This window comes from Bidens hawaiensis, unplaced genomic scaffold, assembly GCF_021521415.1.
Source record: "Bidens hawaiensis isolate Kalapana, Puna unplaced genomic scaffold, B.hawaiensis_p1.1 tig00001412_1, whole genome shotgun sequence".
Lineage (NCBI taxonomy): Eukaryota > Viridiplantae > Streptophyta > Magnoliopsida > Asterales > Asteraceae > Bidens > Bidens hawaiensis.
The window spans coordinates 2622943-2767121 of NW_027491079.1; the positions used below are offsets into that span (position 1 = coordinate 2622943).

General features: G+C 35.6%; 8 protein-coding genes and 3 pseudogenes across 10 annotated transcripts; 2 read left to right on the forward strand and 9 right to left on the reverse strand.

The window, feature by feature from the left end:
- Nucleotides 1-4421: 4421 nt before the first annotated feature.
- LOC143575139 (uncharacterized) lies at nt 4422-8803 on the forward strand (annotated as a pseudogene).
- A 1374-nt stretch (nt 8804-10177) lies between these two features.
- Nucleotides 10178-11951, reverse strand: LOC143575150 (28 kDa ribonucleoprotein, chloroplastic-like). The gene is made up of 4 exons (XM_077059593.1): nt 11616-11951; nt 10752-10853; nt 10358-10660; nt 10178-10285 (listed from the first exon to the last, which is right to left on the reverse strand). The coding sequence occupies exons 1-4, from the start codon at nt 11949-11951 to the stop codon at nt 10223-10225; spliced, it is 804 nt and encodes a 267-aa protein (XP_076915708.1). The 3' UTR covers nt 10178-10222.
- A 1160-nt stretch (nt 11952-13111) lies between these two features.
- LOC143574426 (adenylate kinase isoenzyme 6 homolog) lies at nt 13112-14624 on the reverse strand. Its single transcript, XM_077059052.1, has 3 exons — nt 14425-14624; nt 13696-13841; nt 13112-13591 (listed from the first exon to the last, which is right to left on the reverse strand). The coding sequence occupies exons 1-3, from the start codon at nt 14605-14607 to the stop codon at nt 13405-13407; spliced, it is 516 nt and encodes a 171-aa protein (XP_076915167.1). The 5' UTR covers nt 14608-14624; the 3' UTR covers nt 13112-13404.
- A 1691-nt stretch (nt 14625-16315) lies between these two features.
- Nucleotides 16316-20800, reverse strand: LOC143574436 (translocation protein SEC62-like). The gene is made up of 5 exons (XM_077059057.1): nt 20711-20800; nt 18014-18328; nt 17147-17348; nt 16784-17012; nt 16316-16690 (listed from the first exon to the last, which is right to left on the reverse strand). Exons 1-5 carry the CDS (start codon nt 20798-20800, stop codon nt 16459-16461), a joined length of 1068 nt encoding a protein of 355 aa, XP_076915172.1. The 3' UTR covers nt 16316-16458.
- Nucleotides 20801-25799: 4999 nt separating this feature from the next.
- On the reverse strand, nt 25800-27553 carry LOC143574443 (elongation factor 1-beta-like). Its single transcript, XM_077059061.1, has 6 exons — nt 27465-27553; nt 27258-27377; nt 26933-27002; nt 26673-26790; nt 26464-26577; nt 25800-26089 (listed from the first exon to the last, which is right to left on the reverse strand). The coding sequence occupies exons 1-6, from the start codon at nt 27551-27553 to the stop codon at nt 25926-25928; spliced, it is 675 nt and encodes a 224-aa protein (XP_076915176.1). The 3' UTR covers nt 25800-25925.
- Nucleotides 27554-30070: 2517 nt separating this feature from the next.
- On the reverse strand, nt 30071-36007 carry LOC143575652 (hexokinase-3-like). Its single transcript, XM_077059965.1, has 9 exons — nt 35736-36007; nt 34185-34332; nt 33906-34088; nt 33600-33674; nt 32582-32737; nt 32407-32505; nt 32203-32330; nt 31449-31530; nt 30071-30728 (listed from the first exon to the last, which is right to left on the reverse strand). Exons 1-9 carry the CDS (start codon nt 36005-36007, stop codon nt 30342-30344), a joined length of 1530 nt encoding a protein of 509 aa, XP_076916080.1. The 3' UTR covers nt 30071-30341.
- Nucleotides 36008-49476: 13469 nt separating this feature from the next.
- LOC143575158 (ubiquitin carboxyl-terminal hydrolase 24-like) lies at nt 49477-55193 on the reverse strand. Its single transcript, XM_077059604.1, has 7 exons — nt 55152-55193; nt 53286-53789; nt 52998-53185; nt 52669-52919; nt 52441-52586; nt 50827-51042; nt 49477-49665 (listed from the first exon to the last, which is right to left on the reverse strand). The coding sequence occupies exons 1-7, from the start codon at nt 55191-55193 to the stop codon at nt 49477-49479; spliced, it is 1536 nt and encodes a 511-aa protein (XP_076915719.1).
- Nucleotides 55194-55201: 8 nt separating this feature from the next.
- On the reverse strand, nt 55202-61439 carry LOC143575167 (tRNA ligase 1-like; annotated as a pseudogene). Its single transcript, XR_013142720.1, has 21 exons — nt 61431-61439; nt 60353-60571; nt 60078-60257; nt 59920-59998; nt 59705-59828; nt 59447-59553; nt 59127-59252; nt 58975-59039; nt 58745-58888; nt 58489-58646; nt 58328-58359; nt 58049-58224; nt 57875-57954; nt 56684-56749; nt 56372-56604; nt 56182-56289; nt 55961-56058; nt 55814-55874; nt 55527-55603; nt 55372-55442; nt 55202-55282 (listed from the first exon to the last, which is right to left on the reverse strand). The product of XR_013142720.1 is annotated as a tRNA ligase 1-like (transcript).
- Nucleotides 61440-63797: 2358 nt separating this feature from the next.
- On the reverse strand, nt 63798-72617 carry LOC143575175 (tRNA ligase 1-like; annotated as a pseudogene). The gene is made up of 26 exons (XR_013142722.1): nt 72489-72617; nt 70691-71175; nt 70495-70577; nt 69737-69836; nt 69558-69636; nt 69347-69470; nt 69116-69222; nt 68739-68864; nt 68576-68685; nt 68327-68491; nt 68068-68228; nt 67905-67936; nt 67565-67740; nt 67390-67469; nt 67210-67275; nt 66846-67126; nt 66658-66765; nt 66465-66562; nt 66328-66388; nt 65619-65695; nt 65442-65513; nt 65278-65354; nt 64975-65055; nt 64794-64896; nt 64398-64556; nt 63798-64324 (listed from the first exon to the last, which is right to left on the reverse strand). The product of XR_013142722.1 is annotated as a tRNA ligase 1-like (transcript).
- Nucleotides 72618-74309: 1692 nt separating this feature from the next.
- LOC143574453 (uncharacterized) lies at nt 74310-80415 on the forward strand. The gene is made up of 13 exons (XM_077059068.1): nt 74310-74441; nt 74543-74640; nt 75492-75574; nt 77874-78000; nt 78083-78146; nt 78252-78349; nt 78437-78521; nt 78593-78716; nt 78806-78907; nt 79014-79078; nt 79483-79564; nt 79822-79901; nt 80205-80415. Exons 1-13 carry the CDS (start codon nt 74311-74313, stop codon nt 80260-80262), a joined length of 1197 nt encoding a protein of 398 aa, XP_076915183.1. The 5' UTR covers nt 74310; the 3' UTR covers nt 80263-80415.
- A 349-nt stretch (nt 80416-80764) lies between these two features.
- LOC143575185 (uncharacterized) lies at nt 80765-119979 on the reverse strand. Its single transcript, XM_077059623.1, has 16 exons — nt 119803-119979; nt 119660-119728; nt 113307-113408; nt 113085-113264; nt 112753-113001; nt 84263-84454; nt 83178-84214; nt 82852-83091; nt 82616-82745; nt 82386-82538; nt 82083-82298; nt 81713-81914; nt 81417-81630; nt 81265-81343; nt 81062-81199; nt 80765-80959 (listed from the first exon to the last, which is right to left on the reverse strand). The coding sequence occupies exons 1-16, from the start codon at nt 119977-119979 to the stop codon at nt 80765-80767; spliced, it is 3573 nt and encodes a 1190-aa protein (XP_076915738.1).
- Nucleotides 119980-144179: the final 24200 nt, after the last annotated feature.

The window sequence follows — 144179 nt, forward strand, 5'->3', positions numbered from 1 at the left end:
CATAGGGTAACGCATGCACATACATATACATATACATATATATATATATATATATATATATATATATCATCCCAAAATATGCCATATTACAAGTAAGCCTATGGGCCATAAGATAACACGTGTGTATACATACCTAAATATCATCACAAGATATACCATAATACAAGTAAGCCTTTGCAAAATCATTTAAACGGTTTATCAAGTATAATCAGTTAGGTGTGTATGCTAGCCCAAAACTTGAAAAGCGTGAAAAGAGGCATCATGAACTCACCTGACACAAGGCACGAAATCACCACGAGCTAGAGAACCCCTAAGTATCCCCACAACTCAAACGCCTGTCGGTTTATATACAATCATTATTAACGATACCGAAAGGACTCGTTTATCCTACGAGGCGTTCTGACATGATTTGATGAACCTAAAGCCCCAACCATACTAATACCATTTACATCAGCCCCCGAGGCCAAGTATTTACCAAAACCACCCCCGTGTGGACCAAATTAAGTATAATTACATCCAACAAGTCCACACGACACTACGCGAGCTGAATGGGTCGGCAAATCGCTTGTACAACGCATAAACTACCAATTAAACGCGAATTTGCGTTGTACCGACCCGTTTGAGCAACCGACAACCAATTCAGCCCCATTAACTTAAAAAAAATAGTTTTCCACAGCCCTTAATTCATGTTGAGGCTACACAATCCGAATTGGTTGTTAATTCCCTCAAACAACGCGCTAGACGCCACAATCAACAAACTAGACAACCGAAATCCTAGTTTTCACTTCATCAACAATTGACCAATCTAACGAATGTCAAAACTCATTATACTAAAGTATGATATACAAGACATACCTAGGAAGATTATAGAGCAATAACTTCAATTAAAACAACCCCGAAAGGACCTCGATTGGTCTAAACCGAAAGAATTGATCAATGTCGAGTATAAGGAGCAGATTTTAGCATGCGAAGATGCATTTTATTACATAGGATAACCTTTGAAATAAATTATGAAATTTTTACCAGACTTTAATTAATTTATTAGGTTTATAAAAATATTTAATTATATTTTTCTAGTGGACACAAAAATCATAAAAATTCCTCCAACACAGAAAGGTAGGTGAAACTATTTCAGTGCGCAGCAAAAGTGTTTTATTTGTTTAAAAATCATTACCAAACTAAATTAAACGATTCCAATTGGGTTGTAATCTTAACTCAAAATGTGAACTTTCAGAAGTGGAATAAACCAATTTGGACTTGTCAAAAAAGAGTTATGATGTCGGGAAGACAGACCAGAATCCGTCAGCCCGCATCAGCTTTGACACATGATCTTATAAAATCATAAAAACTATTCAAATCTCGTCCAAAAATTACATATTATACCTTTCTCGAAACTAGACTCAAAGTAAAACATCATGGAAACCAGAATCGATCAAAAACACTAACTTTTCATCGATTTACAGACCAAACAATAAACGAGTACGAATCTGTCAGAAATTGTTATAATCAAAACTCAACCCTAACATGTTCAACCAAGGGTTTAATGGTGAAAAATACTTGCATGGACGTTATACTAACCTTGAATTGGGATTTTACACCTTAAACATGGTTGGAAAAAGAAAAAGAAGGAGCTTGGGAGGCTGCTGTGTCCGATCGGCCAAGAGGGAAAGGAAGAGTTAGGGTTTTTGTTATGTTATAATCAAAGTTACACTCTAAACCCTCCAGATTGAATGATGTAGTAACTTGCATGAAAAGTTAATTTATTTAACGTACCGGAATGACGAGAAGGTCTCCGAGGAATGCCGGATAAATCCCGAGAATATACAAGCTTTGTTAGGCATAACCCTTTTTACGAAAATTTACGGACGTTACAAGTCTACCCCCCCCCCCTAAAAATGGGATTCGTCCCCGAATCCCGTCGCGAATGGAACGGACGCGGATAGAGACGAAACCTAATCATCTAAATACACAAGAGGACGATAGGGACAAAACCTCTACTAGCGCCCGAGTCAAACAGGAACGAGGCTTAAACCTCAAGAAGTAAAAGGAAAAGAACCTAGAGTGATAGCATGCTACGCCTCAGCTAAATAATAACGCATGAAACGTTCAAGAGGATGAGAAATGGGCGAGAGAATTTTAAAGAACGAGAGGAACTTTAACGCTAAGACATGAGCATTAGCCATATCCTATCCCTACAAAGACAGAACCCTAACACAGCCAATCACAAGTGGCATTTAGAACATGGTAGGTAACGGTAAACTGCTAATAACGTTGATCAAGTGTTATTAATTGTTTACTTTACCCGCCCATCCTAAGCACCCCCTGCCCCTAACCATATCAGCATCCCATCTTACACTCAATCAATTATTCACATAATGAAATTTTAAAACTCATAAGAACGACTAAACAATTTAAATTACCTCTTGGCGTGCAGCTACTCGCAGTTGGCATATCTAGTCTTTTCTTTTATAGTTCGAGTCCAAACATTCGGGAATGCTCGGATCCCTCGAACCATGGCTCTGATACCAACTTGTAAGACCCCGAATCTCGGGAATCCTACAGTTGGCAATCATACCCAAAATTCACAAAAATTTAAAACCCAAATCAATTCGCTTTATTTCGAAACCAGATCAGAGTAAATACTCAGCAGAAAACCCATAAGTATCAAAAACAAGTTCAAAACCGGGAATTATGCCCAAAACCAAATTTGAATACATTTAGTAATAATTGAAAAGAAACAGTTTGCACTATTAATTTCCCCGACTAGTTATGCCTTCAACCGTCCAAGTAGTCTCGAGCACGTCCAAGCGGTAACCATCCTCCTCTTAACCTGAAACTCACACTAACATACACACAAAGTCAGCTAGAGCTGAGTGAGTTCAAGTTTTCATAAACAATCTTCATACTTTATTTCAAAATTATAGCTCTAAAAAAATAGAGAGAATAATAATAAAATAAATAAATATATTTCACCAAATAATACATTCATCGTCGAAAACGCGAACACGGGCCTCTCCACCACGATTCAAGACTCAAGTAATATATTTGACCCGGACGCGGTAAGACCTAAGCACGTGACACGAGCCTCTCCACCACGAGTAAAACCCGAGAAATATATTTAACTTGGTCACAGCTTACACATCCAAACACGTGATACGGGCCTCTTCACCATGAGTATAACCCGAGTAATATATTTGACCCGATCACGGTTTAACATACAACAGGCCTCTTCACCACGGATTTTAAAACCCGAGGAATATATTTGACCCGCCAAAATGATGATCACGCCACACGGGCCTCTTCACCATGGGATTTGAAAACCCGAGTAATATATTTGACCCGGCCGTAATCACCATGCACACATACATCAGTAAGCCTACTTACATCATTCTTAACCACAAGGAACTAAATATCATCATACAACCGTAGGTTATAAGATAGCACATGCTCATACCTATATATATAGATGAATATATATAATCCCAAATATACCATATCACAAGTAAGCCATCCTTAGTCACGAATGACTAACTAACATCACTAATCATAGGCCATAAGGTAACGCATGCACATACATACATATATACATATATACATATATATATATATATATATATATATATATATATATATATATATATATCATCCCAAAATATACCATATTACAAGTAAGCCTATGGGCCATAAGATAACACGTGTGTATACATACTTAAATATCATCACAAGATATACCATAATACAAGTAAGCCTTTGCAAAATCATTTAAACGGTTTATCAAGTATAATCAGTTAGGTGTGTATGCTAGCCCAAAACTTGAAAAGCGTGAAAAGAGGCATCATGAACTCACCTGACACAAGGCACGAAATTACCACGAGCTAGAGAACCCCTAAATATCCCCACAACTCAAACGCCTGTCGGTTTACATACAATCATTACTAACGATACCGAAAGGACTCGTTTATCATACGAGGCGTTCTCACATGATTTGATGGACCTAAAGCCCCAACCATACTAATACCATTTACATCAGCCCCCGAGGCCATGTATTTACCAAAACCACCCTTAGTTAATTCCGGGGACAAAGGATTTCCAAACTACACCCGAAAGTTGTCAATTGTATCGAATACGCACGTTAACGAGTTGCTTATGCACTTGGCACCAACTCATCCCCGTGTGGACCAAATTAAGTATAATTACAGCCAACAAGTCCACACGACACTACGCGAGCTGAATGGGTCGGCAAATTGCTTGTACAACGCATAAATTACCAATTAAACGCGAATTTGCGTTTTACTGGCCCGTTTGAGCAACCGACAATTAACCCCACAACTTTCATTTTGCAACCGGCAAATTGCTTGGTGACTCGCGGGACCGCGGGACCGCATGCAAGGCAGCGGAGTCTTCAGCGCAAAACCAAAGCCATGGAGTCGTCTTCCGACCCACATGGTGGTTTCCGCAGGCGCACACGCATGGCGTCTGAGTCACGGGCGCGCATGTATGACGGCGGAGTTGTGATCCGAAGGTTCTCACCGGCGAGTAGCAGTGTTCACTTCCGTGCTCTCCCGGGCTCCCCCTATCAAGTTGTACGTTGCTTTTCACATATATTCACGTTTCCCTACTTGATGACAAAAAACATTGGATGCTATTTCATTTGGATGGGAAACCACCTGTCACATCCAGAAAATGTCCCTTTAAAGGGTACCTCGCATATTCAGGTTGTACCTTATGCTGTGCAAGTTGTACGTATTTCTCTTCGTGAATTTTTATTTCTTCTAGATCCAGAGGGACCCCAATAATGAATATGTTATGTTGAAACCGAGATCTGAAGAAAGAAGGGAACGGATCTCCTGAAAAACAACCTGATGACTCCAAATCCAGAACTGCTCTTCAAGATTTGTCATTTTTTTAAAACTAAATCGAATAGATCTGGAAGTATTTCACAAATTTTTGGGTCTTTTTGGGTTTCAATCAAACAAATCTAAAAGCATTTTCTAGATCTGAGTTCCATGGACGGATTTGGAGGTTTTTCACCATAATTTGGTGAAATTTTTTTTTTTTGTAAACTTCCAGATCTAGATTTTCCTTGGAAGGAAAAAATCACAGATCTAGAGTGATGGATGAACAGATTTGAGAACCGAGATGAAAATCTAAGAGTAGCTCGTTGCCGGTCCATGGCGCCAATGAAGAAACATGAAATGAATCCGACCTGATCTATATCGATGTTCCTTGGTGTTCAAGATGAACGAACCACGACTTCGTCTTCTTCTCCGGTAGCTCGAGATCTGCCATGGAAATATGGGGGGAGTGAAGGTGGCTGCTAAAAGTTTCCTCTTGTTTACAGACACAAAAATATATGTGGAGGCCAAGTGTCCAAGAAGGGATCCCTCAAATGAAAGATGAAGACCCCTTATATATGAACTCCATGGCTACTATCATGAAACCCTAACCATATTAGGCCTGGCCCGGTTAGAGGTTACCTCCACAACTCCCCAGCCCATTGGGCATTGGTTAGTAAACAATAATAATATAACAAATCTATAATATATATAAACAAAGAACCTAAAATCCTACGTGTCGCGATGTGGTCGCTCCCCCTTTTTATGGAAGCCACTAGATTGCTTGATTTTTAAATAGAGTTCTCTTATTGATTTAACCCAAATTCATGGGTATGGGTCTTACCAAAACCAGATAGCTCTTAAACGGGTTATAACATCTCATTAAATTAAAAATGGATCTTACCAATTATTTGATATGAAAATCCTATAAAATAGGGATATACTAAAATTTAATATCCAATTTAAAAAGAAAAAAATATTATTTATATAAAAGTTCAGTAATAAATCAATGAAAACATATTTATATAATAAATACAAAAAAACCCTCATATTCACAACGATTAGATACTACATCAATTATAAATAAATGGAAATCAAATTTAATCAATAAAAACATTAAAATTCCATCTTTAAAAACCTGGAAAAACTTTATTTTTTTTTAATACACAATAGCCAAACATTATAATAAAAAGATTTGACAAACAAACATCTTATATATCACAAAAAATGGACAAGCTGTAACTATGGAATTTTTTTAAATATGGAAAGGATTTTAATTAAATAGGGGATTTTTAATCAAAACTACGTAGTTTTGATTGGTTTTACGTGTAAGGTTACGCGTCTCATGGCACCGTATTCACTTTCCCAAAAAAAAAATACAGAAGACATTAATTTAGCGCTAGCGAGAAGCTCGGATTCACAATCTATATAATTCAATCATATTATCCGGTATAATTCAATCATATTTTCAGCAAGAGAAGCACAGCGCTACTAGAAAATTGATTACATTGATCACCTACCTAGCCAGGTTTAACATATAATTCAAAAATAAAAAATTCATAAGCATTTTTTTTTAATTTCGCTTCCCATGTTCTCACTTTCACCAAATTTCCAAGGAATGCGCACCTAAACCCTCTCAGTATTTTACTTTATAGTGGTAAATGAAGGTTTCTCACGTATTTGACCCGAATTTACAGATAAATGTCTCACCAAACCTAGATAACTCTTAAACTGGTTATAACATCTCATTATATTAAAAATAATCTCATAAAATGTTTGACATGAAAATCCTATAAAATAAGGAATATACTAAAAATTAATATCCAATTTTATTTAAAAAAAGATATTATTTATAATTAAGAAACAATTTTATAATAAAGAAAATAAACGGGTAATGGGTATCACAAAACCCAGATAGCTTTTAAACCGGATTATAACATATCATTTATTTATGAAACCATTTTATCATCAAACCTCAAGTATAGAACTGACCTTTGTCCCCTCCTTCCTTCACTCACTTAAAGTCAGATAAATATTTATATTTATCAAATTCAAATATACATATATAAAAATTAAAAACGAATAATGTAAATCAACCCCCGTAATACGGGAGATAAAATCTAGTATAATATAAAACACAATAAGTAAAAGGTCGTACCGGATATTTAGGACCCTACCTTCACAGTATTCATTAGTCGTAAAAAAGAATCAACTTTTTCTCTCACACAATAAACAACCCCAAACGCCTTTTAACGTTTTAAAAAGTTATAAATTGATAAAATAAGCAAATCCCAAACTAGATGTGCACAAACCGAGTAATTTTCAAGAACCTGAATATGGTCAACCAAAGTCAAAACTGAAAGTAGAAACCGGTTTCGGATATTTGACGGGTTTATTGTAACTTGAACTCCTATGAGACTAGCATCCTCCCCAACTTAACTGAAGCCATTGACGAAAGAATACTCCGGCGTAGCTTGCAGGTATACATACATAAATACATATTATTATTATTATTATTATTATTATTATTATTATTTTGCCTTCAATTTCTCTCTATAATCTGCTGTAATATAATATATATGTTATAATCATAAATCTAATTTCCCCAATGCCTCCTCCTCCCTCATTTCCACAAACTCATCAAAACCTTAATTCCAACCGGAGCTCCATCACCATCACGTATCCAAAAGCTCATATCCACCCAACCCGACCCGCTCATAGCCAAAGAGATCTTCGATTTCCACCACTCCTACTCCACTTTCCAAACCCTCATCCTCAAACTCGGCCGCTTCTCCTTAATGAATTCCGTCCTCTCCACCCGGCCAAACCGTCTCTATTCACCCACATTATCCGCATTTACGCCGATGCCAATTTGCCCGATAAAGCGTTAAAAACATTCTACACGATGCTCGAGTTCAATGTGAAACCACGGGTGAAACAATTTAATTTAATTCTTGAGACTTTGGTATCGGATACGGGATACATTCGCCCCGCGTTTGAGTTGTTTAGGTCGGCACGACGTGTTGCCGAATGTGGAAACATATAATATTTTGATGCGGGCGTTTTGTTTGAACGGGGATGTTAGTGTTGTGCACCAGTTGTTCGATGAAATGGGTGAGAGAGACGTGGTGGCGAATGTGGAGTCGTATAGGATTTTGATGCAGGGTTTGTGTAGGAAGAGTCAGGTGAATAAGGCGGTTGGGTTGTTGGAGGATATGTTGAATAAAGGGTTTGTGCCGGATTGTTTGACGTACACGACCGTGTTGAATAGTTTGTGTAGGAAGAAGAAGCTTCGGGAGGCGTATAAGGTTCTATGTAGGATGAAGGTGAAAGGGTGTAGTCCGGATATCGTGCATTACAATACGGTTATTTTGGGTTTTTGTAGGGAGAATCGGGCGCGTGATGCTTGTAAGGTTCTTGAAGACATGGATTCTAATGGTTGTTTGCCTAATTTGGTGTCGTATCAGACTCTGGTTGGTGGTTTATGCGGTCAGGGGTTGTATGATGAGGCTAAAAGTTATCTAGATTTGATAATGTCAAAAGGGTTTTCACCTCATGTGTCGGTTTGGCATGTTTTGATCAACGGGTTGTGTGGTGTTGGGAAGATTGATGAAGCGTGTTCGGTTTTGGAGGTGATGTTGAAAAGTGGGAAACCTCCGCATGTTAATACTTGGATGGAGGTGATTAGTAGGGTTTGTGAAGTGGAACTCGGAAGATTGGAGGAAGCATTGAAGGTTTAGATAGTGCCTCATACGAGGATAATAGAGGCGGGTGTTGATTTACAAGAGTATTTAATCAAAAGGGTCGAGCGAATGCTAAATTCAAATCAAGAAGAGAAAATGTTTGAAGTTTGAAGGGTGTACATTTCAAGATGATGTGTTTACGAAGGCCCTCGTGTATTTGGAAGTTAGAAATTTGTTATTGGGATAATGTGGAAACAATTTAAGACTCAAGAGTCGAGTATAATTGCAAGGAATTGACTGTAGAAGTTGAAATTTTGCAGGTGCAGATTCTTGGTACTTTTAACTGTGAATCTGTGATAGATGAGTGTTCTGTCGTTAGTTTAACTGAAGTTTTATGCTGCTGTGTATGCTAACAAAACTTTCACACCAAAGGACATGCAGCCTAGCTAAAATCTTTATAAATGTTTAAATTTATGGCATCAACTTAGTATGAAAGTCTTGCAGAAGATTTTTATCAACAATTATATATTTAGTATGAAGAAACTGATAAACCAGCTTAGAGCATTCTCATCCCACCCCTATCCCTAAACCAAAAATTACACTAAAACTCACTATATTTTCTCTCTTCATTTCAATTAAATAATACTTTTTATACCTTTTATCATTACATTTTCTCTTTCCTTCACTCACAACCACTTTTAAAATATATTAAAAAATTATAGAGGTGAACAGTAACTTTTCAAATATACAAAAAAATCACTACTTTCTCTAAAATATAAAAACTCTCACTCACAACACCCTAAATCACTCCCTAATTTATAAAAACACCCCTTAAATAAAAAGAGGGGTGGGATGCTCAAACCTCAAATTTGACAGAAGAATGTCCATTTTATCAGACAAAACCAAGACTTGCTTGTAACTTTGTGGAGTTCATCAAGTGTTCGGTGGCAGGGGAATGCTTATGAAACTGGTTTTAGAAAAAGCAGAGCTATTGCTAGACGATGGGATCTCTGTTGATTGTTAATGGTGGTTCGGATGTGGTTCAGAAGTTCTTTTTGGTTCCTGACTATGTATCACATATCTATACGATATTATAGTTCGTTTTTAGGGCATATTATATATGATATTTTAAGTTCGAGTTGGATGTATGTGATATTTTATAAGTTTGTAGGAATATGTATGTGAAAATCTCTCTAGAAAATGTTTGAAGTTATGTTGATCATCCAACATGGTTTTTTTTTCTTTTTCAAATTTAGCATGAACGAAACTCACATACATTTGGACGACTCTTAAATTACTTCTTAACGGTTTGATGGCTCCATGTACATTATCCTTAATAAAACAACAGCAATAAAGAACAATAATAATCACGGACCAAGTATGCAACGCTTATCACGAGTAGGTTCATAGATTCGATGCTAGAATTGTCAAACATTGGTCCAAACACTCAAAAGAATATTGTCAAGCATTTGTTACTTATTCAATAAGGTCACAAAATGTGAAGGTATGCAATAAGTATCTTCTTGAGGGCCGTTAAAAAAGGATCTTCTTCACGGGACTGAAACACGATATCATGTAAAACATATATGTTTGTAAACATTTTTTGTCAAACCTATGTGATTTTGCAGCATCACACATGAGCATATGAAGATCAATACATGGTACCTCTATGCCATCACTTCCTTCTATAATCAATAACTTTAATCAAGGCTCGGGCTCGGGCCATTTTACAACTTCCCGAAGCTTTAACGTCCTACCATTAAATTGCTGCAAAAGACCCAGAAACAAAATATGGTTTAAGTGGAGGAAAAAAAAAAAAAAAAGGTCAAGTAGACTAACTGTGCCATCTAAAGACATTGCAGCTTCAAGTTCTTCAGATGATGAAAATGAAAGAAACCCGTATACACGGTTATTCCCGCCTTTACGGTCATGCAAAACTGTTGTGCTGATCACCTCACCAAACTGGCTAAAGTGATTCCTCAAATCCTCAGGTTTAACACTCCATGCAAGATTGCCAGCATAAAGTTTGTAAGGTGACTCAAATACCAGATTCTTTTCAGGCCGGGAACTTGATATTGTGCTTCCGTATTTACTATTCATGTCAACTGAAAACCTTACTCGCATTTCACGCCCATCAACATCCTTTTTGAAAATAACCAATTTCAGATATATGTATTATAGAGTTGTAAAGAATAACAGCACCATGTAAATATTATAGGTACGAAGAACTTACAGAACCGTCTAGAGCAGCAATTGCAGCTTTGGCTTCATTAAGTGAGCTCATGGTTACATACCCGCATCCCCGGCTTATTCCGGTCTCTGCATTTCTTGAGACCTTAAAAAACCAACAAAGTGAATTTGTTAAAACAAATATTATGAGTGAAAGAGCATATAATACCGACAATCGGATCACTTGAAAGCTCATCACTAATAATCTACACTGAGAATATTGTATCAAAGGTTTGAGCTGAAAAAAGCTAAATTATGATAACTGCAATTTTGAACTTGAGAAGGTACTGTTTGAAACTTGGAATGAATTTAAATTAAAAGGGTATTTGTATAAGGAAAAACTCCCAAAATGTTTCTTTTGAAGAGAGAGATTCGAGAATTGTCCCCAAAACGGGAGGAATTCCATGTATGTCCCCTCCAAACATCGCGTTGGCGTTTCTTTCAGGCGGGACAACGAGCTTTTTGTCTAACTAGAAGATGGCATATGTCACCAAAAACGTTGGCCTGACGTGTTTGCCAGATATTTGGTCCGGCCACATAAATTTTTGTTCCCATATTTGGTCGGGAAGCATAGATTTTTCAAATTTTTGGCCCGTTTTTTAAGACAGGTGTCATCTTCTTGTTGGACGGAAAAAACTCATTGTGACGACTAAACGACACGTTGCTAGTGACATGATCGGAGGGGACAAAACAAGAATCTCTCTTCCAAAAAGGGGCATTTTGGGGATTTTCCCTTCATATATATAATTGCATAGGCCTGAGCGGGTATAATTAATTTCCTAAAATCTTCATAACATGTCTGGTTGGGGCATTTCATCAAACACCTGGTGGGCAATATTAAAAAACCGAAAAACCAACAATTAAGTACCTCAACAGACTGAACTGTACCATGGGTTTTAAACTTATTAAGAAGCTCAGTGATATCACAGTTTCTGGGAAGATTACAGACATATAATTCAAATGGTTTGAAAGAGTTTCTGAAATCAGAATCCTCTTGCAAGCTGTACCCATTTCCAGTAGAACTATACTGTTGTTGTTCACCATCAACAAGTGCTGAAACAGTGAAATTGTGTGTTTTAATTGCAGGGTTTTGGGGGTATTGGATTAAAGATGATGGTTTTGTGGTGTATGGGATACGAAGTGATGGGTGTGTGGGATTGAATTTTGGTAGTGAGATAGAGGTTAGGCAGTAATAAGTGGCCATGGATGGAAACCTGAAGAGCTTCATCAAGTGAACCATGATGGGTTTATCGTATTATGATACAAGTCAACGTGTCAAGGTTTAAGAATTAGGCCACAAGAGGACGAGCAATAATGGAAACCGAAACTAAGAAACCGGTGAAACTGAACCAAAATTAACAAAAAATCGAATTAACGGAAGTCAATTTTGAAGCCAGCGTGGACCCGGTTAAGACAACATAGTCTAGCCTTGATTGGACAACGGGGTTCTCCAATTTGGATAGCGTGATGGCCTAAAAAATACAAGAAAGTCGTCGTTCAAAAAAACGATAATCAGTTATAAGTTTTTGTACCCTCGTTTAACCAAATCATTTAAATTTTTATATATTATAGCTTTTATATCTCCATTTCATGCATTTATTAGTTTATACCTCTGTTTCATATATTTCTAATTAAAAATTTTATTCCAAGTTTGGTTTTGGTCATTAACCGAACCGAAAACCGACAAATTAACCGAATAAACCAAACAGATTAACCGAAAACTGTTTGGTTAGTAAAATAGTTAACTGATGACTTCAGTTTCATTAGACCGAACCGTCCTACAGCCCAACTGTAACCCAAGTTGATTGCCCAAGATTTGTGTTTTATCACCTTGGTGGCATGGTATAGAGGCGCAAATCGCAACTGGTTAACCGAGCTAACCGATGGTTAGAAGTCGGTTACTAACCGATGGTTTGGAACCGGTTATACACTTATGACAAGATATCCTACTCACAGACATTAAGGTACCTTACATTGAGATGTATTCAAGCTTTAGAAGGTTTTTTTTGTAGGACAAACAAGCTAGTTAGATTTGCAGTTTTGAGAATATAAAGATTGATATGATATATGTTTGTTCTTGAGCTTATGTGACATTGGAGTTTGGACATCAGCATACAATCTGTTCTAACAATAATAATTTTACAGATTTTAAGTTTAATGCTTTCTTGTCACCTGTGACAACATTTGTGTTAACACATCTACATGTTTTCCCTGTGAACAGATGTCACAATAAAAGGCTTGGTTAAACCGATTTTACTAACTATGGCTGTTTTGAGGACCAAACTGGATATTTGTGACCGTGGCATGCTATTCTTCTCAAATAAACCGGCTGCATTGGAACCCAACCCGGATCCTTTGATGGTCAAAAGAGAAGCTCCATAAATGAACCGAAATTTTGAGATCATCGGACCCAAACTGGACTAAAACTTTAGAATGCAGGATTCTTTCACAAAATTCAAGTTCATTTTTTTTAAACTTTATATTTTTTCAATAAGATCTAAACAACCCAACAATTTTACTAAAAAAACATCTTTCAACAAGACACATTTCAACATAATATCATAGCAAAACCTCTAAATTTCACAAAAGAAAATACATGTCCGGTAAAATAAAGTCTACACTTTATCCTCCACAAAAGTACCTCGACCCGTTACTAATCAGGCGGTGGAGCTCCAGCTTGAAACCCACTCGGTTATCGCAGTTACATTCCTGTTCACGTCATCAACAGTGTCACTTTTCATTTCGACCACAATCTCCTCTCGGTAACTCTCTTTCGCTTCCTCCAGCAGCTCTTGAAAGATTTCACATTCGATATTGTTAGTAAGCTTTGCACCCGAGTAACCCCTACATAAACCAAACGGTTTTGATAAAATAAACAACTCAGCATATTCTAGCACAACTTTTAATTTATCAAGATAAACCGAAATGGCGTTTTTAAAGGTGCATACCGTTTGCTCAAACGGTCATAAAGGACGGAGGTTTCGGTTCGGAGCACGATCACACGGTCAAACCACCGTTCTGGAAAGAAATCACATCCGTGATAGTCCACAATGATCCCTCCGCCTTCCATTATATCCTCAAGCTCATCACAAACCTGCAAATGATATATACACGTATGTCGTTCTAAAATGTTTGGGAATTGGGAATGCTTATCGAAACGGCGTGCTCTAACTAAAACTTATTACTACATAGAATATATTATTAGTTAGGGTTTATTGTAATTATATCTACCATAATCAGCAATATAATTTGTGTGAGTTTCCTTAGTAAATTATCCTCATTGTATTATATTTAGGTTTTCTTTTTAATTATACTCGTTGGGTGTGCATGAAAGCCAAACCAAAAAGCCCTATCTGAAACTGTAATAACCGAATCGAAACAAAAACCAAAAGTTTCTGTTTAGGTTTCGCGTGCAACTAAAACCGGAAAAACCGAACCGAACCAATGTATGTATAATAATCTAATATACAAATTTACCCAAATATTTTAGCTCAAAAATTGATATTTTGGTTTTCAAAACCGAACCAAGCCATGCACACCGTACATAATGTCTGAGAACTTTCATTACTCTACAATTATTATATAGTAAAGATAATTGCAAAAAACCCTAAAAGATAAAATTAAGAAAAACATCAATTAAGCAGAGAAATATGATGATAAAAAAATAAAGAAATTACGAGATCTTCGTTGATGACGCAGCACTGAAGCTCGTCATCCCAGCCATCGTGCAACTCCTTATCCTTAACAAGGTCTCCTATGTTTATATGTTTCAATTGAGTTGACTCAGCCAACGCAGACGCCGTCGTGGTCTTCCCGGTCCCCGGTGTTCCGGTCACCAGTATGTTTGGTTTGCTCCTCATCGCCACCGCCGCCGGCTCTCTTTTTACTTTTTTTATTTATTTATTTGGAAGAACATATTTTCACTTAAGAACCTCTCATGTTCACAAATTTGACATTTGCTTTTTTTGTGGTTGGCCTCAAAGTTTTCCTCGGTGAAATCTTTTTAGACGAAACTAGATTTTCAATCCGGGGCGGTTGGCAAAACCCCAGCATTGAAACCCGGGCGTTAGTAAAATCCAAGTATTACGACGATGAGTTGACACGAATTCAGTCAATACCAACTTAAGGTATCGGAATTAAAACAAAAGGGTCGGTAAAATTCGAGCGTTGCGGTGGTGAGTCGGTAAAACCTGAGCGTTGTTGGTCTCGAGATTTGTGGTGGTAAATCGACACAAATTTAGTTTGTTTCAATTATGCTCATTACGATACCGGAACTACGAAACAAAATAAAAATACAAAAAAAAGCCTTTGTCTAATATCGGACTGCCACTTAGACCAATAAGATGCTAGCGTCGCCAAACTTTCAAATTATATATATTAGATAATTACTATAATAATAATATTAATATTATTTTGTTTGTTGTAAGAAAAGTCATGTTTATAGTTAGTTGTGTATTCAAATTTTTTGTTTTGATATAAAACAACTTCAACTAATATGATCTGTGTTATGTGTTATGAACAATTTTCAATAGTTACCTGATTGTCTTTTAAATAGTGAAACTTGTCTACTAAATACATTATTAGAGTTTTTCTATAGTATAAATTTCTATCCTAATGCAGAGAAAATAATGCACCTTTATATTACTATTTCGTAATTATTTTCTACTTCTTTTACTTCTAAATAAGTTCTTAAGAAATAACACTAATCTTGTGTTAGTTATTGTTATATTATAACGTTGTGTTATTATTCAAGTATACAATAATTATGAAACATATAGGAGTATGAGGTAAGGGAACGAGTGGATGAAACGGAATGGTAAATAGAATTGACAAGAAATGAAATTAATCATTACCATTTCATTATGACTACTTTGTTGCATATGAAAATTAAATGAATCCTTATTTTATGTTGTTTGGTAGCCCGACAGAGAAAGAGGGGGGGGGGCAAGGGCACTTCTCTTTCAACTCGCATCAATTTAGACGAGCGACCATTTTGAGGGCATTTTGGGCTTCAAAAAATCTCTCCCACCGTTGTGTACACAACGATTGATGAACAGGAAGGTGGGGCCAAAACATGAATCAACCAATGAGAAGGTGGACATCACTACACATGGTCTAACCAATACACATATATTATCTCACATTCCTACCCCTCATATCTTCAGAGTTCTAGGCCTCTAGCTCAACCCACTCCGAGTTGTTTTCATCCCACAACCTCATCGCTTCATTAGGAGGCGCTGCTAGTCCACCCTAACAATATTATTCGATCTCTAGAAACTCACAAATTTCTTCACCATATATGGGTCATCTCCTTTTATCCACAAATAATGTGCCTAAAACATGTTAGTATTTTTATGAACATCTTTTATGCTCATAGCCAACAGAAAATTTGCCTAAACACATCACTAGTATTACTATGACCTAACAATATAGTTTTTACAAACAGATTTAACAAATGAACAAATCATAAAATTCAAAGCAAGTTGTCCCTACTAAAAAGATCATGAGCCATTCACTCGTAGCACCTCTGAGGTTAGTTAATAACAAACACAAGCTGCAAATCCCTTCAGACTAAGTGGTGCTATTTTTCTCTAACCACTTACATTTATTTTCATAGTTCATCATAGATTCTAACACTCTTTTAAGACAAATATAAAACCAAACACATAACAATATGCCTTTTTAAAAACTTTTAGTCTGTTTACATTTTCCTATATATTATCATCATCATACAGATCTTTGTCATCTGTACTTTCATCATGCTCATGTTCCACACGCTCAGGGGACGCTGCCTTTTCACTGCCACCGCCGCCATCGGTTACATTGCTGTTAGTTTCAGTACCGTTAACTTCTGATTGCATGCTGTCCATCATGCCCGACAAAGCCAGACGTGGGTCCCACTCAAGAACATCATCAATAATGTTGGAAACCCGCCTCTGATACCTGCACCACACAAATAGATAATGTTGCAATGAAAACTTCTGAAAAGGGTATTGGAGCAATTATAATTGTTTTTAGAAAATTGATAGTAATTACCTGGCCCTAGCAGCCTCATCAGGAGCATGATGCCTCAAGAGTAGTATCGCTAGAACAGCCACAATTGCATAAAACAACCTTGCTGTTAACTTAGGTTTCTCTTCTTCGTCTTTTTTAGGCCAGAAACGGAAAAGTTCCCCCAGTGTTGCTTCCTCAGCAAGTATGTTCGGGAAAATCCAGATGCGTTTCCCAAGTAAAATCCACGATGCGCCAAATATCAGAGCTCTCACTGTCAACATAAAAAAATATATTTACGCATATCATATAATGTAGGTTTAATAATTCATTACCACATTTTTTTTCATTCTGATTCAAAATATCAAAACTCAACAGATATATGGAAAACAATAATAATGAACTTACCCAAAAGCAGGCTAAGGATAAGTAGGAGTACACCAGCACATGAGTAGAGTATGAGAAGCTTTGCCTGATGAGGATACACTGGGAACAAGCAGATTGCGAGAGTCAAAACGGGCCACGATAATGATAAAAGTGTTTGCCAGAGTGGACGCTTGTTTACAAAAGTCCATGCAAAAAATGCATCATTATCAGAAAACGTCTGCTCCTGTAAACATGAAACAGAAAGTAAACATCGAAACCAAATCATTTGTCAATAATATGTCAGTCTTGAAATGTGAGCTTTAGGCTTGTAAACGAACCGAACAAACTATCAGACACAAACAGTTGAACAAAGTTTCTTGTCCGTGTTTGTTCGTTAAGAAAATGAACATGTTCATGCTCATTTGTGTCCGTTCATTAACAGTATAAACAAATGCTTCCGAAAATAAACAAACTAACATAACGGAACATAGATGAACGAACATAACTGAGCTAAAACCAGTTACAAGTAATGTGAAGAACAATGTGTTGAGCCTAAAAAGTTATTATAACTAGACTAAAATGTGATAGGCCAATGAATTTTAAATGAATATAGTATATCGAACTTAAAACAAACGTAAACTAGTAAATTACTAAAATAGCGATCATAAATCAGCATGAACGAACGAATGAACATCAACAAATTTAAAAGAGCCAAAGTTCACGAACATAAATGAATGAATGAGCTATGTGTTAGTGTTCGTTCGTTTAAATAAATAAACATAAATGACGGTTCACTGAACGTTCAGTTCACTTACAGGCCTAGGTGTGAGCAATCCAATGAGAGCAAACTCAGCAATTTCATCCAAGAAATATTAAACGTATGCATGAGAACAAAATATAAAAACTTACATGATAAATCTCTAAATGAGCGGGCCATGTTGACAATTTTCTCTTTCCAGGACGTACGGTTTTGACCACACGGTCACAGCGGACTAAAAGATTCTTTTTCAGAAGCGCATCGACAATATCTTCTACTTCTAGATTCCTACTTGATTCTAAGATGTCTTTGAGCTCTGGATGGTTTTTCAAGAAACTAACAAAATCCTTTCCCCTAAAGTACTCAACACGGGTTTCCTGTAACACAGCCCACCTGGAAACCAAATCTTTATGATCTCTCACTTTCTCTGCAAATAACTGGAATACATCTTTCTTGTTCCCTTGTTTCTGGATTCAAAGAAGAAATAAAGTATATTAATTAAAACAATTGGTATCCATAAAGTACCTCTGTCAAGATTTTAATGTCAGATCAAACCACAGAAACATATATGAAAAGCAAAGACTTAAAACAGATGCAGCATCTAACATCCACAAACTGCATTCCAATTTACAAGTAGAACATATTTCAAACTTTACCTCAATTATTAAACCTTTCTTGAAGGGAAACAAACTTGTTATGTTCCCCTAAAAAACAACTAAAAAGGAAGACTCCAAAACAATACTTCTAGTTCAAGTTTGAAACACATTCACATGGCAAACAATTTTCCTATCTTTACCAGTTTACCCAACTAATGGACACCAACGTTAAAAAACAAGATGTATTAAATAACAAGATTAAAAAGTGAAATCTAAAGACCAACGCATCAGGACATTTCCTTTTCAAATCAAACTTGCACCTTATAACGCCTGTGAGAATACATTTTGTAATCCAGTTTATAAAAAGGCGTATAGTGACAAAAATTTCTACTCTTATCAAAAAGAATAGCGAGCAAGAAAAAGGCAAGTATTACTTTGACAGAAGAACGATAACAGACAAATCCAAAAAAACACTATTAGTGGCGTTTCTGAGATTGATTGAATCCCATCAACCACAACAATGTGGATAAAACGAATATACAATAACTACATTACACTGAGGCGTTATCCTCAAATTACATAAGCAAGCATAATAAAAAAGTATAATGTGACATAATATTTTGAAATCTAAAAACCAATGCAACCATACCATAGACCAAATATATCTGTACTCTCTTGAAGAAATATAAATACACCAAAAAAGAAACCTTCTTGTACGATATAAGAAAAGAAAGTGGCCTCCTCCAAGCACCTACTATCTATCTTATCTTCGTATCATATATATCAAGCAACACATAAATTACATCACAGATAGCAAATGAGTTTCTCCCTAATTAAGGGCACCCAAATGCTACCCAACTTACACAGTTAAAATCAATGAATGCATCCACAAAACAGAAAATATCAACACAACTTCAGGCCTAACTTTGATCCACTTTCTCCTTTCCGGTTCGTCTATTCTAACCCAAACATAAAACATATATGATGCAGTTAACAGTGAAACAAATAACAATCCTAATGTCACATAATTAGCTACTTGATGCCAAATTATGGTGAAATATATGCAGGATCCCCAAGTTGGTCATTTATGAAAAGCCCACTGCAAAGTTGGTATGATGAAATCCATAGTTATTAAAAACCCTCGCTTCTTGCACCTAGGCCCATTTTCCAGGTGAGACCCAATATACATGCTTCTTAAAGTTAACAGCACTTCTATTGGTATTGATGACACATCAAGAAAAATTATCATTTGAACCTTTATTAATTATTATTTTCAAACTACTGGTTTTCATGTTTTGAACATTTTGTTATTCAAGTTTTGGAATTACATTTGAATCTTGACTCCTTTAGAACATTTGGTACTAATTACATGATATTAAATGTTATACACTAGTATCATTTTTCTAATACATAATATCATCAACATCACCGTACTCAGTAAATCCCACCAATAGCAAAGCTATGGTAGGCTCTGAGAAGGGTAAGATGTAGACAGCCTTACCTCTACCCCGAAGGAATAGAGAGGCTGCTTCCAGTGAGAGACCCCCCCCCCCGGCTCGATAGTAGTTTTGCATCAAGCCTATGACACAAGACACATAGCACTCAACCATCGAAACACCGGTCGATTCGTGCATGTGCATTTGTCTTTCTGCCATCAACGCCACCACATGATGCATGACTAACCTTCCGCCACCTTTAACGTTATTTTCATGAAATTAATAAAAGAACGTAAAAAGTAGTGCAGTTTCACCCCCCCCCCCCAATATATACACTATATGCGCACACTGCAAGCAGGGCATTCTAATACATAATATATATTAAAAAATTATTTAAGAGCGTTTTTTTTTCTTAAGCCCTCACTTTTTTCACACCTGAGGGGGTCTAACGCCTTTGATAACCTAAAACCATAAAAAGCCAGAGAACAGCAAAAACTGTAGAAAATTTGAGTAAAATAGAATTACGCAACCGAAATCTAATCACAAAACACTTAGAAGCAAAAAAGCCCTAAGCACACAGCAATTCTCTTAAAAAACCCTAAGCAAAGCATCCATCATAAGTCACCAAATTTCAAACAATCGATAACATCAATTGCATCAAAATTACACCAAATCATGATCGCAACGTAACAGTACGAAATTAACATACGAATTTCAACACAGATCTAACAAAGCCGATTAATCAGAAATAGAAAAGAATAATGTGAATCAATAAAAAGAGGATCTGAAAAATGAGTTAGTTAGTTTATAACAATACCCTAGGCGGAGTATCAGTGTTGGGATCTCGAGTGGCGGCGGCGGCGGAGGATCGCCGGGCCCGCTTCTTATCGGCTCCGGCTTTCTTCATTCTTTTCTTCTTCTCCGTTAGGGTTTTGGTGGTTCTGGTTTTGGTTTCGCCGGTAGCGAGAAAAAGACTGCTTTCTTTCTGTAAGGTGTTTTACAAGGTGTAACGTATAATAATATTATTATAATATGGGTAATTTCATCTTCGTTTTTTTCCGAATAAATGATTTTCAAGAGGTACGACCGTTTTTGGTATCGGTACGATACGGGACTGGTATGATTCGGTACGGTATCCATACCAAATATTTCAAATTTTCGGGATTGGGATTCTCGGGGTCGGGACTGGTACCACTCTTAGCAGAACCTATTTTCAAAGGGTTAGATCTGGTACAAATAAAATTAACCTGCTAAACATACAAATAATCAAGAGTAATTAAATTTTGAACTACAGTAATTATGTTATAAAAAATAAAATAGTGTAACAATAGTTAGTCTAGTTCAAAATTTATAGAGTAATAATAATTACTCCAACGTTAATATAATTACTCTAGTTTTGTACTCTTTTTACAATTAAAGTCATTTGTATTTGATTCAAACTTTGATTCTCAATAAGTGATAAAGATAAAGATATTTATAAGAATTGTAATACGCCTGGTAGTATCATTATAAAGTTCGGCTATCTGATGTAATCCAATGGCAAAAGTCAACTTCATATGCCAACGATCTCAAACAGAACGCTGGGTAGCTCAAGCCAACCCATCTTTTGATCCGGGAAAAACCCACCACCTAATGGTCCGCTACGATAAAACACAGGTTAGGGGTAAGATTTGAACTTGAGAAATTACAGCCTCCGGCCTAAATCTTATTTTCCCTTCAATACTATTAAGGGGTGTTCATATAAGTTATTCTTGTGTTTGAGACGAATGTGAGACAAAAAAAATGTTATATATTCTTAACTCATTTGTAATTTGATCTCGGAAGTTTGTAGGTGAAGAATGCACCCAAAGTTAAAATCATAAAGAACTATATTAGAAGATAAAAGGTTAGTTCATACTAAGTAGTTTCTAGGTGAAGATTGAAGAATGCCCCCTAAAAGTTCTACTTGACTATAAAATTGGGTTCACAAGCATCTTGGTTGATATCATCTCTCTTCTAATAGATTGTTTTTAGTTTCTTATAGAAAAATGTTTTTGAAATTTAACTGTTTACATGACCAGTCTAATAGAGTATTAGAAAACCATTTTCATTTGCTTTCTTCTTCCCCTCTCTTTTTTCTTTGTCCCGTTGTTTAAGTTAAACCAACAAACCGTATAAATGATAACCAGAGTTTCAAATTATATTTTATATTTTCTTTTGCTTTTCAAAATCTCCATACTTTTGCATACGTTGTTAATACTTTGCTTTTTCAAGCGTCGTATATTTTTTCATACTTCATTGCAAATTCGAACCAATAGATATTAGATACATAGTTTCATATTATTTTTAGATATATAACTTTTAGATGGAGAGTGCTAACACCACTCCCATTAGCAAATTGATGTTTGGGTTGTTCACTATTTAATAAAAAACAAAATTAAAAAACCCCAAATTGCAAGCAAACGGTTCGTCCAAGCAATCCAGGTTGCAAGGGTTGCAAACCACTTCTCTTGCCACATGTCAACCAATGAATGGTTGTAATTTTAGTTTCCTCTTTATTTTTTCTTTCAATTAGTTTTAGCCGTAATCTTGATTTTTTCTAATAACGTTTAATAACTAAATTTTTTTTTATAAATCTAAGAACACAATCTCGTTCAGTTTATTTTGTGAACATGCCGGTATAAATTTTATTAAAAATATAGTTTAAAGAAATTATCATTTGTAAGTGTAGTTTATAATTCATATTACGATTGTATCTTGTTCAGGTGTTTTTTAACACGCCGACATAAATTTTTATTAAAAAACATAGTTTATTTTGAATATATATATATCATTTGTAGGTGTAGTTTTATATTTCATAATTGCTAATTTTGTTTAACTACTTTAATAAATATGTTTGACAAATATAAATATTTTAAAAAAAATATTATTAATTTAAATATTTTGTTTGTTTTCTTTATAAAAATATTTTTTTTTAATTTCTAGTCACTTTTAATAATAAAAAAGACAATTATAAATTATATTTATTTAATCGAAAATAATGAAGATTGAGTTGTTAATAAGTGTGAAAAGTTAGGCTTGGTTGGGTTGGTAGGTGAAAGAGAGAGAAATTAGTTTTATAATAAAGATTGGATTGTGTTGGTTTATGAATGAGAATAGTCTAATAAGTATAATCCCAACATTGAAAGTGCTTTCCAAAATGAGGCAACCACAAAAGCTCGTACTTGTGGGCCTCCCAGAAAAGCGGAGGAATCCACTAATCACATGCTCCGTAATATACCAACGGTGCAGTACATTGTTAGTAAAGTTGGTAAAAACAATATTTTTACCAACGTGTTGATATATTTGGTATGACTATATAGTTCGTAAACTAGCAATTGTATTTTTATAAACATTAGTTAGTACAAGCTTTATTTCTTAAATTTTTTAATTTTATTTAATATATAATTTTCTTTCACCAACTTTCATTGGCCTACTTAAAAAAGTAATAAATACGTTGATGTAGTGTTCATTTCATTAATGTATGATAAACAGTTATTATTTATTATTCTTAATTTAAAATTTATAGATATAAAATTATCAAATTTTGTGTGTATAAAAGGTTGTATGTTGTGTGTGTGTGTTTTCAATTTTTCTTTTTTTACTTTTAAACCTATATTTTTCATTTTTTATACATGAGTTCAATAAAACATTTCAAGGGTATGTTTTTTATGGTTTTACGCCGCCACCATCGCAACGTCATCCCCCCCCCCACCCAATACATAAGCAATGACGTAATCGTTTTCTATAAATAGAAATGCGTCTCTTTCAAAGACATCACATTTGAAAGAAAGGTGATGGAAGAAGAAGAAGAAGAAAAGGAAAAACTCAAGGCTCTACGCCTAAGAAAAATCTTTTAATAGAATTACAAGTTGTTCAACAGCAAATTGCGTCATATGATGAAATTCTTAACGCCAAAACTGTAAATTCTGTACAGAAAGATGAAAGTCTAAAAACAGAATCTATTCCTTTACAAACGGCTAAAGGTAAAGAAACGTAAAGTCTGTTGATCCCTGATGCTTAGGGAAAAGCATAAACACGGCAAAAAATGAGCCACAATCATCTTCTAGTCCGGAAGCAAACGGTTCCGGTAAAAACAAATAAAATCCATTTATGGCTGATAGTTTGCCAAAAGCTATTAAACCCACTTATGCTCAAAAGGTAACGTCTCCAAGAAGTCAAAAGTCACGATTTTATGTCATTTTTTATAGAGACCACAGAGAAATTTATGAAGACTGAGCTATCGTTTCAAAATACGTCCAAAATACTTAAGTTCCCTTTAAGAAATTTTGTTCATTGTTGCAAGCCCAACAAAAAGCCACAAGCTTTTCTGCGTAATTCGGAAAGAAGGAAATACCTCTAAAGTTTACAATTTTTTCGATGCCTGTAGTAAAACCGGTAAACTTTTCAAATTCTCCATTTGAAAAAACAATATAAATTCAGCAAGAAGAAATCGATGTGATAAGTCTAAACGAATTCCAATCAGTTTGGTCAAAAGCAAGGGCCCTTGGTCTAGAAGATTTTGAAACCGAACATGTATTTACAAAAAATAAGGCAACAAAAAGTCTAAATTTTCTGTCCAGAAGATAATCCAAATCTTGTTTCTCTAGCATTTTCTGTATGGTTAACTAAATGCATATACCCTTAAACAAATTTACAAGAAATTAACTTGTTTTCCAGAAGGAATGAAGAAGGCCATGAAAACCTTAAAAGAAAGATTGCAGCCACCAAAGATGCTAACATCTATATCAAATGCACATCTGCATTACCTGACTGGTATCACAGAAAAAAATTCTCCTGCCTTACACTTGCTAGAAATCGGTTTAGCTAAGGTAAGAAATGTTCAACCTTCCAAAATTATGGATGAACAAGAAGACGTTAGTCATTGGGTCTCCTTTAGAGTAAATGAATATCTAAAATCCTAAACATCCTTCAGCAAACTTCTGTTGGAAGCTTCAAAAAAGTTAATTATTGCGGTCAAAACTGCATTGTTATTATTCATAGTGGAACGCCCATTTCTGCTAAGGAAAAACAAGCAACAGAGACTATTAAGCAGCAAATCATCTTCAATAAATTTGATGTAGGTCCCGTCACTAAAAAAATATTGTGCCAAGAACTGACTCGCACAATAGAAAAACATATATGTGATGAATGCAGCCAAGGTGACATCTACACAGATGAAATTATGGAAGACGTACGTGAACTGGACCCCACATATGGGTTTATTGATTGAAGAATTGCGTAAGTACCTACGTAACAAGAACTTTAGGTTCCTTTTTTTTTCCTATATAATGTAATTGGCTACAATGGTTAATATATTTTTATTTTTAAAAATTGAGCACAAGGCTCTTAACAACATATCAGTCAATTCAACATTAGCCTTGTTTTTTAGGTGTTTACATAAACAACTTTGGTTTTAAGAAGAATGAATGCATATACTGTCTTAAAGTATGCAATATGCACAATAGTTTTGAGAGGTTGAAACATAAGAGGATAATTTTGCATGCATATGTGGTTTTAGGGGTATTCACATTTTAAGTAGTGGTGTCATCATCTTTACCTGTATCTTTGGTAACTCGATCATTAATTGATTTTGTTAAAATCCAATCATCACAGTTGAGCAATCTTCTTCTTCATAGTTCATACTAAGGTTCGGATGACCTTCATTTTCTACGTTTTATTAAGGTTTTAGGTTTGGAAATCGACACTTCATCATGCGTACCAACACATTAAGCCACTCGTGCTTCCCTGTTGCCAGACAATTCTTTTTAGTGTCATAGCATTCTTTGTAAGTTGTTTAAAATACATGATTTCATATTTGTTTTAGGTGCGTTTCAATAACAATAATAAGTGCAACTCAATCCACTCAAAATTTAAGTTATTCAACATCCAAAAAAGCTAGCCATGAAAGCTATGTGATAGAATAAAATATTGGTACCGAGTTATGAATGTAAAACACAAACAAAAGCCAAAAACAAAATGATCAACCGCCACCATTACATCCGAACAAACCTCTAGATTTTGTTGAAGGCAACAATGTCACAGCTCTGCACATATTCGTTAATGGGCTCAACCGTGAGACGCTCCTCTATCAGGGAATCCACAGAAACAAGATCATCCACAATTGTCAACATGATTGTCATTTTCTTGATCCCATAACCGACTGGAACAAGTTTTGCTGTAAAAATAATAACGATGTCAGAACTAACTCGTCACAAATGAATCCATATTAGTGCATGTTTTCATCAATCAAGTCAAAAATAGCAAAAGAAAAAACAGACCAAGAGTGGGGGGGGGGGAACTTTTGACCCATAACCTAACCCGTCCAAACCAACACCAAAATTAGATGGTCACAAATTAGTCAGATAAGTGTAAGTTTTATTCAAACAAGCCAAAAGATAGCTAAAGAAAGAACAGGTCAAAACTGACCCATCCTTCTTTTAAAAACCTACTATGTATACTCTTAGACAAACAATGAGGCTTAAATCCGGTGGGTTACAATTTAAAAAAATAAATAATCTAAAAATATAAGGTTGAAAGAGTAAACCGTACATGCACCCCACAAAAGGCCAGGCATTTCAACACTGCGGACGGCCTCCTCCAGCTTCTTCATGTCTGTTTCATCATCCCATGGCTTTACATCCATAAGAACAGATGATTTACCACCTAAGTAAACAAATTTCATCTGGCTGTTAATAAAGCATTTTCATATCATTAAACTTAAGTAATACCAAACTACAAACTTAACCAAAGAAACTCACTTTCTTTCTTCTTTGTTGATGCTTTAGCTTGTTCACGTTCTTCCGCCGCCTTCTTTTCCTCCTCCGTCTCATCACCAAAGAGATCAAGGTCGTCATCATCCTCATCAGCAGCAGCTTCCTGAAATATAAAGAGAAACATTGTTTTGTAAACTGAATGAAGTTATATATATATAGATCAAAGTCTCAGTAAGTCTAGAAAGAAACTAAAGAAGAGAAATATGTAATATAAACTGAACTACAAAGAAAAAAACAGAAAAAGCAAATACCTTCACAGCTTCAGCTGCTGGAGCCTGGGCAGAAATTCCAACTCCAGCGGCTTTACCAGGAAAACTACATTAATAATCAAATAAGAAAGAAGTAAGTATAGCTCTTAATCAATCAATAATCTTTAATGTTCTAACTAAAAGCAGTCTCATCAAATCCCCTCAACAAAAAAATCAAATGAACCACCTTTGTTTCAAATTGTACAGCACCATAACTTATCACATTATTACATTATACAATACATATAACATTCAAACAATAATAATAATAATAGTAATAACATGAACAGAAAGCAATGAATTAGGGTGTTTTTAAACAAACCTTGCTGAAAGCTTAGAAGCAACACAGTCGTACCACTTGCTAGCATTAGGATATAGATCTGCACTAGGCTTTGCAGAGACAGCTGCGTAGACCTTGACGTCATCCTTGGTAATTTGATTTCTGAAGCATACAACAAAATATAAGCCCTAACTTAATAATAATAATAATAATAATAATAATAATAATAAATGATGTGTAGGGACGTACCCGGAGATGTAGGTTTTGCCGGAGAGGAAGGATTCGAGAGCCTTGAGGCCGGCTTCGGTGTGTAGATCGGTGAATGTAACAACAGCCATTGAGTCAAGACTTTGAGCCTGTTTTAAGTGATGAGAGAGAGACTGAGGTGAGAATGAAGGGCTGGCTATTTATACTTGGAATGGGAGGAAACCCTAGAGGTGTTTCTTTGAGATATTTTTATTATAGTTTCGCAAAACCCCATTCATGAATTGCGGGCAGTAAAATTTTAGCGTTAAAACCCAAAAAATTAATTTGTCAAAATTAGCATATAATAAAAATATTAACATATAAGAAAACAAAATATTAAATACGGTGTTTATTTGGTTGGCAAACCCGACCAAGCGTTGTTGGTCCCGAGCATTGAGGCAGTAACTTGATACGAATTCGGTAGGTTTTGATTACTTACGTTATGATACCTGAACTAAAAAACAAAAAAATATATATAAAAGTTGAGGTGGACTAACGACCAATTTTTATTTATTAATTTTTTTAGGGGGGTGTCGGTCGGTAAACTTGCGCATTGGTAAAAACCCGAGCGTTGTTGGTCAGTGATTTTAAATAGGCCGCGAGTCTGCGCGAACTCAGTCAGTTTCTTCCAGGTTTATTATGATACAAGAACTAAAACAAAAAAAATAACGTTTGATCACTTTTTGTTACGTTTATTATGGTAACTAAAGTAAAAAACAAAAAAAAAAATCATCAATCATTACGACCAAAGTTCTTATATAGATAGTAATAAATTTTTATTAGCTCTAGTTTGGTTTCAAAATACATAATAAAAATCATCAAACTAGTGTGATAGGTAAATTCATTAATTGGTTTTCAATAATCAATTCAATTTATTCGATTAATTTGTCGGTTTTTCATTCAGCTTGGCCAATAACCAAAACCAAACTTTGCCTAACAATTTTGCTTTGAAATATGTTAAATGAAGGTACAAAGCCTATAAATATATAAAAATGTTAATGGGTCGGTGTAGTTCGGTTAATTTTGGTTAACTGGTGGTACAAAAAAAATGATAACTGATCTTTGTTGGTTATTTGGTTTTCGATTAATTTTGGTTTCATTTCATGGATTTTTGGTTAACGATACAGTTATTGCCCACCCCAAATAAGTTATAGTTAGGTGAAACTAGGGATGAGCGTTTTCAGCACTGGTACCGGTACCGAATCAGTACCAAGTTTTAAGTTTTCGTTACCGGTACCAAATATTTCCGAATTTCAACATTGGGATCAGTACGGTACTATCCCAAGCCCATCCCTATTACTACAAATTTTGTAATGTGAAATTAGTTAACAAAAAATTAGACCCCTTTCTATTTCTCTTTTGAGGCCCCATGTTCAGGATTTTTTTCCAACCCAATAAACAAGCCCAGTCCACTAAAAACATACACATTTGATAATCCGAATTTCAATCAAAATAGAATATTGGAGGTTACATATTGTTAGGAGAATCGAAGTAATCGCCATCTCAGACTGAAAATATTAACTTGTCAAAACATAATGGTAAAAAAGAACCTACATACTACTCAAAAGTGATCTCTTCAGTCTTCACCACGACATCCTTTTTTCCGATGAGACATTTCCATAAAGTTGCAAGTTTGCAACTCTGTTTTCCAATACAATGGTTAGACAAGTGAAGTAAAATATAATAACAAAATGTTAAAAGGATATTTGTGGTACAATGTTGAATGACAATCGTGATAAATCTTGAAATATACAAGAAATACAATGCATAAACATTAAACATGATACAATGTTCAAAAATTAGAACTACATGATATAAATTTAAATATATAACATAATGTTCAAGTATGAAAACTATAGTACATTTTTTTCCGTCACGAGCTATGTACCTACACAGTTACACCTACATCATTAACAATTTTTAAGCACGCAAATGAACATTTAGGTAAATAAGTTTTTTTAAGTCCATGCATCCTAGCTAGCAAAAGCAGAAAAATAAACACACAGTTGGTAACATCAAATGTTGAAATGCACCAACCAATCAACCATGATGAATGCTGTATTGAGTTGTTAGCCCGTTTAAGTGTGCATTGATAACATTATGTTTACACAGTCGATAACATAAAAATATTGAAATGTACCAACGATTGTGAATGCTGGTTAAGTGGTTAGATTGAGTTAGCGAGTTTAGGTGTACGTTTGGCAACCATTCCTAAACTTTACGAAACTAATCGATGTTAAGCCGATCAGTTAGCCTTTGAAATTTAATGCAGTATTCTTTCGATAAGTTTGTATTTTAGGGTTGTATCATTGCTCTTAAATTAATAATTTTGTTCTTGAGTAAATAACGTCAAATATTTTAAACACTAAACTGCTCTCTTTTATTTGCCAAATACGAACTTTCAGCTTCGCGACTGAGCCGATTTGAAATGGGTTATTTCTATAGAAGTTGCTAGGTTTAAACCGTTAGCGCCAGCCATCAGCAACCACTACTGCCTTTCATTGTCAACAGGAGTCACTATAACAAATGTAGCGTCGTGTGCATTCATTCGTATAATTATTTCAACAGACCAAGTCGAAAGTAACATGTAGAAAATAATAAAACCGAAAACCAGACCATCTAAGCAGATTAAAAACCTGTCCGTCCTTAGCTATTTACCAATTTAATAAACCAGAAACACAAATTCTAAAACCAAATTCCTACTATTTTACCTTAGAAATGAATGACTACTACAAAGAACTGCCACAAGCTTCATCTACTGCTATATGACATTTACAACCTTCCCTTCTATACACAAGACCAAAGAACCATTTACAATTTACAGGAGAGAGGGTGCTATATATGTATATTTATATCTTAAATATATATAAATATATTTGTTCATAGAACCTGTACCATATCCACACTTCTGGCTGAATTTGAAGCAGCCAGCAAAGCTGCCCCAATCCCCGATCCATCTTCCATCTCTTTCAGAATCACAAACGGGGCGATTTCTTCACCTAATATTTCTGCTACCGCTTCGTTTAAATATTCTCTAAAAACGGTGTAGCTCGTGTATAGCCCCCCCTCAACTGCCACCACTGTTCGTCTCATTTTACCACTTTTTACACCCTTGATTCTTCCACTGGTGATGCCACCTGTACCATCTCGACCAATCTTCTTCAAGATCCCAACAATGCCTGCAGCTGCCAACCGAGCAGCCCGTCTTGTCACCACGTCACATATTTTGACTACTACTTTTCTAGCTTTTAATGGGACATTGTGTATCTGTTGATGCATAAAAAACAACCAAAAGCTTTATAAATAGTTTACTCACAAGATTTTCGAAAGTGTTTAATGGGTCAAAATAAGTCGGGTTGGATCAACCAGTAAGCATTTAAAAAAAATAACAAATTCAATAATGTTTAACAATGTTTATGAAAACAACACTCTAAAACGATAACCCATTCTCTTTTAGCTACTAAAAGTTTGACCCAAATAAGATTAAAAAAAGAAAACAAGTTGACACATTTAATAAAGGTGAAAACAAGCCAAACCACTTGTAAACTACTCAATCTCGGATTCTTAAAAGCTAAAATCAAGTCGAGCTTAAACGAGCGGGAGTTCAACATAAGCTTGTTTAATAAACAAGCTCGAACCCGAGCTTAACTTATCAAGCTCAAGCTGGCTAGAAAACCTATTATTATATAATGCTTATTTAATATAAATTTATACCGTTATCGTATAAAAATTTTGACAAAAATAACCAAACAGTATATATTATGTTATATATAAAAATTTAAATTAACATATAGAAAAAGTAATTAAAAATGTATACAAAATAATTAACAAATAATAAACGAGCCAAGCCTAAACTTGAAAAATCTACTCACGGGCCAAGCCAAGCTCGAGCTTGGGCAAAGGAGCTCAGCTCAAGTCAACTCATTTACACCCCTATTTATAAATCTAGTGTGTGTGTGTGTAGAAACCTAAAAGGAAAAATCTTACATCCAAGGTTTCTTCTAAAATCTTGGCAACTTCACTCAATTCAGGAGACTCGTCTTCATGCATGGCCGCCATTAGCGGTGTACTGAGTAATATCAAGAAACAATAAAAGTTCAATTTTCTTCACATGGAACTTATGGGATACTTTTGAATCGAATTTAAAAAGGGTAAAAGAAAATATGTTTTTATAGTAGAAAGAAGACATCCACTTTCTTTGAAAAGAGAAAGATAATGAAAAGTGGGCTGCTTTAGCACATACTGATTAGAATATAAACAGCGGACCACCACAGCAGTTTTAGAATTATACATTTATTTTAAGCTAATGAAAATAAATAAATAAAAGCCGCATGACAATAGAGCAGAAAATGACAACAAACGAACTCGCCTGGTTGTTATATACTTAAACGTAAGATTCAAGAGTTTGGTTGAAAACAAAAATAACATTTCTTAATTTGATGTTCTCACCTCCCACTTAGTAGTTAATTTATTTATTCAAAAGAACTAACGATAGCAAATAACAAATTACAACCCATTTTCATGCATTAAAATACTTGCAAAGGAGGATTGTCTAATAATTAACACCTACAGCATAAATCAGAACATTGACTTTGTATGCCTATTAAGAAAGTAAAGTGGCAACATTATTGTTTCCACCTTCCTAGTTTCAAACGTTCAATGGAGATCTGTAGGTTTAATTATATGAGATAATAATGTCCAATGCACCTTAATGAAGGGTATTTTGGTAAGAAAAAAATACCTCAACGCAAAGGGTGTCGACAGCTTAGAAGAAAAGGGTCCAAAAATATCAGACACTGAAGACATCTTGCAGATCACCCTTCTTACTATGTCACCTAAATACATTCCTGATATCATTTTCTCAAAACCCTGTAGCATGATCCCTGTATTAGTCACAATAATAATTAAAAAACCTGCAATTACATAACCATGACACAAAATTAACCTGGTCATTAGGATTCTGGCTCTCAACATCAAGATCAATGTCGTATGACGTTCTAGGCAAATGTGAGGACCAAAAGTTACCCCATTCCATATTAATAACCTGATTAACATTAAGTTACATAAGTGAACTGAATAGTTTTAAAAAAACAACAATTGATTAGATAGACCAAAGATACCATGCCTCCTGAAGTCGTTAGAAGACCTTGGCATTTGATAACCGCATCAGCCCGCTCTAAATAACAGGCATTGGTTCCTGTCCCGATTACAACTGCTGCAACTGTGTCTTTATCGTAAAAATGCCCGACAGCCAATGTCCCCACACTATCATTCACCTGTTTACATTGTACCAATGATTCAGTTTTGGAACAACATTTGACAGATTTCCTATAGCACCCTTGCTTTACAGTTAACTTAATCTTATACAATTTAACAAGTATAATAGGCTAAAATGCAAAACTAAGAAAGTGGTTTTGCAAAAGGTGGAAAGAAAGTGATGTTGCAAAAAGTGGAGAAAAAGTAAAACCTACAAAAGCAACATTTCACTAAAACCTAAAAGGGCAGTCTTCGATAAAAAGTTCCACTTAAATTCCCCTACCACTTTAGTTTGGCTGCTTAATCCACCACTTTGATAAATGACTAGATGCTGACTTCAGCCTTTGAGAATACAAAGCAAATAAAGATAAAAAAACAAATGTTGATGTTGGGTCCATTAAGCTAAATGACCCATTACGGATGATAAAATCTACTTCACCCCTCCCCACCACCCAACAAGATCAAACTATGATAAATTATGTGTGTTCTTTGTGCCACCTAAGTCCTCATTCCTCAATCAAAATACATTACTCAAATAGCCTCCAACGTCCAAAAATAAAATTTATGCTTGCTAAATGTTTGTTGCCAACGGACATCTTTCTCATGATATTTGAAAGATAACTAGTGTGTTAAGAACAATATGCATTTCGATGCTAGAATGTTTTAAAGATGCCAGTTGAGGATATTGAAAAATAAAAATAATGCTGCTATTGAACGTTTCGATCTTTGACACGCATGTATTCTAAAGTGTAAACATGCAGGTTAGTATCTACACCAAATAAGAGAGAATTCGGACAGCAAACATTTAGCAAGTATAAATCTTTTAAGGCTTAAACCAATATACTGAAAAAACAAAAATGGAGAGGAGACTGGTGTGCTTACAAGTGCAGCAACATTCATATCTAGACCTCTTCTAGACAGTGCTTTTTTCAGGCATTCAACAACATCTTTTTCCACCTGAAATAATAAGCACACGGCATTAGATATCTGACGATACGTTTGCATAAGTTCATACTTCAACTATCAAATGGTATCATATATACACTATGAACTCAGTTCTCAATTTTTTATTCTAGAAAAGTACATCACATTACTGCATTTTTGCAGCAAATTTTTACAAGCATTCTGCATTGCTGATGGCGCTAAACAGATATTTGACAGTTGATATTTGCACATGTTTAAACTAACCATGTCATCAATGGAAAAACCTTTAGTCCACTTGATCAAAGTGCCTGATGAGACAGACGTCTGCTTCACGGGAAAAGAGAATGTAAATCCAAGATCTTTTCCTTTAATTTGTGAAATCTGTGAATTATCTTCTTTCTTTTCAACAAATTCCTTCAAAGACAAAGCGATAAAATCGAAAAACTCCTGCAAATAACAGTTAAGACATCACATCAATTCTCATAAGCCTGCAAAGATACAATTAGTTTTAAGAAAATAACGCTGCTTATAATTTGTCCGTACCTCGCTCGTTCTGGTCATTAAATGCGGTGGAATAGGTTTTCTCTCAACATCATGTCCAATAATAGACTTCTGACCGCCAAGCTGGATTCTAAGAATCCTAAAATTGGTTCCTCCAACATGTAAGGCGTAATATATTCCACTTTCACTCCTGAAAAACAGAGACATGTCATCAATATCAAGAACAACAAACATAAAGTACCACATATTAAGCCATTACAACGATGACATATTATTAAACTACTAATATATTCACTCAATAAATTCATAATGTGGCATACAATAGTTGAGATAAGTGGAAATAATAATTTAGTTGAAACTGCATTAAATAGCAGCAACACAACAAATGCCTCTATGACATATTCTTTACACATGATAGCTGTCCATTTAAATATCTTGTTCAATTTGGTCAACATAATTTCCACTTTACTATTTATAACCAAAGACATAACTTCAACAACCTAGACTAAAAAGTCAACACAACAGAATATTAGTAAACAGTAACTCCATGCCAGATAAGCAATTGACATAATCAAGCTGGACTCAACCCACCATTGGTTGACTCTCATTAAATTACCAATAAACATCCTCACTTGCTGGTTCAAACATAAACTTTCAAAAAGATCAATTCAAAAAAAAAAATCAAAAGATTTTACTCAAACATCAACTTTCAAAAAGACTAGTTCAAAGTTAAAACAAGCTTCTAGGGGGTTAAATGTTTAAAATCTAAAAATAGTATGTGTCATCAAATAATATTCAAATATCAATCAACATACACTATTTATATCTCTAGCAAAGTCAAAAGGCAAAATCAGATTCTGCATTAAACCAAAGTCAACCTAATTAAGCAAAGAGAGTCCAACAATACCATAATTATAAACTTCAACAGACTAGAGGTGCACAAATCAGTTTAAAACCCTAACCCAACAGTCGAAACCGGTTCGGTTCTGTCAAAACCGGTTTTTGATCATTTCAGTTCGTGTTGAAAACGGTTTCTTGACCAGGTTATGACCAGTTCTTGAATAGTTCCTGACCGGTTTGGCCGGTTTCGATTTTGTTAACCGGTTTCAACATTATCAGTTTCAAACTAGTTCGATTTTCAGTTCAGGTCGGTCAACCTAATTAAGCAACACAGAGTCCAACAATCATCATTTATCGAGGTGCACAAACTGGTTTAAAAGCCAAAACCGCTTCAATTCAGTCAACAAAAGTCAAAACCAGTTTATAATCAGTTTCGGCTCAGTTTGAAACCGATTTTTTCACCAGTTCAATTAACTTTGTAACCGCTTTCGGTGGAGAGAATTACAAACCGGTTCCAAACCGTTTCAGTTTCGGTTCAATGTTCGGGTCGCCAGGTCAGGTCGGGTCGGTTAACCGGTTTTTCCTCACCTCTAATCATAAGTTCATAACTATACATTTTAACAGACAACTGTACAATTAAAATTAAACCAGCACTCACAATAATCATACATTTAACCTAACTCATTAACACTAGCAATAAAAAAAAACATAAAAATAAATATTAACAATTATTATTAAGTAATAACAATTTACCCGTCCGGAAGCTTATCAACAAAAGTAAGCAACATCTTAAGCTTACTCCCACCTTCAGAAGCCAACCCGGCGTGCATCTCAACCGCCATCGCATCCACCACCTGCTTCAACCGTCCAACCGGAGTCGAAGCCGTCAATTCAAACTCATCCACCGCCGTCACAACTCTCCACCACCGTCTCCGGCTTCGTACTCTCCTCGCCGCCATCACCGCCGCGATCGCACAACTCGCAGCCGCACAAGTCACCGCTAACCCTAACCCTAACTTCCCCATCTGTTATTCAAATAACCGATGACTTAACCTATTTCCGTCTCGGCCGCCATACCGATTCGTTGGAATAGAGAGGTTGTTGACTAATTAGTTAACGGCGTGTTGAAAAGATAACGGTAACTGAGGATAGGTGGTTTCCGGCGAGTAACGACGGGTAATGCAGAGAAGGTGTTCGATGAAATGCGTGAGAGAGGTGGTCTTTGGACTGAGAAAGCGAACTGGTGGGTACATATATATTATTGTAGAATGACGGATTTGCCCTTGGTTTTGTTATAAAATATTTCTTTATTTTTAGGTGATCTAATAAGATATACGATATTTTTAAACAAGTGATGATGTCTTTTTACTTATTTTGTCTCAAGGTTCTTAATTAAGAGGCGGAAAAATAGTTATTTATTTTTATAAAAATATGCATAAAATAATATAATATATCATTTCTTTAATAAGTTGTATTTATGTAATGACTATATTTACTATAACAGTGCCACTTCCACTTTGATAGGTTTTTAATTATTTATTAAGATTTCTTTTTAAGGTGGTGTTCAAGTTTGAATCTTAGTTCATGTGCACGTTATGATATATGGTAAAACACCCCTATAAAGGAATTTGAACTTCAGTAAGATGGATTGAATGCGAATGGTTTGTCTTTCGAAGTTCCTGACAACCAGTCACACTTGGCCGTTAAAAAAAGTTATTATAACGGACGTTGAAATTTTTTATTTTGTTGCAAAAACTTAGTTATATAGAAAAGTTTAAATTTATTAAGGTGTATCGCCAATTTTTTGTAAATATCGAACTACAGTATAAACCGTTGTATTTATTTGTTTAGATTAAATATTTTGGAACTTAAGGTGTTTAAATATTTTGATTCTTTTATCGGTGAAATCTTTTAATAATATGGATTAAAAAGAGTTATGATTTCATCTTCCACTTTTATGATATTTCATATCCTTCAACATCATGACCATTTTTCATGACCCCTAGCCGTAACGTTTAATTTTTAATATTATAGTAATGAAATATAAATGTACTTACAATTTATAAAGTATAAGTAGATGTCATAATGTAAGTCAAACGAGCGGTCAAAATTGGTGTAAATTCATTTTAAAGTCTCCGTCTTGTAAAGATGGGAGTGGTTTTTTTTCGGTTGCCTATGGCTTGTTTATATAAAGTTCACAGTTTGAAATTATAAGTGTTATGTACGGCTGAGCACGGCTTGGTTCGGTTCGGTAATTAGGTGAAACCCCAACTGAAACCGAAGTAATCGGTTATTTGAATATGTAAACCGTTCGGTTTTCCGGTTTTCGGTTAATTTCGATTTCGGCTCGGCTATTTTCGGTTTTTTTTTTCAATTATGTGTTGACATTGCAAAAAAGTAAAAATAAAAAATGAAAATGCATATTCTAAGCTTGTATAAGAGCGCGTTAGAGTACCACCGTCCACATACATTGAATTCAGAAAATAAAAATAGGCACATGCTACATGGATTATACGAATACAAAGTTGCTAAATGGAGTTTAAAAATTAAAAAGGGTTAAAAGTTACTTATGGTCTTCATTCATCATTTTATTTATTTATCTTAAAAGTTTAGTCTATTCCTCATCATCTTTATAATCTTTATCATCATCAATCGGCTCGGTTCGGTTTTTTCGGTTTTTTAAAAAGGGATGACCGAATCGAAATCGGAATTTCGGTTTTTCAAAAAAACAAAAAATTAACCGCCGGATAATGCTTCGGTTCGGTTTTTCTCAATCCGGTTAATTCGGTTTTCTGCTCACCCCTAGTTTATGATATTTTTTGAATAAAGAATGCGGATGCATTCTATAAAAATTTGTTATGTAATATTATTATATGTACCACTTGATCCTTTTTGGGCTCAACCTAAACTTTTGAGAGGTTAGTTGGCTTATGCACTAAGGAGACTTTATTTGACCTAATGCTTAAAGTAATTCTGGTCAAATTATTTGTTTTCAAATCAAATGGCCAATGAATACGACAACTACAACTCTACAACCATGGCCATGTGTTTTATTACACATTTTTTAAGTTCAATTTGCATATGTTTATTCTTTTAAAATAGGTAAGGGAAATTTAATATTAATATTATAAGATATTATAATTTATACAGATGACATGTAAACTTTATATATTTATTTGAATTATCGCATCATGTATTTATGTATTTCTTTTAAGTTGTATGTAATATACGACTCCATATTAATGGGAAAAAATTAACAAGATATATAAATATATGAACTTTTATAATATTGCGTCTAGGGGCAACCCGAGTTTTAAGTACCGTGATCATATTTTTTTAGATTTTCATATATTATATACGAAAAATGACTCTTATTTATTACGTATATTCGATAACCAATCAGGTAAAAGTAATTTTAAATTCGCTGATCATGATATTATAAAAGATTGCTATGAAATAAACTGATTGGTTTATCCTTGTATATCAAATATCAATCATATATTTTGGTCTTATTTGTTTTAGCCTATCGTTGTATATCAATCATATATTCTGATTTTATTTGTTTTAGCCTAATTATTTGTAAGCTTAGGATATAATACATGTCACATGAAATATATCTTTTATCGTTTCTTCCTTTGATTTTTCTTGTCTTATTTCATAACTAATCTTATAATTATTAAATGTTTAGATACGTGAATCATTCTGTTTTATAGTGTGGACTATATACTAAGGTTATAAATTCGTGATTTTCTTTTTTAAATTGACAAAAAGACAGGTGATATTTTTTTAAACGTTAAAGTTTCAACACATTTATATTCTTTGTATATAAAAATATGTAAACCTCCGATGTTAACCATCATTTATTTTGTAGGTGCTATGATAATTAGCATCGGTGAATATAGAAGAAAAGTTTAAGGGTAACGCGAGTTAAACTTTTTTATTCAGTGATAGCCAATATATAAAACAAAAAGAAAAAATAAAATATGCACTAAAAATGTATTTTCCTATACACACAACACATTCATACGTACTTATAACAATGTAAATAATGTACTTTCATAAACTATCTAAATTTTATACTTTTATATCCAACTTAGATTTTAACTAACTTGCATTTTAACAAACGCATCATTGTTAACTAAATATTAAAAAAAATACAAAAAATAAAAGTGATAGGCTTAAACAAGTCGGAGGCCCATGGGCCCACCATTTATTCCTTTAGCGCTTGTTATTGTTCTACTCCCTACCCTTGGCGCAGATCCTTAATGTTGCGGTGCGGTGTAAGTGTATAGGAGTGGCCATATCACCCTTGGCTACCAAATACTCTATTAAGTTAAAACATGATTAACTATCAGATGCCAATTGGTCTAGCGACAGTCTCGTGACTTTCGTTGTAAGCGTCTTGGGTTCAAGTCTCGAGTGAAACATTTTGTTTTAGGTTGAGTAAGAGGGTTTTCTCAGTTATCCGGGCATTTGCTATTAAAAAAATCATGTTTAATAAAATTAGTATACAGATATCTGAATAATAAAATAAGATATGAATAAACTGTGGTAAGGATAGTGAAAACAGTTGTGTCCTAGAAATAAGAGGAAGGACAAGAGTGGCATACTGGTGATGGTAAAATAAAGTGAAAAGAGGGGTGTTTTTGGTAAAAGTGAAAGCGTGGGACCAGAGGGGCAGAAACGGCGACGATTACATCCACCCTCACCGTCATCCAGCTGTTTCCCGCTAAGCTCAACCACACCCTATTTCTTCTTTCTTTTTTGACAGAATTACAAATTTTGTCCTTTAAAAAAAGCCAAAAACCGGTTCGTGTCCTTTTCTAAGTTTCCTTGCAGGCGGTGTACTTTAAACTTTTTTTTTCTACACGTTATGTCCTTTACGCTAACTGGGTTAGAAAAACACAGTTAAATGCCCTCACGTGAGGTGCATGTGAGGGCATATTGGTCTTTTTACCATCTTCTTCTTCTTTATTTCTCCATCATCACCACTACCACCACCACCTCCTCAAATTCCGGCCACTACCAGGATCTTTCTTCTATGTTACCGCCAACCACCCTCTGAACATCACAGCCGCCTAGAATCCGTCTAACTACCATCCAATTCACCTGTAACAATTACCCCCTAAACCGGATCTAAATCAGAAACGAACCCGCGGCTCTTTCTCGCTTCGTCTTCTCGTTTTTCCGGCAGCTTCTAGTCATGGTGGTATGAGTTGTTGCTTTTCCGATTGGTCTTGCAGGTCTCGATATTCAGATTTGGAAGGAAGAGATCCGTGGTTGTTGGTTCACAATAGGGATTCCAAGTTAGGGTATAGGGTTTTTGCAGGAAGATGGTGAAAAGATGATTCGTGGGTGGCGATGGGGGGTGGTTGGTCGGAAAATTAATTAATGGTGAGTAGGCGGTGGATTACCTCTAGTCCAACTTCCTTCCGATTGGTCTTGCAGGTCTCAAATTCCGTTCGATTTGTTAATCGATTTGGCGTTGGTGACCAAGACGAATTCCCTTACCGCTCCTGTATCTGAGCCAATCGACATTCATAGAGATATGGATCTAGGCTTTGCATCAGGTGTGACTACAACTAATCTTTCGATTTCTGGTTCGGTTGCATCAAATACGAACAACACTCAATCAACAGATCCTCAATTGATTGATCTAAGTTCTTCACCACTCTACACCGATCCTATTTTTGAGCAGACCGACCTCAATCACGAGGATAATCTGGATCTCGGGTATGCTATCGCACCAACTGTGACCACTGGTCCTCCAATTTCTGGTTTGATTAATTCTGTGAAAATGAAGAAGTAGAAGTAGAAGAAGAAGATGGTAAAAAGACCAATATGCCCTCACATGCACCTCACGTGAGGGCATTTAACTGTGTTTTTCTAACCCAGTTAGCGTAAAGGACATAACGTGTAGAAAAAAAAAGTTTAAAGTACACCGCCTGCAAGGAAACTTAGAAAAGGACACGAACCGGTTTTTGGCTTTTTTTAAAGGACAAAATTTGTAATTCTGTCTTCTTTTTTTAACATTCTTTTCTATTTTCAATAACACCTTTTTTTTTATTGGTAAATTGCTATAATTGTTATAAACAAACTACATTGTTTAAAAAGGTTTTAACCATAAAAAAGAAATACTGCCATTTATTTAAAGCATTTACATCCCTTGTTCCCTTTATGTAAACATAAAATTACATTAAAAATAACTATATTTTCTCTCTTATTTTTAATTAAATGATATTTTTATAATTTTATCATTATATTTTCTTTCTTCTTTACTTGCAACCAATTTCAAAAACTACTAAAAAAATTTTAGGGTGTATATAGTAACGTTTTGAATATGCACTCGTTACATTTTTTTATTTTTTTTTTGTTTCCTTCATTCATATCCAAAACTAATCCATCCATTATAAAAACATCACTTAAAAAAATACGGAGGGATTTGATGTGACTGCTCTTATAGATGCTTATGCTAGGTTCGATCACTTTTAATGAAAGCTATGAGCCAACACGGAGGCAGAATTAGAGGGGGTCAAGAAGCCCTGTTGACTCTCAAACCATAGGAATTTATTAAAACTTGTATATAAAATATGACCTTTTTTGTAGGGGGGAAACCATGAATTTGACCCTTTGGTTCTAGTCGGTGGAGAAGAGAACTTTATAATTGACCATCTTATAAAGAAGTTCTGGTTCTGTCACTGGCCAACAAATGGTTACGTTTTAGAGAACGACAAAACAAACTGATCGGGTTGAGTGGGTTTGTTAGACTGAACGATTTACCGTTTTAACGATTAAAAAGTGCGGTCTTTAACAGTTTGATGATTGAATTATTTAAAAAAGTCATAATTATAGTTTGTATGATTTTAAAATAATAAAATGATTCATACTAAATAAGTACATATTCTAAACTTATATGTACATGAATTAAAGTATATAGTTACATTAATTAAATATATATGCTTTTTTTTAACGATCAACGAATGCTTCAAATGCGTTACTGGTCAAAATTATCATATCAGGATACACTTGTCATTCAATCTGGGAAAAACCTTCACCTAAGGCCAATGCCCGTTACCACTCGCATAAAGGCACGACAGTGCGGTGAGATAAAACTCATTTAATTCAGAGATCCAACTAGTGAAGCCACCTACTTGCCTAGCCTCTCATTATCACCCGGTGTCTCTAAAACCAAATGCTAAGGGCAGGAATCGAACCTGGGTTACATGAAAAACCAAATCACTTCCTTACAACTCTACCACTAGCTCATTAGCAAGATTATATTACAATATCATAAAACACGTTAAAAATGAACCATTGTTTCCTCAACAATAAAACATTTGGTTTTTATGAAGATTAAAAATTTCGTTTAGTTTTAATAAAACAACAACTAGTAGCTTAATTCAAAAACAAATAAAAAATGAAAAACAACCAAAATTGAAAAGGAGAAAATGAAATATAGCCCGACAGAGTTCGTCTGTCGGTTTGGATTTTATTAAATGAGAAATAATAATTATAAATTTAATGATTTTGAGAAAAGATGAGTTGGAATGACCGACATATTTGCCACGACTTGCATGGGTAGTCGAAAATATTATAAACTTATAAAAAATAATAATAATAAGTTATGAACTTATGATGCATAGGTATCCTAAATCAACCAACCTCATTTAATATTTTATTTTATGTACACATTAAAAGTTTATTTCTTCTAGCGTGTTCTATTTATTTTGTCACATTCTTTGTTAATTTTAGATTGATTACTAACAACATATCAGTTTTTTTATATATAAAAATTTGAGCTTATAAACACGAAACATATTAAGAGAAATTTGCCAAGACCGTCTATAGTGGGGCGGTTTGGGGATGTGTTTTGGCAAACCACCCCCCCCCCCCGGGATGGTTTGGGTGACATTTTGGCGAGGCACATTGTGTACACAACGTTGATGGACACACCTTGGTTAACTAGCCATTGGTTAACGGCTATTTTATATAAAAAAATCAATTTTTTTTATCTACAAAACCAAACATACGGATTCTCGCACCTCTATATACAACTTTTTTTTCGGGATCGACCAACAAGCTGATGACAACGTGAAGAAAGTGACAGTTACGAGTGCGGTTACTACTATCCACACGGTTACTATTTGGGCGATGAGATATATTCGAAGTACTTGATTGTCGTGAAAACGTTTAGAGACCTGCTCGAACTCATTTAATATTTTATATACACATTAAAAGTTTATTTCTTCTAACATGTTCTATTTATTTTGTCACATTCTTTGTTTATTTTTAAATTTACTATTAACAAATAATTTATTTTTTTTATATATATTCGAGCTGATAAACACGCAACATATTAAAAGAAATTTGCTAATAAGTCTTTCCTAAAATAGAAGATGAATCAAAACAAGTAATAAAGTAAATGAAAACTTAACAAACTTTTTAAGATGAATGCCAACAAGCACTAGAGTAATACATGAATGACAGTAGGAATGAAATGATTTATTACATGGAAATAAAAAAAGTGATGTTTGGTTGCTCAATAGAATGGAATCATCCACTACACATGGAATCCCATTCCATCAAAACCATTCCTTCCCTTCTTTTTTTTCATTCCATTCCTACTTCACCCTACTTTTTCAGCAACACTACCATCTAACAACCACCACCATTGACAACACCACCAACTCCGCCTACACCACCACCGTCGCCACCGCCACCACCATTTTCGTCGCCGGAGCTACCACCATCGCCATTGTAAGTTTTTTTTTTTTTTTGTTAAAAAGTATTTTGAGATATGAGTGTTTTTATTATTTCTATTTCATTTCTACAATTTTTTTGGATTCCAAACAATAAAAATTAATAATTGATTTCATTCCTATAAGTTAACCAAACAAGACAAAGGAATGGTAATGATCCATTTCATTCTCTTGTCAATTCAATTCCTTTTTCCATTCTATTACCTCTAACCAAACATACCCTAGGTTCCTAGAGCATCTAAAATTACCAATATCTTTGTATGCTATGCTAAAAAGTTAGATGCCATGTGATATAACGTTAAAGAGAAGTGCTCATAACAAGCTTTTGATAGTCAACTTGAAAATCTATTTTGTGAGACCAAGTTATGATATGTTTTGATCTCTGTGATTATTAAGTAAAAGATAATATGAGATGATTTAATGAATAATGATTTTGACCAAGCTGATATTTTGCTAAAGATATGATTGATATGAGGTAACAGAATGAGTGTCAGATTGGAATTGATGAGTGAATGTAACGGACCAGAGAATAAAATTCGCCATTACAATTCCATTGTCCAGTTCGACTATCCTGCGGAATGGAATTAAATAATTAATCATTGTGTTGTTTGGTTGGCAAGAAAAAAAATGAAGTGAAATATAAATGACAAAAAATACCACTACCTCAAAAAGATAAATAAATACCAAAATAAAAAATGGTAACGACGATGGTGGTGGCGACGGCGGTGGCAATGGAGATGGTGGTGGTGTTTATGGCAACAGTGATGGTGGTGACGACAGTGGTGATGTTGGTGGCAACGTCGACGGTGATTTTTGTACACTCAACATTCAAAGAGAGAGAATACGTTACACTACCAAACACCGTTAGTCCAAATAATGAGACACAAAAAATTGGTTTCTCGAATTGGAACCGGTTTTTAACCGAAACCAGGTTCAGGTATTAACCAGTCAAGCAAACGGTTCCAACCCGATTTGAACCGCCGATTCGTAATCAATTTTTAGTTTTGAAGCTAAGATCTTGTTTTTCTGCTTTTTTATTATACCTGAACCGGTTTAATCCTGAAGTTTTTTTTTTGTTTATTTGTTTTTTTTAAACCTGGAAACCGGTTAATAACCGAACTGGTTTTTGACCAAATCAGTTTTGACTGAATAAACAAAAAACCGATTAACCAGTATGTGAATCTCTACGTCCAAATGACTTATGATGTTTACATGGTTCTCATAGTTTTCTTCAATACGATTGATTTTGCATTGAAAATCCAACTAAACCCGAGTCATGTAGCACGACTTAACGTACAATAGCAAATGAATTGTATTTGAAAGTTCACATACATATTATAAAAAGAAAGATAAATAATCAAGATAATATTATTATTAAGTCAAAGTAGTTTTACATAATACAAAATAAGATTTATTATTGTCTTTATTATCTCCTCTTTATTAGAGTATATTCTTCTCTCTTTCTTTCCTTTTTTCTTTTCTTTTGGAATATTAACTTTCTTTATGTAAAGACCTTGAAACGTGATATACCGAAAGTGTAGCTTTTATGTCGATAACTATGAGAAGAAAAAGGCTGATTAATAGTGATGTCAATATTTAGACATAATGGAATATAAATAAAAAAATGTCAATACTTAAAAAATATCATTAAGTATGACCAACATATTAAGTGAAATCATCATCATCATCACCGTACTTAGTATATCCCACCAATGTCGGATTTTTAGAAAATCTGGGACATTTGATAAACTGTAACAATCGGTTGTATGTTTTGATTATTTATTTATTGTTTTATTAATCACTTTTGTTCGATTTTAGCGAACTAGTATTTCTTTTAGTTTAATAAAATTGACATTTCAATGAGTTGAAATATAAATTTTATTTCTAATTTATTTGGATTGTAGATTTTGTTAGAATTGAAATCTGAATTTTAAGGATAATATATTTACAATATATTTGATTGACGAATAAATCAATCAGTAATTGAAAAGTTCCTTATAAGGTGATGTATGTAAATTCCAAAATTGTAAAGTAATTAGTATTTTGGACTCGCACGTTGCGGCGGTGGCGTTAATCCATACTAAATTGATGTTTCAGCTCGTTATAGTGCCGTAAATCGTATAGCAATCAAAAGAGAAAACCCAAAAATGAAATGACAATATGTTCAAAAATAATGGACAAGCAGTTTACATCAATCTAAACTCTACATATAACATAATAAAAACCTTTAAGTAAACTCACTAACTTTAATTTAATTTATACTATGACTATTATTTGATATAACAAATATTTTGATAAATTTGTCAATAAAATTTACGAATGACTAAGCAACTCATATCATTTTAATCCATTAATACGATTGACACATGAACTTAGATTTCTTAGGATATCAAAACATTCACGTGCCTTTTGTTTGGTTGTATAAATTAAAAAAAAAATATTTGTGATGTAACAAAACTTAGGGGGGTGTCATTAGATTTTGCAAGATATTGAAGGGGCATTTTTAAAATTTATCACATGAAATTTGATAAAAGTCATGGAGAGATTGCCTTAGTACAAATAAAATAGCATGTGATACAAATGAATTAAGCAAGAAATCAAGTGAACAGTAAGTTTGTGAGACAACTTCTTTTTGATAATTGTTATATATATAATTCAATAAGTAGAATTGACATTTATAAAAACCAAGTAGAAAACATGCATATTGATATGCTTTAAGAAAAACAATATCAATGTCTTAAATTGGTAACCACAGAGTTTGGTTTACAAAGTCTAGTGTTTTGGATATTGTAGTTGTTCATCAAACTTTCAAAATTTATAGTTTCATGTTAATAACTTTCATCTTTACTCTACTTGAGCAAGTAGTAAGCAACCACATCATCTTCCATAATTTACGTGAGCCAAAAACAAAATACATATATGATGGTTTTAGCCTTCTAGGCACAAACTTTTGCCGTCTATACGTCGTATTTATGGGATGACCCTTACACTCATACATATAGATCACAAATCAACGGTTTGAGTGCATCTTGTTGTAATTTGTTGTGTTTACCACAACTAGAGATGAATAGTGATGGTAAAAAATAGTCACTTATGCAAGTACTCATGCTCGAGTTTTAGAAGGTGAGCCGTGAGCTTGTAACCTAATCAATGAACTAAGAGTCAAGATTGATAGTTTCTTACACGCTTGGTAGCATATAGTACGTTAGAAACATGCAAATATATGCGAGAACACATTTACATGGCTGTAATGACTTGCATTCTAGTATTAACGCTTGATAAGTCATCAATAGAACTTGGTTGAATTTTCTACGTTGTCCCCCCCCCCCCTTTGCATCGAAATAGAAGGCAGACAGACGACAAGTTGCGTCATCATCACTTTTTAAATAGAAAACTAGGTATTTAAAAAGAGAGAAAATGGGTTGGATTTGGAGAATAGTTGAAAATGTGCATAGAAATATTTAAGGTTTTGATACATGTTTTTATCTCTTTATGTCATGCATAGTTGCATATCAGGGAGAGCACACACAATAATAGGGGTGCAAACAGGTCAAACCATTTTGTGAACTACCTGGGATCAGGATCGTCTCATTGAAAAATGAAATTGAGTTAAGACTTAAGCGAACTCTTGCCTAAAAATAAGTTTTTTTTTAATAAACAAGTACGAGCCCGAGCTTTACTTATCGAGCTCAAGTAGACTTTTGAGGCTAACGAGCTTATAATTTATATATTTTAAATAATATATTAGCATGGTGGCGGCCTTTGTGGTTTAATGAAATTGGTTGTTCTAACAAAATTTTATATATTTTACTTAGTTTTTTAACACATATATAAAAACAATAGTTATTTTTTTATAAAATAAAAATAGTTACAAGTGCATGTATATAAAATTAAAAACTGTCATCTATAGATCAAGAAGTCATTATTTTGAATTATTTGAAAGAAAGTCCGACCGTGAAAAAAACATATGTTGATAGTACGACTCGTCGTATTGTGTCGGCGACCAATAGGAAGTAAGGAGGTCGGCTGAGGTGGACCAATGCTACATACATGTATGTAATTGACACCCATTTTCATATTCCACTTTATTTCATTTTTCACATTAATTAATTGGATTTTCTTTAGTGTCTACATCCACCTCGTTATATGGTGATACATTCAAAGTTAAAACCATGCGGCCCACTTATCATATTTAAATAACTGTTACACCCTTACAGGTACGTTAATATACAATAATTGTTTAACGTACATTAGGTACGTGAAATACGTTCAAGATTAAAAGGTCAAAAACGTTCAGCCAAATTCACAACCCTAAAACGTTCAAGGTTAAACCTTAAACGTTCAGGCTTAAATCATGATACATTCAAAGTTAAAACTCATAACTCAAAGTCAAAAATTGATCGATTGAATATTCAATTTGATGATTAATTTAATCAATTTCAAGGTTAATTGATCATTAGGTTCAACAATTTCAATTCTGATAAAAAAAAAAGCTAAACAGACCTGTGAATAAAAGGGAGCGACGTTATGCATTTTTCCAACGAGTTTGTTGTGGACGCCGATGACGGTGACGGAGAGTGTTGATGGCACCGGCGAGCGGTGGAGGTGGAGATGATCGTCTTTGTGGTGACGGTTCACACAAAGGAGATCTTTGGGTAGAGGATGTGATTTAGAGTTTCTTAAAATCAAGGGTGAAGGAAGTCGCACACTTATTATACGATAAAACATTAATGTATCGGATCTTTTAGATACGCTTTTATAATATACCTCCAAAGTTTAAGTTGCGTAAAATGATACTTGTTATGTATTGTCTACAAAATGTCTAATTTACAAGAGTTCAAACCATATATAGCTAAATATTTATGTGTGCTTTATTATAATGTTCATGGTGTCATGTTTAGAAAGGTAACATTTATTGAAGCTTAAAAAACCTTCACAACGACTCAAAACACAAATAATGTATGCGATTCAAACGATTAACTAGAAGATTGAACTAATATTGAAATATATTTATGAATGATACCTAATACTGTTAAAATCGTCCACTAATTATTAAGTTCAAAAAATAACTGGTAGACGTCTATGAACCATATAGTGCAAAGTATCACCTATTATCATACCGTCCTGGCGTCACATACTCGCAACATTTTTAAGTTCCAAACTCATACACTGTCCTAAAACTCTCCCCATACGCACACTTAAAAGCGGAAATAAAAAAACCTTTAGTGATGAACTGCTCCACCTATAACACATGATTCTTGATTTTGGTTGATTTTAAAACAAACCTAACAGATGTTTACATAATAAATATATATGAAATAAAACAGATATACCTAACTCATTTACATTATTATAATAAATAAAAAACAGCAAACTATAAAATATCAGGTCAAAGCTCAAAAAAGAAAAAGCCATCCAATGTCCCATAATAATAATGATTATATTAGTGTTAAATCAGTTTATCCAAAAACAGTTCAAATTATATTTCTCAAACTACAATCTTCATAATACCCAATTTGACCTTTTAGCTAATTGTTTTTACTTGACCCGCTGAGACGGAGCCAAAATCATTCAATTAAAAAGTAAACGGGTCGAAAATACTCTTAACTAAATAACTAACTAATCAACCAAAAGGAAGTATTAACTATTAAGTATTTTATGTAACTATAAATGGCACATTACCATAACCTTGTAAAGCAGATATGGAGCTAAAAATATGAGAAGACCTGTGAAATCTACTGCTGCTTGTAAAAGAGAACATATGCTTGATCATGAAGAACTTTGTTAGTAGAAATAGAGTTAACTGATGAGTCATCAAAATGCAACCACTTGCCACTCGAATGCAAAATATCAGCAGTGTAATGACCGTTTGAAGGCTCTGTCCCATGATGAGTTATTGTTGCCACAAGCTCATACTTACGACCCTGTATGAAAATAATGTTCATGAGAAAATGGGTCATGTTGGGTTTGGGTTGAAACGGGTCGGGTCGGGTTGACCACACAGGTACTTCTATAATGTTATGTCCACATTTTCAAAAAAAGATTATTAATGAGTTAACTGGATTACAAAGAGTGTTGTAGAACTCGCTAGGCGCTAGTCAGGCGGTGGGGTAGGCACTACTCGACTAGCGATTAACCGGGATTAATCGGATTGGAATTTATATGTAATTTTTCAAATATACATATATATACCAAACTTTATATATAAAATTTTCAATTTTGACTGACTTTGACCAAATAGCGATTAGCCAGCAACTAGTCGGTGACGGTGGGGTCGATTAGCGATTAATCGGCGCCTAGGCGCAATTTTTACAACCATGATTACAAATATAGTTTTTTTTTATAATGACTAAAATACAGTAATAAAACAATCTACTTATTTTTAGCTTGTAAATGAACCGAACAAACATGAACAGAGCATGTTCATGTTTATTTGTTTAACTTTAACCAAACAAAAACAATTAAAATTTAAAAGATCAGGATTTTCTTGTTCGTGTTCGTGTATGTTTGTTTCTTAACAGTGTAAATGAACAGTTCACGGATGTAACAAACGAACATAACCATAATTGAACATAGATGAACAAACATAACTGAGTTATAACTAGTTAAAAGGCAATGTAAAGAACAATATATCATGCCTAAAAAGTTATTGAACTTGGACTAAGTCGTAATGGGTCAAAAAAATTTAAACGAATATATTCATGAACGTAAATAAACGTGCATTAACAAATTTAAATGAACAAGCGTTCATGAACATAAATGAACAAACGAGATATGTGTTCATGTTCGTTCGTTTATTGAATAAACGAACATCCCGCCAAACGGTTCACGTGCTATTTACGGAATGTTTGGTTCATTTACTATAAAATATACTAATATAATAATAAAGATAATTAATGAGTTAACTGGATTACAAATTCAGATAGGCATGTATTAGATGCTTTATTTAAGTCAAATAATTTTATCAAGTCAACTGGAATATTATAACTAAAAAGTGTAAAAAAAAAACATTCCAGCGAATGTATATTTGTTAAATGAATAAAAACTGAAAAAAAAGTTAGTAATATGAGTAAGGATGATGATACCTCTGTCGTTGGTGAGACAAGCAGGTCACGGTTAAGAACAAGGTCAAGAGGGAAATAAACAGGTTTCAATAATTTGGTGCTTCCTTGGCTTCCATAGCTAAATCGCATCAGGTGCAGTATTATAATTTCAGGAAGCTCTAGTATCTTGACTGATTTGCTTGCACTTACCAACGCAGCCTGATAATAAGTTTCATTAGAGTAATGTGAGCATGCAGCCTGACAATGAGATGAGTTTATTTCATTTTGTGAAATTCAGTCATCTATTATCAGTATGTTCTGTCGTCAATTATATTGTTTTATAGGCATAGAACTAAATTGCAGTCAAATGATCAAAATGTGTAAGGTTCCTATGTTAAATAACTAGATTGATTTTGTCACCTTACTTTTAGCACTTGTCATATGTTCAATAGCCTGCTCATAAATTTGAGGCCATCAATCTCAACTCTCAAAGAGAAAAACAGATAATCTAGGGATCTCAAACCATTGTAAGAATAATACCAAGCTCTAAAGATTTAGAACTTTTTTATATTATGTTACTAATCATGTTAATATTGAACTTTTAGCAACTAAAAGGATTGTTTGCATCCCCATCCCAAAAAGAATATGGAAATACAACACAATGTAAAGTTACAAGTTTATAAGACACTAAAGTGCAAAATTTAGGGGTCTTCAAAAACTGTTGCAATCGCCCTAACCGAGCTAAATCGACCGATTCAGATGTGTTAAGAGTAAACCGTTAGGTTTACGATTTGGAAAACTGAGTTTCACAGTTTGGAACCGGCCATTAAAACCGAACTGGCCAAAAGAATAAGTATACAATATAAAAATTCAATTTTTTAATCTAGTTTAAAAAAAATAAAATAATTTTTTCACATGCAGAAATAAAATAACTATAATACCTGTAATTATTTTTAATTATAATACTTATATATTATTCATTTAACTGATTTCATGCTATTGATTTTTATTCTTACTTTTCCTTTCGTAAACTCTTTAATACTCAATATGGTTAAATCTTTTTAAAACCTACCATTTTACTGAATTTTTAAAGATCCAATGGTACAAGACCATGAAAAAAACAGGAGCAAGACCCAAAACCAAACCGTTGGGAAAGGTCCAGCTGACCCCCCACGTTTAGTTTTTCCAAAAATCCTACTTACTGGTTAGGTCCGGAAATTCCATCAGAACCAACCGAATCAGACCATGAACGCCCGACAAATAACCGTAAGCAAGCATAAAACACAAAAAATGTAAAATATTCAAGATGCAAAAAGCAAAAAAAAAAAAACATAGAGAATAGGTAAAGTAGATTAAGCAAACACATGACCATTTCATGTATATATATGAAGTATTATTTTATTTTATTTTATATTTTTAAAGGCAAATTTCTTTTACTTCTTGGGACTTGAACCGATGACCTTTGGGTGTTTAAGAGACTTTGTCTCTGCCATTGGGCCACCAAGTATTATAATTTTAGCATATGTAGGCATTTGATAACTAAAATGTTGATACCATACTACAAGTACAATTGCAAGTGATGCAGATATGAAGGAGTTCATCATAGTAGCAAAAACTTTGTCCACCACATACAAACTACAAGTATAATATTATTACCTTTCCTGCAGAAGATGCACAGTATCCTTCAAGTGTCTCAGGTGCAGAAAAAAGATGAAGTGCATCCTCTATTGTGTTAACAGGATCGGGACATATATTAAGGTGAAGTAGAAGAAACGGTTGTATAGTTGCTGAGGGTTTGTTACCTATTTAAAATTTACAAAAATAATTATACACAATGTTATACTAGAAAGGGCAAAATCAAAGGATGGTTCAAAATTAAATCACCTCTTGCTTTCACAACACTTTTGAGCTGGCCTCCAAAAATATGACTTAATTTTGATGGAATAAAACTCTGTGTTCTGGTAATTGTGGTTTTGTTTCTCGGCCCAACTGTTTCCCAACTGTCGTCCTCGGCATCACTCACTGATGAAACCAATGAAACTTTGCCTCCGTTGGGAATTTGTCCTTCAAGTTTATGCAATTCATCATGCATTTGATGCATGACAAAACTTAGAAACTCTTGAGCATCTTCTTGCCTGGTCAAAAAGTCAACTTAGAATCAAAAGACCATGTAAAGAAATAATTTTCACAGCTAAAGAATTCAAAAACCAAACCTTTGTCTACCTGAAAAGCTATTTGGCATATCTGGGGAGAAATTGTTTAGAACGGATTCGAACATCACGGGGCGCAATGGCTTCCCAGTTTTCAGAAGAATATCACCTTTTTTCTTTGGTTGCATGCCAGGTGGCATGCCAAATTCAGTTATAAACTCAACAAATGCATGTAAAGTTGGGTAGTCAATCTGAAAAAGAAATCAAAAGTTATGCACAATGAGCGCAGTTCTAACAATGTAGCAAACACAAACACCTATAAATGAACTTAATTAATTAATTGTAGTTTACCTCAGGTACATTGCGCGTTCTTAGCTCCTGCAAAAGATGAACAAACGGAGAGCAAGCCAGAAGAGCCTGAAGAGTTGCATTCAGAAAGCACAGATTTCCCGAGTTGACTAAACCTCGAGGTAGTAACTCTGTATGTTGACCAATTGATGAACAGATAACTTGATTCGTGGTACCATTTCCTTGATTCACAGCTGATATGGTTACAGGTAGCTCTGCATCTTTATGTTCATGTTCTTTTACACCATTGCTAAAGTGTAAAGAACTTGAATCGTGGATGTTCAAGTTCCCATTTTTGTTTACAGTTTCACTGGCGTTACTTCTCTTGACATGTTTTAATGTTTGGGCCAATTTGGTAACTTCTGTCTCGGTTGGTATGTTGTTGAAGCCCACAGATCTAAGAGTTGCGGCATCCAGAGAGCCGAACATAAACAGGGCATCATTCTCTTTTGGAGAACTTTGCATGGCTCTGGTCTCATCCTCCGTAAATGATCCAAACACAATCACCTGACAGTGATGAACACGATATATGTGTAGTGAACAATAAGGATAATTTTACATAAAATAAACAAAGTTGAGATCAAAGCAATTACATATTTTTCATTAACAAAGCAACACAGATCATATAAAAACTCAAAATGTAGCCCACTTAATAGGTTCCACAAAAATCTAAACACATAAACACAAAATAAAACAATGTGGACTAATTAAGCAACAGGAGTAACACTGCGTGATCAGGAGTCCAAACGTAACGAGCCGAGCCACTCACAAGCTACTCGATATCGGATCAATAAAAAGCTCGAAACAAGCCAAGCCTGAACCTCAAACACAGCTCGTTTAGTTATTGAGCACGAGCTCGAACCTTGTATGGGAAACTCGTTTAGGCTCGTCGAGATGATCTGATCAATAATATTTTTTTGCATAAAATAAACAAAGTTGATGAACAATAAGGATGATTTTGTAATGAACAATAAGGATAACTTTGAATAAAATAAACAAAGTTAAGACGAGCCACTTGTGAGCAACTGGAGATCGGATGGATAAAAAGCTCGAGATGAGCCTCAGATAAAGCTCATTTAGTTATGGAGCCCGAGCGTGAGCTTGAGCCTTGTATGTGTAGATCATTTAGGTTCGTTGAGCCTTGATGAGCCTAGTGTATTTTTAAGTTTTAACTCGTTTGGACTTGTATGTAATAGTTTCACACTGCACAGCCGACGTTTTTCTTAAAACGTAATATGACTGTATTTACAACAATCTAAATTTCGAAATATAATAACTCATGTCCTCCTGACTTGCTTGAACTGTCTTGTTTCAAGCTACTTCTTTTTTACTAGTTTGACCTAGGGGTGACAAATGTGACCCATGGGTTGTATTAAAATGTATATAATGGGTCAAACTAAAAAAAGAAAATGATTGAAACGGTTGGCATTTCTTGAGTTTTTTTTAATGGAACGAGAAAAACGGAGGAAACTTTTTAGTTTTTTTATTTTTTTAGTTTCTGATTTATATTTCAAGTTATGATTTTTTAATTATTTTTTTTGAATTTTTTAATGAGGGATTTTTGAAATGGGTCAAAATGGGTTGAGATTTCAGAAACCCCTCATTAAAAAATTCAGAAAAAATAATTAAAAAATCACAACTCGAAATATAAATCAAAAACTAAAAAAGTAAAAAAACTAAAAAGTTTTTTCCGTTTTTCTCGTTCCATTAAAAGAAGAAAAAAAAACTCAAGAAATGCCAACCCGTTTTGACCCGTTTCAATCCTTTTCTTTTTTTAGTTTGACCCATTCTGACCCATTATATACATTTTAATACAATCCATTCAACCCATGGGTCACATTTGCCACCCCTAGTTTGACCCGAACTGACCTGTTTATAAGTACACGGGTCAAATTTGACACCTCTAAACATTTATGTCTTTACCTTTCAGATTTCAGGAGAGGCATCTTCACAAGTGAGCCAAAGCGTTCGATCAGTTCACTTTCAAACTCCGAACGATTCTGAAATGTGAAATAATTAAAAAGAGAATAAGTATTATAAGCAACGGTCTTGCAAGAAAAATAAAGCATAATGCACAGAAATGTCATACCTTTCCGTCATACAAGTGATAGAACATTAGCAACACGTATCCAAATCTGGTGATGATTTATCAAGATTTCCCTTTAGATAAAACATTAAATAGTGAGATAAGTATTTAAATACAAAGCATACATGTGAAGAAACTACAAACACATACAAACTTACAGGATGATTAACTCGATTAAGTACACGGTACATGAATACTGCAAATGCATCAAGAGAGAACGGATTTGATTCGGTTCCTGCATGTTAACCATAACAAAAACATGTCAAAAGTAAACACATATCAGCTGTCGCACCCAATATTGTGTATAATATACAATACTCTATCATTACTTGCAACATGTTCTTTGTCATTTAAATCCGAATTTACCTATTCAACCGTTAACAGCAATACAAGGTATTTGTGGAAAAAATATAATTCATTAATTGCATAAAGTATTGACATAAACCTTCAGAGTCGGGTACAATTGGCACTGCAGATGCTTTAGTGCTACGAGACATATCCTCAATCTGCAAAAGTGGATAAAGAAAATAACCATAAAGTCCTACGGTCCTCTATAATATAATGCATACACACACACACACTGCTATGTTACCAGCCTCCAAACTTCTTCATTGGGCGTGTTCTTGTCAGCAAGCACAATAGAATAAGGTTTCTTCCGCCTCTCATCAGCAACCGTTTTCCAATATTTTCCTTTTGAAAATATAATGAACAAAAAATAATTAACCAAAAGCATATTTCAATATTTCATTATAATAATGTTAACTTAAAAAAGGCGATAACTTGAAATTTAAAAACTTTGCTAGAGCCAGACACCTTTTATATCATCACTCATCAGATTATAAATCGGACGATCTTCCTCAAGACCTTCTGAAGCACTTTTTATATGCTTACAGAGTGCAGATTTAGCACAACCAGGTATTCCTAAAAATAATATGTACATCTCAAATTAGTGAAAATACATGCATACACATGCATATCAAATTTATAATCATACACATCATGCCTGGAAAGAATACGAGGAGACCTTCGTTTTTCTGAATGGAACCGGGACTTGGGCTAGAAGGTTCTAGAATCTTCTCGGTCTCAAGGCCACCTTCCTCATCTCCAGCACATCCTACCAAAGCTTGATTCTCTGGACTGCGTTTCGCGTATTGTTCGAGAAAAGGCTCGGCTTCACTCAAGTATGTGGATGATGACGGCTGTCGATTTCCACACTTTCTTGTTATGTACACTGCCCTGAAAATATTTTTATCATGTACTTGGTGAGAAATAAAAAATAGTAAGCATGCAAAATATATATTGATTTATACAGTACCACTCATCCAGCATCTTTCTAAGCTGTCTCTGCATTCCCGGTGATGTGTTCCATATTTTCATTTGCCTATAGCATGAAATATTTCCAAATTTAGAGATTCACATGCACATTTATGGCAGTTTTATTTAAAAATTAGAAGAATGACATAACAAATAAGTGTAGAAGTGTGAGAATTAACTTATATACATAGGCATATGTTTTACCTAGGCCTGGCGCTTTTGGCCCACGGTTCCAAATTTGGGTTGATACGGGTAGTTGTGTCTCATAGAATGGGTCAGACCGGGTTGATTAAGACAAACCTTTCAAGAAGCAGGTCAAAATGGGCTGGTAGGGCTGTCAAGCCACCCAACCCCGATAAAAGCGTGTCCTGAACAACCCGAACCCGATGTACAATATAAAGATATGGGTGAAAATGGTGTATTTCTTTCTGCCCACATCAATGAATAACAGGTCATCACTAACTAAACCTATTGTAGTTCTTTTTTTCTATTTTTGGGTCATTCTTAGCTTGTCAAGTGGTGATCAAGGATCAACCGAATTCACTCTTAGCCTTTGCTCTTCTTTTGCCCGTTAAGTTTTTCGGAGCCAGTGCTTTAAAATAGGTCATCATTAAACCTACTGCAGAGTTTACACTTTTCTTGTTTTTTATTAAAAAGTACTTTTTTTTGTCATGGGTGAATTAAAGAGTAATTTAGTTTTTGTCATGAAAATCCTAATTCCATTTATACTCTTTATTCTTTTAAACTGGCCCGTTTTGACCCATTCTAACACGAATATAAAAAGATGATTTTTATAAACAACCCAATGTGGCCCAAACCCATTCTGAGCCGGAATCCACTTCGCTCGTTTTGTTGGGTATGATTCTTACACTTATAATATGTCATTGTATGACATGTGAGTGCAGACGAATTGACATGAAGTCGGTGAACAGATAGATTTTTAGCAGTTTTCGTTTATATTTTTGACGATTTTGGGCATTTAATTTTTTAAAACTGACCCATTTTGACCCAAACTAATTTTGGCCAGGACCCGTGTTTACCTGAATCTATTCTTGGTCAGAACCCATTTTGACATGAGTCTATTTTTGGTCAGAACCTGTTTTAACCCGAACCTATTTTGGTCAAACCCGTTTTGACCTGAACCAAATTGGACCTGTTTTAAATCGGCCCGTTTTGCCAGTCCTAGTTTTACCTAAGGTAGTAGGCTTTGTAGGCAGCTAGACCATCTTTAAAAAGAACAGGCAAGCCGTTGCGAATTAAAAATGTCCTCGACTGCACAAAAGTAATATTATGTCAGCAAAAAGTAATTTACACTGGAGAATAATAAACAGAATACACACGTCATACTTTGTTTAAACAAGCATACCGTGTATCGATGAAATTTTAACTTGATCATAAGATTTGCATCTTCATCAGCTAAACCCTTTTTTCCGGCTATATCATCACTATTTTTCTCAATTTTTCCAACATCTATGCTAGTTTTGGCCATCTCTGCAGCTTTCTCTTTACTTGCCTTGAACAAACTGATATCAACAAAAAAACCTAACAAAGCAGATATATGAAATTATTATGACAATCACTAAAATAATGTTGCATGCAATAAAGTTACATTTCAGTTGTATTAACTTAGAGCATGACCGTATACCTCGATATAGCGGCCACATGTCTGGCTTGCACCTGAAAACACAGCGCAAATCATAATGCATAAAAAAACGCAAGATTTGTGAGTTGTTTGTGTAACAAGACACAAAGTATATAAATGTGAAACGAATCCAAAACGAATCAAGAGTAAAGAAGACGAAAGACCGCATCTCTTTCTGGTACTTCCTGAAGGTTGAATCATTACGCACGAGTATCACCATCTTATAATGAAGATTATCACTGGATATTGAGTTCGCTTTTCGGAAGTTATGGAAACACCTAAATTCAGCTAAACCCTTTTCCTTCATCAACCGAACCATTTCCTGAGCGAAACATTAAAAGGCAATATAACCATTTTAAAATACTGTTCCGAGTGCTATTGTGTGCTAAATTTATGTAAGAGAGATGATATTACTATTACCTGTAACTTAGTGGTAGAATAATCAGAAGGGTTTGCTTCTAAAAATTTGGAAACAACTGATGGATCAGCAGCTTCAATTCCAAACCAGTCCACATAATCAGGACAAAAGGAGGTACCGGTATTCTCAAGAAGTGTCTTTATTAGCTGCATTGATAATATCAAGATTTATCACAAGGCTTCAGAAACCGTATGGTTTAATCAAGTATTAAAAAATGAGACTTGAGCATTACATGTTTTTCATCAGATCTATTTGCAGCAAATAATTCGCGCAGGCCCGGTCCCAAATCTTGATGAACTGTCAGAAGATTGTAGTATCACTTATACATGAATGTAACTGTGTGCCCAAAAGATATAGTTTGAATAAAGTTAAACGCCAGCAAACCTTCATATACTGGTAAAGGACAATCTTTTAAAACCAGTTCCATTTCTTTTGTGCTGTCGTGGCTTACAATACGTGCAACAAGGCCTTCCAAAATCTCCCCCTGCATCTTTATGTGGTCTATTGATCCTGTAATAATTCAAAGTTTTTTTAAAAGATAGATATTATATATGTTTTAGTACTTCACATTGTATCTAGTCATTCACTCATTCATACCGTCTATATACACTAGTTTTCATAATATCTTATTGCAATATCAACCCAGTTTTCAACAGCTATATTCCAACATAGATAAGTGTTTGATGGAAATATATTGTCTTTACCTGGTACCGAGATATCTACCACCTCATCAAGAGCTCTGCATACAGATGTAGCTGTCCCTTCCTCGCGCAGTGCATCATAAGCAGCAAAAAACGATGGCACGGAAGTCCTTGAAAAAACGAACACGCGTCTGTTTAATAAGCTAGAAGTGGTAGAAATATGGGAAAGAATAAAGATAAATACTTTCTTATTAAAAGTTTTACAGAATATAAAAAAGTTTTCAACATTTCCTAAATGTTTGATTTTCATGTATTAATCACCTTGTTGAGAACAACCAAACATGATTTGTAGGTAACCGCCATTTTCTACAAAACACAATGATCGCTGGAGTTGAGTAGAACTTAGGCTTCCCGTTGCGCAATTCGGTGACAGCAGTCACAACAACTGCTCAAGGTAAGTCACATAAGTGGCAAATAACCAGACTTTAACCATAACTTCTGCAAACTTAAAACATAAAAAGTTGTTTCACTCTTACCATAATCTTCACGAGGTCGTTGACCATGGTCTCCTAAAACAGCAGTCACCAATTCCATCGATACGCACATGTGTTCACGCTAAATAACGGTCAAATTCATAAAAAGTAAAAGCTAGGAAATAAAAAAAAAACAATGTAATCAAGAACATAATAATTACCTCAAGAAACTGAATGAACTCTGCTTGCTTTTCACTAGCTTCAGCACCCCACGCTAGAAAAATTCTATCAAGAACAAAAACCCCAACGGCTGTAAACACGTTGCCATAACTGTTCTTCGCGTACGCTCCACCCTCGTGACCAGCATACATAAAAAGCGATCCAGAGTGTTTTAGTGAGACCTAATAATATCATGGAACCATATAATACAAGATATCAATAAACATTATTAACCATAAAACAACACTAGAAAATATTACACGTCCGCCCACCGTACCTCCAATGTAGCAAGACCTTTTGCTACCAACTCAATCATTTTTATTCTAACCTCTTGATCAGACTTCTCATTATCAAATTTGGAATAAAATGCTGCTCTTATTTTGGCGGTGGCATAAGTCGAGTTATCGACATTAAAATCCTCCAACAAATTGCTTACAATGGCAAGGCTACCAATTCCATTAGTGATACCTTCAGCAGAAGCAGCATTAGATACCTCCTGCAGAAGCAGCATCCAAATCATAAAATTAAACAATCTTTGCATGCAAACACTCAAACAGCAAGGTTATATAATCCGCTAATCAATATGATCAAGAACGAGTTGATATAACTCAGCAAAACAAAAACGCACACAATGAATTTAGATTAAATAATGCTAAATCTTATTCACCAGAAAAAATATAACTCAAACTGATTACAAACTCATAACCATAATCACTTCTTTGACCAGATTATATAGACCATGACTCGGTATAATTAGAGATGAACCCCAAGGCCGGCCCTTGGGTAGGGCAAACTGAGCGGCCGGCCGAGACACATAATTTTGGGGGCCAAAATTTTTTTATATATATACTATTTTATATATATATATATATATATATATATATATATTTTAAAAAAAATTATAAAATAGGTATGAATCTTAATCATATTAAATACATTGGATCCAAAACTTTTTTTATCCACAATCCATTTAATCTATTTGGCCCAAACTAAATTTATAAAACTAAATAAATAATTAACGTTAATCATCATTTGAAAAAATTAGCTTATATATTTTGTTACTCGGTAGGACCTACGGGTCTTGTCATTTCGGTTCGGCCGAGGTATTTAAATTCTCGGAGACTGCCCTGCGAACTCGAACTCCTAATTCCTAGTTATCTACCAAAACATAAACACACACGATGAATTTGGATTGAATAACGCTCACTCTTATTCACCAGAAAAATTGATTACAAACTCATAACCATAATCACTAGTTTGATCATGTTATATATTATATAGACCATGACTCGGTATAAGTAGAGATGAACTCGAACTCCTGATTATTTACTAATCTAATATGATCGATAAGATACCTCTGGCATAGTTGATGCTGCCACCAGAGATTGGCGGCAATGGCTGCAGGTGGCGGCAGAGAATGGGGGGTCGTTATGGTAAATAATATGATTTTTTTAAAATTTTTTTATGCTAGGGTGGAAATCCTCAGATCCATATGTTACACATTTAAAAAAAATGAAACCCGTATATTACACGAGTTAAAAAAATATCTATAAAAAGGTAAAAATAAAGATACTTATTAAAACGTAATTACGTAAATAACAAAAAATTATAATAATTCACAAGATTTATAGATACATTTTTTAAAGACATTTTATTAGAGCATTCCTGGTAGATTCTTTATTTCTATAATTACAATATAAATCACTACACTATAAAAAATTATAGTAATACTTTTTTACATCTTTATCTTTGTTTTTTCTCTCTCCTCCACTTACGACCACTTTCAAATATATTAAAAAAATAAATAGAGACTGAATAATGTTCCTCTAAATTTACTAATCTCTTAAAAATTTTCGCTCTCATCCACTCATAGCCACTTACAACTCTATAATTATAAATGAGATGTTGTGAATGCTCTTATTTTGTAGTGGTTAATAACTATTTTGCAAACCGTTTAATTTACTGTTTGTAAGTTTTCATATGCATCTTCAGTCATGAAAATATGGCTTATCTGAATAATCATTACAAAAATGAATAAACGTGTAAAAAATCCTTAACATTAAATTATGTATTACTTAAAAAGTGAATCTTTGTATTTGTTGTTCAACTAGTTGCTTGAAACCTGTGCGTTGCGGTGGGAAATCAGTCGATATCAGTCAAACCCGTGTTGCAGCGGGGACGTGGCATGAACCCGGTTAATATAGGTTCGATTTGTTACGGTATCGGTTCGTAGAATTTTAAAAAATTTGCAGGCGTAAAAAATCAACATCCATGCATCTATGTACAAATGCGCATCAAACCCATAAAAACCAACTACATAAAACATAGTGAATGGAGATGTCCAAAATGTTATGCACAATATACAACTACCAAAGCAACAACTTAGAAGAAAATTTTATATTTATAAATTGGAATCTCACTAAACTTTTGAAGTTACATATTAAACTTCAAAATCATATGACTATTGTTGATGTTTTTTTTAAACCTTAGAAGCTCCAAATTTAAATACTACAAAGAATGCAATCACACATATGTTGCTAGAATAAGGTAAGAAAACATTTAAGATCTAATACTCTCATAATCATCAAGAGGTATTCATTGACAACAACTATAATACATCAATCACTTGAGATCTAATACTTTCTCTCTAGAACGGTTACTGATTCTCACGTTGGAAGGTACTTACGAGAAAACCTCCTATTTTGTCATTCTCGTAACGAGCTCACGATGGTTTGTTTTACAGGATCTAAATCTGTTCAGAACTCATTTGACCTAACCACATGCTAAAGCAATCACCCGGTTGGAGCGTAGATCAAACCATACTTACTGTATTGATCCGTGCTTCTTCACTTACAAAATCGGTTTTTGATGCTATGTCGTACCCTGCCCGACCTAGTTACACATGATATGTTTTGTTTTCTTCCATAACCGGTTATAAACCTAAACCAGTTATTACCCATTTCACCATACGCCGGTTTTGTACACCTCTACATAGTCCCACAGGGCCATGCTAAATTCGATGCGAGGAACTTTGCTTATAAATTGGGCACCATACGTTACAACTGATTTAAGCCATTGCCATAGTCGCAGTTTCACTACTGCCATTCTTTGCCTTTTGACTGAAGATCATATGCAGTAAACTAACTAATACATTATTAGTAAGGTTAAAATTTCTAAGTTTTTTTTGGTTCTTCATATAACTTGTTTTTCAGGTTTTGAGCCACTTCAAAGCAATTTTCATCACCAAAGTGGCCAGACCAGTTGGTCCGGCTTGTCGAGTTTTGAGCTGGCTGCTCAGTTATATGATTTTAACTTGAAACCAAGCTGCTCAACTCTAAACCAATCCAAGTTCGCGCTTTAACCTTTCGTTTGCTCAAATATGGCAACTAAAAACAAGAGGTGGTTCGCCCAGGCTCGTGAAAAGCCTTACCACCACCTCTAGTCACCGCTACCGAAATACCTCCATCACCACCCCCATCTCCACATGTACAACCCGAAACCCTAACAATTTCAAACATGCAACCCAACAATATCATGTACACAAGATGACATTTTGTCACATCATTGCCAACCATTAAGATGCACTCACAAAAGCAACAGATGTGTTTTCTGGTGGCCTCTTGTATAGAACTAACATGCTAACACAACATTAATCCTACAAAATTACAGTTTTTCCCTTCAACGGCACAAGCTATCTGGTGAAAGACAAGCATCCTCATCAGCAGCACGTAAGAGCGTCCAAACCTCGAAAATAAACCGTATATTTAGCATTTCTCTTTTACTTTAGCTAATGATGTTTGGTCCCAAACTGATACTAAACAGTTTGACCTGGTTTTGGAATGTTGCAGAGCCCTACTCAATGGAACTGCAGAACCCCGGTAATACAGAAAGGCGGGCTAATATCAATTCGGGTAGCCTTTCCCTGCAAAACCAACTCGGGTAATGTATTGGCTTCTTTAGGGGGTATGCCTTGAGCGGTCCATAATGTGAGATGGGGCCACTCGTTTTTAGACAATATCCTTTCACCATCAATGGACCCGGGGTGCACTTCTAATGCAGCTAGTTTATCCGACAATAACAGCGCGGTTACATCAACCGGAACCTTCTGGTTCACGAACCGTCCATAGTTGGCCACAGCGGTTACACCATGGCTTCTCTTGTGAGCAAGAGTAATGTGGGCCCTTCCAAGATTGTTGTTTTCCATGTTTGTTTTTACAAATATTTTCACCTTTGGGTCGCTCTCAGATATCTGAAATCATCGAACTTAGATTCAGTTATTAGGTATAACAGAATATCATGAGAAAAGTAGATACTTTACTCACGTGTGAAAGGAGATTATGAACGTCGGTAACAGGGACATCAATGGCAGCAAAAACTATAGTTCCAAATTTCCTTTTTTCAGATACGGGTGTAACGTATTCTCCTTTCATTATTCTTTTTAGCTGTTCCATCACTTGATTAACAGCAAATTCAAAAGGAACCTACAAAACAAAGTATTCACAACCTCAATCTCTATATCAATCAATAGCGGAAGTAGCGGAAGTAGCGGAAGGTAAAAATACATGACAGCATTCACAAACACACATAAGCTAAAAACTAAAGAATTTTCAGGCCCCAAACCCCCACCTAGGACTACACACTCCCCTACGCCTATAGGCACAACCTCAATTATCTAAAAATATTTAATTTAGTACTTGGTTTAACATAAAAAATGTTACCTGAATAGATGTCAAGTAATCAGCATTTCTAGATAAAACCTCGCGCAGTTGCTTCTCCCATAAAGCCCATTCGTTTTTGTATGTTCCTTTACTGGGTTCTGATCTGAACAATAAAAAAACATGATGATAGAAAGACAAAAGAATAATATAATAAAAGTATTTGATAAGTGAAAATACCAACCTTCCGTGCCTATTAGTATGAAGCCTGTATAGATTTATTCCCTCTTCCAACACGGTCTTCACTGAGTCAGGTAACTGACTCCTGCATAGATTTGTCCCAAAATTTTAACATTATTTAAAACAATTTCACTGTGTCCATACTAATCATTCAAAAATATATAATTCATGTCTTCTTGACTCGTTTGAATTGTTTTGTTTCAAGCTTACTTATTTTTTCTTGTTTGACCCGAATTGACTGATTCATAAGTACATTAGTCAAATTGCCAAAATTGGCACCTCCAAACATCAACTTTTATGTCTTTACCTTTCAGATTTCAGGAGAGGCATCTTCACAAGTGAGCCAAAACGTTCAATCAGTTCACTTTCAAACTCTGAACGATTCTGAATGTGAAATAAACAAAAAATAAAATAAATATTAAGCAATGGTTTTGTAAGAAAAATAAAGCATAACGCTCACAATTGTCATACCTTTCCTTCATACAGGTGATAGAACATTAGCAACACATATCCAACATTTGGTGATGACTTATCAAGATTTCCCTTCAGATACAACATTTAATAGTGAGACATGTACTTATATAAGCATAAGTGGGAAGAAAACTAAAATCGCATACAAAATTACAAACCAAGTAATAACAAACTTACAGGATGATTAACTCGATTAAGTACACGGTACATGAAAACTGCAAATGCATCAAGAGAGAACGGATTTGATTCGGTTCCTGCATGTTATCCACAACAAAAATATGTTAAAAGTAAACAAATATCGGCTGGCATACCCAAAATTGTGTATAACATATACTGCACCATCACTAAAAACTGCGAATCTTTTCACTTAGGATTTTCCAAAGAAACTGCAGCATGTTCTTTCTCGGTAAAGATATAAATCCAAATTTACCTATTTATCCCTTCACAACACGTACAAGGAATTTCTGTTATTAACTTTGGACTACAAGCTTTCTCAATCTAGTCTAAGTAAAGGGTAGTTTAGGTATTTGATCATTAGCCAAATAGGTAAAGTACAAGGAATATAATGATAAGAAGCAAATTCATTCTTGAAAACAGCTGACAATAAATTCAACCTATCCATCTAGCAAGTTATATATTTACCTTAGAACCTATGATGTTGAGGCTTGACTGTACACAAATATGTAGAATATAGCGTAGGCCAATTAGTGAAAACAAGACAATTTACTGTTTCTAGATAATACGATGTGTGTATAGCCTATACTGACCAATAGTACTAAGGTTGCTCCAAAAGATATATAAATTACTACTTCAAGTAACTAAACAAACCAAATTACATTTCAGGAGAAAACAAAATTTAATAAATGTGCAAAGGATTTACATAAACCTTCAGAGTCAGGCACAATTGGCACTGCAGATGCTTTAGTGCTACGAGACATATCCTCAATCTGCAAAAGTGGATAAAGAAAATCACCATAAAGTCATGCTGTCCTCGTATATATATAATATAAAATACTACGTTACCTGCCTCCAGACTTCTTCATTGGGTGCATTCTTGTCAGCAAGCACAATAGAATAAGGTTTCTTCCGCCTCTCATCAGCAACCTTTTGCCAGTATCTTCCTGTTCAAATTTTAATGAACCAAAAGCATATATCATTATAATACTATTAGATGGAAGAAGAAAATAACTTTAATAAATTTTCTAAAATCAAACACCTTTTATAAGATCACCCATCAGACTATGAATCGGACGATCATCCTCAAGACCTTCCGAAGCACTTAATATTTCCTTACAGAGAGCAGATTTAGCACAACCAGGTATTCCTAAAAATAATATGTACATCTTAAATTAGAGAAGATACATGCATATACACATAACAAATTTATAATCATACACAATATACCTGGAAAGAATACTATGAGACCTTCCTTTTTATGAATGGAAACGGGACTTGGGCTAGAAGGTTCTAGAACCTTGTCGGTCTCAAGGTCACCTTCCTCATCTCCACCTCCCTCAACAATGGCCAAGAAATCTTCGGTTCTCACCAGGTCACCAGCACATCCTATCAAAGCTTGATTCTCGGGACTGCGTTTCGCGTATTGTTCGAGAAAAGGCTCGGCTTCACTTAAGTACACAGATGATGACAGCTGTCGGTTTCCACATTTTCTTCTTATGTACACTGCCCTGAAAATATATATTTTTCTATCATGTACTTGGTGAAAGATAAAATGGTAAGCATATGCAACATATACTAATTCATCCGTTACCACTCGTCCAACATCTTGCTGAGCTGTCTCTGCTTTCCTGGAGATGTATTCCATATTTTCATTTGCCTATAACATGTAACATTTCCGTATTCAGGACAGTAAATCTTTTATCAAATAATAAGAATGACATAAATGCATATGTGTGTTGAGTTAATTTATATGCAAAGTCATATAACTTACCTGAGGTAGTAGGTTTTGTAGGCAGCTGGACCATCTTTAAAAAGAACTGACAAGCCATTGCGAATCAAAAATGTCCTCAACTGCACCAAAAGAATATAACGTCAGACAAAGTAATTTACACTGAAGAATAATAAACGGAATATACACTGTAATACTTTGTTTAAAACGAGCATACCTTGTATGTAAGAAATTTTAACTTGATCATAAGATTTGCATCTTCATCAGCTAAACCCTTTTTTCCAGATATATCATCATTGTTTTTGTCAATTTTTCCAACATCTATGCTAGTTTTGGCCATCTCTACAGCTTTCTCTTTACTTGCCTTGAACAAGTTGATTTCAACAAAAAAACCTAAAAAAACAGATGGGTCATGTGCATAAGTTGTTTATTTCATAGATTTGGATCCTTTGTTTGAATGTAAAATATATATGAAATTATTATGATAATCACTAAAACAATATACATGCAATAAAGTTACATTTCAGTTGTATTAATTTAGTAGTATGACCGCATACCTCGATATAACGGCCACAGATCTGGTTTGTACCTGAACACACCAAGTGCAAATCAATAATGCATAAAAAACGCACGATTTGTGAGTTGTTTGCGTAACAAGACACAAAGTATATAAATGTGAAACAACTCCAAAACGAATCAAGAGTAGAGAACACGTAAGACCTCATCTCTTTCTGGTACCGCCTGAAGGTTGAATCACTATGCACATGTATCACCATCTTATAATGAAGATTATCATTAGATATTGAATTAATTTCGCGGAAGTTATGATAGCACTTAAAAGCAGCCGGAAAACGCTTTTCTTTCATCAAACGAACGATTTCCTGAGTGAAACATTAGAATGCCAAATAACCATATTAAATACTGTTCCGGGTGCTATTTTGTGCTCTAAAGTTATATAAGAGAGGTGTATTACTATTACCTTTAACTTAGTGGTAGAATAATCAGAAGGATTTGCTTGTAAAAACTTGGAAACAACTGATCGATCAGCATTTCTTGGAAGGTCATCAGCAGCTTCAATTCCAAACCAGTCCACATAATCAGGACAAAAGGAAGTGCCAGTGTTCTCCAGAAGTGCCTTTATTTGCTGCATTGACAATATCAAGATTTATTACGAGTCTCCAGAAATCGTATGGTTTAATCAAGTATTAAAAAGGAGACTAAGCATTACATGTTTTTCATCAGATCTATTTGCAGCACATATTTTGCGCAGACCTGGTCCCAAATCGTGATGGGCTGCCACATCATCAAAGAAGGGTTTATCACAAGATTGTTGTATCACTTATTACTTAAATGATGGTCATATTTTAGATAAAGGTAAAAGGCTAGCAAACCTTCATATACTGGTAAAGGATAATCTTTTAAAACGAGTTCCATCTCTTTTGTGCTCTCATGGCTTACAATACGTGCAACAAGGCCTTCCAAAATCTCCCCCTGCATCTTTATGTGGTCTATTGATCCTGTAATAGTTCAAATTTGTTTTAGATAATAGATGTTATATGTTTTAGTACTTCACATTGTATCTAGTCATTCACTCATTATTTAGATAATAGATGTTATATGTTTTAGTACTTCACATTGTATCTAGTCATTCACTCATTCATACTGTCTATATACACTAGTTTTCTAATATCTTATTGCAATATCAACCCAGTTTTCAACAGCTAAATTCCAACATAGATAAGTGTTTGATGGAAATATTTATCTTTACCTGGTACAGAGATATCTGCCACCTCATCAAGAGCTTTACATACAGATGTTGCTGTCCCTTCCTCACATAGTGCGTCATAAGCAGCAAAAAATGATGTCACTGAATTCCTTGAAAAAACCAAACACTCGTTTGATTAGCTAGAGGTGGTAAAAGACAAAATATTGCATTTGATTAGGAATTGAGTGAGATTAAATGTTAGATTTTCATGTATGTAATATTTTAGATAATTACCTTGTTGAGAACAACCAAACATGATTTGTAGGTAACCGCCATTTTCTGCAAAATGCAATAATTTCTGGAGTTGAGTAGAACTTAGGCTTCCCATTGCCCAATTCAGTGACAGCAGTCACAACAACTGCTCAAGGTAAGTCAAATAAGTGTCAAAAAAAAAAAGATTTTAACCATAATTGTTCAAAACATAAAAAGCAAGTGAAAATGGTACCGTAATCTTCACGAGGTCGTTGTCCATGATCACCTAAAACAGCAGTCACCAATTCCATCGATATGCTCATGTGTTCACGCTAAATGATGGTCAATCAAATCCATACAGAGATTAAACTAAAAGAAAAACAGTATAACTTAAATTATGATACATCAAACTATATCATAACAAACAATTACCTCAAGGAATTGATTGAACTCTACTTGTTTTTTACTAGCTTCAGTGCCCCATGCCTCGCGAAAAATCCTTCCAAGAACAAAAACCCCAACCGCTGTATAACTGTAGAACAAAACAAAGTTCAACAATAGAAAAAAAAAAAGCTAGTCTGACTAGAAGATAACTGCAACATATCTAGAATTTTGTTTTCCATACGCATTTGACGGAAAACCAAGTTCTGTATTTGTAAATATATAACTTTCAAATTTGTTTATTTCATCCACTAAGAGCTAATATTGATTCAGCCTACGCTAGTTATCACTGTAGAAATTGCTAAAGATAAAAAAAGATACTCCAAATTGTTTTCAATGTCAAATTAGTGTTAGTACTTATTACCTGCAGTAGTATAGTGAAACCATTCTAAATGGTTGTATAACGAAAATTCAAGCCAGCAATAGTTCTATTAAAATGGCAGAGACATTTGAAACCACCACTTGACTTGTGAATCAGCAATTCAAATAGTCAATTACAATCCAGCTATAATAAGTTCTCACGTTTAAATATACACAAGCCAAAAAAAAACTGACACGAGCATCTTCTTACCATCTAATTTAAAAGCATACTTATAGCTTAAATGCATTTATCACGTATAATTATTCAAGGCGGTGAACCAACAATGTTTGATATATACAACTTTTGCTTCTAAGAAAATATATACATATGTCAAAACAAAGATGCAGATAGCATAAAGCTAAAAGAAAAGAAAGGGATGCCAACATACACATTCCCAAAACTGTTCTTTGCATATGCTCCACCCTCATGACCAGCATACATGAAAAGCGATCCAGAGTGTTTGAGTGAGACCTAATAATATCATAAAGAGGAGGTCAAGCTAGTCACACAATATCAATAAACATTATTAACTATAAACCAATGCCCAACAAACATCATTAGAAAATATTACATGTCCATCGTACCTCCAATGTGGCAAGACCTTTTGCTATCATTTCAATCATCCTTATCCTAACCTCTTGATCAGACTTCTCATTTTCAAATTTGGGATAGAACGTCGCTCTTATTTTGGCAGTGGAGTAAGTAGAGTTATCAACAGTAAAATTCTCCAACAAATTGTTTTTGAACAAATTACTCAAAGCAACAGTTTGAGCTGCAGTAGTAACCATTTCTTTGGAAGCATCAACCGTTGCAGCAGAAGCTGTCGCGTAAGCCTTCGGTTGGAAAGCCGACGTTTGACCATGTAAAGAGTTAGCATTTACTACTGAAGACTGTCCACGAGGTGATATCTCATCCATTCTAATACCCCCAAATTGTGGGACTGTGCATTGTTTTCCACAATTGCGAGCCTACCAATTCCATTGGTGATACCTTCTGGAGAAGAAACACTAGATGTCCCATCGCTGCTCAGCTTCTGAATCCACTTTTGTTCTTTTCGTCCACCTCTTTTCTGATCATTATCAAATTAAGGCAGTTTCCAGCAATTACATCTCAATCACAAACATTAGGGCTGTAAACGAAACGTCTATGTCTGTTCGTTTAATAAATGAACAAACATGACCAAGGAACCATTAGCCAACACTCATTTATGTTTGTTAATGTTTGTTTGCTTATGTTTGTTCATTGAAGGCTTTTAATATTTTTAATGACTTTTCTTATCTTATCATATAGATTTAAGCAAAATTATTAACTATAAAAACAAAAATATATACTATTACTATGTGATTAATCCATATGTAAATTAACAAATGAATACAAATGTTAAAACAAACACTAACACTAACTTGATAGCCGGACCAAACCATTGACACTAACCAATTCTCGGTTAGCCAAATCAAATAAAACATTGTTAGCGCTAATTTCCGTTCGTTTGTTTTGTGTTTGTGAACTGTTCACGAACAAGTTCATTTCCTTAATGAACGAGCACGAACAAGAAATTTCGTTCGGTTCTAAGCAGTCAATCTCGGTGGTATCTCGGTTATCGGTTCTCATGTGAAATATCGGCCAGAATATCAGTACCGATAATATCGGCGATATTGACTGATATTTCACCGATATTCCCGATATCAGTGTTTTAAGTCTTAATTTTTAACTTTTAGTGTTTAATGTTGGTGTTTCGAGTCTTAATCAGTTCCTACTTTCTACAATTGTAAGTGTTGCAAAAGGTTAATTTGTTAATAGTAAAAGTGTATAGTTAATTGTTAGTGTTAAAGTGCTATATATATAAATTCTACATGATATTAAAATAACCGATATCCCACCGATATCTCACTGCGACAACCGATATCTCCAATATTGGTCCTCGACCGATATCCAATATATAAATGCATTAACTGCTTAGGTTTGGTAGGTGTTGGTGAACAAATTAAACAATCTTCTTCTCCTAAAACACAGTACTGATTGTTTCATCAGTTAATCAATATGATTAGCTCACCTAATTTAATAAGTAACGAGTCAAATTATACGGATAATTGCAGCATATGATTAACGAATATCGTCAAGCACAGTACAGTTAAATTAGGTCTTAACTAAAAGCTAAACGAACGAACACGAAGAAGTAATATGACGAGCTCATCTGGTAAATGATAAATGATTGAAATGAAACGGAGCACGGATTAGTGACAGTAGACTTACTAAACTAGGTATTAACTGAAGCGCTATAAACACTTAAACTAGCTAATAATACGTTCAATAACAAACAGATACTAATGATAATAATAAACTAATATTACAGACTACGAGTGTTGATGGATGAACTAATACCTTGTGATGCGGCATGGTTGAGTTGAAATCGGAGATGAAGCGGTGGCGGTGGATGAATCCGAAGCTTCTAGAAGAAGAAGATGAGTAGAGCGTTCTAGTGGAAATGAAAGAGCAGTTGTATACCGACATTCATGTACAAGTTTTATCGGAGGAGTAAAGATGTTAAACCGATGCACAGAAAAACTAACAGGAGATGATGATGATGGTATTGAGGCAAATGGGCTACATTTTAAGTAGATTATTATTGTATGACTTGTATCTTGTGCTTAATTCCGATCCGACCGGTGGACCGGTAAGTTGTAACTTAATGGCTTGTTGTTGGTTAGGTTATGAAAACATTGATTAAAGCAATAAGAGAAGAGGTCATTTTCTAAAGGAAAATTTTGATTTTAATAATATCATTTTATGGTTGTCTGTAATGATCCTGTGAGAGTATTTTGTCACCATTCCCACCTTTTATGCTAGTTTTTTTAATTATTAGGCATATGTTAAAAAAAACTGATGTTTTAGGACTTTATCTTAGAAGAAGAATACGATTCGATTGATATAAAATTTCCAAACAACTTTATTTTTAGAAGTTTAAACATACTAATTGAAGCACCGTTTCGAGGAAAGTTTACATCAATCGGTATTTATCCTCACGTCGAGCAAATGCCCTAAAACATCATCTGAAATTCAGATAAAAAGCTTAATAGAGTTTAAGTGTTATTTAACGGATGCACAATGAAAATAATAGTGTAAAAGATGAAACTGTTTCAGATGAATTGTTAACTAAAAAGTAGTTGAATTATTACAATTAAGTTTTTCCAAGAACAATCTTAGTTAAAATTAAGTAACTTTAACAACTACTCAACAACTTGCTACGATAAATTTTATAAAAATTCCCAAAATGATTCAATTGTAGAGAGAATCCTAAAATAATCCAAAGTTTAAAATCATTCCATTAAAATTCTAGTGAAAATAATCAGAGGAGACATGTGGAATCGTGCCGATGGGTTTCAAGATCCAATAACATTATGTCACATGTCTGAGTCAGACAAAGTTCACACGAAAACCGTCGGACCCGTTAACGTTAAAGTTGCTACGAAAACCGCCTGGATCAAAATAGTACAGGGAGATGGGTTTTAATATAATATTATTATATTTAATTTTGCTCATATTTGGTTTTTCTTTTATAATTTTTAAAATATAAAGTTTTGTAAAATTTCGAATATTCAGTTGAGACGAGCTTATTTTTATCTACGTCCCGATATAAATTTTACTCAAAACCGACTCTGATCAAATTTATGTCGAAACGTTCAATATAATTTGACGGACTTTGTTTTAAATAAAATTTATACCGGTATGCAGATAAAAGTAAGCTCGTCTCAACGGTATATTCTAAATTTTGTAAAACCTTTTATTTTAAAAGTTATAAAAGAAAAACTAAACAAGAGTAAAATTAATTATAATTATAATAATTAAATACTAAGAAAAAAACAAAATTTCAAAGTTTTCATATTCCAGAAAAAAAAGATAGATTCAAAAAGAAAGATTTTTCACAAGTCGTCGGATCCGATAGTTTTGTTCTGAAAGTTGTCCGGTCCGACATATTTGGTTCAAAATTTAGCTGAGAAGATGGATTTTGTTGAAAATTGTCGGTCAAAAACAGATTTGATTCAAAAGTTATCTCCAAGCAATTCTCAAAAAGAAAAAAAGAAAAACTATTTTAAAAATCTTTTTTTAAAATCAATTTAAATTTATCATTAAAATCAAAAGGATTACTTTTTAAATTGAATTATTTGACAGAGACATCATAACTAACTCTGGATAGGACTGTATGATGACGACTCAAACCCTAACTTCTTCACGGGTTCTGGTGCTCGGAGGCACCGGCCGAATCGGTGGCTCAACCGCCATTGCTCTCTCTAACCTTTCCCCTGACCTCCGCATCGTCATTGCTGGTCGCAACCGGTTCGATTCCATTTCGAAACCATAACGCCTCATAATGTTACTAATATTATTGCTAAAATGAGCCATAGATAATGTTGAACATCAGAATGTGTTTGTTTTAGGGAAAAAGGTGCTAGTACGATAGCTACACTGGGGAAGAATGCTGAGTTTGCTGAATTTGATATTAATGATGGCAACTCACTTGAATCTACTTTGACTGGTGTGTTTGTTTATGACAGCTCTAGTTTTATCCATTTTTAATTAGCACTTGAATTTAGGGGTGTGCAAATGTCGGTTCAGCTATGGAAGATTTCTTAAGACTGTGTAGTGGTTTTAACTTAAAGAGCATGTTAAGGCGTCACTTCATTGCCACATAGGCGATGAGACTTTAACCAAATCACCCTTTCACAAGAGTGTAGTGGTTTTGACTAAAATAAAGCTTTGGCCCCACTCCTTCTCCTCTCACACCTGTTAAAACTTTGGCGAATGGTGGTTTGGCGCCCATTGGTGTTGATGTGGCTAGAGGTTGGCGCCCCCTTTAGTATCCACTACACTCAGCCTTAACGATAACCATAACTGAATGGTCTCGGTTATCGGTCGTTTCGGCTAATTTCCGTTAATTGTCGCAATGTATGTTTTTATTATTGGTTTTCATTGTTCCGGTTGAAAATGATTTGGTTATGGTCTTCCAAGCTCAATTATAAAGTTTCGAAGCTGAAATATGCTCGTTCCAAGCTTGGTTATAGAATATACACAGTTGCAGCATGATTTAAATTTTCGAATCTAGATTGGAGGTATAAAAGATGGAAAATGATGTATACATTTTAGAAAAACATAAACCTACTAAATTTGGTTCGTTTTGGTTAAAGTCGGTTAACGAAGACACATTAACTGCAGCCATAACTGAATGGTCGGTTAACTAGATTCAGTTAACCAACCGATCGGTTTTGTTAGTTATGGTTGATTTCAGGTACAATTCGGTTTTCGGTTTGGATTTTGCTCACCCCTACAAATAGGTAAGTCTAGTATCTTCTATCTTGCTTAATAATATGCATATTCTACTTTCTGCAGATGTAGATCTTGTGGTACATGCTGCAGGGCCATTCCAACAAACAGAAAACTGTAAAGTTCGGGAAGCTGCTATACGGGCCAAGGTGAGAACAAGGTAAACCTAATTCCAACATTTATTGATCTTATATATTAACTAGTATTCGTACCCGCGCGTTGCGGCGGGGCACGTTAAATGCATTACATGTATTACCAACGAAAAGTAAGTCGTAATCCGACCGTTACCAATAGAATATTAGTTGCAAGTTGGAATCCGAGCTGCTAGCAATAGAATACAATACAAAATCGAGATTCTTTACACCGAACGAAATGGGGAAAAAAAAACTAACGTCCAAAACATTTGAAACTTTATATATGTAACGAAACCGTATCAAAAACACCTTCCTAATGCAAATTTACCTAAGATAAAGTTTTGACACAACCGAATGAAATTTTCTACGTGCTTGCAACTTGCAGTCCTTTCAACCCGTATGCTCGTTGTTCTCATAAAAATAATTGAACCCAAAATCAAATCTGATCCCTTCTAAATCACCAAACCTACAACCAAGTGTTTGCTACATCCATATCAGCAAATCAAACTTAAACTGCAGGCTTTGACTAACTGTAAGTCAAATTGTGAATATGCACTTTTAAATCAGACCAAGCATTTCGATCACCATAACTACATCAAATTTTGCTTGCACAGATAGTGTTGTATCAACTTTATTCAAAAAGGCTATTTCTTTGATCAAGTTGAACTGCAAAATTGTCTCTTTTGTTGATAAATCAAAAACTTTTAGAAAAACATTTCTAGAATTAAAAAAGTTTGAAAAATCCTTCAAAACTGTAATGTTATATCAATATTAATTTAATTATCATCTATTGCTCTTGCCACAATGCTAGCTCTAAGACTTTTCAAAACATATGCCTACCTAAAAATATACACGGGTAATTAAACATTTGTTTTTTTTATATCAATACAACCAAACAACAACGCAAAGCCGGTAAATGATCATTGCAACCCAAGGGCTAAAGTACCCAATATGAGAAAAAGAAGAATTAACGTACTCAACGATGTAAATCCTCAAAAAATAGCAAAACCAAGTACAACGTGTTCAAGAATCCCAGGTTCCCTTAATTTTTATAGCTTACGACATCCAAATAACACCTGACGTGGAGCTGTTGTTTTGACTAATGTAAGAATATGCTTTATTCACTTACTCGTATCCAAAATAACATTTGTTTTAAAAAATGAAATGGCTAAATTCATTGAAACATTTTAGCAAACACCTAGGTTGCATTCCAGAACGGGTCAATTTACTCACCTGACAGCGGCGTCTTCTTAAGATTGGAGTGAATTGATCAACAAAGGAATTTAAGATTAATGATGTTAATACGTTCTGTTGAAATTGGGGTGATTAGTTCAGAAACAACTCCAAAACCCTGAATTGAAAAGCAAGTCGATTTTATGACTGATTCAATATTTCAGTTCTACGCACGCAAACAAATTGAAAACATGCCATAATATCAGAAAAGTTAAACCTAAGTAACTTGCATTTAAGTTTGAAGTGTCAAATAAAAAAAAGTTAAGATTCAAATTTGATAGGCAATGACTTGATTATGGAGAAATTTCAGTGAACTGTTATAACTTACAACTAAAAGTATCCATATGGACTCAATAACAACATGATTTTGCTTAAACTGCAGGAAGGTATAAAATCATAGCAATAGTCTTACTGTTATATCAATTTTTCATACAAATATGCACACCCAGAAACCTCATGGACACTGCAATCAAAGAAATTCACCAACTAAATAGGGTAAAATTAGGTGTTAATTTCTATCTGTTTACAGATGGAGATAACTGAATAGCTAAACTATTAGCTTAGGCAGTAGTTTCATTTGTTAGTGGATTTGAAATTCAAAGACAAAGGATGTGATACCTGCTTTAACTCCGTCGTTTCACACAACCACAGCCACTAAACGTATCACGGCGGTGGCAGTAAAAGAATCAGATCTAGGGTTTCGTTTGTTTAGCGACCGTGATAATCGTGGGGTGGGGGTGATGGTGGTGGCGGGGTGGAGCGAGAGGGAGGTGGTGACGGGCTCGTACCGAAGTAGAGAGGAGTCGTGGTTGTTCACAGGAACTCCAAAATGATGGCACGTACTGTAAATTTTGGTCAAATTGAATCGTGAATTACTGAAATGCCCTTCAACTGTCACGTTGAAATTAGTAGGAGTTGCCACACCTTGTAAGCTGATTGGATTTTCTGATGAATAGTTGTTTGTTGTGAGTAAACTACCATCTACAAATTAATATATATATAATATATGGATTTCCAAGACCCAATTGGTGCATATTATTTTCTTAAAATGTAATTTAACTTTATTAATCTTCATTGTCAGGCAGCATATCTAGACGTGTGTGACGATACAAGTTACGCGTTGCGTACAAAATCATTTATGAATGAAGCATTGGCTGCAAAAGTTCCAGCAATAACTACTGGTGGAATCTATCCAGGAGTGAGCAATGGTACAAACTTATTTCTAGATGCATAAATGTTTGCATGTTCTTACCGTTGATTGAATTTGTATCTATCTACTTAATGTGACAGTAATGGCAGCCGAGCTAGTTCGTGTTGCAAAAATTGAAAATAAAGGTGAACCTGAACGGCTGAGGTATTATTAATCTATATTATATATAGTTATTAATATTGTATTTCTAAGGTTTCTTTGTATTTAACCTGCTGTACATTTCATGCCATTTCATAATACCTGTTTCAGATTCTACTACCACACAGCCGGAACGGGTGGTGCGGGACCTACAATATTAGCTACTAGTTTTTTACTTCTTGGAGAGGAGGTTATTGCATGTAATAAAGGTATGTAGTTATGTACTGTTGTTTATGCTTCTCTTCTATTATTATGTATTTTTTATGATACTAACAAGCTAACCAACTATTTAATAGGAGAGAAACTCAAACTAAGGCCATATAGTGGAATGGCCAACATTGACTTTGGAAAAGGAATTGGGAAAAAAGATGTGTATCTGTTGTAAGTTCAGGAGATGCATTAATCATGTGGAATTTAAAATATTTTACTCATTAAGCATTTTTTGTTTCCAGGAATTTGCCAGAAGTGACGAGTACACATGACATTCTTGGAGTTCCAACTGTCAGTGCTCGATTCGGTACCGCTCCGTTTTTCTGGAATTGGGCAATGGATGCAATGACACGTTTCCTTCCGTCTGTAAGACGACCATGCAAAAATCATATCTTTTTTTCTACGTGAGTAAAGGCCAAATATTCATCTTACATGTTTTCTTTTAATGCTTTTAGGAAATCCTAAGAGACAGAAGCAAAGTACAAAACATGGTTCGGTTATTTGATCCAGTAGTTCGTGCCATAGATGGCTATGCTGGAGAGCGTGTCTCAATGAGAGTAATATTTTCAAAAATATATATTCTTTATTCAAAATAATAATCTTGGCAAGACTTTCATAGCCTCAGTTATATGGTAACTTTAGATATTTTCTTCTTCTGAGCAGGTTGATTTGGAGTGTTCAGGAGGACAACAAACAATTGGCATTTTCAGTCATAAAAGACTCTCTGTGTAAGTCATATTTTTCCCAGACTTAACCATTGGCAAAATTTTGACCCATTGGTGAGTCAATTGTCGATTTGGTTTATATTTTATCTCTAGTGCTCCAAATGGGTTGTAATTAAAAAAATAGCTAAATGGAAATGGGACAAACGGGTTGAGTGGATCGAAAGTTGAATTAATCATTTTATTTAATAACTTACATTAATTTTTTCTAATACCACAGTTTTAGTAATCAGATTCAACAAAATAATAATTATTTATTAAAATTAAATACATAAGTTTTGCGGGTTAGCCCAACCGAACTCAGTACCCGACCCTGCCCGTTTTGTCATCTCCAATTCTGATTGATATAGTGTACCAAAAGAATCAAGTGTTCTTGAATTTATTAAAATGGCTGCATGAGTGTTTTTCAGATCAGTTGGTTATTCAACAGCTGCATTTGCTCTAGCTGTTCTAGAAGGAAATACACAACCAGGCGTATGGTTTCCAGAAGAGGTACACACAGCAGGCACATAAAAATATAAATAGTGATTTTTAAACGTTAAAAATATTAAAGATAATGCATACACCATAAAAATCTTAAACTTACCAGTATACCCTCCAATTATCAGTATACATAAAATGGTAAACCTTGTAACTTTAATGGTTTTAGACTTTTTGTGGTGCATGGATAATGCGTGGTGGTGCACAAATCATATCTCATGTATGTTAATGCCATTCTTTTCATATATGTCTTCCACTTGCTTTAACAGCCTGAAGGGATCGCCATTGAAGCTCGAGAACTTCTCCTTAAACGTGCTGCACAAGGAGTAATTAATTTTGTAATGCACAAGTATGATTCTTTCCTTCTTGTTTAGATTTTTATTTTAGAATATAATATTTTAAGATAACTTTGTTTTAGTCAGTTAAAAAAAAGCTTTAATTTAGCAATTAACTTTTTCAAAGATGATACAAACAAATTTTAATTTTTAAGTTTGTGAATTTGTTTATATTAATTATAGACCACTGACCAAATTGGGGCCAATGTTCAGTGATCATCTAAACAATTAAATCTTGATAAAAGAAAAACATAAAATATAAAGAGAAAGGAAAATTACAATCCAGAAAATTAGTATTTTGTTCTTTATACCCGCAGGACTCCGTTGATGGTGGAAACAAATTCTAAGGAGGTTGGACTCGGAATATATGTGTAATATGGCAACAGACCACACTTGTAGTCTCAGTTACATAGACAGCAAGACAGTTGAGATTAGATTGTAAAAACTAACAGTATGATACTGTGCTATTTCTTCATTACCACAATAGAATTATTCAATACAAAATCATTGAACACATGCCAATGAAAAAAAAAACTTTTGTTCTTTTGTTGGGATTCTGTAGAAACTCACAATACAATGTGTGTGTACATCACACAGCATCATCAAACGAAAGCTCAAGGTACGCCCGGGCTCACCTTGGTGAAAGTTACAAATCGGTCAACCGTCCTTTTGTTGACCATATACACACAGCTTGTCAGCTTGTTCACGCCACATCAGAAAATTTCAAACTTAAATACAGGTAAGAGTTTGGAAGTTTTCATAACTTCCTTCATATATCTCCAAAGCCAACTATAATTGCTATGCATGCTTGACTTGTATTCTTTGTCCTGTTTTGACTTTAGAAACTGTTGACTGAAAACTTCTTCAGTGAAACCCGTTAATAGTACTTGGAATACCTATATGATGAACCGGTGCTTTCGGAGCCTGTAGAGTGGGTTCTAACATAGGCTCTCCTAGAATCCTGCCTTGGGTTCCGGGTCCCACTTTGGTCAAATACCGAGTTTTGGAAATCCGAAGCCATTCTTGATGAGTTGCTTCTAGTAAATCTCTTCGCTTCATTTCTCCTCTTCACCTTGATCATATTTTAACCTCTAGAAAAAAAAATAACAACGCTCGAATCAGTTGATATTAACATCAAAAGTACTACGGGTGTGTGTATAGATAGATTGAGAACCTTGGAAGGGTCGGAAAGTACAGCGTATGCTTCTCCAATCATTTTGAAAAGCCTATCAGCATCTTTGTGGACATTTTTAGCTATTTCCTTCCATAATCCATCATCTCCATCGTCACTTCTACTGAGTGACTGGGCTGCCTACATAACCAAAACATGATTATTAGAAAAGGTGAACCGACATTTTCATTGTATTCTGCTACAACCTTATCAGGATGATGTTTGAGTGCAGCTTTCCTATATGCCTTCTTTATATCTGCTGCAGAAGCAGTTGACTCAACTCCCCTGTAAAGTTCAAAAATCAAAACTTCATTATTTATTAAAGTACTTTTGAACTTGTAAACTTGATTTAACATACAATATGAGGTACGCGCTTAATGGGATTCCTTTTCTTGATTCCGCTTCAACATTAGAAAGTTGTATCTGAGTTTGCTTTAGTTCATTTAAATCTTGTGTTTTTAGAATAGATACGAGTCTCTGTAGATCTTTAGCTACCTGCCCATAATCTCTAATCATCTCATACAAGCTGGCACGTTTAGATATTGCCTGCATTAATATCATTACAATTTTGACTCGTTTCCTTTTTAACTAAATGTTTTGATTTGACTTGCTGGATACACTTAAGTGAACCTTGAGATAGTGTGGATCAAGGGCTATAGTGTGGATCAAGGGCTATAGCTAGGCTGCAATCAGCAATGCCATCTGTGATTTGACCCAAAGCTTTGTAGGCTGCAGCTCGGTTGCAAAAGCATACGGATGCAAATATACGAGATTCAACGCTGCATGATAAAGCAGTAGTGTAATGTTCTACTGCTTCTGAAAACTTTCCTGATTTAAAAGCTTCATTTCCTGCTGTCTGCATACAGATATAGATAATTCAAATTGTGACATACACAACTTATGCTACATCTGTTCTATGAGTCATAAGTAAATATTGTCACTTTGACATTGGTGGTCAAAGTGTCAAATGGGCCATTTTTGCAGTTAAGGCAAAATAAAGAAAACTGGTTGCACACTTACGTACCTTGTGAGATAAAAGCTCACTTATCGTGTCAGCTAAAGGTATTGTAACATGGTCCGAATTCTCTTGTTTTTTAATAAATTCAAGAGCTTCATCTAGCCTTCCTAAATAAAAGTAGGATTTGATGATAAGATGTGACCTCCATAGACTAGAAGAGCTTGTGGGTGTGTCTGCTTCATTAGAAGTAAGAGTCTGAATCACCTCTTCATACCTCCTCAACTGCAAAATCAGATAAAACTCAAACAACTGTTTGAAACGGGTTGGGTTGATCCACAAACACTTTTTGTGTTTAATAACATCACTAACCATGAAAAGAGAGTCTGCTTTTATCTGAAGTAATTTATCTGAGCAAGCGCTTATCTGCAACGCGCCATTGACAAGTCTCAAAGCATGTTCCAAGTCTTCAGAAGCCCGTCTTCGTAAAAGATCAGTACATTGCTCAATACAATCCAACACTTTCTGGCAAGTAAAAAAAAAACAAAAAGGTTAAAAATCAAGATCAGTACATTGAAACATCGGTCAAGAAAATATATTACCTGGATCTTTTCTAGGCCTTCAGAGGCCTCTGCAATCACTTTCCCGTCCACACTGTTATCATTTCCAAATTGCAAGCATTTCATATACTGCTGTTTTGCATTTTCAATTTCTCCGATAGCAAGGTAACAACTGCATATATACAAATAGCATCAGTATAAAACATAAATGGAAAGCAGTGCGTGTGTGTGTGTGTGCGTGTGCTTAATTTTAATCATCTATAAAAAGTTAGACTTACTGTGCAGCCCGGACTTGAACCTTAAGAAAGTTGGGATCTATGTTAACAGCCATGCGACAATCTTCTAATGCTTCTTTCATCCTTCCAAGAGAAATCCTAGCTGCTGCACGGTTACTATAGCACAACATCAAAGCCTTAAGACAACTTGTAGATTTCTCATTTTCGGAAACAGAGTTTAACCCTTGTGTGTAATAATCCTCCGCTTTTGCCAGGTCACCATTACTATAAGCTTGGTTTCCCCTAATACATGAAAAAGAAAACCTTTATTAACTGATATATATTAAACAAATACAACCGTTTAACACAATATAAGATAGATTTCACACCTCAATCGCCATTTCTCACACGCTTCTGCTGCGTTGCTGGAAGACAAACTAGTACTAGTGACAATTTCATGTCTCAAATCCTGTTCATTTACTAATTTCAAGCTATCCTTTTTTATGCCTGATGATGCAGATAAATCAATTGGGAAAAACTCTGATTTCGTGGAAACGTAAGGATCATGGGTAACTTTTAGTGGAGGTTTCTTTTTATGCAGACGGGTGTCTGATGGAAGTTGGCTTTGACCCGATGAAGATGCAGCAAACGTAAAGTCGCCATTGCTAAAATCTTCTGATCTTGAACCAAAACTAAACACGCGAGTGACACCACTTTCTTGCCTCCGAGAACTTGCAGTTGAACTCACATCAGTATCAAAACCGGACTCCAAATTTTCAGTTGCAGTCATGAAGCTTTCCGTCTCGGAAACTTCATTCATCGGAGGCTCAAACGATTCATCATCGGTCGTGAAATTTGATGTAAGTGCACGCGAGTCATTTGACATGTTATCTTGTTCATCAATCTGTGAAGTATCCGATGTCACAGAAGTTTCTCTAGAATAACTACCAGCTAATCTTTCATCATATAGCGGAAGATCAAAACCGTCTGAACTTCCAAACGAATCTCTTCTACCAAACACAAAATCTTCTATAATCCTAGATTGACTAACGACAGGTTTCTTCAACTTCCCTTTCTTCTTCCTTGACCTAGTTTCTCTAACATGTTCCTTTCTCGGTTCGAATCTATTCCACCCCGAAAACATGTTACCTCTCATGTCCGGTGCCTTGAATTCCACATTCGTCACACGTACATCATTCAACTTGCTCGTAAAAGCAAACTCAACCATCTTTTCATGTCCATGATCATTAACATTCATCTTCTTCATCTCATTTTCAAGATCTAATCCCACATCACCATCAATTATATCATTCACACCTTCAGTCTGCAGGCTGCTAGTTTCATTCAACTCTCCATTATCTCCATTATCACTATTAATATCCGGTTTTGACGTATCATCAAGAACAACATTATTATCTGCTTTATCCTCATTTCAACCAAATAACAACCTCTCCTTAACATTTCCAGAACTTACATTCCCGAAAACCGACTCCGACGAACTTCTTAACCAATTAAAGCCTAAATCATCCCCTGCCACCCGAGCATTCAAATAACTACTAAACTTATTATCATTATCATTATAATTAGATGTTTGTTTTCTAGCCTTCATATTCCGTGCCCGCGGGACATTATAACCAAAACCACCACCACCACCGGAATTCATATTCTTGAAAAAACAATAATCAACACTAAAAATTTAATCTTTATGGGTTAAAATCTTGTGGGTATCCAAGATTTTAGTTGGGTCGAATACCCCAATTACAATTTGATCTCAAACGAAATAAATTTACCGGTTGATGATGAATCTACGATCGCCGGAGACGTTAAATCTGACGGTTGATAGTGATGAATCAGGTGGGATTATTATTATTATTATGATTGCAAATTGGGTTGAAAGAATAATTTGTGTTTGTTGTTATATTATTGGTTTGATTGATTAATCGGGTCGGATCTCGAGGGCCCCGGGGGCTCCATTTCTTCACTGGTTCTCGTGTTCATATGTTCATGGCTCTGTCCCCATTCAAAAGCTTGCCATCTTATTATTATTATTATTATTATTATTATTATTATTATTATTATTATTATTATTTATCTTTTTTAAAATTAAATATCTTATAGTCCTTGCACTTTTTACTTTCCATAAATGGCCCTTTAGTCTGATGTTACAGAAATTAATAGATTATTATGATTTAAGTGCTTTTGGGTTTAAAATAACCGGATTGTGTTACGTAAGTCTATAAGAGTTGGTATAATAATATTAATGGTAAACGTGAACTTATTCGAATTTTTATTTTACTTTTAGATACTTTGCTATAATCAAGTATTTCATTAAATGATGTATAGATGTTGTTAATCTAGTTAGGAGGCTTTGTTTTCATGACCAGACCGATAAGTATATGTTAAGAGTAGGTGTTGGGTGTATATAAATTGAATGTATTTGTCTCGGAAGTTTGACATCGTATTTATATTGGTGGAGAACAAGATGGTTGGCCGCATTAGCACATTAAATGTGGTATTCGACTAGCATGCCTGATATTGCTCAAGTAATACAAGGAATTGCATTATTATAATAATATATTGGGATAGTTCATCTTAGGTCATCAACTATAACATATATTATCTATCATGTGGAATTATTATGAAAGCAAATTGGGTTGAAATTTGTGTTTGCTGTTGACTGATTAATCGGGTCGGATCTCGAGGCCCTTAAGGGTTCCATCTCTTCACTGGTTCTCTTGTTCATATGTTCATGGCTCGCTCTCCATTCAAAAGCTTGCTATTTTTATTATTATTGCTATTATTTAATGATTAAATATCTTTTCTGAAGAAACACTAATCGACCCCGGGCAGATTACGGATAATCTGGGGGTTAAATAGATGTTTCCCACGAGGGTTAGGTCCGGCAAGATGGTTATTCTTCTGATGACCTGCAAAACAGATACCGTGAGCTCGTCACTGAGAAGGGGGGGTACCTCCTTGTGACCACCCTCCGGCGTGAGAATCAGACTAGATTGCTCTTGAATATAAGTGTATATTAAGAGAAATGACTAGAGCAGATATCAGATAATATATGAAGATATAAGATAATGATACCGTTCCAAGGTGTTGGAGTATTTATAGCCGAAGGTAGGTTTCCAAGCAGGTACAGCCGGCTGAATAGTATTCCTGTTCTACCAACTGTGGGCTACGCACGTGCCATGCTGATGGTTGGTGGGTAGGCAGCGGCTGATAGTGACCAGGCCGGCTGTGTACTATTCCTTTTCCACCAACTGCAGGATATGGACGTGCCTCGACAGGGGTTGGTGAGTAGGCAGCGGCTGATAGTGACATTAAGTAGTAGAGCGTGCTGCTCGTCGTACTGTTGTCAGTGAGCTGTCGCAGCTTTGGTCAGATCTTTTGTCCATACCTTGGCAGGTATAGTACAAAAGGTCCTCCAGTAGCGTACGGACTGGCTCATTTGGGCGGGAGAGTTCCCGGCTTTGGGCGGGAGTATTCCCGGCTTGCTCATTCCTTCTTCAGGTGACATTACTGAATTATTTAAGAGTTAGTGCCTTGTGCGTGTAGCCTTGCTGCGCGGGTAGCCTTCCCTGATGGCTAGTATCCGCAGCTGAGGGAACAGGCGGAGTACGTCGACCATTGGGAGGCTTTTCCTGCGGGAACAGCTTGCGTACTGCGCGTAAGGACGTCACGTCTCTGAGCATGGTTGGTCCTGCGGATCCAGTTGGTCTTTGCGCAGACGTCCCTCTAAGGTGAGTCTTGCGAGTTCAACTGCGCAGACGTCCCTCTTCGAGGTGAGTCTTGCGGATCCAACTGCGCAGACGTCCCTGTTTAAGGTGAGTCTTGCGGGTCCAACCGCGCAGACGTCCCTGTTGAAGGTAGTCTTGCGGGTCCAACTGGGCTCTGCTGGGACCTACCTCTTCAAGTCCCCCCAGTCCAATGTTCTTCTCATGAATTGTTAATAAGTGAGGTGAACTTTTGGACTTAAGCAAGGGGTTTTGAAAAGGGTTTAGTTTTAAGGTTTTCCATGGGGATTCTTCCCGCAGAAGTCCTAATGCAACGTGCAGAAATTCTCGACTTTTCTGCTTGATATTTGGGTATGATGCGGGTAGGTCTGTAACCTCCTCGCAAGTCAGGAGCGTTGAGTTCCACTTGTGTAGATTCTCCATGAGGTTTTGGTAGTTTTAAACATAGTGATCAATTATGTTAAACAACCAATTCCATCTTGGAGCTTCAAACAATCTAGTTCTCAACGTTCCCGCTATGCGGGGATGTTATTTCTGTTTCCGCAAGCATGGCCCAGAAGATCCTTCTTGGTTTCAATTCCCTGCGGAGTGCTAAGTATGTGAAGAGTTTTGCCTTGACACTGTACCCGCACTCGTCTTATAGTTACTTTACTTCCAAGGTATTCCTGGCGTCAATTCCCTGCAGGTGCTAAGTATGTGAAGGGTTTTTCCTTGACACTGTACCCGCACCCGTCTTATAGTTACTTGGTTGCCGAGGTATTCTTGGCTTCAATTCCCTGCAGGTGCTAAGTATGTGAAGGGTTTTGCCTTGACACTGTACCCGCACCCGTCTTATAGTTACTTGGTTGCCAAGGTAAGGGGGTAAAGTCCTGCTTACTTTTGAATCTTTTTGAATCTTTTTGAAATTGTAGGTTCCCAGCTGGATCTACACGGAATATCTCGTTTTACGTAGGTGCGGAATCCCTACGTAAGACGTTACGAGCGTAGAAGACGATATACGTTAACACGATCGAACACACGTTACAATAAGCAAAGACACGTTGTATATTGCAACTGGAAACACGTGATATCAATCACTGATTACAGGACCTCGTACAATAATGACTCGACCGCTTCCAAACTCAGCCGTAACCTAATCCTTATAAACACGACAACTTCACCTGGCATGTTCAGGCGAAGTTGTCACTAACTTCGCTTATCTAACAAGTTCGCCTATATCAGCGAACTTGTTAGCTAACTTCGCTTAACACAAAATACAAATCCAAACGACTCGATTACAGACACTATATACTGAACTACTGACATCATGTACCAACAGACTCCCCCTTGGAAGTAGCTTCAATCTTTATCTTCAACCACGTGTCTTGTAATCTTCAACAATCTTGTATCTTCATCTTTAAGCATGAACTCCTTCACGTACACAAACTGATACAATTCTTTGATATTTCTTCGCTTCGTCTTTCCAAGCAGGAATATAAAATATCTTCTTCTCATTCAGTACCTGCAGATCAGCTTGCGACAAGTTCACTAGATGCATCGGATCATAGACTCTCAGCAGCTCTTGTTCATCTTCGTCCTCCATTACTGCTTCAGCTGTTTCACAATCTACATACCACCACTTCAGATCCTTCAGCACATCCTTGGGCATTTGTTTCATCGGCACTTCTTTTAAACACCGGATCGGCTTATACTTCATAATCATCCAAGGCTTGCCATCTGCTCTCATCCCTCTATCTTTGTCTTCAATGAGTTTTCCCTTTTGTGGTTTCAACAGCTCGAACTTCTTCTCTTTTATACTTTCCTTCCAAACAATCTTCCCAATGACTCTAGCCATGTTATCATCACTTCTGTTTATTAACCCCAATCTGGCTAAGTCTTTCACTTCACATTCTGGCAATGTATTCAATGATCTCAACAATCTTTTGAAGTACTGAACGCCATCATATCTTTTAATTACAAAGAGCCTCAACTGCTCATCATATATCCAGCATATTATCCCCTTTCTCGATTCAGCATAGCCTCTAATGTTGTAACTCTTCTTAAACATAGTAGGGACCGCCGGTTTCTTCGTTTTTACGAACCATTGAGCATAGCCTTCTTTCCATCTTGGCTGCTCTTCCCATTCCGTCTCATCATTTCCAATCTCTTGACTCATATCTGCCTTATCGACTTCTGGAATCTCATGCTCCACATTCTCCTCTACTATCTCTCCCTCTTCTATATCATTTTCAATAACAATCTCTGCACCAATCTTCTCTATCTCATCCACCGGTAATACATCATCATCACCTACAAATTCATCATCCATCTCCTCAACGTCCACTACCACCACATCATCACCACCAGCTGCACTTGTCGACTCCCCCTGAGTTGTGGAAGTCCCAAGAGCTTGATCAGTTCTTGGCAACTCTCCACCTGCACCTTTCGATGCATTGGGATCATCGTCTCTATCATTTCGCTTCTTAGTCCTCAGCTCATCGCCTTTACAGCTCGTCTCCCCCTGAGATGCTAAGAACTCCTTCAAAGCATCTATGATTTTGCCATGTTCTACCAACAGGGACGACTGTATCTGATTCTCTGCAACGAGGCGTTGAATAGCATGGGTCTGGATAAGATTCACCCTTGATTGTTCTGCCACGACCCGTTCAAGTGCTGCTATTCGTTCAGAGTCTGATAAGGTTGCATCGAAATCAAACCTCAGATGTGATATATCTTGAGTGTACTGAGGAGGGATTTCCAATGTAACCGGGACCTCAGAAGTAGGCATAGACGTAACCGCAAGTGGTATCGTCACCGATAACCCTGCAGTGGCCACAACCGTCGACTCAATAAATCGTGCCACGACCTCCGTTGGAGTAAGAGTTGGAGGTGGCAACGATACAATCTCCGGAGCCGATAGTTGGAATGTAGTGGGTGGGAGGCCAAAGGCAGATGAGGTAGCCACCACGGGAACGTCCGTGGCGCTTGGCCTTGTAACTTGTAATGATGAGGGAACAATAGTCATACCGGCCAGTGCGGGTGGGGTGAAACGTACCACCCTTGAGCTCTCACCGGCTCCCGAACCTGCACCTGCCCATTCCCTTCTTGATCTCCGAATCAACTGATGAACTTCTTCTTCATAATCTGACTCGCTGTCATCATCAGTTCTCTTTCTTTTCCCTTGAACTCGTTCTTGGTTAACTAGAATTCGTCTCGCTTCAGCCAACTCATCATCAGAATCAGAATTAGCCACCGTTGTAGCTGTCCTAGTCACATTCACACTTGAAACTTGTACATTTTCCTCTGGATCCACCCGATCCATATCAAAGAAGCCTTGACCGCCAAACGCAGCGTCAAGGTCTACATTCTCCTCCGGTGACACAACAGGAGCAGCAGGTATAGCTTGAGGTGCTCCTGCCTGTTGTGGTGTCGGGTCCCGAAACTCGTCCCCACGAGCTGGCACATACTCCAGGTTGATCAAGTACCCAAAAAGTGGAGTATGTCGAGGACGGAGCTCAGGTTTGCTCCTCACACTGGAAGATCTGCATTGGGCGAAGATCCGTTTGCTCACACTTTCCACGTATCTAATTGGGCGACGCTGAGGTAGCATTGGAGCCACATGATTCAAGATCATCTGAATGAATCTTGGATACATAATAAATCTCTCACGCGCCATCGCTCTTCTCTGTCGATCTATCTCGTAGAAGACCATCTGACTAAAGCTGTAACGCTTATTATAAGTCAGAGCAGTCATCGCTGACTGCATGGTCGCTCCCATGCCATCAGTGCCCGCCTTTCTCCCTGACATGCACACGATCATGACATGCATGAGAAAGCGCCACTGATCTAGTAAGAACCCCTTCCTTCTCTGAGTATCTCCCAAGGGACCAGAGTATCCCATCCTCAGAAACGCACCATCACGGAATGGAGCGACGAAATCTGTCGGATCATCTCTTGTCTCATCTCCAAACCGTAAAGCCGCCCGGATCTGTTCAGATAAGAACTGAACAATCTGATTGTTGACCGTTGCTCGCATCACCGGGGGCTCGACGAGACAGTCATATTCCACGGTCTGCCAAAAATCCTCAATGTTTGGCAAGGATATCGGCAGAGTTGTGGTAATCGCGTGGAATATACGCGAGCGTAAAAGAAACGTGATGATTTCGCGGAAATCATCAACTCCGCTCGCCTCCGGGTCTAATGTTATGTACATGTTATGACCCGGGAAGAACTGTCTTTGGTTGTCTCCTCCATCATCACCGCCTGCACCGCCTGCTCCAGCTACAGCAGCCATATCTGCATCAAACAGACTAAGTTAGATAAACGTCAAAGCAAATCACAAATTCGCCTGTTACCATGAGCGAAGTTGTGATCTGTTCTGTATAGGCGAAGTTAGAGGTGGGGCGAAGTTGGGAACAACTTCGCTTCAACTTGAACTTCGCCGGATAACAGTTAAGTAAAAGGGGCCAGGCGAAGTTAATGATAATTTCGCCTAACCACAACATCGCCTCATGTACTGTAACCTAATTAAATATCAGGCGAAGTTGAACTTCAGGCGAAGTTACGGATAACTTCGCCTAAACTGTAACTTCGCCGAATATGAAACGGCGACAGATTAGACTGTTCAATCGACGTGATTTGGACAAATTGGAGAATGTTCGGTGATAAACACATGATATTATGAAGATCTAGACGATTCAGTTGATTACTACGACGTGAAAGTAAGTTTGAAAATCGGTTATTGAAGGTTCGGAAAAACGAGGTCGTGAATCGGGTCGAAACGACCTTTGATTAACGTTAAAGATGTCTATAATATGACACTACAGCCCTACACACCTTTAATTCACGGATTAGAACTGAAAAGAAAACACAGATGAGTAGATCGATAAGTTCGCTTAGGGTTCTTGAAGATAAGTTCGCCGGTTTGAAAATAATGAACTGTTTGACTATTAAAATCCTTTATATAGGGTCAAAATTATACAGGCGAAGTTATGGATAACTTCGCCTATTGTAGGCGAAGTTAGGGATAACTTCGCTGATATTAAAATTTTCAAAACTAACCCCATTCTTTGAACAATTTGCAATTAAGTTATAAAACATCCTTTAAAGCGTTAAATGCTACGATCAAGACCAAGTAACCAGGTATAAAATCATACAACTACATAAGTAGAGAAAAAAAAACTTTTAAAAATTAAAGTACACGGGATCAAATTTCAGTCTCGACAGGGACTACCATGTTTTAGAAAAGATCCGAACAGGAATCATACTAATTACGTGACTGTCACACAGATCCGTGTTTAGCTGTATTATGACATAAAGAAACAGGTTGTAAGCATGTAAATGACTTAGAATAGTTTTCATCGTTTCTGTGATACGAATTAGGTTCAATTAAGCTCAAAACTTAAGTGGGCAACAACTCAGAGAGTATGATGCCTCCTATCTATTCTCAAAGCGTATTTGGCTTTCCCCAAGTCACCCCGAGTTGACCTCGACCCGTAGTGTCTGATTAAATAGTAATTACTCTTCGATCTTCAGACTCTTCTTCCTGTTCCCATTCTAACATCTTGATTGAGAAGTCTTAACATTATGAACTCTAGAATGTCTCAATAACACGCACATTTTTTTTTAAGTATTTACACAAACTTCAGAGTAGTAAACAACTGCAAGTTCCGAATCTGGATCACTGCAGTTTCTTGACATGCTATCTTCACGGGAATCAGAACACTCACGGGCTCGTGTATGACTGGGTAATCGCTTTTCTGCCTATCATACGGAAAGATATATATGGAGACATGCACAACTCATAAGGAGTTTCCACATAAAATCGAGTAGATTTAGTTAGTATCACTTGTACTTTTACGCACCATAAAAAACTACCATGACATACAATGACTGTTCTAAAGTCTTTTAGGCCTTATAACTTCACTAGTTAAGCACACAGAATCAGTATATCTATCACTTTCCAAGGTTGGATCAATTTTCTGTTAATCATAGTAAAGGAACTTCTTACGAAGTAGTAGACTTGAAAAATAATTTCATTTCCCGAAAAATTTTAACTTCAATCGCGCTGATCAAATTGAAGTTTTCAGGTAAACGGCTATCCTGAAGATCCAATGGATCAGCTGGACCGACCACATACGAGTATGTGTCCTTCTAACTAAGTTTGAACGATTAATTTTCAGCGACAGAATAAAAACACATCATAAACCGCCCCGGTCACTTTCAGTCATCTGGTTAATGGCTATCCTCATATTCTACAAGTAGAAATGAGGACCAAACATATCCGAAGATATGTCCTTCAAACTGAGGCAACCGATATAATTCTAAGCAATAGTGACGTTTTTTTTTTTTAAGTAAAGACAAAAACACGGTTACTCGGGATTGATCATCCCATTCAGCTCAACAAGGTTTTGAAAACGATTTTTGTCAAACGCTTTAGTGAACAAATCAGCGAAATTATCTAACGTATCAACCTTTTCGAGCACAATCAGTTTCTTCTCAGCACAATCCCGTATAAAATGATAACGGATGTCAATATGTTTAGTTTTACTGTGTTTTACGGGATTGTTAGTTACTGAGATAGCAGCAGTGTTATCAATGCAAATAGGAGTATGAGTGAAATTCAGATCATAATCGCGCAATTGCTGTTGAATCCAAAGAACCTGGGAGCAGCAGTTGGATGCTGCCATGTATTCTGCTTCACAGGTTGAAATGGCGACTGAGGTCTGCTTCTTGCACTGCCATGACACTAATCTGCCTCCAAGAAACTGACATCCACCTGTTGTTGACTTCCGACTCTGATTGCACCCTCCATAATCAGAATCCGTGTAGGCGACCAACTCCAAGTCTCCTCCTCTCGTGTACCACAATCCCAGCTTAGGTTTGCCTTTGAGATTGCGCAATATTCTCTTCACACCCTTCAAGTGAGATTCCTTTGGGTTTGCCTGAAAGCGTGCACAAAGACAAACAGCAAACATAATATCAGGTCTAGAAGCAGTTAAGTACATTAAAGAACCTATTATTGCCCGATATTGGGTTGGGTCCACGTCTGCATCGTTGTCTGAATCAGCACCCAATTTATGGTTGACGCAGACTGGAGTATCAAATGGAGTGCTGTCCTCCATCTTGAAGCGTTTGAGAACATCATGGACATACTTAGTCTGATGAATGAACATCCCATCTTTCTTCTGATCAACCTGCAGACCTAAAAAGAAAGTTAGTTCACCCATAGCACTCATTTCAAATCTCTTTTTCATGACGGCCTCAAACTCCTGACACATGGCGACTTTTGATGCAGCAAAGATGATGTCGTCCACGTAGACTTGCACCAGAAGAAAGTCGCTTCCTTTTCTCTTGAAGAACAGAGTGCTATCAATCTTTCCCCTTTCAAACTCATTTTCAAGCAAGTAGTCGGATAGTGTTGAGTACCAGGCACGAGGAGCCTGATGTAGCCCATACAGTGCTTTACTTAGCTTGTATACGTGATCAGGAAAGTCTGGGTCAGGAAAACCCGGAGGTTGCTCAACGTACACAACTTCATCGACTTTGCCGTTAAGGAACATGTCTAACTGAAATACCTTCATCTCCTTATGTGCAGCAAATGCCAAAAACAAACGAATGGCTTCCAATATTGCTACAGGAGCAAACACCTCATTGTAATCGATCCCCTCTTGCTGATTAAAACCTTTTACAACCAGCCTCGCCTTGTTCCTGATAATAATCCCTTTCTCATCTCTCTTGCATTTGAAAACCCATTTTGTGCCAATCGCATGCACATTCTTCGGTTTTGCAACCAAATTCCATACCTCCATCTTTTTGAACTGGGCTAATTCTTCTTGCATGGCTTCGACCCACGAGCTGTCCTTGAGAGCCATTTGATAGTTCTTTGGTTCAATCTGGCTGATGAAGCAGGTGTACAAGCATTCGTTTATGATTCATGTATCTTTAATGCTTGTGTAAACACAGGTGTGCTCATTCAAGCTTTGTCTTGTTTGTACACCGTCGGACAGATCACCTATCACATTCTCCAAAGGGTGATTTTTGTGAACTCTCGTAGTCGGAACCGCACTGACTTGCAGATTGTCTTCCAGGTTCGAAGGTAGCTCATCAATGGGTGATTGTTGTTGAGAGTGAAAAGGATTGAAGAATTCCTCTTCAGTAGAGGCAGCAGGGGTATCGACAGCATTTGACGAGGAAGGCTGACATTCATCGTACAGCGGTCTTTGCACAACATTGTCTTCCTCATCGTAAAGCATCTTCGAAGCTATTCTTTCATCTACTTCTGCACAATCCAAGTAAGGCATGTTAAAAGATTTAAAAAGTCTATCATAGTCGAAAACCCCAGCGGGTCCCGTGCTTGGTTTTGGTGATTTGTAACTTGTGATATCAATGTTACAGACCACCTCAACCTTGCTGGTCGATGTATTAAAGACTCGTCTGTTGGGAGTCCCAACAACGTATCCGACCAAAATTCCTTCGTCGGCTACTTCACCAAATTTAGAATTTGTCTTTAATATCGAACACGGGGACCCGAATGGTTCAAGACCACTCAAGTTGGGCTTTCTCCCATGCATAAGTTCATAACATGTTTTATTCAGTCTTTTAACAGTTAACACTCTATTAAGGATATAACAGGCTGTTGCAACAGCTTCAGCCCAGAACACCACAGGAAGTTTCGAATCAGCCAGCATGGTTCTGGCTCCTTCAATTAACGTTCTGTTCTTCCTCTCAGCCACTCCATTTTGTTGCGGAGTATATGGAGCGCTGTACTGGTGTTCTATTCCTTTCTGTAAGAAGAAGAGCTCCATCTGATAGTTCTTGAACTCAGTCCCATTGTCACTCCTGATGTATTTAACTCTTTTTCTCATAATATTCTCAACCTTGGTAATCAAATTTATTACCATCTGAACAGTTTTATCCTTTGACTTCAGGAAATATACCCAAGAGTATCGAGAGAAATCATCAGTGATCACCAAGCAGTAAGATGTTCCACCTAGGCTTTTTGCATTCACGGGACCAAAGAGATCCATGTGAAGTAAGTCTAGGGTACTGACTATTGAATTAACCTTCTTGGTGTGATGGGATTTCTTGTGTTGCTTTCCCTTTTTGCACGATAAGCATTGGTCTTCAAAGTTGAAATTCTTCAAGGGAACACCCAGCACAAGCCCATTCTTGACAATGTAGTTCATTTTCCGAAGATGAATATGCCCCATTCTCCTATGCCATAATTCGGACTCCGATTCAGTTGCTTTTGACAGAAGACAAGATTCTTCTGTTGCCATCTCAGTCGACCTCATGTCCATAATATACGTATTCTTTTCTCTTGGAGCCTTCATAACAATCCAATCCTCTGGTATCTTGAAACCAGGATATAACACGATCGCTTCATTCTTGGTAAAGTGCACGGTGTAATCTTTGTCACAGATCTGCGATACACTCAGCATATTATGCTTCAGTTCTTCAACGAAATTTACTTTCTCTAACGTCATCTTTCCGTTAGTCACCGTCCCAATTCCTGTGATCCTTCCACCGCTCTCTCCAGCAAAACTCACTCTTCCTCCCTGAACAGGTTTCCATTCGTGTAACAAACTCTTGTTACCCGTCATGTGCCGGGAACAGCCGCTATCCACAACCCATAGATTGTTTGCAGCCCTGTTCAACTGTTCCTGCACGATTAAAGCAGATGATTAAAATCTGGGGACCCAAGAATTCCTGTGATCCTTCCACCGCTCTCTCCAGCAAAACTCACTCTTCCTCCCTGAACAGGTTTCCATTCGTGTAACAAACTCTTGTTACCCGTCATGTGCCGGGAACAGCCGCTATCCACAACCCATAGATTGTTTGCAGCCCTGTTCAACTGTTCCTGCACGATTAAAGCAGATGATTAAAATCTGGGGACCCAAGACCAGCAAAACTCACTCTTCCTCCCTGAACAGGTTTCCATTCGTGTAACAAACTCTTGTTACCCGTCATGTGCCGGGAACAGCCGCTATCCACAACCCATAGATTGTTTGCAGCCCTGTTCAACTGTTCCTGCACGATTAAAGCAGATGATTAAAATCTGGGGACCCAAGACCTGTTGGTCTTGGGTCGATACATCCCGTACTTTGGCTGTCCAAAGTTAGTATCGAAATAATTTCTGTAAGTCCTAAAAGGATACCTTCTTGTAGATTGACTATGAAGCCATCCATACCTTCGTGAATTATATGAATTATTACTTATGGTTTGGTTGTTAGCAGTGAAAAACTGAGATTGATTTCTTTGAAAACCAGGATTATTCCAATTTCTGAACTTTTGATGAGTTTTCATTTTTACCATTATAGTGATTACGGTTAGTTCTGTTCTCAGTTTTCGAAGGCCTCACACATCTGAATCTCTGCTTCAGAGGGCAATCAGCAATTAGGTGTCCTAATTGATTACATCTGAAACAACTCCTGTGTTCAACTTTCTTTTCAATAGTTGTTTTAGATGTTGAGGCTGCATTACTGCCCGTTTGTCTCACATATGGTGGGATATACGGGTTTAGTGGAGATTTCTTTTCAGTTGTTTTATGTTTATCTCCACCTTTTGGTAGCACTGCCTCTTCTTTTGTCTCTCTCGACTCGGATGACTTGTTCGAGTTTGATGAGACAGGACTAGGAGCAGAAATCTTAACACTCGAAACAGGCTTACTTGTTTCGCCTTTACTAACTTCTGGATCTTTAATAGTAACCTTAACCGGAACTGTCTGACCAAAATCAACATCAACAGATTTCTGATTACTAGGATCATAAGTGTAATTATGATTGTACGGTGGTGGAACTTCATGATATCCAATTCCTCCCCTTTTAACTAGGGAACCTTGATCACTAACGAGGTGATCAAGTATAGCGGAGGAATTTCTGAATTGCTCAAGTTTCCTGTTTAGTTCCACCACTTTCACCTGGTGATCAGCTATCTGTTTATCCCTTTCAGCTATTAGTTTGGTTTTCTCTTCTAACACTTCATAGCTAAGATCAATTACTTGAATTTTTTCAGCTAGATTTGCTTTAAGACTCCTAATATCTTTCTCACTAGCTTTTATTTTTACTTTATAACTATTTTCTCTAGCTTTAGTGAAATGATGATCTTCTTTTAATGTTTTAAATTGAGCATCTAAACTAACAAACTGATCAGTTATAGTTGTCAATTGTTCAGACAGATTTTCACATTTAGTACAAGGGAGTTTAGTACTTACCTCGGAGAGCTGGTCTTTCACTTCTGCCATGAAAGCTTCATTTTCGCCAGTCACTTTCTCACTATCTACAGCTTCGATGTTCGCCAAATTGGCATGTTCGAAAACTTCCTCAACATGCAGATTCCAGTTGTACTCCCCGTTTTGTCTGGAAATCATGGCTCTATTCTCACTACCACCCCCATTCTGTTGTGTAGACCTGTTTTGACTGCGTTCTACACGTTCATTTGTGCACTCCTTCGCAAAGTGGCCATTCTGCTGACAGTTATAACATCGCACCTTTGACTTGTCAAAACCCGGTCTCTCACCAACAAACTTTCTACCTGTCTTCTTCATAAACCTCTTAACCCTTCTCACAATCATCGCCATCTGCCACTGCAGATCCATCTCTTCCAGATCATCAGCATCGATCTGATCATAGTCTTCGTCTAACGTTGCAGGATCAACAATCTTGCCTTGAATGTAATTTTCATACGAAGCAATGAAAGATGCATAGAGAGCAAACTGCTGTTCAGCAGATTTAACACTCATGGGCATCTTTGAGTAGTTGTTGTTCGAAACACTTGGGGAAAAACTACTATTGGTTGCTTGAGGTTTAGAAGCATTTGATCCACCCGCTACAAAACACACATCACCATTCATGTTGAGAGATACATGACCTTCATGTGTTGAGTTAGCGCCCGAGTCTCCTTTTGAGTAGTAAGCAGACGATTCAGACTTCGAACTTGAACTTGAGTTAACTTTTGCACCATACATTCCTGGATCCTGAACCTGATCAGTTGGTGTCTCTTTACGAACCATGTTAAGTTCAAAAGTTCTTAGTTTGTTGACTGCTGTTTCCAAGTCATAGTCGGCAAACTCTTTGTCTTCTCTCATCAAGACAGTGTACATCTCCCATTTCGGTGGGAGAGCATCAAGAAGCTTTTCAATGATCTCATCTTCTTTGTAAGTAATGGAATAGTTGCTGAGTTCGGTCATCAGATGATAATATCTAGTGATGATATCATCAAGTGATTCATTCTTCAAGTACTTGAACACCGAGAATTGGGTTTTAAGTAGTTTAATCTTTGATGCACGAATCCCCACATTACCCTCAAAACGGTTTTCAAGTGCTTCCCAAAGCTCTCTAGCAGTTTTATACTTTCTGAAGGTGTGAAGAATCTCTTGTGGAAGAGCCATTGTTATCGCTGCATGAGCTTTGCTTTCAGCCTCATACATTTTCTTTTCTTCTTCTTCCATCTCTTTGTAATTCTTAATCTGATCACGACCCTCATACTCAGCAGTTGGTGGAATGTAACCATCTTGTATGCACACCCACATCTTAGCATCTTGGTATTTGACATATTGCTCAAACCTATCCTTCCATGCCACAAAATCGGTTCCCTTAAGCATCTTCGGTGCCTTTGTAGCTGAACCCGCTTCCACTTCCATCTTCACCAGTTCTGTAATATTTATTGAAGACATCTTTCACAAAACACAAAGAAACCCGAAAAATAAAAATTTTATTTTTAACAGTACTTTAGGCGAAGTTGTGGATAACTTCACTTAAGTCTGTACTTCGCTGATTCTGAACTTCGCTCCCTTTTTTTTTAAATTCGCCTGATTCGGCGAAGTTGTGTATAACTTCGCTTAAGGTAAGCGAACTTGTGAGGTAGGCGAAGTTGTGGGTAACTTCGCTTGAGATAAGCGAAATTGAGAAGGTAAGCGAAGTTGTGGATAACTTCGCTTAACCTTATATCTTCGCCTAAACCCTACAAACAGTGACGGCAACTTCGCCTGATGAACACGATGGTTTTGCAGGTTTGATTTCTGGATTTTACGAGGTTTGTGAATGTGTAATGGGTTGTTTATGATGGTGGGAGGTGAGTAGGACACAAAAACTCGGTAAACTCGTCCCGCGAATAGTCGAACGGAACGATTTCTACACCCGCGTGATAATCCCGAACCACACAATCACGAGCAAACGCTCTGATACCAGTTGTAGGTTCCCAGCCGGATCTACACGGAATATCTCGTTCTACGTAGGTGCGGAATCCCTACGTAAGACGTTACGAGCGTAGAAGACGATATACGTTAACACGATCGAACACACGTTACAATAAGCAAAGACACGTTGTATATTGCAACTGGAAACACGTGATATCAATCACTGATTACAGGACCTCGTACAATAATGACTCGACCGCTTCCAAACTCAGCCGTAACCTAATCCTTATAAACACGACAACTTCGCCTGGCATGTTCAGGCGAAGTTGTCACTAACTTCGCTTATCTAACAAGTTCGCCTATATCAGCGAACTTGTTAGCTAACTTCGCTTAACACAAAATACAAATCCAAACGACTCGATTACAGACACTATATACTGAACTACTGACATCATGTACCAACAGAAATTCGAAGAGTTGGTGAAAGGATAAGAACAGTCCAACTGTTGAAGGGACGTCAGCTTGGTCTGACGGTTTCTTCTGACAGTTTCAGGACGTGCATGAAGTTATGGCGACGTGACAGTATATGGTCATTCCAGACGCTCTTTCAGGCGCGTGGGCGCGAGTTTTCGGGCGCGTGGCCGCGAAGTTTACGGCGCACGTCCTGTCGACAGCTGTTGTCAGCTTGCTTTTTCCACGTGTCATAGTTTCATTGCACCTGCGCTTTTCCGTCTCTCCCGCATTAAATTCATCGCATTCATTGCGATGAGTATATAAAGGGAGGAGAGGTTGCATCTCAACTCACAGTTTCACTTCTTCTTCTAAGCGATTTCCGGCGAATACTCTAACTTTTGTCGAGCATTCTCCTGAAATCGTTCTTTCCATCTTCCAAAACATGTCTTCCATTCGTGATCCTGAGGCTATTGCCGAGGAGTCCGAAGTATACACCGAGAATCCGATGTCCGCGTCTGATAAGGATGATAAGAGTACTGCTGGCGAGTGCCAGTGTGCTCTTTCCGTCGACCTGTACCAGTACATCGTCAAGAAGTTCATGCTTGAGCCTTTCGAGCCTGAGTTTCCTGAGTCTCACCAGACGGTGTATGATGCCCCCAAGGGCAAGATAGGGGTGTATGCTGCATTCTTCGTCTATGGGAATCTGAGGTTCCCATTGACGAAGTTTGTGTAACGTGTTTTGGAGAGACACGGTGTACACCTAACGGAGGTGCACCCGATGGCGATCGCAATGGTTCGCCATTTTGAATGGGTGTGCCATATTCTGGGCGTTGAGCCCCGCGTCGACCGCCTGATGACCTTCTACTCCTGGAGGTGCATCCAGGGCTGGTATACCTTGGTCAATCGGATCAAGGGTTTGAAGATCTGCGCTACCGAGCGCAGTCTTCGTTCTTTGAAGCGGGAGTTTTTCTATGTCTCCGCTCGCGTCGTCCCCATTGCGATGACGTTCAAGAACGGGAGGGCGCTCCCTAGCCTTCACGCCTCCAATTACCAAGAGGCGGAATGGTTCGCCAAGATCTCCCAGATCCAGACTCCGGTTTACCGCTTTGCGGAGTTTGGGATGGTGATGCTTGGGATGAGCCGTGTATGGAAGGATGCTGGGGCAGAGGCGCCACAGATTCCCATCGTCCTCGAATACGGTTTGAACTCTATCCCTTACGGTATGCTTCATATCTTTTTGCTGATTTAGGGTTTTTCTTCTAACTGCTTTTCTGTTTATTTTCAGAGGGGAACAATTTGCAGTCGCTTCTGCAACCGCGTGAGAGCGGTGGTCCCGCTCGGCTGGGTACTCGTGCTCTCGACGAGAACGAGTTGCCCATCTTGGAGCAAACGGCTGATCGGTTTGTGGAGGTCTACCCGCCGGGCCACGAGATTCTGAGCGCCAGGCGGCCAGGTAAGGGACTCCTTAACCCTCGCCCTCTCAATGCTCAAACCTCTGCTGGAATTCCTCTAATTTTATCATCTGATGAGGAATCCACAGATGGTCCTTTCTTCGTGAAGAAGAAGAAGGCTGCCGGCGTGAAGGGCAAGGCAAAGGTTGCCTCCACTGCCGATCAGGGGAACCGGTCTGAGTCAGAGACCGAAAGTGAGGAGGCGGCGGGGAACCTTGGTGGTGGTGAGACAACTGTCTCGGAGGTTGAGACAGCTGTCACCTCCGATCCGCCCAGTACGACGACGGTGACCGGCGTGAAGAGGCCGGCTCCCTCGGGTTCGTCCCCGCCTATCAGAACCTTCAAGCTCAAGAAAACTCGTAAGTGTAAACTAATCTTACCCGCAATTCTTTCCGCCATTGTATTTAATATCTTGTCTTCATGCAGGCGTGGATGCTACTGCATTCCAAAGTGATGCGGGGAGGAGCAGTTCTGGACCCATGACGGTAGGTTTGGTCAACCTACCCGAGGCGATGACCCAGGCGGCTACGCCTGTTTGCAGTATTGGTTCAGTTGCTCATCCTGTTGAGGCAACTGTTCCAACTGTAACATCATCCCCGCCGGCTGTTAGTGCGATCTTCACGGAATCCTTCACTGAGCCGGCGGTGATTGTTTCCGCGGGCTCCTCCGCAGCGGCGGCCACGGTTGTGAGTTCACCTCCGATGGTCTCTACCGCGGCGGCTTCAACCGTGCCTCCGGCACCGGCAACTACCTCTTCCCCGGCCGGTTCAGCAGGTATGTTCGGGGCTTCTAGCCAATCTCTGCCTCCTTCCCATCTGCCTGACCTCTTGGATGGTTATCCGTTAGGTTCGGGTGATGGGTTTGGCGGCTACCGGCCTGTTGTCGACCCTACAGGTGCGTAGGGTTATTTTGGCCTTTTTATATTTTTATCATCTTTTCCTAACTGCTTTTTGTTTTTGCAGTGTCGGATTCGAATGAGGTGTATGTTCCACGGTGGAACATCCGCCGGGGAACAACCCTTCGGACGGCTGTGGACTGCGTCGAGTGGGCGCGTCACGCAGCCCCAAGTGGCGCGTTGGGGGAAGCCATGTCTAGCTACCAGGAGGGTAGGCTGACAAATGAGCTTCGGATTCTCCTTGCCCGGATGCGGCCGCGCGTCGAGTTGCTTTGTCGTTAAAACGACAAGTTAAAGGCTACGCGTATCCAAGAAGTGGCTCAGGCGCGGGCTATCCGGGAGGAGAACAGGAGACTTTCCGCAATTGCTGCGGAGAAGGAAAAGGCCTTCAAGGCCCTCGAGGTTGAAGTTCAGGCCCGTCTCGAGGCCCGTTCCAAGGCTGCCCAAGCTGTTAACGAACAGCTTCGGTTGGCTAAGGAAACTGCGCGGAACGCGACCGAGAGGGCCACCAAAGCTGAAGCTGTTGCTGAGCCTCTGCGCGCTGAGAATGAGGAGCTTAAAGCCAAACTAGAGGGGCTTCAGCAGGCTCATGATGCCTTGGCCATGGAAGACGCCAAGAAGCTCCAAGAGATCTTGGATCAGAGGGGTATGCTTGACCACACTGAGCGTAAGCTAAAGGGCGTTGAAGAGGCTGCTGCTAAGAAAGTGTTGCTTGCCAACCTTAACAAAAATGAAGCCGAACGCGCCCGTAACAAAGCTCAAGCTGCCCTCCAGGAGGCTCTGATTACCAAGGAATGGCTTCTACGAGAAGCGTTGTCGCAGGTATGCGTAGCTTCATAATATCTTTACGCTTTTCTTTGTACTTAGAAAAGGTTTTGATACTTTGTATTTTTTCTTGTAGGTTGTGCATCGGATCTTCACGAACACATCTTATGACGATGCCATGAGCGCAGCCCTCAACGCTTCTCATGAGGATGGGGAAAAGGTTGGATTCCTGCTTGGTCTAGGGTTTGTTGAGAAGGGCATCCCGCCTTCCAACTTCCCTCTATAAGATGTGGATACTGAAGCTGCTTATGACCAAGCAGTGAACCAGTATGCTGCCTTCCCGCATCCGGTGGTGGAGAAGGTGAACGAGATTGCTGTTGCTGATGATGGGCTAACCATTCTCAAGACTTTCCTTGAACCGCACAGCCAACTGATGGTGCGGGTACAAGTGGGTTTGGAGGGAGTGGTCCTGAAGTTTGAACCTTGAGATCCCTTCCCACCGTTAGGATAGATTTATATTATTGTAGGCGGGTAGGTACCCGGCCATTCTTGTAATGTTTGAATTTTTTATGAAATATAAATGTTTGTGCGGGTAGGACTGCCACTTTCACTGGATGACTTGCTTTATAAACGTTATATGACTTGCTCATGCATATTATAGCTTAATTTGGCACTTGTTTTGCCGCATAAACAATATATGATTCGCTCGTGCAAACTTTAGTTTAACTTAGCAATTTTCCAAGTGTTTTGAATAAGTTAACCGTTCGACGCGCGGTAGTCAATAGGTTAGTGTTCAGTTTCCTCTATCATGATTGTGCGGGTAGGACCGTCACTTTCATTTAGTGGGATGACCAATCTTCACCTATAACTGACCTGCGTGAAGGTTTGCCGTTTTGTGTTTATGCGGGTTTTGCCGCCGTCCACACGCAACGACTTCTTTTCACATTTATGCGGTGAAAACCGGCATCAGTGTTTTAAATAAGTTAAACCTTTCGACGCGCGGTTATCAATAGGTTAATGTTCAGTTTCCTCTATCATGATTGTGCGGGTAGGACCGGCACTTTCATTTAGTGGGATGACCGAACTTCACCTATAACTGACCTGCGTGAAGGTTGTCCTTATCTGTTAGAAATTTTTATCGTTTTTTGTGCTTATGCGGGTTTTGCCGCCGTCCACACGCAACGACTTACTTCCCCACTTATTTATGCGGTGAAAACCGGCATATCAGTGTTTTGAATAAGTTAACCGTTCGACGCGTGGTTGTCAATAGGTTAGTGTTCAGTTTCCTCTATCATGATTGTGCGGGTAGGACCGTCACTTTCATTTTGTGGGATGACCAAACTTTACCTATAACTGACCTGCGTGAAGGTTGTCATCTCACAAATTTTTGCCGTTTTGTGTTTATGCGGGTTTTGCCGCCGTCCACACGCAACGACTTCCCCACTTATTTATGCGGTGAATACCGGCATATCAGTCTGGAAAGTTCATAAGTATAAATGTAAGACCATCAGCGTCAATGTGGTAAGGAGAATCATTTCCATTAGAAGTGGCTCTGGGCCTTTTCTTTACAAGTTTGGAATTGATCTACATGCAACCTGTGTAATTGAACTCCCTTCCATGTTCTTGGGATGGGGGTGTCATCGAGCCTTTCGAGCCGATATGCACTTGGTTTGGAATCTCGTTGTTTACGCGGTATGTAGTCTCCAACATTGAAGCTGCAGTTTCATTCGTGTTTTTCCCAACTGGGGTTCAACACGCATTAGCCTGCTCAGCGTTCATTACGCCACGAGGTGCGTGAGCGTCCCATCTCTGACAAATGCTTCGACGATGTCCTTCAAGTCTAAGCATTCCTCGGTGGTGTGGCCTCTTGTCCTGTGGAAGTCACAGAATTTGCTTTGATCAGCGTTTGGACGCTGTCGGATAATTGGAGCCTCTGGCCATGGGAGCCTCTCAGTGGCGAATATCTCGGTGACGCTTTTGGTGAGTGGCGTCCATCTGGAGTTCCGGTTCGACAACTGCATGTTGTCCTTTCCGCCTAACCGAGGGTTCGAGCCGGATGAGGTGTCAAAGTTTACCCTTGACTGCCAAATACCTAGCTTCCTCTTTTTGTTAAGTCGGGCGGTAAGGACGTTGTTTTCTCTTGTTTTCTGGGTGTAGAGGTTTGTGCTTTGGGGAAGATCTCTACCCAGTTGCTTTTCCGTTTCCGCGAAGCGTTTTGCTGCTGTCATGATGGCATCTCATGTGGATGGCATGCCGTCTTTACCCGTTAAGGTGCGGATGAGCTCTGGATCTTTCGCGCCCTGGATGAAAGCAGCGCGAACAAGATCTTCGCTAATAGCGCCCAGACTTAGCTTCTTTGAATTGAAGCGCGTGATGAAGTCTAGTAAAGACTCATCTTCCTCTCGGATGCAGTTGAGGATCGTCCATTGCTCCTCAGTGTACTTTCTTTGTTGACTGAAGTGTTGGCTGAACTTCTGTTGGAAGTCAGCCCAATCGTAGATGTGGTGGACCGGTAGACGGTCGAACCACGCTCTAGCCGCTCCAACCAGCGTCATCTGGAACATATAACACCACGTGGGTTCCGTCCAGTTGCTGACGGTTGCCCCCTCTATGAATCTGTTCAAATGATCGTCTGGGTCAGATATACCATCATAAGTGCCGATGTTAGACATCTGTTTGGCACTTCTCGGGGCGATTGCTTCCGCGATGTCCCTTGCAAACTTGGATGTTCCCGCATTTGCAGCAGTTGGTCTAAAGGTTTTGGAGAAGTCGCGTGGGTTTCCCCCCGCGTTCCTTGGTTTGAAGGTGTCTCCGAAATTCCTTCTCGGTTGGAAGTCCGTTTCCTTACGCTTCCCTTTTGCCCTATGGCGAGGGTTTGCGTCGGTGTCGGATTCCTCCCGATCATCGTCCGAGTACTCGCACTCACTGCTCATGTTGAGCTGTTGTCGAGTGCTTCCAAATTCGTCAGCCTGTTGGATGGAACGTAAGCGTTCGTCCAACTCAGCTTGGAATTCCTTCTGACGTGCTTCCACCCACGCTTTAACTTGTTCAAGTGTTTGGCGGGGGAGCCTCGTCTGTTGTCTTTCCACCTGGGTATCAATGAATCCCAGGGGATGATTGTTTACTGCACTTGCCCCGGCTTGGGTAACCGGGGTAGTGTTCGTAAAATTTACTGCACTTTCCCCGGCTTGTGTAACCGGGGTAGTGTTCGTAAAATTTGTGTAGTCGCCGGTGTTCCCCCCAGTAGCTGGGGTTGTGGTTACCGGAGTTTCTTGGTCGCTCGTTGGTCTTGGCAACGGAGTAACCTTAACCATCTTTCCAGAAGTTTTGAAAAAACTGAAAAAGAATAAGTTCTAGCTTTTATGCACGGATGGCGCCAATGAAGAAACACTAATCGACCCCGGGCAGATTACGGATAATCTGGGGGTTAAATAGATGTTTCCCACGAGGGTTAGGTCTGGCAAGATGGTTATTCTTCTGATGACCTGCAAAACAGATACCGTGAGCTCGTCACTGAGAAGGGGGGGTACCTCCTTGTGACCACCCTCCGGCGTGAGAATCAGACTAGATTGCTCTTGAATATAAGTGTATATTAAGAGAAATGACTAGAGCAGATATCAGATAATATATGAAGATATAAGATAATGATACCGTTCCAAGGTGTTGGAGTATTTATAGCCGAATGTAGGTTTCCAAGCAGGTACAGCCGGCTGAATAGTATTCCTGTTCTACCAACTGTGGGCTACGCACGTGCCATGCTGATGGTTGGTGGGTAGGCAGTGGCTGATAGTGACCAGGCCGGCTGTGTACTATTCCTTTTCCACCAACTGCAGGCTATGGACGTGCCCCGACAGGGGTTGGTGAGTAGGCAGCGGCTGATAGTGACATTAAGTAGTAGAGCGTGCTGCTCGTCGTACTGTTGTCAGTGAGCTGTCGCAGCTTTGGTCAGATCTTTTGTCCATACCTTGGCAGGTATAGTACAAAAGGTCCTCCAGTAGCGTACGGACTGGCTCATTTGGGCGGGAGAGTTCCCGGCTTAGGGCGGGAGTATTCCCGGCTTGCTCATTCCTTCTCCAGGTGACATTACTGAATTATTTAAGAGTTAGTGCCTTGTGCGTGTAGCCTTGCTGCGCGGGTAGCCTTCCCTGATGGCTAGTATCCGCAGCTGCGGGAACAGGCGGAGTACGTCGACCATTGGGAGGCTTTTCCTGCGGGAACAGCTTGCGTACTGCGCGTAAGGACGTCACGTCTCTGAGCATGGTTGGTCCTGCGGATCCAGTTGGTCTTTGCGCAGACGTCCCTCTAAGGTGAGTCTTGCGAGTTCAACTGCGCAGACGTCTCTCTTCGAGGTGAGTCTTGCGGGTCCAACTGCGCAGACGTCCCTGTTTAAGGTGAGTCTTGCGGGTCCAACCACGCAGACGTCCCTGTTGAAGGTGAGTCTTACGGGTCCAATTGGGCTCTGCTGGGACCTATCTCTTCATTTTCTTTAATTAAACATCTTTTATTCCTTGCACTTGTGATTTTTCATAAATGGTCCTTTTGTTTGATTTTATAGGATAAGTTTGTTTGACTCTCGTGCATCGCACAGTAAACACTTGGCAGTTTCCATAATATTTTTATAAGCTTTTATGGTTTAAAATAATAATCAGTAGGTGAGTCTAATGAATTGATATAATAATATTTGATGATCAACGTGAAGGGAATTTTTTACCAAACTAGTGTTGGTAAAAAAAGTATTTATCATTTTTGTGTTTTATAAAAACTATTTACCAAACTAGTGTTTTTCATTTATTTCTATTCACCTTTTATTATTAAATCATCATATTAGAGTTTCTTTTTTATTATTTTTATATTAGTTAACCTTTTTTTATATTTTATCAACAAAACTTATCTTATCTTTTTTTTATCTCGTTGCTATTCTTTTTATTTCTTTTTTTAATTGTTTTCAAATGTATTTATTTTTTGCTTTTATTTAAATATATTCATTTTACGAATTTTATTTTTTAGGTTTAGTTTCGAGACTTTGACGAACCTAACTAATACCGATCAAATCCACGTCGAATAATCACCGCAACGTCTGGGTGTTACCAAATTATGTTATTTTTTTTGTTTTAAATATGTGCATTTACGAATTTATTTTTGGGTTAAGTTCTGGTACGATAACGAACCTAACGGGTACTGATGTTCTGGATTCTTTTCATTTTAAATATGTTCAGTGTAGCATATTTAATTTATTTTACACATTTTTTTAAATTTGTTTATAGTTGTAGAGATCGGCAGCGACTCAACTTTATTTGGCATTTTTGCCTTTATGTTTGTATTATTTGAATTTCATATTTTTGTTTATATTTGATATTGAGACTCGTGGCTCGTAGCGGGTTAAGTTTTAATATTTGGTTATCTTTTTATGTTTCATATTTTATTTTGAATTTATTTAGATGATTTATTTGTTTTTATATTTGACAATAATAGATAAAAAATAAAATAAGAAGAAAAGAATTATAACAATTAGTGAAAATACAAAAAAAAAAGAAAGAAAGAAAAGAAAAGATGACTGATAAAAAAATATAAAAAAATTGATGGATAAAAATAGACATAAGCATTATGTTATAAAAAATAAATAATCGATTTACTAAATAAAAAAAAAAAAAACTCCAATAAAAGAATTTAAAAATAAAGATGAATATAAAATAAATTAAAAACACTAGTTTAGTAAATAGTTTTCATGAAAAACCAAAATGGTAAATACTTATTTCATTAACACTAGTTTGGTAAAAAATTCCGTGAAGTTGTTCAAATTGGCTTTTTTTTTTTAACTTAGTTACTTAATTATAACTCGGTAATTAAATGAGTGTCATTAAGATTAGAAAAAAAAAACATAATGTGGTATACGAGATTTAATTTGTGTTCATGACCGGACACTAGCGTGAGGATAGGTATATGTTAATAGTAGGTGTTGAGTGCATGTTAATATATGAATTGAATGTCTTTGACTCGGGAATTGACGTATTATTACTATATAATAATTAAGAATTTTGGTGTCGCCAAGACTCTTATTGGGCTATTTGGCGACACCGTATTAGTCCACAAATATTTTTTTAGTTCAGCTATCGTATGACGAACGTAACTAAAACCGAGTCATTTATTTGTTTTAGTTTCGATACCAAAACAAACGTGATGGAAATCAACCAAATTCGCATAGACTTGCCGCCCTAACGCTCGGGACCAACAACACCCGAGTTTACGGTTGACGCCACTCCGTTGGTCTACCTCGATTTTTATATTATTTTTATTGTTGTATTTCCGGTCACATAACTCACATGACGGAAACCGATCGAATTCGCATACACTCACCATCTCAACGCCCTGGACCGAAAACACTTGGGTTTTACCAATGATTGGGTTTTATTGACCTTTTGTTTTATTTTGGTACTGTAACGAACGTAACCGAAATTGACAGAATTCGTGTGACTCACCATCTCAGCGCCACGGACCAACAACGCTCATGCTTTACCAATACCCGACTTTAACCAACTTATCGCCGCAACACCCGAGACCTACAAAGCTCGGGTTTTATCGGCTGAATTAAATTCGTTTTAGATATTAAAATTTTTTATATGTTAATTTGACTAATTTATTTTTTGGGCTTAATTCTGGTACCATACGAACATAAGTACATAACCAATACCAAGCGAATACGCATCGACTTGTCACCGCAACGCTCAGGTTTAACCAACAATCAGGTTTTATCGACCAAATAAACATTCTTTTAAATATGTTAATTCTTTTTACCCTATGTTATATGAATGCCACTATTTTTTTTAAACATGTTGATTTGACAAATTTATTTTTTAGGTTTAGTTTTGGTACCGTAACGAACGTAACTAATACCAACCAAATTCGTGTTGACTTGCCACTGCGACGCCAGGTTTTACCGAACGAATTATCCATCATTACCGTTACGAACTTTTTAATATGCTAACGTTTTTTATTATAAGTTATACGAGCGTTGTTACTGTTTTCTGTGTAACATAGATTAATTTTTTTATTTAATTTGGGTCGGTACCAACCGAATCCACATTAGTGCACTATGGCAATATGATAGATACATAGACATATTTGAACTGCCCTGACGCGATGCGCCAGGTAATAAACTAGTTTTTTATATAGGTAGAGATCGAGGTGGATGGCCGCACTAAATGAGGTATGTTCAACTAGCATGCCTAATATTTTTTATGTGATACAAGGTATTGGGTATGTTTGACAAAGAACTTTTAAGAACTTCTAGTTTTTAAGAAAAAGCTCATGCTTAATAAAAAACTTTGTTTAGTTGAAGAAGCTTCAAGCTTTAAGTTTGGAGAAAAATCTCCATATTTAAACGTTAGAAGTTTTTACATTTAAATTTACAAATTTTGTACTTGAACTTTCATCAACTTTTGCTAATTTATATAATAATTACAGATTTTGCCCTTATTCAAAACTAACTACCCTCATGACTATTTAAAAGACCGTAACCTTTTCAAACATTAATATTTTTTTAAACAAATCACATCATAAAAAAGAACATTATATTTTCTTTAATTTGAGTATAATATTACTATACTTCTTTAACTTTAAAAAATTAGTATACTACGTGATTATCGGTTATGATTGGCAACAAGTCGAGTTAGACAAGCTCGGGTTATGTGTAAGACCGAATTAGGGTCGGAACGAGTCGATACAAAATGGTTAATTTAGTTCGGTTCGTGTCAGTATATTTTTGAGCCGAAAGGGGCCAGGTCATAACATGTTTCAGGTTTAAACGGTGCCGGGTCGGAAAGGGTTTCAGATGAAAAGAGGTTGGTTTAAAAAATTATCTATTTGAAATTACTATATATTTCAGCTTTGTTTCTTGATTTTCGCCACTGGTTATATGCTTACTGCCTTTGCACGAATTACACGTCTGGATTCGGGTTATGTGTGCACTTTATCAAGTGAATCACGTACCGACATTGATTATACAGTTGATGTCAGGTTGCGCGCGCACTTCGCCGCACCGTGTGGGCACCCAACTAGTTTTATTAAAATCTCCAGCTACTCTGTTAAACACCTTAATATATCTAAAAAGCTACAACTAACAGCTACCAGCCACCAGCTTCTAACTAACAGCCACTAGCTAATTTTGCCAAACATACCCATTACGTTATGAATATTATATTAGGACTCCTTACCTTAGGTCATCAGCTATACTATCCATTCTCCATTATACATTGTCTGTTATCTAAGAACCATATCATTCTCTATTCTTCATCTTTCAACTCAATCGATTTATTCTGTTTTAGTCAGTCATCGCTAAAAACTAGATTAAACCGAATAAGATAAATGTATAACCAAACTGAATAACCAAATAAGAATTTTGTCCGGTTTTAATCAATTAATCAACAAAATAATATTTTTGCCCGGTTTTGGTTTCTCTTTATGTTCTGGACAACAAGATCAAATAATACATTTTTTTTAACATGTCCTATTAGGGGTGAGCAGGAAACCGAATTAACTGAACCAACGCATTAACCGATGGTTAATTTTTTGTTTTTTTGAAAAACCGAATTTTCAGTTTCGGTTCGGTTTTCCATTTTTAAAAAACCGAACTGAACAGATATGTGTTTTTACTTAAATATTATTACAGTTATAGTATTTTTTAGATGCTATGACCGGAAACAAAACACCAAAAGGATCTACCAATGATGGTGACGAAGATTATGAAGATGATGAAGATTGGAAGTAAACTTTGAAGATGAATAAGATGAAGATTGAAGATTGGAATTAAACTTTTAGTGTATTTTGATTAAGAACTTTGCTGAATTTTAAACTCTAATACTCTTGCAAGTTAGTATTCATTTGGTTCCACCTAACAAATGCCTATTTTTGTGTTTTGAATCTAATATGCATTTTCATTTTTTGGAATTTTTTTGCAATGCCTACACACACAAAAAAGACCGATTATAACCGAACCGAAACCGAAAAAAACCGAAAAACCGAAACGTTTGTACAAGCAATACAAATTAGATTACCAAATGTGTAAATGTGGTTATCAGGGATTTTGATTTTTGGGTGTCATGATATAAATATTTACTCTTGTGAGGCACTAAGTCATCGTAAACAAAGTAAACAACCACAGTTTAAACTAGTTTGATGTTTATTACTTATTAGGCCAGTCTGCTGCTGTGAGCTTGAGGTCCAACCTGAATATTGGCACTATTTCTCTCGGTTACGGTTCAGGTTTCGGTTTCCAACCGAATAACGAACACCCCAGTTAGTTTCAACCATGAAAATACCCATTGTTCTCCATCATTCTCCACTCTCCAACCTTTTTAATTTTCCAATATAATTAATATTTATTAATAAATAAAAACAGTCATCTATTAAATAAAATATAAGATGAAAGTTGATAAAACTCATTCCCAAACTTCAAAACCTTAAAAGCATAACATTTTAGCAAATTCAAGATGCAAAGGATCATCAATCTCAAAATCTAGTACCGGATTCCAACTTTATTTTTACCACAGATGATGCCCGTGGAGTGCGTGAAAGGATTTTTGAAATACGTGATTTTTCATCCTCATTAAACGGACAACGCGGCAATATCCTCACCTTCTTTAGTACAGGTGACGCGGCCAATACAAGCTTCACAAAATCCAGCTCATTCTGTGTGTTGCTAAAACGTAGAATCTCCAATTCATTCAGATGCTCCAACATAATGTCTAAATAATCTCCGAGTTTATTGAACCCTTTAATGTCATACTGATACATCTACATAATGAAGTGGCTTGTGTAAGTGAATTTGGAGATAAGATTCAAAACAAGTAGAATACAATGCGGATTTTGTTATTTACCACTAGCTTAAGTTTCTCCAGGTTTGGGGAGCTTCTAATAAAAAAAACAAGAAAAGGTAACCCGTGTTTGTGATTAAAGTGCACACGCATTTCAAGTGGACCAGTGGTGTTGGAAGCTCTTTCGGAAGTCTCTCTGGAGTAAAAGACTTCAACCATAGCCAAAATAAAGATTAGTGATAACTGGTAAATAATAAGCCAGACAAAGTCTAACCAAGTATATACCATGACAATGAAAAACAAAACCGAGAGATATTCAATCACAGGTAAACACTCGAACAGAAGAACAATGCTGGACTCTCGATTAATTGTTGCACGGTAAAGTTTCTGCAATAAAATAAAATAAAAAATAAATAGCAATTTAATTTTGAGCTAGGTTATGAAAGCCCGTGAGGATTGACATTCTATTGTACTATGAACTTACGAGAGTCAACCTTTTAAGTAATGCATAACTTGATAAAAAAACGTAGAATCGTTTTGTCACGTGTCCGTATGTCCAAATATAAGGTTGTAAGGCAATAGGATTCATTGAATGAACCTTCATGAAAAAGAGAAGTTAGAGAACGCTCGTAAATCAGTTAGTTGACGCAAGGAGAAGAGAGAAATCGGCAGCATATAATTGAACCATATCCGTAAAAGATCTGCAAAAGATAAAAAGTTATAATCGATGAAACGATTAGAATGTCAAATTAAATATTGATTTTGGATACCATTCGTAACAATTAATATATAATATTTGGATGACATATAAGACACTTGTATTCCCTACCTATAGCTCTGCTATCGGTGGGATTTTACTGGGTATGATTGATTGATTGATTGATAAGACACTTGTATTAGTTACTGCTTTTCCTTCAACAAAATAATATATAATAAATATTAAATACTAGAATATACTTCGCCAACATCATACCCCACTCACAATCATTTCTCTCTCCTTCTTCTTGAAGCTTCCACCCCCCATTTCCATGGTGGTTAGATTTAAACATCCTAATACGCTATTCAAATGTCAAGTTGCTAATGATGAAGATGGAAGCCTTGATTGTGAAATGACTGTGGATGGCGAGTCAATAAGGTCGTTTGTTACAAGCTCTGAAACTCAAGTTGAAAGATGGATCAGGTTCGTCGAGGATACGAACGATCTACACCTCCATTGTCTTATTGTTGCTTTAGATATCTATCAGAGTGAGGCATCGACAAAGCCATTGCAGGTTAGTGACGGTGGTGGGAAGTGGATGGTGGGGTAAGGGGAAGAAGAAGGAAGATGGAGAGGAAGGGTGAGGATTGGAGCCCACTTCTATGCCACATAAGGTTCTTTTGACAACAAGGCATGCCACCTCAGCATCATACTAACGGAGTTAAGGCTTCGTTAGTTGCGGACCGTTAAAAAACAAATACACTTTTAGTTGGGACCGTCACCAGCCAAGTGTTAAGTTGAGACTGTTATTTGATAATAGGCAATAGTTAGGATTATTTAAAACCAATTTTCTTGAAAAAATATATTTTTATGATAAACTATGTTTAACACACACATACACAAAAGAAGCATAATATACATAATAGTTGAACTTTAAAAACAAACAAAAGTATATATAATCAAGGGCGCAGCTTTATAGGGACCGGGGTGGCCCCGATCACTGTCGTTTTCTCCGTTAATAGGGTAAATTTCGTGATTTTTTCCGAAAAATTTTATAAGTATTAAGCGCGGTCACTGCCAGATTATTTTTCCAAAAAGCTACCGGTCACCACCAATTTTTTTTTAAAATATAATACGATATCGTTTGATTTTTTTTTTTATAAAACCTCACAGTTTTTATAAACAAATGTTATAAAAATTGTAAAAAACTTAGTTTTTAATAGCTATCAAACTTGGAGGGGCTTGTTGTAAATTATTAGATAACATAACTTTAAAGAAAAAACAAAAAACAAACGGGAATTTTAACAAAAGGATCGGCCTCACCTGCTGCTCCCTTCTGCCTTCTGTTCTGTCTGAGTTCGCCAATCGCCACCGCCCACCGACCCACCACCCCACCGCCGTCCGCGCTCATCCACCGCCGCCGCTCATCCCCGCTCATCCACCACCGTAAGGTAATACTTTGTCTGCTCTTCTTTTGTGTTATTGTGTTATTAAATCAATGATTATAAAATTAGGGTTTGTAATTGTGAATTGAGGATTTAGGGAAATTAGTCAATTAAGCATATAATAGGTATTGTATGATGAAATTTTACTCTAACTTAACCTATTTGAATGAATGAAAAAATATATATATATATCAGGCCCGGTTTTTGGGCTGTGCAAACCGTGCAATGGCACGAGGCCCTAAAATGCAAAGGGGCCCAAAGGCTTTTAAGACTTTCATATATATATATATAGGCCTAAGCCCAATTTAAGCCCAAACTATTCCTATAACAAACTCACTCTCGCAGTCTTGCTTACATAACGCACCCTCTCTCCTCTCTTTCATTCTTTAGATCTCTGAACCTCCATCATTCACCTTTAAAATAATAAGATATTCCATCGTTAACGACATCCTCGTCGGCGTTTATCCACCGCTGACGCCTATAACCGTCTCCGGTGCTGGCTTCTCCGTTTGCACATTCACAGTTTGCATACCCCGTACGTGAGTGCCGTTGGTGAGCAGTTCATTGTAGGAGCGGTGTAAGGAGGACGTACGGAGTCTTTCCGACAGCAATTGAACTCCGTTGTCACTATTTTCCGGCTGTTCTGCAACTTGCAGCCATGATATTATTAATCGATTGCATTGATTTTGTAGAAATCAAATAGTTTAGAACTTTATGTTAGGATAAGGTATACATGGTGATAATTTGTTAATTATTTGGTATTCAATTTGTGTTTCTGATAATTTGTTTATTTTTTATATTCTCATATATATAAGATAACCTCAAAATTCGCTTAATTAACTTCGATCATTTTGATACACTATTTTTGTTTAGTTTATTTCATAACAGTTATATTTCTATTTTGGGTTTTTTGATATATAATTGATGGGTTTATATTATGAGGAGGCCCAAAAAAATTTTCGCACAAGGCCTAAAGTCATTTTATCATTTTCGGGGACGGCCTGATATATATATATATAGGGGATGGTTCATGAGAGAAATGAGATTACTGTGAGATATATGAGAAATGAATATGGACCACTAGTTTTATTTTATGTTTTAAATGCTTAAACTTAAATAAGGAAAGTATTAATATATGCTCTCTCTTCAACTAATATAACTAATAAATATAATAGTTATCTATTCAATTAATATATATTATCAAATTATTATAATTGGAAAATAATAAGAATTCATTTATTTTTATAACTTACTTTTTCTCTCTTGAATTTTTATCCTATACAAGTACAATTTATTCATACATTAAAATTTCTTTCTATTTAAAACCAATTTCTTACAACTCAATATGTTAATATCCATCAACACGTAGTTACATTGTGATAAATAGTACAAAAAACTATCTTACACGTGTTTGCATTAAATATCAACAAAAAAGTACACAACCTACAAAAAAACATATAACCTACACTTGTTCTAATAATAAGAAAACATATAACCTACACACGAAAAACATATAACCGACACACAAAATTCAGTATCAATAAACTTCACACGCACGCGAAAACGTATAACCTACACACGAAAAGCATATAACCTACACTCGAAAATTTTATCCTACACAAATACAATTTATTCATATATTATATATCAATATCAATCAACACGTAGGTACATTGTGATGAATAATACAAAAAACTATCTTACGTATGTTAGCATTGAATGTCAATAAAAATATACAACCTAAACAAAAACATATAACACACACTTTTTCTAAGAATAAGAAAACATATTACCTACACACAAAAAACATATAACCTACACACGTATAGGATATGTGTATCCATAATTAGAGAGTGATTTATTATGGTTATATTAGTTGTATTAATTGAAGAGAGAGAATGCATTTATTGTTGCATTTATATTTTTTTCGTTTATTTTTAAACATTTAAAACCTAAAATAAAACTATTGGCTCATATTCATTTATCACAGTAATTCCATTTCTCTCATGAACTTAAACCTATATATATATGGATGTCATATTGTTTGATCCGACCCGAACCGAACCACCGACACGGCCCGAACCACCGACACAAACCGAATCACTGACCCAAAAATTTTTGGGTCCGTGACTTCGGTCACCGCCAAGCGAAGCCCAAGCTTCGCCACTGTATATAATTAACAACGTATTGTATATTTGTATGTGAGAATAAAGAGAGATGAACAGAGAATACCTGTTGACGATCGAGCAGAAGCTTAAACCGAAACGTGGGGTAGGGCTAAAAACTTAAAATCATATACATACACGATATGGAGCATGTGATACGTGTGTTTTATTTACTTTTTAGTGTTTTTGTTTTTTAGGTCTTCATTAAAAGAACCAGGGTTGTTTTCGAGTATGATGAAAAGTTTTTGGGCTGGGGTGAAAAAAATGTGGGCCTTAAATTAGTTGACTAATTGGATTTAAGCATTTAAGAATACATATTTTTTTCCCAAAAAACATATATATAATTTAAAAACATCAGGCCTGTCGGGCTGGGGTCGGTTGACCACCTGGCCTTTAAGGAAACTGAAGATTTGGGTCGAAAGGTCTCAAATTCGAATATGATCCCAATTGGGTTTTACTGCAGTGGGCCTTTGGGAGGTGGGTTTTCTCCGGTAAATAAAGATGGTAGGCTTGGGCTAGCCAATGTTGTTTGCGATCGCGGACGTGTGGGTTGCCTTTTGCCATAGGGTTACCCAGGTAGCTAAACTTTTATTCGTTGGCCGTTAAAAAAACATTATCAGCTAAAATAATTATACATGTTGACTATTTATACCAATTTTTGTCTGAAAATAGTACATATATCGACTGGTTCGTTATGGGCCTATGTCACTGATGTTCAGTATAGCAATTGAATGAAATAAAATTAAGGTTTTGTAGTTGTAATATGCTCAAAATGATATCGATACGTATTTTATATCGCTCAAAACCCAAAGAATTCGTGATATGCCAAAAAGGATATCGACACGTGTTTTGCCTTCGCTAAGTACAAATCTTCATCGACTCTCAAAGTTGGTAATTACATACAAATACGAAACCATTACCCAGAAAACTTATGAAATCAAAGACGAACAACCCAAAATATATTAGTTTACAAAGAAAGAATAAAAATTTATTCAATTATAGGATTAGAATACTGGCATTACTAGTATAGAAAATGGACCATTTTAAAACGGCTAAATAGCGTAAACACAACGGTTTCAAAACCATTATAAACGAAGCATTGCAAATTATAATTAAAACTGTTTCCACACTGGTGTATATCCTAGAAGATATTAGAACGGTTTGTAGCCGGTATATATTACATAATAACAATGGGCTGGTAACCGTTATAAAGCTTTATTTACAACGAGCTCTTAAACGTTGTAAAGAACATAATACAACGTGCTGTTAACCGTTGTTATTAAAGTATTTACAACGGATAAACAACCGGTGTTCTCTATAAATACAATGATTAACAAACCGGTGTATTGATGTATTTATAACAGCTTTGTAACCTGCATTTATAATTGATTTACAACGAAAAGACAACCAGGATTTTTATGTTTTTACAACGGCTTTTTAACCGGTTTTTATAATGGTTTTACAATACCGGTATTTTTATGTTTGCACTATTAATAGTTTACTTAATAATGTTAGGAATTAGTTTCACATTATACTGACCACCTACTCCTCGTGGTTCGACACCCTACTTACCCTGACAAGCTTAAGGTGATTAGAACACTAGATTTAATTATTTTTGACTAGATAGCGACAGTCTAGCATCAAGCCGGCCCCACATCGGTTTGATCAAAATCAATCTGTTGATAAACGTAATCCTTTTTATATCAACTAATTATTATAATTAGAAAAAGTGTATATAATATTAAAAACAACCAGTGGCCTGTAAGGAGAATCATGTGGAGACGTTTCCTCAGAATCTAAAATCTATAAATAAAATATATACATATATGTATTATTAAATTATTAAACAAAGTAGATAGTATATGATTATATTTTAAACATACCCTTATTGCACTCTAAGGCAACTGAAGAAAGCTACATTCTGTGCTTTCCACCATCATGTCTACATGGACTTTCACAAAACCAATGGCCAACGGCCGTGCATGTAAAATTCCATCGGGACAAGGATACACATGTCCCGTGGCTAAGACCATGTTAGGAAAAGCTCACATTTTTGTACTGTCTACAAAGATGGATAGAGTTACTCATTATTTTTTTTTATATATTTTTAGAAAATAAATGGACAACAGATTTTAAGAATAAGTGCCTGGATTTCGGGTGTGAACGAATTAACAGGATTTTGGCATGTTTTCTCTACGCCATCTTCATCTCTTAACCTCTTTCCTCCTCATTGGTTTTCCTCTTCTTTCTCCCTTTTAGGCATGTTGTAAAACCAATCACCCCTAAAACTAAAAGTGCGCCCCCCCTAGTGAGATGTCCATTCTTTATTACCTGATTTACAATATCGAAACATTCCTCAAAATAGGTACCATTAGATTTTAATTCTTTCTCTTTTTCAATCTATATAAAAACGTCACATGTAAAAGGTGATATAAATGTTAATAATTTATTATCACATTATTTAAAACACTGACCAACTTTGGAATGGGGCCTTCTAATTCACGATCAGGAAGATAAAGTTCTCCAATGTCGTCATCCACTTTTGCTCTAGTGGCAGCATATTTCTGGCAGCGGTCGTCTTCCATGTCAGCAAGGTCGGGGTATTTTGAAACAAGAAACTCCCATTTTGGTTCCCAATCCATTCCAGCCATTCCCTTACGTCCTAAACAGAGATGATCATGATTTTAATTACCAGACTCCTGGTGTTTTTTGCTATCCTCCTTCATAAAATTAGAATTATGCAAACTGTTAGTATAATACGTACAACAAATATAATGAGTAAAAAAATTTGAATATATAGTTAATTACCTTAAACTTATCAGATGTAACTCTTTCCTTAAACTCTTCCCAATGACTCCAATCTTCTATATAATCATACACCTTGCTTGGGTCTAAACCTTGGTCAGCAAAGTCGACTTTAAGTGTGTGACAAAATGATTTCATAATGTTTACCCCTTGTTTCAAAATCTGTTCTTGGGACCCGATTGCTTACCTGGAGGGTTCGAAAAACGTGCTGAAACTTATTAGGCCAAAGCATACAACACCAAACGTCATACGAACCACTACTTTAAGTTATTAAATGTGACCATTTTCCTTTTTAAATAGAAAGTGGTTACACTCATACTCTTAAAAATTACATACAAGTCATGGTGGTTCATTCAACGTATGATTCCCAAGACCTGATTGTTTATATTGTGGTTTGAATTAAAAATTTAAAAAGTCACGGTGATACATGAATAGTTGAGTTTAAATTCATTTTCTTCATTTATATATTCATTTATTATTATGGTTTTAATTGAAAATTCGAAAAGTCATTGTGATACATGAATAGTCGAGTTTCAATTCGTTTTCTTTATTTATATATTTAATTATTATTTTGGTTTGAATTGAAAACTCGAAAAACTTGGTAATACATGAGTCTTCAATTCATTTTCTTTATTTATATATTCATTTATTATTATGGTTTGGACTAAAAATTTGAAAAGTCATGGTGATACATGAATAGTCGAGTTCCAATTCTTTTTGCGTATTTATATATTAAGTTATTATTATGGTTTAATTGAAAATTCGAAAAGTCATAGCGGTACTTGAGCACTTGATTTTCAATTCGATTTCACTACATATATCAAGTTTACATTAGATCCATGGTGGTTTATGGATATTTTGATTTCAAAGTTTGATATAGTTCCATATGGTTATTCAAAAATTTATGAGATTGTTATTGAAATGCGAAAACTCATGATGGTTCATGGACATTTCAATTTCAAATTTTGTTTCATGCGATTTTATTTCTTTATTTATTTTAATGATTTATACAGATTGATTCCGGTTTTAGGAATGTTTCATGCAATGTTTCTTTTGGTTGTTAATACGAATTTCATATTTATTTTCCGTGTCATGCGAATCGTTCATGCTTCGCAGCATGTTTTCACGTTTTCCTCGATGTCGCCTCGAAACTAACCCACAATATGGCAGCCCAAATTATCAAGCAATTGGCCGCCATGATCCCGGCCATGATAACCCAAAATTCATCAAAACCCACACCAGCCATAGTAACAAGCGCAAACAACAAATCTATGCCCTAACCAACACAAACCCGAGATACACAAGGCCAACCAACCAAAAAGCTCTACACGGGAACAAAACCTTTGTATAGCTTGTGTTTGCTTCACCACTCAAATGCTGAAATGCTTCCCATGACCCATTATTACTTAACCACTTACCCAAACCATATGCCTTACCATATGCTCGCTCCTCAAGCCTGCTACCATTGTAGTGACCCCAACACACCCACTATACTCAAGAAAACCTAAATTGTTTCCGCTATGTAATACCTTAACTCCTATCCCTTGACCACTTAAAGTTATTCGTTTTCTGGCATCAATACTTAGTCACTTCATACTCATCAAACATGTCTTTAAAAAAAATCCATGCATACTTTTTCACATTCATTTTTCTTTTTTTGAATACCTTTTTACTTAAAATTTTAATTCATGATTAGTTTAAAATAGTTAATTATTAAATATATATATATTCACAAAAAGGTTTTTGTCATACAGAGTATATTCAAGTTAATTTTCTTCAAAATAAATTTCATTATAACCAGATGGGTTATTATCAATTATTATTATTATTAATTTATTATTATTATTAGAATATTTTTTTAAGGTTAAATGAAATCTTCAAATAAAGTAAAATTTTTTACTTCAAACAAGTCCTAAGCTCTTGAGGCTATTATATTATCACTATAACAGTTCTATCAAAACGAGTCATTTAATCTAGCGACCCTCTATTTTCTAAGACGCTGCATAACAGAAAACCTTTTGCATTAAAAATTTTATAAAGTTTCGTAAACTTTAGCGCTAGCTAAGGATTTTTTTTATCATACAAATTATTATTTTTATTATTATGATTATGATTATGATTATTATTATTATTACTTTGAGTTATAAAAGCATCACGTTTTTGCAATCGATTTTTATAAATTTAAACGAATCTCAAAAATCATTCCCCCCCCCCCCCCCCTATTTGTTAATGCCAATGGGTTTCGGTTAACAAATCATGGCACCGCCCCACATTGACTTTCATGCCACAAACCCATCTTCGAAGACAAACATCGCAAGCAACGTTTTGTTTTTTTTTCCTTTCTTCTTCATGCGTATATATTTTTTATATATATTATTCTATTTTGACATAATCGAAATAATTTTATGTATCTAATTCTTTCGAAGGTTGTTTACGGAGTTTATATTGAGTTTGGTTATTTTTTTATTGTTGAGATATTTTCGTTTGTATATACTCTCAATCACGAAACACAAATACATACATGCATCATTTACAATACATAGTTGCATTATTGAACCGTTTACTTTTGTTATCTTAATCTCACGGTCTATGACTGCTTATACACAAACGGAATCGTTAGAGCAAATCGAGACTATGAACATGGTTATCTAATAGAAACTGTATTTCCACATGGGTCTATGTTTATAGCTACCTAATAGAAGTCGCGTGCACATGTTGAGTATACATTTACTTAACACGAATTGTCTTGGTTATTTGTTTGGTTCTCTTTCCACTCAATGTTTCATCGAATCATCTTGTTATTCTTGAACTCAATGAATCATCAATTTGAGACCAATGTTTTAATTTAATCTCGAAGTTTCAATTATTTAATTTGTTATTTATAATCTCATTGTTGCCTTTATTCACATTGATATTTTATTTTATTTGAAATTTTCATTTGTTTAATGTGCCATTATTGACTCCAAAAACTTAATCTATTTTGATATTTTTGACATCAAAGTTTTGTCTATCTATTTTATTCTTGAACCCAACGCTTTATCGAGTTACGGGTTTATATTTTGTTAGCTCAATGTTACATCTATTTACCCTGTTATTCTCGACTATAATGTTTCGTCTAAATATTGTGATGTTGATGATCTTGATGTTTCATTCATTATTATTATTATTTTTAGGTTACTCTAAAATCTCGCTTATTTCGTTTCAAACTTCAATAACATCGTTTATTTTGTTTAAACTTCAATGGCTTCATTTATTTATTTTGACATAATATTTTCGCATTACCTTGACCTAAAGGGTTTGTTTCTTTAATTTGTTAATTTTGATCCTTATAGTTCATTGTTCTTGATTTCCAAGTTTTCATATAAGAATTTATTTTATCTATTGTTATATCTTAAAACCCACACAACGGGACGGATTATGTGGACCATCCGACGATAAAGCTAATTATTGGTTGACACGTAATTATCAAAGTCCTCGCACGAAAAACATAATAAGTGCGGTTGCGTGCAATAACTCGGAACTTGGAATACGCCACTGTAACATCCTATATATAAATGTCCTTGTCATATTTCCCATTTATGGCGTCTTTTGAGCCATTCAAAGATCAATATTATTTTTATTTTTATTTAATTACATGTATATAGAAATTTGTAAAACTTTTAACAACTCTATGTATTAGTTGTTTTCTTTATAAAATTTTATTTTTATTTTAATTTCTGGACGAAATTTATAAAAGTTGTGAATCATATAACATTTAGTAAATTTAAAACCCAAAACTTGAACCGTTTTAAATTTCGAGGATCCGAATTATTATTTAAATTATTGGAATTTTAGGTATTTAAAACCATTTAATACAATTTTAGCGCTTTCCTAATGTATTAAATTCTATGAGAGTTTTTATGGCATGGTCGCTTGACCAAATCAATACCCAAAACTGATTCCCATGTATTTAACAACTTATTTCATATTCCTTTAGTGAAGGTTCATCAAATATTATTTATGTTAATTAATTATTTTGTATATTTTGACAGTAATATATAATTGAATGGATGTTATATGGAGAAAGAAATGGAATTAATTCCATTCTAAATTGTATGGCTCAATGGTAGAGCACTCATTTTACTAGTGAGAGGTAGGGGGTTCAAACTTTACTATCACCAATTTATATGAGAGATATAAAGGATGACCCTGGCTTGCTAGGATTTGAGTCCTGATCTTACCATGTTTTACCGGCTCCTCGTTGTCGTGCCGTTTGGCGGGCGTGGGGGTCAGGTTTTATCTGGGGAATCCCTCAATAGGTGGACCGCTAAGGGCTCCGTTCGTTCGGACTCGTGGCCGGCTTGGGCTACCTTTAGCCAATGAGAACCGCGTACGGAGTACCCGGCGTTACTTAGTTGGTCGTACCAAAAAAAAATTCCATTCTAAATTAGTCAAACTGATACTGACGTAGCTCACTCATAATTGAAACCTTAATTGCGCTATTTAATTTTATTTATTTTTGAAATCTCATTTTATTTATTTTTGAAATCACGGATTGGCCATACGACCATGTTTATGTACTACCTCCTTATTTTGTCATAAAAAACCATTTTCAACACACCATAATTTCTTAGATTGACTTATCTTACTGTCTAATCATCAAATTCAAGACTTAAATTGCCGACTTTGAAGAACAAGCTTAATCCGCCTTTCAGTTCGATTCTCCCTCGGGTAATTGCTTGTTGATTCTTACGCGTTTTCATGTCTTAAACAAAACCCCCTCTATCAATTTTAATTGACGGAGGTGTTATCTCGTTCAATTTTAAACAAGATCCAATACTAGAGTTTATGAGCCAATTGTAGCTTCTTGCAACAATTGTTTATAATTATCAAATGGGTATTTTAACTAATATTAGACCGGTTCATCCAAAAACTTTCTTTTTGACTGCCATATACATATATAATAAAAAAAAAACACTTATCATTCCGTATGTTTATCCTGCTATGTACTAGTACACATATATTCATTATAAATAAATTTCAAACCAACTTCATTATATACACATAAACCTATATATAGATATATATTACCAATTACCAATAAATATTTTCCACATTCCATGTTAAAGTTATTATTATTTTCAAATACCAATTTTACATACACATATAATTATCTGTATATAGTAAATGTGAGGTGTGGCGTCGCAAGGTGGACTTAGAGACTTCGATTTGAATTTGGGTTTTATTAGATATTTGTGGAGCCCAATCAATTGTGCAGTTGTGGCCGGGTGGTCTTCAAGTTATTGCTGTTAAATGAATACCTGTTGCGTGCGTAGGTTTGAATCCCGTTTTATGTTTGGTGATTTTATATTTTAATATTTGCTGGATGGTGTTGCTCTTTGTAACTGAGGGTCTTGGTTTTGGTAGAATTATTACTTGATAATTAGTATTTTGAATTGATAGAAATTCCAATATAAAGAGGTATTGATTTGAAAAGAAAAGAAGCAATCAACCAGGTTGAAATTGATAACTTGGGTTTGTCGAAGAAAGTTAAGTAAGCAAGAAGTCAGCTTAAATACTTTAAGCAGGCAACCACGTAACTCTCGAGCTTTTACAATATGAAAGAAATTAGGAAGCAACTAGCCAACCTAGCAGGAGAATTTTTGAAGTAAGGCAAGTTGTTAACTTTGTTGAAGTCGCAGGTTATGATACCAAGATTTCGGTTTATGTGGTCGGGTTTTCCCGATCAAGTTAAAAGTAATTAAAGCGTTCTTAAAAAAGTAACAAAAAACGTTTCTTGAAGAAAGAAAAGTTTGTGGTGTTTGGTTATTTATTGAAGATTGGTTCGCGATCGACAATAAATTCTGTATAATGCCTGATCGAGTCAAGCTGTAGTTGGAGAATTAGGTACAAAGTCAATGTTGTGGTGACTTGTAGTTGTTATATACGTTTTAAGTGACTAATATATTAGCTGTTTATGGATATTAACAAGTCTCATTCTTCACAAAAAAGAACCAAAACTGGGTCATATTCTGATTCGTGTTCAGTAAACGTTTTGGCATAAAAGTGTTGTTATGAGTTTGTGTGCAACTCGATTCTCTGCTTCTTTGTTGCTGCATACTCTCAGGTGCCATAGTTTCTTAGTTTACCCGCCCGGCGCAATGCGTCGGGTAAATAACTAGTTTAAATTATAAAAACTATAGATGTTTCCGATTTAACCTAATAAAATTTTATAAATAGATATATTAAAATTCGTTTTATTCATCTAAACGAACCAAGCACCGCTACACTTTCAAAACAAGTTTTCATTTAATATATAATTATATATAATGTTAAATTGGCATCTTATTGTTTAAAAGTTGAAAATAAAATTGTAATAATATTTAAATTGTTTACGTTTTTAGTTCAACTTTATAAAGTTAGCATAAATTATATTTAACCATCCCGAATCTGTTATAAAACCATTCTATCATGTCTAGTTCATTCATTTCGATTAGATGTTTATTTCTTTTTATACTTTAAAATTAGGGTAAATCGCCGGGACTCATCGTGGAACTAACTAGCTTGTTTAAACCATCCACCCGTTGACGCTTTTCCTTATTCCAAGTGAATTTTCATAACCCTTTTTTTTACTTTTATATTTTGGGGTGTAGCATGTTCAAAGTTTCTTTATCGTTAGTTTTTGTGATTATTATTTCAAATCGATTCACATTACTGTCGTGCATGTTAATATTATTCTTTCATATCGTTTATGGTTATCATATGTGTATTATGTGCAATGTGCTTATCTCTATTAGTTAGAAAATCAAACATCAAAGCGGGAAGGTCCAACGGGACGTACCAGCGCCGCCTATCCTATGTCCTAGGTTGGGCTAAATGGTGGTTATCATTCCCCTAGGTTGGGACGTTATTTCAAACTTGTTATGATGTTATCATATACGCTATGGTTGGATTTATTACACGTGGCAAGTGAATTGAGCAAGGTTTCGTATTATATTCATCAAAACTTATGAAAGCTCATCAACATGTGTTGTTGACAAAACATATTATTTTAAGCGTACTGCAGGTTGACAAGAGGAAGTGTCATGACAAGAAAACTAGTTATCTCTTAGGATTATTTCAATGAATAATATTTGTTTATTTTAGATGTAATGTTATTTGTCTCATTATCAAACTATTTGTGTATTTGCAAAATTATGGAATAAAATAAATATATTGCCACTATTAGTAGCGTTGCGAGCTTATGAGTGATCTGTACGTTGTACCCGGGCGTATTCCGCTTAAAGACTGGGTGCTACAATGAATCTATACGAATTTGGAAGGTTAAAACAAAACAAAACATTGAAAAAAATAGCGTTCAGTCGATTACGTTCATTAGGGTACTAGAATTTAAAAAAAAAACCTACCCAATGACGAATAAAAAAAACAGAAACTGCCTAACGATGGACCGACACTTGGCCCAATAAAACCTAGCGACACTAACCTTCAGTTTTATTTATATTAGATAATAGATAACGTGGCCTTGTAAATGGGCCAGCTATAGAATCATTAATGGGCTTAAAATGTTTCAATTGAGCTGCTACGCGTTTGCCCTCCTCTGGTCCTCTCCATGTCTGAGGTATTGTCCCGTCGCTTATGTCGACGGAATTAGAATCAAACAAAACAAGTTATGGTCTCCCGTTGCGGCGAGAACAACGCTGTCGACCGACCATCGGTCGGCGTTAATGATGATACGTTATCGCTTATCCGAAGATTGCTTCTTAGTTGATTTTTGGTCAATTAGTTTTCCGATTTTCGTTTTGTTTCACTTTGTTTACTTTAGTCAATTAGGACTCTGTTCTCTTAATTGCGTATTGTGCAATTCAAGTTTTCAATTGAGTCACCTTTATAGGCCTGCATATCATCTTATTTGATGGTTGACTCTAAGTTGCATGTGCTTGAATGTACGTGGATCATATGGGTTTCATTTTTACTTATTTGCTTGAATATTGTAATGTAAGTTGCGTATTGTGTTTTTTTATACACAGGTCATACAACTTCTTAAGATGAGGATCATAACGCCAGACAGCAAGACCTATGCTACCTGTTCGCAGTTGTTCATGTATGTGCGACTTATAAATCCTAAGATATATATACAATATTAAATACCTTATAATTCATACCAACAACTATTTATATGTGGGCATTGTCATGTCAGTAGCGAATGTGTAGAAAACGCCATCAATAAGCATATTTTGTATGTTAGACGTCGACAGCATATCAAAGGCAGTATATTATGTACCAGTCATGCTAAAACTTTGCACAAATACCGTAACATGCACAACTTGACTTCTGTTGGTTGGTTATTTCACTTTGGTTAAAACTATACTTCTCTTAATTTGATGCGGTTCTTATTTATAAACACAAGTGTAAAACGATGTTATGTACTTATGTTCCTTATATACACATGCAAAAGAGTTTTGACACATATTTACATAGCCATCATTGTTCTACTACGACTCAGAGATCAACCAAAGGCAACTGCGCACAACACGCGGGGTTAAGAAACTTGTTAATGGGCTTAATATGATTATGTATGCATAGTTGTAAATCCATGAACAACCTTGGTATCGTTTTTTTCCACTCTCAGAACCGATCAAATAGGCTTAGAACACGAGCAATCTTTCGTCCCTTGTGATTTCTGATAAATAATTTGTGACTCATAACTCTTAATCATAATTAACTCGTTGAAACCTCGTTTAGAATGCTGTTAATTTGTTATTTGAGACGCTATAGTTTGAGAATTTTGTTAACGAGTTGACTTTAGTTGAATACGAGTTAAACTCGATATTATGAGCTGATTAAGTTCAACTAGTACTTTAATTTCGTTGAGTCAGCAGTTGATGTAATTAACTTGCTCATTTAATCTATAATATCATTATAAGACCATGACACTTTAGAACTTGTGGAATAACAAAAGACAAGATACCATGAAGATATATATATATTGTTGTTTTTTTCTCAGTAAACCTTGAAATCAACAATTAATTAAAAACCCTTAATTGACTTGCTTCTTGCTGGATTTTTCACCTAGGATCATGTTATACTCGTCCCGTAGTTGCTTGTATTTTTCACTTAACTTTTTTGTGTCCTCATTGCTATTATTTGAAACATCGTTCTTTGCTTCGTCTAGTCGGCGCTTCAATTGTTTGATTTGACTCTTTAGTTCATGGATTTTCTCGTTTTTCATCTTGTGTTGTTTTTGCAAAGTTTCCAGCTTCGGAGACGTTGCTTTTCCTAGTTGTTGCTCAATAAGCAAATAAATAAATGTTATTAGAGAACAGAAGAGAAACAAAGTTTAAATTTTACAATTGTTCATTATGTATGAAAACTTATATTTGTAAAAAATAGATTATATTTTATCAGTTTAGAAGTTTACCATGAAAATGGCTGTTCCCATCCTCCATGACTTCCAACTCCTAGCAAAAGCATTAAAAGTGTATAATATTTTCGAAGAGAGACATGCATAATAAAAAATCAGCTTCTATAGATAAAACATACGACAAGTTCAATAAATTTATAAAAGATTAAAAAGTACACCTTTCAATTGAAAAATATATAAAAACAAACCTGTTGATCTTCTTCAGAGAGTGGTGCTTTCTTTGATTCTGCCCTGTCAAACGTGAGTTTTCACTTTTCACTTACCAACTGACTTTACATCTACAAGCAAGTAGCCCTTAAATAGAGCAAGGTAGAAATGTGAGAATCAATTAGTTTTACTAGATTATCATGTGAACATATAGATTTTTTCTGAATATATAATATATATTTGTTATCAATAAACCACATAATTTAAATTACAATTCACTTTATGTTCTATCAAATAATCAGCAATTGTTAGGATAACAAAATAGGATAGTATTTGAAATGGGTGCAATATTAATTTGTGTTGAATTTAGGAAAAAAAATAACAATTGGCACCACCTTTAATCAAAATTAAGGATCATAAAATTCAGACACATATATAAATATTAAAGTTTTTATATCATGCCAACTTATTAAAGTAATCACCCACAAACATATCCTGGTTAAAGTATTCTTATTTAATTTAAAAGCTTAAGATTATATTATTCATTTAAAATTTTAACATACTATGGATAAAATTTATATATTGTGGTACAAGATTTTTTTTCAAACGTGAGTTTTTTTTTTCTTTTTATAATTCTTGCTGTTTGTGAAATTTGAACCCATCCAAATTCTTTCAAACCCTCCCAATCTAATATGTTTGAAGGCTCTGTGTTTACCAATGAGCCACTATAATGATTTTAATTAATAAATTAATGACCTCGATAAAAACAAAATAAAAAATGTAATGATAATGTATCCCTAAAACGTGTATTTACACACTATAAAGTTTGTTTATTGCTACTTTTACACCACAAATTACACAAATTCTTAACACTATTGAATGTGGATTTATCGCATTTCAAGTGTTGTAGTCGTGCCACATTTTTCTACCAAGGTTTAACAACTATACGCGCCTTAATAGTTTAACTGATTAGATACATGAAACACATCTTTAGAAATTTATAAAAAAAATGCCTACGAGTTCAAGATCATGAGTTGTACAACTTCACGTTTCTACGAACTAGGGTCCGAAACACCAGATAATGTTTGTCACGTCGAATTTCTCTATCCCCATTTTATGTGCGTCTATAATTGATTAGATACGTGCAAAAGATGTTTAGAATTTAATAAAAAGAAATCCCTGTGAGTTGTATCACATGTGATACACATCCTATATATCAAAACTAGGGTCCAAAACACCTGATACAAAAGATTCTACGTGTGAATTGATGAGGTGATGAAATGAATTGCCTTTTGTAGACATGAAAACTAAAGGCTATGGAGTTGAAAAGAAACTGTTGTTTTGCCATTGATAAGAAACTGGTGTTATGCTCACGTGCATGCAAGTTGGATGGTTGCTAAATATTATAAAAATCCATAATGGATGCATCAATGTACATGCAGAAAAGTTCCATCCCACACCAGGTAAAGCAAGGCTTTTATTATTTGAGAGAAAATTGTAATTTTAATCCCTTGTTAATGTATTCACCAATTAGTAACTTATTAGTAGAGATGACAATTTATGACATGATTCGTTAAAACTACGTACTCGACATGAAGTTATACACTTATACGGGTTAGTATGTGGTGGACAGTTTTAGGTACTCAAACGGGTCTACATGCTAATGATCTGATTAAAAACATGTCTGAGCTGACTCAACCTGCATAACCTGTTTAAGGCATGCGTAGTATGTTTGTCTAATTTTCTTAAATAGGTCAATAAGTTGACACGACGCGTTTATGATCTATTTTATCAAAACGGCGTAATTTTATAAATATTTAAATATATTATAGAGAAATATGGATTATTTGTATTGGTAACTTCTTTTTTTATATATATATCGTTTCGTATAATTTTTAAACTTTGTTAAACATGGTATCAGTCGTGTTTTTAAACAGCTATATTTAATCATGTTAAACGTGTCATGTAACCCGCTTAGTAAACATGTGCATGTTAGTGTTTAAGAAATGGCACGTTTAGTTAATCATGTGGCCTATGATTTATGTTATGGAAAATATTATCATGAACAAGCATGCATGTGTTTCCTGTTATGAAAAATGTGTACCAAAATGTATGTAAAACTGACCAAAGACCTTTATTTTATAGCTGGGAATTGATGCAATACTTCATAAAAGATTGAGAGAGTTGCTTGTTAAAATGGTTCATAATTATTCGGTTAACATCTGTAGTCACTTTGTTAACATGAAATCTTTAAGTAGTATCTCCCTTAGTGGTAACCCTGCTAGAAACAAAGTGGCGCAACAGAAAAACACACAAACAAAGCACACACAATATCATGCATTTGATATAGAAAATAAAAGCAACAAAACGACACAAGAATTTTACGTGATTTGGTCCCAGTGGGGGACCTACATCCGCATGCTACAACTAGGTTATTTCATTGATTAGGTACAAACATTACAATTTACAATTACATAACAAGATATAAATATAGACAAAACCTGTGTTAACAGCTTAATGAACAAGAAACAATAATGGGCCCAAGCCTTGTTCTCCTTGTCACCACTTTAAGCCCAAGCCCAAAACTGGCACAAAGCCTTCACAAACCTAACAATCCCGTTATTACTGATGGTACTTTTTGATTAATAGTAACTCAGTTATTATTGACTGTGTGAGTTACAAATTATGTATCTTGGGATCATAATTACCGATTATGCATAGTAGGGTCACAAATCACAATTATTTAAGCTCAAAGTTGTTGTCGAACACAGCTGTAGAAATTGTCGAAATATAGCCATTTTCTATCAATGAAACAAGCAACATAAGTTAGACCAGAAGCAAATTCTGACAGCCCTTTATATTATACATGATAAATGAATTTTTGTTTATTGTGGACGCCACTCACTACCTAGTTAACCAAACCCCCTACCAAGAGGCTAAACCCACTTGAACCCCGAATTAGGCGATGTCATAGTTTATAGTCTTAGAATTAAGTGCATTCTACACCTCCTAACTTGTATCATTGTTTATTCATATTTCTTTTTAATCTAAGTTAATAAAACAAACCAACTAAAATGACTTGATGGCATTAAAATCAACATCTTCTTGTCTCTTTTATTTAACTCTACATGTTCTATAGAATGATTCCAACTTCAATACATAGGAATTAGGAATTAGGTTCGCCTTTCATCAAAATAATAATAAAATTCATAAAGATACTCTCTTTATTCATATGAGAAACTAGTGGTACCATACCGTATGCATCAACGAATAAATATTAAATATAAGTAATTAAACTTACCTGAATATAAAGATGATTTCAACCTATTATGTTCTCTGAGTTGAGTCTTCAGATTTGTTCTTGACTTCAACACTTGAACAAACCAAATTTGTTAGTGTTGGCTAAGAATTCGTATTCCACATAGGTATCTTAAAAACAAATTTTGCACCTCTTCTTATTAGAATACGCATATCTCCCAGGGTACAACAATTGAAACAATAGGTGTAATGTTGGAGATGACTCTCGTACCTGAGAAAGCACCGGACTTGTTAGGGTTCTTGAGTTTGTGGAAAAATGAGAGATGAAGTTGGTGAATAAAAATGTAAAGAGTACTCTTTTTAAATATTCTTGGAACAAAAAAGTAAAAGTTTTTGAAGAAACACTAATTGACCCCGGGCAGATTACGGATAATCTGGGGGTTAAATAGATGTTTCCCATGAGGGGTTAGGTCCGGCAAAGATGGTTCTTCTGATGACCTGCAAAACAGACACCGTGAGCTCGTCACTGAGAAGGGGGGGTACCTCCTTGTGACCACCCTCCGGCGTGAGAATCAGACTAGATTGCTCTTGAATATAAGTATATATTAAGATATTGCTAGAGAAGATAAGATAATGAGATAAGATGATCATACCATTCCAAGGTGTTGGAGTATTTATAGCCGAAGGTAGGTTTCCAAGAAGGTACAGCCGGCTGAATAGTATTCCTGTTCTGCCAACTGTGGGCTACGCACATGCCATGCTGGTGGTTGGTGGGTAGGCAGCGGCTGATAGTGACCAGGCCGGCCGTGTACTATTCCTTTTCCACCAACTGCGGCTATGCACGTGCTACGACAGGTTGGTGAGTAGGCAGCGGCTGATAGTGACATTAAGTAATAGAGCATGCTGCTCGTTGTACTGTTGTCAGTGAGCTGTCGCAGCTTTGGTCAGATCTTTTGTCCATACCTCGTCAGGTACAGTACAAAAGATCCTCCAGTATCGTACGGACTGGCTCATTTGGGCGGGAGTATTCCCGGCTTGCTCACTCCTTCTTCAGGTGACATTACTGAATTATTTAAGAGTTAAGTGCCTTGTGCGTGTAGCCTTGCTGCGCGAGTAGCCTTCCCTGATGGCTAGTATCCGTTGCTGCGGGAACAGGCGGAGTACGTCGACCATTGGGAGGCTTTTCCTGCGGGAACAGCTTGCGTACTGCGCGTAAGGACGTCACGTCTCTAAGCATGGTGGGTCCTGCGGATCCAGTTGGTTTCTGCGCAGACGTCTCTCTTCAAGGTGAGTCTTGCGAGTTTAGCCTTTGCGCAGACGTCCCTGTTGAAGGTGAGTCTTGCGGGTTCAACTGCGCAGACGTCCCTCTTTAAGGTGAGTCTTGCGGGTCCAACTGGGCTCTGCTGGGACCTACCTCTTCAGTTTTCCTCCCTACTTGGTTTCAACAACTTTTCTATGATATCTCGGTTTATAATGTGTGACCTTTTCACTATTGTAAAAATGAACTTTAAAGTTCATTTTATATTCGCACACATTGAAACCAAAAGTCCATATATTAATTTGTATAAACCATAAATAAATTATATTAATACGAATTTATGAGACAAGCCAAAACCTTTAATTGATTTATGCCATGAATTATGAATGAAAACAAAACATCCATATTGATTCATGATGAAGATTAATCAAGAAATTACAAAAATTTCCTATTACAAACACCATACTGATACAAAGATTCTACGTGTGAATTGAAGAGGTAATGAAATGCATTGCCTTTTGTAGACAAGAAAACTAAAGGCTATGATGTTGAAAAGGAATGGTGTTTTGCCATTGATAAGAAACTGGTTTTATACTCACGTGCATTCAAGTTGTACGGTTGCCAAATATTATAAAAATCCATGATGTATGCATCAATGTACATGCTGAAAAGTTTTATCCCAAGTAAAGCAAGGTGGGAAAGTTGGATACCTATTAAATTAAATTGTTTCGTTTGGAGACTACTACTAAATAGAATCCCGGTTGCGATTAATTTAATTCTTAGAGGCATGACTTCGATTTCAGAGGTTTGAACTTGTTCTTTGAAAGTTGAATCTTCAGTACACGTTTTTCTTGCCTGTGTTCGGGCTAAAGAGGTTTGGAGAGATGTCTCTTTGTGGTGTGGTTGGGACCTGACTGGGTTCGGGACATTTGATCAGCTTGTAGAGGTACCTTCACATTCGGGTTCTCTCTTGAGTTAGAAGATTTTAACTACAATTATATATTCCTCTATTTGATACATTTGGAAGTGAAGGAATGCAAAGATTTTTTTTCCCACTTTTAAGGGTTGATCCTGTTTCCATCTTTCCTTTTCATACATGCATGGCTGTCAAAAACAAAAAAGTAAAGTAGTGTTTTAATTATTCGAGAGAAAAAATGTAATTGTTTAAATTGGTGAGTTAAACATTATGATTTAAAATTTTCAATTTCAGTTGGTTTGGACAAAGTTAAATGTAGAGGGAGACAAAAATAAAAAAATGTAAGAAAGATTTATGATCACATAAAAAACCCTTAAAAGTGGAAGAAAATTAATGAAAAAATCATAACTCAAAATATTAATAAAAAAAAAGTAAATTGCGGTTTTTATCCCTATGGTTTGTGCAAATATACGGTTTTAGTCAAATAGTTCCAAATTTGTTATTTTCGTCCATGTGGTTTTATTTCACTTGCAATTAAACCCGAATTCACTGATACTGATAAGTCTTGTCGTTAAACCCATTAACTTGTTCTTTACGTGAGGGGTAGTTTGTCATTTTTCTTCTCAAATAAACCTCAGTCCTAATTAGCAAGTCCTCTCATGTGAGGGGCTGGGGTGTATAAATAGGGTAGAAATCTGGACTTCACAACTCGTTCAAAAATTTTCTCTCTTGTTAAAAACTGGTATTATACCCGAGTAACTGTAACGGTACCTCTCCGATAGAAAGGAACTTATATCACGAATCCAAAAGCTCTACCTTAACAAGGTATGACATTGTGCCAACGTGTAAAGTTTCATGTCTCGTGATTATCGTTATAATTATGGGTTTATACTAATATAGATACACTACATTATGCTTAATCAAAGTGCTTAACATCAGAAGGCTTGTTAAATATAAACTTGCTAGGTGAGACATTCGAGTTTTTGTACAACTCACATTTGCGTGAGACAACTGATTTTCCAATGCTGTCATGATACTTTTCTAAATCCATTAAACTCATGACAGATAGTCCAAATATTTTCAAACGATTTTAAATACATTACAGTGATTAAGTTTCTGTAGACTTACAGGATGGTTACTACTGTTATTGTGGGGTTTTGTATACAAGGCTTGCCTACTGGGCTATTACACGTTACTTATTGGACAAGTGTTAGCCAATAAGTAATATGACCACAGTCACAGATACGGTCGAGTGACAAGTACCTTTCGGTAATTTGTAAGCAGACAGATGTAAAAATATCTTAATGCTGTAACTGTAAAATGTGTCATTTATAAATGAATGTACTCACCAGTATTTCCTGCTGATCAAATATTTTTAAACATGCTTCAGGTGACCTGTTAGAGACAAATGAATAATGTCTGCAGGCTTCTAGCTTAAATAAGTGGGTTGTCACCAGAATAAAAAAACGTGTTTTGTAAATTAGGGTTTATCCCTATAAAACTTATGTTTGTATAAAAATGGGTTTTTATCCCAGTTTATGAAAGAAGAATTATGGTGTTTTTATAACTCTGATTAATTTTCTAACTACGGTCCCGATGAAATATTCCGCTGCAAATTATTTTAATAAACATCGATACCACCACTCAACGTTCACGGCTCCCCTCCCGGAGTATAGGGGTCGGGGCTGTGACACCGAGAAAAAATACACAATGCCGAAAATGAACAAACACAATGACAAATAAAAAAAGACACAATGCCGAACAAAGTATATATAACACAATGTTGAGTTATATAACACAATGTCAATAAAAAAACACGATTTGAAGGGAAAATTGCACGATCAATGACGAAAATAAACAAAAAAACTCAATTATAAATAGAAAGACACAATAATCTTTTTTTCTAAACATTATGTCTTTTTGATTTTTTTTTTGTGAACGAGAAAGACAGTGGAAACATTTTTATGTTTTTACATTTTTCATTTTTTTAAATTAAATTTTAAGTTATGATTTTTTTTATTAATTTTTTATCATGTTGTCCATTTTGTAAAATAATCTGTGAATAATTTTAAGAAATCAAATATCATATATCCCTTGTTATTTTGTTAATTAATTCACCAATAACTAATGATTAGTAGAGGACTATTTATGATATGATTCGTTAGCTCGACATGACGTATTTGACATGAAATTAACCAGGTTAGTATTTGTGAATGTTAATATGTTTATTGTGTCTTTTATATCTACTTAAATTTGTTAAACATATGATGTTCGTGTTTTTAAACTGCTTGTATTTAATCATGTTAACCACAACATGTTTTTAAACTGCTTATATTTAATCGTGTTAAACATGTCGTGTATGTGTGTAACCAGCTTATTATACATGTGTTTATTAAGTAGTCATGTTAAACATGCCGTGTCCTATTTAACTGAACACTAATGTTACATAAGCTCTACTTTCGTTTGCATCTTAGGATCATATATAATTACCGAATATGCATAAAAGGGTCACAATTATTTATGCTCAAAGTTGTTTCCGAACACAGTTGTAGAAAGATGGCCAGTTTCTACCAATGAAACAAGGAACCATACTAGACCAAAAGCAAATTTTAAAGGCCCTTATACATGGTAACTGGATTTTTGTTTGTTGTGGGCGCGGCCGGCTGCCTAGTTAACGAGACCCCAGTCCCCACCATGGGGCTACCACCCCCCCCCCAAGCCCCGAATTCAGCGTTGTCGGAAATTAATATAATCTTGAACGTACGCAATTCTCACCTCATAACTGGTTAACTATTGGTAATTTCAGACTCCAAATCACAAGTCGGCGAACTTAAGGGATCAATATTGACAAATAGGTCATAATTTGTTGTTTTTCTAATTACAATATGTTTTATAATTGTTTTGTAACTAAAATAAGTAATGTCTTGGCTAACAAGTTAGGTTAATCTATATGAACCGAATTATGGCTAGACATTAGTGAACACATTTGATGCAACCGAGTTAGGGTTCATCAAGAGTCCAATCAAGTTAGGGTATAGAGTCAAACCGAGTTAGGTTTGTCAAAAAGAGTCAAACCAAGTTAGAGTTTGAGTGTTTGTAATCAGTTTTTTAAGTTATATTTTTTTATTAATATAACGAGAGTTAGTCGTTTACTTCGTGTTTGATTATCGATCGGATTTGACTTACTTATATAAATGTTTATTCGCATTTCTATTTAATTTTAAGTGAATAAATCAAGCTAACTAAAATAACATGATAACATTAAAATTGCCAACATCCACTTGTCTGGTTCATGTAACTCTACATGTCGTATGGAAGTCCAACCTCCAATAATCGTGGACTATTGAAAAACCACATCCAGATATGAGAAATATGTATGGAGTAATTTATTTGTGTATCACGAACCAAAAGTTCATGTGAGACAAACATTAAATGTGAGATATAAACTCTAAAAATCTACTAACCATTTCCCAATAAGTTATATGCATTCTAGAAAACTTGTGGAGTTCTAGTATGGTTTTTGAGTAATATATATATAGGAAAAGGTTCATGTGTATTTTAGTATTAACATGAGAACGTAGAAAATAATACCAATTTATAAAAAAATGAGAACGTAAGAAACAATACCAACTACAATACCAATCTATATAAACAATTATTTATAATAACAAAGAAAAAAACCTAAAAATTACAACAAAAGAATCAAAATCAAGAACAAAATAATAACAGCATATACTAGCAAATACTTATATCAGCAAAAGAAAAAAATCTAATAATAACAACAAAATATAAATAAGCAAATACTTATAACGTCTCATCATTGAAAATTAGCAAATACGAACAAAAAATAACAACAAACACTTATAAAAATAAACCTAATAATAACTAGCAAATTGGTTCTCATTGTTTTCACGTTAAGAACAAAATGTATTTGATCCTGTTTCTATATATATATAGGGATAGGTTATTGTAAAAAGACAATGTTTCCTAGGAATGGTAAGAATAATCATAGGCCATTAGATTAGGGGATCCAAGGGTTGAGATTTAAAATTACCAAAAACCGACATAGTTTCATATAACTACTCTTTCACCATTATAAAGGGTTGAGATTTAAAATTACCAAAAACCGACATAGTTTCATATAATTACTCTTTCACCATTATAACCGACATAGTTTCCTATAATTATTCTTTTACCATAGGTTTTAATGCCAAATGTCAAAAATATATTGGTTCTTACCATTCCTAGGAAACTCTTTATTCTTATTCGAACCCTTTTATATATATATATATATATATATATATATATATATATATATATATATATATATATAGGGGACGGTTCAGTGGAGAAATGAAATTAAAGTGAAAAATTGAAGAAATAAATCCTGGCCATTAGATATATTGATCAAAGGCTTACATTAATTCTAGAATTTTGGTAATTTAATGTTGGATGTTTATGAGGTTTTTTTTTAAAAGAAAAGGGTACTAAAGTCTTTTTTGTTAATACAATTAAAATAGTAAACTATATTAGTTGTTTATAAACTTCCTAGTTATATGCAAACCACCACTTTACTTTCCATATACCAAATCTTGAGAAGATTTTCCATATCATCGCCGATCAGTTCTTCAAGATGCGATAATATCAACCGACACTACAATCAAGCGGCGTAAACCGGGAAATTATATTAGTCGGTGGAAAGAAATATTTTCAATATCCAAAAAGATTCTCGTTCACGTAGCCTATAAAATCAAAATCGGTTATTGAAAAGCTACTGTGTGTTTGGCTGATAATCAACGGCGGCTTTCAGAGATTAGGGTTTTCGATCGTTCTTCGTTGTGCTTCCAATGACGTAGGATGATTTTGGTTTTGGGTTTAATGCGTGCAATCAGAATTTTGTGTGTCTATGAGTCGAGTTTTTATGAGAAATCGTCATTAAAAGGGTTATTAAGTTGATAGTAGTTGTGTGTATCTGTAAAATGTAGGGTGTTACTAATAATCTGTGTTGTTTCTCCTATGTGTAGGTAACTAGAGGATGAAGAAGAAGATGTCATCGAAAAAAGGTACGTTTTTTGAAGATATAACTGATTAAGGTTGGTTGTTAATAAAGAGACATGTAACTTGTTATGTTATCTTATTATTTAGGAAGAGGTATTGAAAGAAGATCTTCAAAGAAGATTCGTGTTTGGTCGTCAACGGGGTCAAATTTAAAAGGTAAAGTTGTTTAAAAAGAAGTAATGTAGATGTAGGTAGTTAGCTGTTGTATTTATATATGATGGTTTCTGTTTGTTTTGTCTTAAAATTTCTGCATTGTTGCGTGTTGATTTGTAGTTTTTTCTGTGTAGGAAACATTTTTAAAGATGTGGTGAATTTGTTTTGTTATTACATGATGAAGGTAAGAGTATTACAATTTGGTTGTTTGTATGTATAGGTAAAGTAGATTGTGTTGGTTATTTTGTTAGTTAACTTTTATCTGTTGTGTGAGTGTACTTAATATAGGCTGTGGCAATTGTAGAATATGTTGTAAGAAATGTAGGATATAAAGGTTAACATACGTGTCATTCAAAAAGTTTTCTAACTATCTGGTTTGTATGTGTAGGAAATGTAATTTATTTTTTAGGTAATGCAGAATACGAGTTGTGTTTGGGTGATGTTAGTAAGCACATTGGTGTATAAAAACTAGTGCGTAGGTTGAGAAGGTCAATATGCGTGTCATTCAGTAACTAACATTTTGGTTGAACATAAATGCAGGTATAGAACGTGAAATGGTTATCAATAAGACGAAGGATGGAAGTGATAGCCGTGGTAATAAGAGAAGTAAAGGTAATGGATGTAGATCATTTAGTGTTTTAAACTTGTTAGTTGTCGTTGATTCGTGGTATGATAAGGTATTTATTTTATAATGCAGTTGATAACCTATTGGAACACGACGTGCAATTGCTATCCAGTAAAGGTAACTTTGTAATTCTTAATCGAGTAAGGTAAGTCAGTGCGATTGTGTTGTAGGAAAAAAAAATAGGTGATGATAAGATAGGAGGTGAAGGGACATCACAAACAAATGACGGGGAAGATGATAATTTTGTTGTGAATGTGACACGTGCTGGAAATACCATTGTGTATGGGTTCTTAAATTTTGTGTAGGAAGGGTTATCTATTTAAATACCATGACTTATAGATTTATCAAATTTTTGTAGGATAGATTTTTTATTTGTGTAGTATGATTAACACTTGTGTAGGATGCATTCAAATACCATGATGTATGGATTTATTAAATTTGTGTAGGAAATGTTATATGGATTCTTTAATTTAGTGTAGGAAGGATTATATGTTTTTTTGGAGTTTTTATGTGTGTAGTATGATTAATAGTGTGTAGGATATGTTTAAATACAACTTTATATTATAGATTTGTGTCAAAATATGAACAATTAATATTTGCACAATTAGTTTGTTTTATTTGTTCAAATGTGTAGAAGTGTATATTTTGAATTATTGTCTCGAAAAATGGATTCTTGAGACGTGAATACTAAGAAAACAAATGGTGTTAACTAATTTTAGATAATTATATGATACAAAAAAGTATTTGTATTATTTTTAAAATATGTTGATATGAGCAGTTACAATTGTCACGATTTGAATATTAATGCTTTTAAAATTTTAAATTAACAAAGATATGGGAGATAAAATAGTTGTTTTTTAATAAAACTTCAAACCCATTAATAGTTACTATAAAAAGAAATTAGGATGTTTACCATTATGCCCATACATTTAATTAAATTAGAAAAGAAAAAAAAATCTGATTAGTTTAAACTATTTCTCACACTTCTTACACTAATATGATTTCTCTATTGAACTCAACCCTATATATATATATATATATATATATATATATATATAAGCTAAGTATAAAATGAAAACTCACTTGAGTTGTGAAAACTCTAGAAACCCATTCTCAACCACATGTTTTTAATTAATATTTAAATCTTGTGGTCCACAATTAAAGTGAATAAAAAATGTAAATATAAATATAATTTTTTCTCTCTCCTGAAAACATATATAAAAATTAGTAAAAAAATATTAAAAAATAGCAAAACATTTTTTTTTATGTTTCGATGTTTTGTATTAAATGTTACAACATATATTACATGTAACAAAAAAAACGATGTTACATAGGGTTTTCGCGGGTTTTTACAACTCAAGTGAGTTTTCATTTTAACCTTACCCTATATATATATATATAATAATATATATTTGGTGAGTTTTTACAACTCAAGTGAGTTTTCAGTTTTTTCGCTCAGTAATGTATTTTTTCAGAAAAAATAAAAGAGGTTATATGTATTTAGTCAGGCTCATCCAAATTATTGTTCAAGATCCTCTGAAATACCCATATTATTTGTTCAAGACCCGCCACCGGGCTAGGGGACTCGGGACTCGGGTGACTGAATTTGCATGCCTTTGAGTTGATTTGGGTAGGGGAGATTAGGTCTAAAAGATGTGTGATTTGGGTTATTGGGTTGGTACTTGGGTTTAATTAAGGAATTTAATTTCTGTAGATTTAATGGATACAAATAGGTAATGGGCTTAGTATAGGCTTACTAGTTACAAATTAGGCCTAATTACTAATTAGTTGATTAAAGTGGTTTCAATAGGCTGTCTATTTACTTTTTAATGACTTAATAGCTTTTAAATTATAAAACTTATATTTTCTTTTGTGCCATTGATAGCAAAAAAACTAGAGGGTGTCTGTGTTAAAAATCTGAAGGTATCGCTCATGTTTCTGTGGTTAATTGTACATTAAAATTTTTCTTGGCTAGCAACTACTCACTACTTAAAAAGTTGTAAAAAATATTTACACAGTGTTTTTAACACATTTTGAACAAGACTAGACACGTAAAAAGGTCCGTCATTCGTCCATTATTTGAGATCTACTTACTATTACCTTGGATTATACAAAACTTAATTTAGAACTCGTTTAATAAACAAATTCGATCTCGAACCTCATATATCAAGTTAATATAATAAGTTTCACTAACTATTAAAAGAAATAAATATACATGCAAATGCAACTATAGACGTATAGAATAATATTTATATATCGGTAATTAATAAATAATAAAAGCGCTTTTACAACCTAATAAGCCGCAAAACTTACAAATCAGAATCCATTGGATGACTCATAAAAACCTTTTAGGATGTTTTAGCACTTTGTAATCATTTTATACTTGGCTTTAACTTTTACAAACCTCTAAACTATTAGAGTTGCCTAAAAAGTATTATTTTATAATTTAAACTCATTCTTTTTTTTTTCTTCGTTAATCGTATGTCTAGAGATAAAATGTTTTGTTTAACGTGTACATGTTTAACATTAAAAATTAAAACAGAATTGTTAAAGAAGGACATGACATAGACTTGTGGAGTAAAAAAATGTCTTGAAGGCATAAAATATAATAAGCATTAATAATAGACTACTGATGTTACAACATGACCAGATTTATTTTATGCAAAAGTATTCAATAAAAAGAAAGACATTGATGTAACCACATGCCTACATCTAAATTTAATATTCTCATACTTTATCATAATTTACATATATGATCCTTGTCATTGCTAAAAATTCAGAATATGGTCCTTGTAGTTTCAACATTTTCAACATTATACCACGTATTTTTACTTAAACTACGTGTTAAAAAAAGATTTAAGAACTGCTAAAAAAAGATTATACCACGTATAATCTTTTTGAAAACACCACAATCATGTAAGGACATAAAACATGTGTTAAAAAAAGATTTAAGAATTTCAACATTATACCACGTATTTTTACTTAAACTATGATATGTTAAACTTACCATCATAAGTGTTAAAAAAAGATTTAAGAACTGCTCTAATTATTGCATTTTTTTTTATCTCAACTGCTTACAAATTTGCTACACAACATCATCCTAAACTCCTTCGCGTTCGGATTTGGAACACACCATCATCCACAATCTATGTATTGATTATCTCTCTACAACCTATTATTAACCATCTCCCACACAATGCACCGACACCAACACCATTGGTTTCTAGACAT

Coding starts and splice junctions, on each gene's coding strand:
- LOC143575150 (XM_077059593.1), bottom strand. CDS start 11,951: ATGGCCACTTATTACTGCCTAACCTCTATCTCACTACCAAAATTCAAT. Junction 10,854..11,615: donor GTACAGTTCAGTCTGTTGAG/GTACTTAATTGT, acceptor TGGTTTTTTAAG/GTCTCAAGAAATGCAGAGAC. Junction 10,661..10,751: donor TTGCTGCTCTAGACGGTTCT/GTAAGTTCTTCG, acceptor ATTTTCAAAAAG/GATGTTGATGGGCGTGAAAT.
- LOC143574426 (XM_077059052.1), bottom strand. CDS start 14,607: ATGAGGAGCAAACCAAACATACTGGTGACCGGAACACCGGGGACCGGG. Junction 13,842..14,424: donor GCGTCATCAACGAAGATCTC/GTAATTTCTTTA, acceptor TATCATTTGCAG/GTTTGTGATGAGCTTGAGGA. Junction 13,592..13,695: donor TATGACCGTTTGAGCAAACG/GTATGCACCTTT, acceptor TGGTTTATGTAG/GGGTTACTCGGGTGCAAAGC.
- LOC143574436 (XM_077059057.1), bottom strand. CDS start 20,800: ATGAAGAAAGCCGGAGCCGATAAGAAGCGGGCCCGGCGATCCTCCGCC. Junction 18,329..20,710: donor ACACTGATACTCCGCCTAGG/GTATTGTTATAA, acceptor CTTTGAATCCAG/AAACAAGGGAACAAGAAAGA. Junction 17,013..17,146: donor TATCCTTAGCCTGCTTTTGG/GTAAGTTCATTA, acceptor TTATGTTGACAG/TGAGAGCTCTGATATTTGGC.
- LOC143574443 (XM_077059061.1), bottom strand. CDS start 27,553: ATGGCTGTTGTTACATTCACCGATCTACACACCGAAGCCGGCCTCAAG. Junction 27,378..27,464: donor GGCAAAACCTACATCTCCGG/GTACGTCCCTAC, acceptor TGTATGCTTCAG/AAATCAAATTACCAAGGATG. Junction 26,090..26,463: donor TGGCCTTTTGTGGGGTGCAT/GTACGGTTTACT, acceptor TTATTTTTACAG/CAAAACTTGTTCCAGTCGGT.
- LOC143575652 (XM_077059965.1), bottom strand. CDS start 36,007: ATGGGGAAGTTAGGGTTAGGGTTAGCGGTGACTTGTGCGGCTGCGAGT. Junction 34,333..35,735: donor GTTGATAAGCTTCCGGACGG/GTAAATTGTTAT, acceptor TCTGTTTTTCAG/GAGTGAAAGTGGAATATATT. Junction 32,331..32,406: donor GCCAGAATCCTAATGACCAG/GTTAATTTTGTG, acceptor ATCATGCTACAG/GGTTTTGAGAAAATGATATC.
- LOC143575158 (XM_077059604.1), bottom strand. CDS start 55,193: ATGTTTAGAGGTGTCAAATTTGACCCGTGTACTTATAAACAG. Junction 52,587..52,668: donor AAGTGTTGTGAAAGCAAGAG/GTGATTTAATTT, acceptor AATTTTAAATAG/GTAACAAACCCTCAGCAACT. Junction 51,043..52,440: donor GTGCATCTTCTGCAGGAAAG/GTAATAATATTA, acceptor TCTCATTGTCAG/GCTGCATGCTCACATTACTC.
- LOC143574453 (XM_077059068.1), top strand. CDS start 74,311: ATGACGACTCAAACCCTAACTTCTTCACGGGTTCTGGTGCTCGGAGGC. Junction 78,147..78,251: donor GGTGAACCTGAACGGCTGAG/GTATTATTAATC, acceptor TACCTGTTTCAG/ATTCTACTACCACACAGCCG. Junction 79,565..79,821: donor GCGTATGGTTTCCAGAAGAG/GTACACACAGCA, acceptor TTGCTTTAACAG/CCTGAAGGGATCGCCATTGA.
- LOC143575185 (XM_077059623.1), bottom strand. CDS start 119,979: ATGGCTGGAATGGATTGGGAACCAAAATGGGAGTTTCTTGTTTCAAAA. Junction 82,539..82,615: donor AAGGCCTAGAAAAGATCCAG/GTAATATATTTT, acceptor TTTACTTGCCAG/AAAGTGTTGGATTGTATTGA. Junction 82,299..82,385: donor AAGCAGACTCTCTTTTCATG/GTTAGTGATGTT, acceptor CTGATTTTGCAG/TTGAGGAGGTATGAAGAGGT.